This window comes from Erigeron canadensis, chromosome 4 (genome assembly GCF_010389155.1).
Source record: "Erigeron canadensis isolate Cc75 chromosome 4, C_canadensis_v1, whole genome shotgun sequence".
Lineage (NCBI taxonomy): Eukaryota > Viridiplantae > Streptophyta > Magnoliopsida > Asterales > Asteraceae > Erigeron > Erigeron canadensis.
Window position 1 is genome coordinate 30,505,686 of NC_057764.1, and position 144,179 is coordinate 30,649,864.

The window sequence follows — 144,179 nt, forward strand, 5'->3', positions numbered from 1 at the left end:
ATCACATTAATAGGAATATAGGTTGATACGTCTCTAGAAAGCCTTGCACAAAGGGAACGAAAGGCTACTTCTTTGCTTTGCCCCCTTATGGGTTGTATTTAGCTGCTGTCACCGAATGCTTCTTTTTTTTAGCGCAACTGGCCTTTCTGACCTTTTTAGAATTCCCCCTCTAGTCCTTTTCCTGATATCATTTACTGACTAAATGTTCGAAAAAATCAAGTAAAAAGTAACTTATTGTAACTAACCCACTAATCTTTTACGTAGTATGGATTTTTGACGGCGTATGAAAGAGGTTTAATGTATCAGGAGTTGGCTTTTAAGAGATTTTGGGTCTAGGACGAGCTGGAAGAAAGACTCTGAAACTAAAAACAATGAATTCGACCCGAGAACTTAAAAACCAAAATATGCTTGACCACAACATCAGAATGCTAATAATTAACTACTAATAATATAAACATTATATAAAATATAACTTTTACATATAACGTATATATAATTTATAAATTTAGGCCCCCTGGAAAATTGGACCTCATGCGGTCGTTCATTTTGCTCTATACCTAAATTAAGGTATACAACTTTACAACTACCAAAAATTAAAGCCGAATAAAATAATATATTTTTCCGTTAAAAAAATATAAAAAGGCTACTTCTAAGATAAAAAAAAAAAAAACTCGTGAAGAAGATGTTAAATACTTGATCTAAATCATGGTTTTTTTTATCCATTAAACACTTGAATGAAAAGATTATCAAAGACTTTTTTCTTTTTTTTTTCTAATAAGTATTCTATCATTTTAGTCTATTTGTAGTATCATAACACATGTTATGTCAACTGTGACTTTTACATGTTACAAACTCACAACGCACTCAAATTAAATTATTAGAATGGATCTATCAACGGATTTATGTATGAATTTGGAATGATTTATTTGGTGTTTGAGTTCTACTTCGATATTTCCGGGAGTTAATGTTAGGTTGACAAATTAAATACAAAGAAAATTCTATAAACAAATTTCTAACTAATCAAATATAAAAAAAAAAAAAAATTTTGATTGAAGCTGAGATATATATCTCTGGCTCATTATCTCTAAAATGATAAATCTCAAACGGCTCATTACCTTTAAAAAAATAAAATTTTTTTGTCTCTCTTTGTAATAAGTTATTAGATTTAACATATATTTTTTTTTTCTTAGAAATACTAGCAAATTAGTATTTTAGTATGCCGTTCAAAAAGAGTGAGACATGGCCGATGGCCCTTGTGACTTTGGGCTATTTTAATGTAAAATCTTATGAAAGTAATGCCAGTTAAGCCTCTGCCAATCTAAGACACCATCATGGTTCTTTCTTACTGTCACATCAACTTTTCTCTCTCTTAAATCACCTCTTCCTCAATCACCAAGCCCACCTCTTCCTCAACTCTTCGGCTCTTCCTCAACTTTTCTTTTATTTAATACGAGAGCAAGTACCCACGCGTTGCGGCGGTGAGATGATGGGGGTGATAGGTCATAGAGTGTGATAGCTAAATGCCTTAGCCGTAAGGGCTCCGCCCTCGGATTTAAAAATTCGTCGAAAGTATATCGAATGACATCTCTAATGAAAGAGCATAAATTTTAAGAACACTCATATAATTTTTATAATCTATCGATGTACGATTTTTGAGATAAAAGATTTTGAATGAATTGGAGGAATAAATGATTTATGGAGGAGAGAGAAAACAAATTATTGGTTGAGATTTGAGGAGAGTGAAAGAATGTTAGGTAAATATAAAATTGAAATATAGGCATTTTGGGAAAGTAAATATTGAAACTTAAAATGTAAACAGGAGAAATCTGCTTTATAATATAGTATAAATATAGATATTAAAATAAAAAACACAAACTTAATTTTATTTATTAAAAAAACATTACATTAATAACAGCACATTACATTATTTAAAAAAAAATATAACAAACAAACCACATAATTAAAACATTACAATTAAATTAAAACTAGATAAAATTAAACTACATTATTAAAACTAAATTAAACTATTCGTTGGCCTCTTCCTTGTCTTCGTCGTTTCCGGCATCGGCATAAAACCTGCTCCCCCATTTTTCTTGCAAGTGTTTTCAATCGGTTGGTTGATATCGTTGCCAGTGTCGGGTAGTCGAAAATTTGTTGTCACATATCGACACCCACATTTTGATTTTGGTTAAGGTTTTCATTGTTGTTGTTTATGATTTATGTTAAGGGGAAGAAAATGAAATTAAGATTTTTGAAAGATAGAAAGAAATGTATGTGTGTTGTTTAAAAATTGAAAGTGAAATGAGAAATGAGGGTGAAATAGTTGTTTAAATAAAAAAAGAATAAAGGGGAAAAAAAACAACCGTTAGTTCAAAATTTTTTAAAAAAAAAAAACTTTTTTTTTTTGTTTTTGTCTCAAACCCGGACCACACCCCGCTCTTCTCTCTCGTCCTCCCCCTTCCACCGAACGAAGGCTGCCCAGCGAAGCAATTGTCGACGACTTGCTGCCAATGGAGGAAATGACGACGAGCCCAACGAAGAAGTCAAGGACTCGACATCGGCTAAGGCCTTACTAAGCTCGTATCATCCGTGTGTTGAGCCCAAAATGGACTAGGCCCTCCGCCTTCCAACACTCCTTATAAAACCAAGGAAAAAAAGTTCAATAATTAATAAGCTTTCTATGTAACTAAACGTTAAGTAAAATTTATTAATTTAAAAAGTTTTAACAAGTCATTCCAATCATACATGGCAGTAATCATTTGCTTAGATGCCAATTTATTTTTATTTTTTTTAAAGTTTCCAATAAATAATTAACTAATAATTTAACAGGTTTATGAATTTAAAAATTAAACTGTAGCATGTTTAATAAAGGTGCATAAACATGTACTTAGAGTGTAATTAGGTGTACGCAAAATGCACTGATCTATTTAAAAAAAGCTACAATAAAACATAAAATTTGGTATGATGTATGATGTTGCACTGAAGAAAATTAACTTCGATGTATTGTTTGAAGATAGTTTTGCACACCATATTTGGTATTTTAGTGATTTAGCGATTGGATGAAAGTTAAGTAAAATAACTATAAAAACTTTATAAGAGTTATTTTAGAAAAATATTTTTACACGGGCATCAAATGTGCAAGTTACCACTTGAAGGATTCAAATTATTAAATATCAACTTCATGTTATTTTTTCATGCATTATTTATACACCACTTTTACTCGATCGTATTGGATTTTTGCAAGATCTTTTACCTGCAAGGGCAAGAGAACCGTCACCGTTGTATTAGTCTGAAGTATAGCCAAATAACAAACCCCTGGGTGTAGACAACCCCGCGACATCTAATGCCACATCGAACTATTCCGAACAATACATCAAGTTTTCTACATATAATTACATTATATTTTTAATAAAGAAAAACTTAGAAAAAATTATATTACCACATTTTTATGGGTAAATTATTTTCATTAAAGATATGTGAATCGTAGAAATTATGATTACCGACAACACCTATACGTCATAGATAATAATGGAAGATATTGACCATATACACGTTTGTATAATTGAAAGATGTGACTATATTCACGAAGTGTTTATGGAAGTGACATACAGAGAATAGAGCTTATAGGTTTTAACAAAGTACTATAAATTTGTTTTGCTGATTGAAATCTCTGATTTTGTATACCGATTTACAATCAACCACTTCATGATGTGGTTAACATATATGTCATTCTAAAATAGAAAAATCTTACCGAATAACCCGTCTTTTTCTATTATGTTAGTTGTAATTGATCATATTTGTCATATTAGTACCAATTTTATATGATCCCACAAAATATTGAATCGTAGAACTACAATTGTAGTTTAGAACATAACATATAATCGTAATTTCGTTTTTATACTGTTTGCTTTTGTTTGATATAGTAAAACGAGTAAGATTTTCTATTTATGTTATCAATAGAGGGCAAACATCAATATGGGCAATTTTGAAACTCTATATCCGGTTACCCAAGTATGTATCTAAAGATGTTCGAAACTAAGACCTTTTATGAGTACATCAATATGTCTGACCGCTAAACCAAATTGGTGGTGATCTTGTCTTCTGGGAAAGTATGGGCAATACTCAATAGAACGAGTCAAATGGTCTTAGATCCCTCGAGTATAAGTTTAAGCTCTATTTAAACTAGGCCTGGCAAAATGGGCGGGTCGGGCGAGTTTGGGTAACGGGTCAAAACGGGTGCAGGTCCAAGCGGGTAATTTCAAAAATGCAGATCAAACGGGTGCGGGTTAAAGCAGGTTGGCTGCGGGTCAACCCGCAAAATTTTTTATATATAATTAATACAGTAACTAATTCAAACTAAATGTATGACTAGTAGCAAAATTTTTATAATCATATTTAACACGCTTGTTAAATTACAATGCACTCATGTTAAGTTGTCGACACTCCACTAGTCCACTCATATCATGTTGTCAACCCAAGTACCTTACCTGGCCAACAGGTCTGTATAAACATTTGTCAATTTTATCACATCCATCTAATTTTACCACCTACAAAGAAGGCATACGGATTTCCACTCCCCTCGTGACACGATTCCTTGTTATAAGGAGGGGAAATAAACAGAGTAAAACAATTATTTACAATCTGAAACTAGATAAAGTAAAAAAGCAAAGCACAATGTTGGGTAGTGAGAGCAGGTATTGTGGATGCCAACTCCCCCATTGTACTCTGCATCCACCAATCTTTTTGTGGGGTCTCACGTCTGTACCCAGTTCCATTTCAGATTTTCTCCATACTGTTTTCTAATCATAAGTTAATAACCTGTATATGCAATATGCTACCATGATCTGTAATTGCCTTGTTGGGACAACTTGACAATCGTTCCCTCTAAGATTCGTTAGTGTTTGACCCCCAACTTACAAACCAACCTCAAATCTTCTACTTTGAAACTAGACTCAGCTTCAACTTTCAAGGTCAAAGTTGGTCAGAAATATGGTTTCATCCTACATGTGTGACCAAAACCTTGATGATACCTAACCATGTTTAGGTAAGGTTGTAGACAAACTGCAAATTCGATGGACCTATTCATGAACTGTTCTTAAAGTGACGAACCATTCATAAACAGTGGGGTTATATGTTAGCTAACATGCAATTTCTTCGTGTTTGTTTATGTTCATTTGTGTTCGTTCATGGACACAGACACACAAACATAAACACAATTCTATGTTCGACTATTTGTTCATGAACTGTTGGTTAAATAAACAAATGAAAACAAATCGTTCGGATCTGTACACCCTTATGTTTAGGGCACGAGATATGGGCTTAAGTGGATTGGCATGATGAGATTTGATCCATAATGCCTTTGAGGTGTGACTGGCGGTTTCTTGATAGACACTCACAACTCATGGGAAAGATCTAAAACAAGCTTTGGGTGCCTAAATCATGGTCTAACCTTTTAAAGGGTGCTTAAAAGATCATCTGCATGTGTCTAAATCATTGCCCAACTTTCGAAGATCAAAACAGGGTCAAACATGTTAAATTCAGTATGACTAAATGTATAATTTCCATGCTAGACATGTGACCCATGGGCAATAATAGCACACAGTTTGGTTGGGAAACAGAAACATTGCACGTAGTGACAGCAAGTCTGCAATCATTTAAATTCAAACTATAAACCGCTTTAAAGCTGGCTAGCTATGCTTTCCATTGGTTAGTAAACACAGTCTTCTATGTAGATTTTGTGAAGAATGTATTTCCATTTGACCAAAACATGTGACATATGATACATTAACAAGATTGACAACCACAAAAATGAGATATATGATGTAGCCCGATTATATATACACAAGATTTACAAGAACTTAATTTTCAATGGCAACAACCATGATATACTATAGCAGCGTTCATTATACATATACTTGAATAAAATTAAAACAAACTTCTTTTTACCATATGTTCTTATTTGCAATCACAAATACATACCACAAACCAATGTAAACACGAAATAAGAATAATAGAAAGAAAATAAACACAAATATATAAAACAAAACACACTTCACTGCAAAATTTTCATCAGAAAGTCACCTGTCAAGGCTGCGATGTTCTCACTTGCTGTTTCACACTATTATCCGGCTGTACATGAGAACCGGCTTGAGCTTCAACAGGCAAAGTTGACGTCATGGTTTGATACTGCGCCACAGATTGAGTTGGCAATGGTTGAGCTGCATAATATATATGTTGTCCTTTGGACGGGTCTGTAAACTCATACGCATAATTACCTCCACTACCACCACCACTAGAAGCAACCAGCGGAGCCGGTTGATGAATTTGAGAATACCCAATGTATGGAGGTTGAAGCTGATGTTGGCTAGAGGGAACATGAACAACTTGAGGAGTCGGTGCACCAGAAGTCATGGTTCTATAAACAGCAACTGGCGCTTCCGTTTTAGTCACCGCTTGCACAGAACGGGGTGTGGTAAACAAACTAGTAGGAGGCGGAACTTGACTACTAGGAGGTGCGGAAGCTGCAGGGGAGACATCAGTCTGTAACGGCAGGCTATACCCTTGGGTTGGGCCGGCTGGGACAGGCGGATGCCTAGCAGTAGCAGGCATATAATACACAAAACTATGCTGATCAAGCGGTGGATGTGGAACTTGTGTTTGGGGCGTGTACATTTGGTAATACGAACCTACTGGAACCGCCCCAGACGGATGGTGATGGATATACTGCGGTGGTGGAACCGCAGTATGCACAAACTGCGGTTGTGGATGTGATTGTTGTTGTGATGGTGGTTGTATTTGTATCCTATTACTCTGTTCACTTAAATTACTATTACTACTACTATTACTAAACTGCGGATCTTGATACACGACAGCCGGTTTAATCACATTCCATCTCGATAACGGATTCGTTACACTACCATCACTGCAACACACAATTCATAACAACAATTACTCACTACTAACATTTCATCAAACACCTATCAAGCATTCCATAAAATTTTAAAAAAACACACAGAAACACATATAAACATACCTCGAAACCGAATCAGGTGAGGTCATATCAAACCGATATTGCTGTGACTGATTGATCACACCTTTGGATCCAACCGGCACACCGACGATCACCGGTTGTTCGTCGACATTACCAACTCGAATAGGCGGCAAATTCGCCAGCGAAGGAGACGACGATGCCGATCCGAATGACGAATTCGTTTCGAGCATCGGCGAATCCGGAACTGACTGAACTTCCTGAACTAAAGTTTTATTACTAACTAAATCCTTACCACTATTAGTATCATTAAGATTATTATTACTAGACTTATTAATAATAACATCTTTTTGTTCAGGGATCAAAACGTCGTCGTCTTCTAGGCCTAACAAACAATTAATACTAGAATTATCTGAAAAACCTGAAGTAGTACCGTTTAAAGCGTTTAGAAACCAATCTTCTGATTTAGTAGAAGATTCTAGAAGTGATCCGATTGATGAAACGGTTACCAGTTCGGGTTGAACCGGAAACAAATACAAACGTAACCGATTTGAAGTAATATTATTATTATTATTAATATTATTGAGGCGTTCATATTCATCAATCATGTTTTCTAAATCTTCATCAGTAGTAACCGAGATTAAAGAATCAAGGTCTTCAGAAGGCAATTGATATTTCAAAGTGAACAAAAACGACGTCGTCGTAGTATTAACGGGTCGAGTTAGGGTTTTGGTGAGGCGGTTAATGAGGTTCGATAAAGTCGTATGACGGTCCACCACCACGATACGTGTATCACCGCCGACGTAGCATAAGGTTTTGTCGTGTGGGCGAGGGACTATGTGGCCGCCGTAGCTGCACATCAGACGGAGTTTCTGTGACGGCGGTTGTTGTTGTTGTGGTGCAGTTGTGGAGTTTGTGGTCTGGTCTTCAATTAAGTCGGTGGTTGTGACGGTGGTGAGAGGCGGTGGTTGTGGTGGCGGAGCGGAGAGTTGCTCCATTGGTGGGTTTGTTTTTTTTAAGGAAAAAAATATTGGGGGAAGAGAGTGTGTCTAGTTGGAGGGTGGATGCTTTATAGTGTTCCAGCTGGATACACCTTATATGTTTTTTTTTATTCTTTATTTGTTAACTTTTACCGCGGATAAATAAATAAACGTATGTTATCAGAAGAACTTTATTATTTTTAATTAATTTATTATTATTATTATTAGCTAGCATAATTCAAAACGGTGTAATATTTATATTTAGAAGAACTTTTATGGATTTACTATATTATTAAAAAATATATATATATAACTTCATATTAATTTAATAGTTATATTTTCTATAATTGTCATTGCTTGGTATTGATCTTGTATTTTATACATCTCTAATAAAACAACCAGATAAATTGTTTAAAAAAATTGTAAAGAGAAACCCTAATTAGTGTGCTTACATGTGGTTAAGAAGATAAAGATTAACTGTTACCTGACAACTCAGATATGAAAAACTCCTTTCTTTATCGATGATTACGTTTTTTCTAAACTATAATATGTTATTGTTGGGAGATATATTAGGTTTTGGGAAAATGATCCTGCAAACTTTACCTAAGTTTAGCTACTGCCACTTTAAAAAAAGTTATAAATTAAACTTTTAAGTTAGATAAACATACATAGCCCCTACCTGAATTTTACATAACCTTCCCTAAATTTTACATAATTTCTTATGCTTTACATAAGATAGGTATGCTTTACTTAATATTTCCCCTTTGACAACTAGTTTTTTGAAGCCTATGTACAAGCTTTGTATGATTATCAGAAATTTATTAATTTATGGTTTTTACAAATTATTAATTTAAGTTATTAAAAATAGTCGTTGGTAATTTGGTTTGTGGCTTGCTCTTATGGAAATAAACCAAAATAATCCCCAACTAATTAAATTTCAGCTTTTAGCAACATGTTTTTACTTTTACGTTTACAAGTTTAAGCTATTTTGCCAAACGTAAAAACTATATAAATTAAAGCTTACTTTCAACTGATTTTAGATCCTAATATCTTGACGGTGTTTAAAAAAACTTAAGATATTTGCAGACTTTACTTACATCAAGATAGAGAAATTATTTTCAGGTTTCACTTAAATGGTACAAAAGGACCTGTGGCCTTTGCAAAAAATGATAATCAAACATTTGACCTCTAACTTCAAAGACTAAGGTGTTTTCAACTGATCCAAACCGTGTTGCTCAATTTCGCCAAATATTGTGACACCAAATAATCAATTTTTTCCTCTTAAAGAAGGGGTTTTTTTTGGACATTTAGACGGTTATAAAGATCTTCAAACATCTCTGTGATATTTAACATTCTAGTTTTATACTTACATTGATGGCTGTTTAACATTTACCTATTTACCAATTTAGATCGAAAAGAATATTAAATCATTTGTACAATGTAATTGGTATCTTTTCGTTTTTTAATTAAACTCTTTTTACAGAATAATTACTAGTGGTCCAAAAAGTTAATGAATCTTTAAATAATTAACTAAGCTTCGGTACGGATATTCCATCCTTAAACTCGATAACCTTGTAGTCTTGTAGATTTAAGTTTGAGCCAAAGGATTATGTAATGATAAAAATATATATATTCTTTTTGCTTAGAATTAAGCTTATTTATTTTTATATAAAAAAGATCTTCTATAAGCATAGTCTAAATAGTTAATTTGTAGAAATCACATACAAATGAAGAACTCATAAATAATGATAAAAAAATAAAAATAAAACTGGTGTATGTATTATATAAAATTATAAAAACATTTATTAAATTAAATTATTTTCATATTTACAGGAAGTTTAATGTGAGTTTTATGAGTCGCCAAGTATCATTAACTTTGCTAGTATAATAAGCCGGAGTCTAGTTGTACTTAGCTCAGCTGAATTAAATAAAGAATGCATCAAAAGTTACGAGCATGACACTCGCGTGTTGCGGCGGATATCATTAACGTGGCATTTCATGTTGTGATTAGTGTCTCAAAAGTCTAAACTTTTTGTATGTGTAAAAGAGATAAAAGTCTAAGATGGAGATAGTGGTATACAATAATACAATAATTAATTACTTGTATATGTGTAAAGACAAATAAGTAAATTCGTATGTACCAAATTTATTAACCTTTCAACACCACCCAATAATCTTTAATGGGGAGTATAGATATGGCTATATCAAGTCTCAACATAAGATAAGTCATATAGAGGCATCTTTGAGCCGAGTAAATGAGTATTATTATGATATTTACAATGTAAATTGATGTATAATTATCTTCGCCAACAAAATGATTATCTAATATCAATCTTACCAATATGTTCATAATTACAGCAACAGCAACGGTACCCAATTTTGGCATAAACCGAGGTATGGGAAGGTAATAGGTTGATAATTAACATATCTAATCCCAGTTTTATACTATCTATTTTCATCTTGTACTTTGTAGCGTGTTAAATTTGAAAAGGTATTATTTAAGTACATATGTAGTGCTCATAAATAATATTTGTTTGCTAGTTATAAAGATTATTTAATTCGTAAGTTATAAAAAAAAAAAGATTAAATTTTTAATAAAATAAAATATCATACTAACCGACTCAAAAATGAATAATTGATAATGTATATACGTGGTAAATCTCGGCAAAATTCAAGAAAATATCATAAAAAATATTGTTAAATTGAAAGAAAATCACACAACTAATAAATGAGTGATTAAAACGAAGTAGAAGAAAAACTTTCGGTTGGGTCTGCATCAAAATATGATCGTGATAAGCTGAAAGCAAAATATACTCGGCAGCTATCCGAAACTTAATAAATTATAGTGGTGTCGCATGGGACTCTCAAACCAGCTTCGTGTATGCTACCAACGATGTATGGAAGGTTTTCACCAGCGCTGGAGTACCAAGTATTTAATTGTAGCTATCATTTCTTTGGGCCTAACTAAAATGAGTTATGTCACTTATTTAATAAGTATTTAATTGTAATATGACGTTTTCAACTATTAGGAAAAGGGTTTGCAAGATATATCAAATATTTAGCACAATCTTCTTTATCTTTATATATACTATAAGACAGTTGAACTAATGACTTATTAACCAATCACATCGTTTGATTTCATCAAATTGACTTTTGATGATGTCATCATTTAGATAAACTACAAATTAAAAATCTTAATAATCATTATCCAAATATATTATTATATTAATATTTATATTAATTTGTAAAAAAAAGTCTCATTATTTACACTTTTTTGTTTTCCATCAATAATTTACACTTTTTAGCCCTGAATACTTAATTTATATTTATTTTTAGCCGTCAACTTGAGAGAATTTTTTAAAATTTATAATCATTTAATTAAATAAATTTTTTTTAACATATCAAATATTTTCTACAAAAAATTATTTCAAAACCTAATGACTTAATAACAAATATTAGATTAGATTTTTATAGTTATAAATATTAATATTTAGTTTAATATTAGATATAAATACAATGTTAGCTTTAGATACATATCCCAAACATAATAACAGATAACAATATACAACATCATTGTCTTAAACACAATAGGATTCACAGGATAGGGGACGATCATAGAACCAAACACGATTTACAACAGAGGGTTACTTGAATCCTAAATCCAAATCAATATAAACTCCATTCAAAATTCATTCTATCTCTCAATCAAAAAGGTACATAATTTTCTCCTTTTTCGTATATTAGTTTTGCTTTTTAATGTTTAAAGTTACAGTTGTCACTCAAATCAAGAGTCCTAATTGTTATCAAGGAATATAAAAACAATCCTAATTGTTATCATATTATCATAGAACAAGTGATTGAAAATAAACCTATGCGTGTTATGGACGCGCATCATGATTAAATCCATATACCTAAATGTCAAGTACAAGATCACAAATATGTTTATATTTTTATTCTTAATTATCTTTCATAATAATATCACATTATGAGTACATTTGGTTTCAAAATATTCTATAATGGAGAAATTATTATATATAGCATGTGCCTTGTGGAATGACTACAACAAACAATTTCATTAATATGTCTAGGCTAATAATGACAGTGACGAATCTATGATTATTGTACTATAACTTGCAAAATATAACACTTAAAACCGTACTTTTTCAAAATTATAAGCTTTTATGACTTAAATGTATGAAGATCTAATATTGATAATATCGTAAATCCCGTGTCCAGTGTTGGACACGGGTCTAATATCTAGTTAAATCTATTGCTTCGAATACTTTTCAAAATGGCAAAACAATATTTTGAAAATTATATCGAGGGTCTATTGGCAAAACAATATTTTGAAAATGATAAGATGGATGCATGGTCACAATCTATGATTGCGAGGGAATAGAAAGATTTACCAAAAGCCAGCATACTCAAGCTATAAGATCCATGTCTGATAGATGAGTTCTCTACTAGTAGGGGTGGGAATCGAGTCGAGTTGTTCACGAACCATTCGACTTCAAGCTCATTTAAACAGAGTTTGAGTTTAACATTTTCGAACTCAAACAATAAAACGAGCTCGATTAGTTAGACAAGCCGAGCTAAAAATTTTATTTTTGGATCGACTCGTTCAAAAGATCGTTTAACTGCTTCGATCTGAACGAGTCGAGCCGAACGAGCTTCACGAGTTACTCGCCTATCGAGCCTTACTATACATGGTTAAAAATCCCACTAATATTTTAATAAAGGGACAAGAACTCATGACCTTCTAGTTAAATGCATAAAGCTTTAACGAATGAGATAAACCATCATTTTGTTTAATTTTTTATTGTAATTTAGATAAATGATTAGAATTAGTTATATTTCACCATCCTCACACATATACCATAATATAAATAATGTACAAATGTTTAATAATATCAAAATATCTTCGTAAATATTTAAATCATAACATCTTAAAAATAAAATAAATATTATATAATTAATACCAATGATAACTGAATTCCATTACGATATTTTGCGTCCCACGAATTATAAATGCTTAGAATTAGTTTATATGTATTTGAAATAATAACTTATTTTTTATATTATTTTTTTTGTGAGGTAGCTACTTTTAAGATAAATGTGTAAAATATAAACGAACTTTGATCACATTTATACTACCTATTAGAAAAAATCACTCTCATGTTAAAAGTTACATGAGAGAAAATGTCTAAAATGTTTTCACCCTTTAATATTAATGATTCAATTACACTATCAATCTTTTATCTTTTAAAATATCTTCATAACCTTTTACATCAATTTTTTTACACTACTCGACGCCACATCCACCACCAACAGTCACCCCCACCATCACACTATCACCATTTACCACCATGATTATCGTTGCATTGCACAAATTTACCATGAATGATGAATGGAAAGATGTACCAAAATTATCATTATTAGAAATAAAGTCTCATTTATTGTAATAAAATGAAATTCATATAGTTGATTTTGTCCATAGTGTATTTTATAATGGTAACATATTTTACTATCTGTATATAGTAAATCAGGCTTCACATGTAAGACTAGTTGCATTGATATGTAATGATTTATCTATTGATGGGTTATTTGGTTTAAGTATATATGAATGAGGATCGACCTTAAATAGCTTAAATGATGAATGTATTTTTTTTATGTCCTGTTTGAAACTCCATTAACTCAAAACCCAACTAATGGAAAAACCTTAAAAGGTTTTACCCGGGTTCTGAAGGATTGAACTCGCTTATCTCAACTTCACATGTGGGTTCAAACTTCATTGGTAACATGTATTGCTCTATAACACCAGCTAATCGAGCTCGAGCTCGAGCTCCTAAACATGGAAACAAAACTCGAACTAAGTTAATTCTACAAGTATTCAAAATAACTATACGAGCTTCAAGCTTGAGCTCGAACGCTAATGAGTCGAGTCGATCTCAAGCTCATTTTTGAATATTTATACGAGCTCGAGCTTGATTCGAGTAATAAATAAACAAACAAGCCTAAATATCCTGAAATTCGACTCGAGTCGGCTCGTTCAACCCATAGTAGTAATTGCGTGTGTCTTTAACTCAGCACCTTCCGTTAGCGCCAATTTTACCATAAAGGACTTCATCACTAATTGACGCTACTTGGAGTCTTGGAGGAAGATTTTAATCCCAAATGTCCGAAGATAAGATGAATGATTGGCTTGATAGTTTGGATAACAATTTATTTTGAATCTTAGTATAACTTTTAGTATAGTTTTAAAATTCTTTTTAAAGTAATCAGATTTACTAACAAGAATTATATAACTTTACTAGTAGATTTTTATTAGAATGATACTACAAAGGATCACAAAAGTTTTACAAGACAATAATAAACGATTATATCTAAATAACCAAGTTAAATAATGAATTACAATCTAGGATTTTATTTGCTAAATAATAATAGCCCGATATGATATATTGGACATAGACTTAGTCTGATAGGTAGATAATAGAATATGTGAAGTTGTTGTCTCATACCCATTATTAATGTTCTAATAAGTGTGGTATTCATAGGCGACACAATGAAATATAAGTAAAAAAAATAAAAGTATGCCAAAATGAAAGTATATAAAATTACTTGGTGGTGGTGGTTCTGGTAAAATCTCGTCTTTCTTGACTTCATTGTTGAATAGGGAAAATTCGGTCGTCCTTGCAAGGTTGTAACATTGGGCATTCACCGTTGGAGAAGAAGGACCCATATTATACCCAGTAAATGCAGATGCGGGTTATGATGTGATGTTTGTGAATATGTTGATGTAGATTGTTGTTGCGAATAAAATTGGTTTGAAGGAAGTTGTTGAGAGACAAATTGTAATTTTTTTTATTAAACTTCTTATTTTTTTTAGGATCCATGGTGTTGGGGATGTTTTTTTTATACAAAAGAAGGTAAAAAGGAATGAGTATTATGTTTAAAATGGAAAAATGTTTTGTCGTATGGAAGATGTGGTTAACAAAATTTGGGGGGAGAAGGGGGGGGGGGGTGTTAAAAAAAAATGGGGCAACGGTCCTTTTTTTGGACTGCTACAGGTGGGGGACACTCATTTCCAACGTTCCTTTTACATCGGGTAATTCACTAGCCGAATCGTCAGCAACTGTGTAGTCGTGCTACCAAGGACGGAGTTCCTTTGGGGCAGTGGGGTCAGTTGCCCTACTCTAATTTTGGTATAATGTAATTTTTTAAAATTTAAATGGTATATGTATAATTTTTTCAACAAATAAGAAAAAATATATAGAAAATACATGCAAATGTTACATTCGTTGTTATAAGCTTATTTTTTGCAAGTCATTTGTTATCGAACATAAATTTTGAGATATATTTCTCCATTAGGAGAATTAAAAACTTGAGTTGTTTTGATTTTTAATAGAAAGAATAAAGAAAGGTTAAACAAAAAACTTTTTTTTATTTAGGTATGTAAATTTGTATATTAATAGTGTAGCCATTTGTTGGAAAAAATATTTTTTTATAAATTATTATATATACTTATCACAAACAACTAATTATAATAATAATCATAACATTTATATATATATACACACACAACCCACCTGACTTCATAATCACAATTAAGCTGCCTACTGTAAAGACCCAATACTTGATGTGATGACTCTACTCCCATGTCAGTTTCATTGACGAGTCATGATGCTGCGATATAGGATCATTTTATAAAAAAATATATTTTTCAAGTTTCTTGCATTATAATTGAATACGTTTTCATTTAATAAAACCTTGTCTGATACGTGTGTTATTTATTCATATTTCTAAATATGATAGTTACACCCAGTATAAGAAATAAAATTATTTTGAGAGTTTATTTTCTATTCTCGAACTAGGGTCAATATTTTTAATATTTACATACACGACTCTATAAATATAACAAACAACTTTTAAAATATAGTTCACTAACAAACAATTTACGGGCTCTCTATGTGTTAGCTCTCCCCTAATATCCATAAGTTAGTCAACCCAACAGATGCTACCTGGCTTGATATTTCCTAAGAGAAAACCATGCCGTAAATGACACATTTTACTTTTCCCTCGGCTTGGGACCCCGCATGAAAATGTCGGCCATTTATCATCCATCTTCTTCCCATTTTTTCATTGTTTTTTTATTTGAACAGAATTGCCAATATACTATAGTTTTTCATTGTTCTTTTGGCTTCGCATGGACCAGCTGAGTTGTTACAGTCTGTTGATATGATGCAGATTTCCATGGAAAAAAAAGCGTGTTGTTGAAGCTATTGTCTTTTGTGGTTGTTGGTCTATTTGGAAGTTTCGTAATGACAAGATGTTTAACAAGGGGAAGCAAAGAAAGGAGTACATCATCGATAGCATCATTGCCTATTCATACTTGTGGGTATCTAATAGAATTAAAAAGAAACACATGTTGTGGGTGGAGTGACTTTCTAATGCTTTCTCTTTCGTTTAGCTTGTTTCGTTTCATGATAATATAGTTCGCTTTGTAATTGTATCGTTTGTAATTGTTGTGTGACCTTCTAGTATCTTGCTAGAGGTCCACATGTTCTTAAGATATATATAATTTTGATGCCGTTAAAAAAAAAGTAAAGTTATGTCTAGAGATTGTTATGTCACTTATGTGTATCAGTGTATCTGTGTTCTCAGTGCCGTCTCCAAAAATAGAAAAAGATTTCGGGACCTGACCCGAAAATAAAAAGTGAACCTCTAAAATAGCTTTATTAAAAATAAAATGGATATACAAATTATAGAAGAGACTAGCAAACTTTATTAAAAATGGAAAGAAAATCTAAAAATAACAATCTTTAATTTTGAAAGGCGGACTTCAAAGACTTATAAAATTCAACATAATATTTCTTTTACCTATAGTACAAATTTCACATATTTCTTGCAATTTTATATTATACTTTTGGGAAAAGAGAACGGGTCATCTTCTCCACACAAAACTCTAGTCTACACACACACAAATGAACAATATCCGCATCCAACATTTTCCATTGCTCTGACTACCAACTATGATACTATTGATACTATAAGAAAATTATGGGCCCTAAAAGATGGTGGGTCAGACTCATTTGCACCCTATGAGCCATGTTATAGCCGGCCATGTGTGTTCTATTTAATTATTTTTTACAAGGAAATCTAGCGATCGCCGTGTAACAAGTTTTATCAAATAAGCTGACAAAATGTTGAAACTCGTTCTCCAACTTTAAAAAGTGTTAGATTTAGGCCTTTAACCCCCTTACAAGAATAAGGTAAACTCGTCTTCCCCAAAAAGTTATAGTTTAAACATTGAATTTTTAAACCGTTAATGTCATCGTACATATTTGTTTTCTTTTCTCAATTGAAAATAACTTCATAAACATAATATCTTTATAGGCAAGGAAAAGGTTTGAAGAGACATGTATTTGATTATTATCACCGTCATTAATCTATATATATAATCTAATTAAAAAAAATTCCCTTTTGAAATTTACATAAAGAATTGTTTAAAATATCTTTAAGGATTAAATTACACTACCAGTCATTTGTCTTTTAAAATATGTCAATTAACTTTTTACATCAATTACTTTTACGTCTATTATTACCACCACCACCACCACAACCACACCGTCATCGTCATGACCACTAGCTCATTGCGCGGATATCGTGCTAGTTAAAAATAAAACAAATAATAGGTTATTAGTATATTACAAATTCTTTCATTTAATCAATATGACATTAAGGGGAAAGAATCTGTGTGTATATGTAACTTGTCTTCCGTTACTATTGTAGAAAAAAAACTTTGTTTTGGTTTATTTTATGTAAGTAACCTGCTAAACTGAACGAATCGTGTAAAAATGCTGATGTGGTGGTGTTTCATTGGGCCACGTATCAGATGTTTGATGGTGTCACGTTAGTATCCAACTGATTTCTTACATAATTCGTTCAGTTTTGAAACAAACTTTCATACAATTAACCAATAAAATTTTTTTTCCCTACAATAGTAGCTGAAAACAAATTATATACACACAAATTCTTTTCTCTTATCTAAAATTATCCGCAGGCCAAATTCAACCACCCACAAATCAACCACAATTAACCAAAACCATCAAAACAAAATAAAAGTTATTGTGTTTAGTTGTAATAAGCAAAAACTATTTTCTCAGATTTTATAGAAAAAATAAAGAACACATTTAATTTATAATCTAGTGGAGTTTATTTTTTTTTATAAAACATAAGCCTCTCCCAATTAATTTATAACTATATTTTGCAAAACTTATTTTTAAAGTACCTTAAGTATTTCTTACTTTAGAAATAAAAAAAAAATCTTACATTTTCTAAACTTTATACTAAAATGCTCTTGATTGGAGACGTTTGTCGTCTTAAATTAGTCTCGTTGTATCTGAAGCTGGATATTTATGAGCACAAGCTTACCAACATAGAAGAAAACAATTTAATTGATAAATCAGAGTAAATCCACAATTTTTAAAGGTTCTCTCTTTATGATAAATGATATGTAGGAGTGCACTAAAAAAAAATTCATTTGTTCACATTTGGTTATAAAAAATATGAAAAATTTATGAATATAATCACATATAAAAATGTGTAGAAAAAAGTTACATTTAAAAGTGTGAATAAATTTCAAAAGTTATAACTTTTTTACACTTATAAGCGTGTAAACAAAATGTTAACACTTAAAAGTGTGAACAATTATAAAATATTTTCACATTTAAAAGTGTGAAAAGTCAATTTGTAACACATGATTTTCTTCACACCCTCCATGTGTGAAGAAAATAAGTGTTACGAATCAACTTTCACACTCTGAAGTGTGAACAATTGATATATTTTTACACAATTGAAATAGTGAAACTTCCTGTTTCACATGTATAAGTGTGTAAATATTGTGATTTTTTAATTTTCTTCACACTTTGAAATGTAAATTATTTATACACACTTTTAAATGTGATTAAATTAACAAAAAATTTCACACTTTTTAAAGGTATGAAAAAACGAGTGTGAATAAATGACATAAGCGTCTGCCATTACGCGAAAAAATATTCTAGTTTTTTTTTTTATAAAACATAAGCCTCTGCCATTTAATTTATAACTATATTTTGCAAAACTTATTTTTAAAGTACCTTAAGTATTTCTTATTTTAGAAAGAAAAAAAAAACTTATATTTTCTAAACTTGATATTAAAATGCTCTTGATTGGAGACCTCTATTGTCTTAAATTAGTCCCGTTGTATCTGAAGTTGGATATATAAAAAAACATGCAATTATGTTTAAATGTATAATTTATAAAAATTACATTTAAATTCTTAAAAAGAATTTCATATTTTGCAAAATAACGTCAAAATTTAAATTTTAAATTTTCTATAACTAGACACGAGTGAAGACACCCCACCAAAAAGCAAAGACTAAAAATAGACTTTAGCACATTAACCTAAAGCACAAAGACTCCTCATATTGATTTTAGGGGAAATTTTATATATGTCTAATTTTAAAGACATAATTTTATATCCAAAACATGTTTTAAAAGCATTGTATTTATGCATTAAAAATTTATACTTAAGACATATATGAAATTATGTCTTTATAATAGGATATATATGAAATTTTCCCTTGATTTTATATATATTTTTTTGTTTTTACTTTTATTTTGAAGTGTTTGTTGCAATGAAATGAAAAAGAAAGAAAAAGAATGAAAAAACTTTCCTTGTTTGATTATAATAAAAAATGAGAGACAAGATGAAAAAGTAAGAATCATTACCATTCTCTCTATTCTTTATAAATTGTAAAGAACATATAAGAATGAAAATTTTTTTAATGATTTTATATGTATTATATTTAATTACTCCGCATTATTTAAAGTTTTGTATCTTTTTTATATTCATTATCTAAATGTACCAAATTATGGAATTTATTCTTTTTCTAAATACACATTATATTTCTCACTATTTTCATTATCTTTGATTCAATCGTACCAAACACCCTATAATGAAAAGTGATTCAGTTCCATATCTTTTTTCCCTAGTAGTAATCAGTTTCAATATAAAGGGACACGATCATTCTTAACATCGAGATATAAACCATAAAACATTACAATAAATTTAAAAATTATTTTTTTCCAAAATATATTATATAATGTAATTATAAAAAGTTGAACCCGGAATTTTCTATACACTATTATAAAACAAATTACCATCCCCTTTTTAACTCCTTTACCTTTAGGATACCTAAAATATCTTTAATTTTTAATACTTTTCTAACTCACACACTAAATTTACGCAATATATTCATAAAATATTTCCCAACCATATTTATCCAAACTATCTATATCCTTTATTCATTAATTTAAATATTTTCACTTAATATCTCTATAATACTCTTAATAAATGTATCTACAAAAGATATACTCGTATCCTTTAAACCATAAAATAACTACACTATCATTTCAATCAATTACTTTTAGATTAATAACCACATCGTTAACACCACCACCATCACCACCATCACCATCCGTTACTGCCACCATCATCGTATTGTACGGGTACCATTTCTTAAGAAGAAAAATAGACAATGACTAGTTTGATCTAGAGATTTGGTTTTTATAAATCAGAATCACCCAAAATACCAATATATTCTCCATAAATAAATACGCATCATGTGTGTTGTAAACTTGTAATAAGGCCTCCAAATATAATTTCCAACCTTTACAGAAATTTGCGCATTTATCGAAAGCAAACTCCAAAATTCAAATCCATAATAGCCCGGCCCCCATCACCGCCGTTCTTGCCTACCATTGCCAGCCTATACATACATACTTATATACTATATATATACTATATATACTATATATATACTATATATACTTATATATATAATATATTTTTAGTGACACTGGGTCCCATATATTGCCGGAAAAATATCTTTTCAGGTACACTCTCACATCTTATCACACTTTTTTTTTTCTTTAATCTTTTGAATATATACATATTTAGATTAGCTAGTAAAAGTAGTAATATTAGGTGTACTAAACTTTGAACTTATTTGTATTTTTTTTATTTCCTAAATTAAAAAATCTAAAAAAAATAATTAGTTTGCAGAATAATTGAAGTTTGATAGCAGAGTGGAAGAGTGGCTTTTCAGAATATGAGGAATATGTTTCAGGTTTGTAATGTTTTATTCTTTATGCAAACTGCATGCACCAGCTATTTATTTTTATAAATTTAAATTTTATTTGCTCTTCTTTATTTTAATTTTCTAAAATTTTATTAAATAGTTGCAAAAGATCAAGTGTGTGTGACCTTGTAAATAAATTTCTACTCTTTTAGTCTAGTGTAAAGCCTGGAAAAAAAAAATACTCCGTAGGTCAATCCGCGCTACCCGAAAAGGAATTAGTCGTGCTGCAACGTGGGTCGGAAACCTAGATTAACCTAAATAAAAAATAAAAAAAGTTCTACTTTGAAAAACTTGGTCGTTTTTAGCTTATAAGTTTACGCGTAGTTGTTTTAAAGACTGAGGCATTTGGAAAGAATCACGGGTACCGGAAGGAACCTGAATTATGGAATTAAGTCATTTTAAGAAGTTGGATCAGTTGGTTGAGCCAACATCTGCGCGACTGTTTGGTGAGTTCGAGCGACTTATGAATGCGCCTTGAGAGAGGTGGGGATGTCGGTTGAGATTGTTGGGAAGTCGACTTTTTCGAAAGAAAAGTTGTTGCAATGTGAAGGTACATAAGGGTAGATCTATTATTGTAATTTTAATAATAAGGAAAAAACGTTGATTTCTTTCAATAGGTTGACTCTGGATACTTGAATATGAACCTTATGCTCTTTAAGTATATGAAATGATAGTGAAATTGGAAAGAAGATGAAGTGGGGGTTGTTTGGAGACATGAGTGATGAATACTCTAGCAAGAACACTTTTTTTTTTAGAGTTTTTTATTAGGATTGTTTATGAAGCAAAAGATAGCTTTCAGATTCTTCAAGTCGGATTAAATTGAAATGGCTATATTTGAGGTGAAAGAAAGAGGACAGTTAGCTTAGAAGCAACTGCCGATATTTCAAGATACCATGACTGTTTGATTGTTTAGTGAATTCGTGAAGGAAAATGAAGAGTGAACGTAGTTGCATTTGGTCACTTGGAGATGTCATTTTACTTGGATTTGCTTGTGTGATATGTGATTGATAATAAATTACATAAGGAAGTTGAATAAGTAGAATTTACTATTACAACTTATATAATGTAATGGCTGACAGTTCTTAGAATCAATAGATAGATGCTCAATAGTTTGGCTAGTATATAGACCCATTACTTTCACATTAGGAAACAAGGCTTCTAGCATTATATGATACACTGGTTCGTTTAGATCCATCTAGGTCATCTGATTGCTTTTTAGTTTTGCATTATTGATGGAAAATGGTTAATGTTATCTATTGCCTGTTATTATCGTTGATTAATTTGGTCTATAATTTATAAGTTACATTAGTCATGGTCAATAATTTGGCAACACCTCAAAATTTGGTTAAATACTCAGTAACTAAGCATCTTCTTCCAACCACTGAGAGATACAAAGATTTTGGTTCGTGAGTTCTTACTTTGATCAGGTTGGTTGATGTAGTGGCATATAATTTCGTATACACTTTAAAGTAGTCTTATAAATAATGTTGTGTGGAGTCACTTTGTTAGTCCCTTTGCTTCAATGGTATAAAAATTTTGGCCTCTCTACTATGGAAATACTTGATTGACCATTTTATATATTGTTTATACTCATCAATTTTACATTTACTTCATCAAGCAACACTTTCAGACATTTTTGACCTTAATAACCACTAACATAATCTTAGTTTTACAAGGTAAACTTTAGTCAAGTGCCTTCTATATTGACGGGTAAATGGGACGGTGGGATGAAATGGTCATAAAATGACATAGACCAAAATTTGCTCTGCCTGGTCGAATGACTTGAATCTTTATATTAACAGGGGCAGCAAGGAAGAGTTGGAGAAGCTGATTGTGAAATATTCTACATGCAGTCTCATGGAAGAAAGTTGGCTAGAACTCACATGCATGACTGGCTTATATTGATACTCCTAATCTTCATAGAGATTGGCCTAAACATCATCCATCCGTTCTATCGTTTCGTAGGCAAGGATATGATGACAGACCTTAAGTATCCTATGAAGGAAAACACTGTTCCCTTGTGGGCCGTTCCTGTGAGTTTGTTTTCTCTTTCGTCCATCAGTCCATGTATGTATGTTTTACATATCAGTGGGAACTGTTATCAATAATGATTCTCTTATATATTTTGGCTTGACAGCTTTATGCTGTGTTGTTGCCTATTGTTATATTTCTGTTCATCTATATCAAGAGGAGAGATGTATATGATCTACACCATGCAATTTTAGGTAACCGTAGTATATGTTTGTCTTAAAAAGATTCATGCCCGTATTCAAGTTATAGTGATTTGTATTGTTTAATGTTTATGCAGGTCTCTTATTTTCTGTACTCATAACCGGTGTCCTGACAGATGCTATAAAAGATGCCACTGGACGGCCTAGACCTGATTTCTTTTGGCGTTGTTTTCCTGATGGAGTCGAGGTATGTAACTTAAATGATAGATTGAAAATGGGTGGGTTGGGACAGGGGTCAAAAACAATTTGGTAAAGGTCAGGCCATGACATGAAATGCCCTCTGTCCCAGATTTTGGATTCTTTTATAAATACGTAGATTGAAAAAATTACTAGGTTTTTTTATTCAATTATAATATATTTAACAAAATGATTTAGGATGTTTTATGCAATAAAGATCGACTTAGTTGCTTTCGATTACTCCCTTTGTATAATAAAGAACGAGCATGGTACCCGCGCAATGCCGCGGCAGTAGTGGGGAAGGCGGTCTGCTTTATTAGGGATTTTGGGTAGTTATGTAAACAAAAAAAAAAACCAAAAAAGTTCAAGGGTAAATAAGGTATTTCAAAGACAGAAATATTTAAGGGGATGGGGGGTTTGCTTTATTAGGGAGTATAGATAGTCAACACAATTACTGTATGATGAAGAATAGTCAACAATTACTGTTTCATCTTAGATTTAAGTAAGTTCTTCTACAGTTCTGTAAAATTTCCAACGATTTTAGATGTAGGAGGTTAATGGTGCAAACTGCTTACTCTAAATATTCTAATTATTTTATTTCTTCATATAATTTTGCAGAAATATGATCGGTGGGGCAATGTTGTATGTCATGGTGACTATGATGATATAAGAGAAGGTCACAAGAGTTTCCCAAGCGGCCATTCTTCGTGTAAGAATCTACCATTTATATAGTCTCTTACCCCCAAAGTGTTATGGAGATGTAATTCAAACCATATTTAAATGTCAGGTACATTAATTCTAGTTTTTTTTAGCAGGGTCCTTTGCTGGACTAGGTTTTTTGGCATTGTATTTAGCAGGCAAAATCAAAGTATTTGATCGTAAGGGCCATGTGGCAAAACTATGCATTGTTTTCCTCCCGCTCCTTATGGCATCTCTTGTAGCCGTTTCCCGTGTAGATGATTACTGGCACCATTGGCAAGATGTTTTTGCTGGTGGTCTTTTAGGTTAGTTACAATTTTTAATAGCATTGCTCAATCGTTTAAATTTATTTTAGTTATTACTTTTATATTTGTAATTAATGAATATCTGCTTATGCTTATGAGTTATGAGTTATGACCTTGTCCTTTTACAGGTCTTACTGTAGCCACATTTTGCTATCTGCAGTTTTTTCCAGCCCCATATCACACTGAAGGTATTCTGTCAAGTCTTTGGGCATCTTTTGAAATCTGTATTCATGTTTCTTTTAATAACTTTACTCTTGGCTTCAGGGTGGGGTCCATATGCTTACTTTCGTGCTCTAGAAGAGACACGTTCTACTAGGGTAGAACGTTCTGTAGATGAAGTTGATGATCATGCTGTCGAGATTCCAAATCTAAACCAACAATTCGGCCAGAACAACAATGGGCGCGGGCTTGTTTCCAATTTAGATTACCAATCTAATTCCTTGCAAACTGATGTAGAATCGGGTAAAAGTATGATCTTCACCTGAATATATGGTAAGACTCTAGCTGTTACTAGCTTTGTTGATGAAGCTCTTGTGCATGAAGCTTAGTTGGTGCTTGTAGAGGAAAATGAAAGGGAGTGGTATATATCTTTTAGATCACCCGATGTGTGAAAGGTTGTAAAAACCTTTTGAGATTTTTCGGTTACTTGAGTTAATGACTTTATATTTTGAGTAATGTTAGTGCGACTTGTTATCGTGACATTCCTATACTACTTTGAATGGGGGCAAGTGTGAGTCGTAAAAACTTGCTCATAAATGCTATATTAGCTTTAATACCCATACGATTGACTAAATATTATATATAATCATCAACGGGTGGATTCCCAATCACTAATTCCATTTTCTAGAAAATCCAACCACGATGATAATCCTAATCTTTAAATGATTGATCAATATCTCACGCTTTTACATAAGACCCCTATGAGGATTGTCGTGTGGTGGATAATCTGAGTAGGACCTGAAAACACACACAGAAAAGCTCACGTACATTAAAGTGGGTGCAAAGAGAGTCCTTTGCGTAACCTTTGACATGAAAATAAATATGGTGTATATGGGATACTATAGAATAAAAGATTAGAACATATAAGGTGAATTTGAGTATATATAAAATCCGATCAATCTATATGTATGTATAGTTATCAAATGCCTTTGAGGGGAGAGTAGGATAGTTATAGAATTCTAACTTCTCACCGTCCAACATGTATCCTAGATATAATCATATTTGGTCGCCATCGCGTATGTCTAATATTGGGTCAATATATAGTTGTTTCCTATGTTTATTGGAATGAAAGGATATTGACATATCTCGTCTTTGTCAAAGAATCATATTTGGTCGCCATCGCGTATGTCTAATATTGGGTCAATATATAGTTGTTTCCTATGTTTATTGGAATGAAAGGATATTGACATATCTCGTCTTTGTCAAAGGGGTATACACATGTATATCTTCTTAGCCAAAAAAGTCACTAAGCAGGGCTTTAAATACTAGGGTATAATATCTGGTGATGTAAGTAATTTTTATATTTTTTTTATTGTGTGAATGTAACTTTCATTTGGTTCATTGTATGTAATCAACCCGTCAAATTGAATGATTAATGTAAAAGTGTATACGTGGCACACCATATAAGCTGCCACGTATAAGTTTTTGATTGGTCAACCTTAAAATTTTACATTAATCATTCAAATTTAGCGGGTTAGTTGTATACAATGAACCAAATGAAAGTTATATTCACACAATAAAAAATATATACAAGTTACTTACACTTTCAGATACTTAACCCTTAAATACTAATATTAATATCTATTACTGACAACGCTTCTTTTATTATCCGTAATCAATAGTCATATTTTACAAATGGCAATCAAGCCACTTTATGATATCATGATTTAACACATTTAACAAACACTTCATGATATCACTCTTTTACCGTTTTAATAATTTAACTTTAACTTAAAATAGTACTTACTTAGTTACTTACCATATCGAAAATCAAATGCGTAAAATTAACCATATTAGGGTTTAATCTTAACTCAGTTTAAATCATTAGGTTTACATTTAATATTGATTGGTTTCACGCTTAACTAACAATCAAATGCGTAAAATTAACCATATTAGGGTTTAATCTTAACTCAGTTTAAATCATTAGGTTTACATTTAATATTGATTGGTTTCACGCTTAACTAACACTGTCACATTTACGTTTACCAAATCCGACTCGAATCCATCAATCTGATCCGGTTTTTAAAACATTAAAATCCTAACCACAACATCAAAACCCTAATTTATCATAAGCAAGACCAAAAACATAAAAAAAGACTTAGAAATAAAAAATAATTATATAATTAAGAACCCTAAGTTTTCTAAAAAACAACCATCATATCAGTCGAAAGGGGGAAGGATTCAGCAATATCCTCTGCAGCATCGACGATCGTCCGCGTTGCTAACGGTAACGTACTCGTGCCGTTGAACGCTAACTGCCGGCTACGGCTGAACCATAATCAGGATCACAAGGCGGATGATTATGACGATTTAGGTATCGAGTTCACTCCGTTGCTTTTCAGCTCATTGGAGAGATATTTCTATTCTACTTTGAATGGGGCAAGTGTGACTCCTAAAAACTTGCTCATAAATGCTATATTAGTTTTAATAACCATATGATTGAGTATATATATCAACGGGTGAATTCCCAATTAGTAATTCCATTTTCTGAGAAAATCAACCCACGACGATAATCATAATATTAAAATGATTGATCAATATCTCACGCCCTTACATAAGAACCCGTATGGGGATTGTCATGTGGTGGATAATCTGAGTAGGACTTAAAAACACAAAGGGAAAAGCTCATGTACGTTATGGTGGGTGGAGAGAAAGTCCTTTGAAATAAACAAAGTGTATATGAGAATACGAGATAATATATAACAAAAGATTAGAATGTATAAGGTGAATTTGAGTAGAGGATATAAAATTCGATCAATCTATATGTATTGAGGGGAAAGTGGGATAGTTATGAAACCTTAACCTCTCACTGCCGAACATGTATCCTAGATATAACCAGATTTGGTCGCTATTATCGTATGTATAAAGTTGGGTGTATATATAGTTGTTTTGTTTCCCATGTTCATTGGAATGAAAGGATATGGACATATTTCGTCTTTGTCGAAAGGGTTACGCATGGATATCTTTTTGGTGTAAAAGGCAACGAAGGCATGACTTTAAATATCAATATCAGTATCTCTTATTGACAACTCTTGTTTTATTTTCCGTCATCAATAATCATATACTCACATTTTACAAATTGCAATCAACCCACTTTACGATATAAATGCTTCCACACATTGAATAAACACTTCATGATTTCACCCTTTTATTGTTTTAACTTCAACTTAATACCATATCGACAATTAAATACAAATTAACCATATTAGGGTTTAGTCGTATCTCAATTAAAACCATCACGTTTACATATAATATCGATTGGTTTTAGGTTCAACTAACACCGTCATATCGTCATATTACGTTTACCAAATCCGACCCTAACCCAATCAATCCGATCCGGTTTTAAAAACATTAAAATCCCAACCACAACATAAAATTTAAAAAAAAAAAAAAAATCCTTACCACAACATCAAAACCCTAATTTATCATACACAAGACTTAAAAATATTAAAATAAATATATAATAACATTAGAACCCTAGAAAGTTTTCTAAAAAACAACCATCATGTCAGTCGAAAGGAGGAAAGATTCAGCAATATCCTCTGCAGCAACGGCGATCGTCCCCGTCGCCAACGGTAACGGACTAGCGCCGTCGAACGCTAACTACCGGTTACGGCTGAACCCTAATCAAGACCACAAGGCGGATGATTATGACGATTTAGGTATAGAGTTCACTCCGTTGCTTTTCAGCTCATTGGAGAGATATTTGCCGCCAAATCTGTTGAATGTACCTAGAGATACTAAGTATAATTATATGCGAGATATTTTGCATCGTTATTCTACTGATGTTGATCGTTCCAGAGTGAGTACTCCTGTTCTTCTAATTGTTATCATTCAATTTATATATATATATATATATATATGTATGTATTTTAGTTTAGATGTATTTCGTTACGAAATTCTGAATCATTTTATTGCTGCTATGTTTAAGTTTAGGATTTTCATTGGTTGATTAGGGATTATTAAGTTGATATGATGTATATATATATATATTCAGTATATCCCACACTAATATCTTAGGAATGTGGCTTTTGTTTGTTAACCCTGCTTAAGATTTGGAAGAAATGTTTGCAAGTAAAATTCCGGCTGTGAGATTTCTAGGAAGTATGTAGGTATAACTTGCCATATGAGGCTTGTGAACTTTGTGCTTAATATGAATTAAAGATTGATTGTATGCCGAGAGCGAAATTGATTATAAGTTAAAAGGGCATTGCATTCCTTTAATAAGTGTCTTTTTAGAGGGGTAAAATACATTAGCTTCTAGCTTTACATAATACAGAATAGGTTTTGCTGACAAAACATGACTTCGTGGAGGTAATTTGTTTCTTTTTGGGTTTTCTTGTATACAAAAAAAGATGTCGGTTTATGTTGTTATGAAACTTTTCAGTAATCTAATATTGGTTCATATTTTAGTTTATAATTGATGACTACTTGACTAGTATATGAAAGTATGATAACGAAATGTGATGATAAAAAAATTGAAAAATGACTACATAGTGCCTTTGAAGAAAAAGAGCAAATATGCCATAGATATCAAATCTTATTTTTATATCTTATTGTTTAGTTCCATTTTGATATGTTTTTCATAGTGTTTATTCTGGATATTATTTTTAAGTTTAAGTTAAATGTCTTTTCCTTGTTGTTAATTTTTTTTCTTCCCCCTTTATTTCACCAGGAGCAGAGGCACAAAGAGTACAGGCAAAAAATTGTATCCAATTATCAGGTAAATTATGATGTGATCTCCAATGGAAGGTTGTTTATTGGTTGATGTTTTTTTGATGGAGCATACATGTCATAGTTCACATAAAGATGTCTTGTAACATTTTTAAGCTCAGTTTTATTTCTTGGACATATGCTAATATTATAAAATGAACTGAATGGATACTATTTTTGTGAGGCCAAATGCGGACATTCATAGTCATTAAACTTCACATGCCAACTGAATGATAAGCTGCACTAGGATTTACTTTTCTAGGTTGTTTTGAACATTTATTCCATAACTTCATTAACTGATATGCAAATATGTTTTTCTTATCAGCCTCTGTACAAAGAACTATATAAAATGAATTCGTCAATGTTTTTCGTCCCATCATTTTTGAAGGCATTCAGTGCCAATGACAAGGAGAGAGATCAAAGTATTAAAAGCATAATGTCCGAACCCACTCCAGGAATCTACACATTTGATATGTTGCAGCCACATTTCTGTGAAATGTTGCTAAGTGAGGTATTAACTAGCTCGGTATTATAACCCTGTCTTGAGGTACTTTGGTTCTTATGTTTTCTTATCAGGTTCTGATTGCTTAGGTAGAAAATTTCGAGAAGTGGGTCCATGAAACAAAATTCAGAATCATGCGTCCGAATACAATGAACAAATTTGGCGCCGTTCTTGATGACTTTGGCATGGAAGTCACACTTAACACGTTGATGGAAGACTTCATACGCCAAATTTCTAAAAGTAAGTTCTATTACTGGCTGTCGGTTGAAAACAGGTTGAATCAGGAATGGGTAATAAGCTCTAAACCCATCCCTTTCCCATGTATGAAGAATCAGTCACTCTTGATCTGAAAAGCCACCCCCCATGACCCAACCCATCTTGTATAATTTTCTCTTTCAATCTCCCGTCTCTAATTTTGCCCTACGCGCCTCTTACAGCTTTTATGCCTTTCATACATATGCAGTTTATTTCCCTGATGTTGGAGGATATTCTCTTGATTCCCATCATGGATTTGTGGTCGAGTATGGACTGGATAGAGATCTTGACCTTGGTATGTGATAACTGGAATTTCCGTGTTTCTTAATCTTAATTTTGTTATTGGTATATTTGTTAATAATCTCAACACGTTGCCTTTTTATTGATCTTGAACACTTGTATATCTCCCGTTGTAGGTTTTCATGTGGATGACTCGGAAGTAACCCTGAACGTATGCTTGGGAAAGCAGTTTACTGGTGGGGAGTTGTTTTTTAGAGGTGTGCGATGTGAGAAACATGTGAATGGCGAAACATATCCTGAAGTACGTAAATATTTTTTTGTAATGTTTTTTTCTGTTTCTAAGTTCATAAAAACATGTTCTTCATATAAATACACAGGAAAATTTTGATTACCATCATGTCCCTGGACGTGCACTAATTCACCGGGGTCGTCATCGACACGGTGCTAGAGCAACCACATCCGGGCATAGAATTAATTTACTGCTGTGGTGCAAAAGGTATGTGATTTTCCAGTTCTGCACTTTTTTTAAATGTGTCCTCTTCTTCACTTGCTAAATTTGAACCTTTTTTGGTGCAGTTCTGTGCATAGAGAATTAAAAAAACATAAGAAAGATTTCTTAAACTATTGTGGGGAGTGCAAAAGGGAGAAGAAGGGAAGGCTTCTTCAGTTTATGGCTGCAAGGAAAAAGGTAACACTCTCGTCATTTTTTTTTTTAATTACTTTTTAAAGCTTCTATGAGTTAATGGTTGGCCTCTTTGATGCTATTAGGAGTTGCTTGTAGGTGAAGGGGAAGCTTCTTCTTGAACCTGCTATTAGAAGATTGTGAACGTGGTTAATTTTCACCATGTTTAAATATCTTTGTAAAGTTAGGTTTTTTAAAAAGCCAAACCACATAAAAAACCGTTTAGCTTCTCATCTTTTGTATGGTCATAAATATGTAATTGTAATGGATTGTTGTTTATTGAAATTATGATGTACCTTTTGTGATAAAATTTTGTTTGTTAGTAGTTAGTACACAAGACATATGCTCTATGTTTCTGCTCTTGTTTGGAACTGAAAACATATGCATGCCTTGTGATCTTGGTTCTGTAGTTCCTATAATTTTCATATTATGCCCTTAATTTGTTTTGATCTGGTATATTTTGGTTATTTAAAACCAAATCAATCCGGAGTGAACGACAGAAGGTAGGAGTATGAACAAGAGGTTAAATGCTAGAACGGACTAAACTGAGTAAGCATTCTGGAGCTTAACTAAGCATGTTCGGTTCATTTTGTAGTTCTCAAGTTTCTGAAAAACTGATTTTGGGTTAGGTTTAAACGCTCAAGTCCTGAACCAAAGCAATTTGTGTAAATGAAATTACCGGTCATGTTTTAGGGTTAAAGTTGTAAGCCAACAAGGCGTAGTACTTTCAACAAGGGATGCGTAGAACAGTTTAAAGTCACTCCAGTTTAATGAAACTTAAGAACTTAACTTGGATAGGATCACACCATATTACCAGTACCTGTTTGCTTTGTTTATTTTTTTTCCCCGAGTTTTAATTTCTGATACAAAGATGCAACTAAAAATATGCATGATATAGAGTAACTAATTTCAGATATAACAAATAAGTATATTTCTTTTTGGATCAGTTCATATAAATAATAGGCATTATAAGATCCAGGTTTGTTGGACTAATATGTTTCTTTCGTTGGCCAATTACTAGTGTCCAGTGTACTTCAATTAACCATTGATGAAACCCTTGTTGGTATGTTGAAACTCGAGTTCAAAGATAAGAAGAACTGACATTGAAGACATCTTAAGGAGACCAGCATGTTATGAAACCCCCAAATCAATCGGAATGCCACCATGAAATGTGAGTTAATCCATATGAAAGAGCATTTGCCACAGGAGAGGAGGGCCTCTGGACTAACAACGCCTCGAACAGTTTATACTACCGGCTAAAAGGTTTTAGTGAGAGGAAACTAACTTTTGTTGTAGTGAATGGATACTCCCATTTTCAAAAGAGAAGTTACCAATTAACAAACGTGATCCCATCCCAAATACGAAACAAATTTTTTCCCAAAAGTTTTTTTTTCCCATCATAAATTAATTATATATTCGTATTATGTGGTTAAGCAAGACTATATACTGTTAATTAACTTATTGTAATTGACGCTCATTACGCTGCTAATCGGTAGCATGTTTGTTGGAACGCTCCTATTTAATCCTCACATGCTACAATTCTAAAGTTAAACGATTTGTTTTGTTATTAAAAATAAAAACGTTTTGAATATAGTCATGTTTATATTTTGTTGGACAAACAATCTTTTACAAAAACCCTTGCTAATGGTTCGTTAGTCGTTACTTTACCGGTTGGCATAGGTTCGTCTAAGAGCTTGTCGATTTTTTCCTTTTGATAGAAGGTAAGGTCAGATGGTAACAAAAATGTATGTATGTAAATGAAAATGAACAAGGCATAGAAAAAGTGCTCTAATGATGAAAATGAAAACATGAGGGACTCAACAGGTAAATTATGTTTAAATAATAAACCCTAATTTCCCAAAACCTCACTTATCCTCGGCAATTCACAGCATACAAACTAACAACCAAAACAAATTGTGATGAAGCTATTTTCCGAAAACGACGGCGGCGAAGATCCCGTCGGAGACATATCAAAAATTGAAATCAACGATGAATATGCACGTCGGTTCGAGCACAACAAAAAGCGCGAAGATTTGCAGCGGTTCGAAGAGCTTAAAAAGAAAGGTATTGTTGATTCAGAGAATGAAGAATCATCTTCTGAAGAAGAAGATGATGATAATGTTGTTAATTATTCAAGTAAGAATGATTTGAAGTTTTTTGATGCTTTAATTAAAGTTAGAAATAAGGATCCTATTTTGAAAGAAAAAGAGGCTAAGTTATTTGATGATTCTGATACTGATGAGGATAATAATGAGATTAATGATAATGATGATGTAAGTAAGAAGAAAAAGAAAAAAATGTATTTGAAAGATGTGACTGCAATGCATTTGCTTGAAAATGGGCCGGAATTTGAGGATGTGGAGGAGAATAAGAAAATGAGTTATAAAGAGGAACAAGAGGCGTTACGGAATGAGTTTTTGGATGCGGCGGATAAGGATGATGATGGAGGGGAGTTGTTGAAGGTGAAAGATGGGAAAGAAGACGAGGAAAGTGAGGACGGAGAGTATGTGAAGAAGTTAGATGAGTATTTTAAGGAGGACGAGAAGTTGGATGAGAACGAGAGGTTTTTGAAGGATTATTTTAGGAAGAAGATGTGGTTGGCGAAGGATGAGGGCGGTGGGAGTAAAGGGTTGGATATTGATGATGGATTTGATGTGTCGGAGGATGAGGCGGCGTTGGAGAAGCAAGAGGATTACGAGAGGGAGTTTAATTTTAGGTTTCAGGAGAATGCAGGGGATAGAGTGTGGGCGTATTCGAGGACGTTTGATGGGGTGAGGAAGAAGGAGAATGGTAGGAAGGTACAAAGGAAGAATAAAGAAGAGAGGATGGCGCAGGCGGAGACTGAGAGGAGGGAAGAGTTGAAGTATTTGAAGAATTTGAAGAAGAAAGAGATGAATGAGAAGATTAGGAAGATTAGGGAGATAGCGGGATTTAAGGAAGATGACGATTGTGTGTTGGATGAACGTGATCTTGAGGAAGAGTTTGATCCCGTAGAGTATGATAAAAAGATGAAGAAGGCGTTTGATGATAGTTTTTATGAAGCAGAAGATGTGGATCCTGAGTTTGGTAGTGATGAAGAAGATGGTGAGTTGGAAAAACCGAATTTTGATGCTGAAGATGATTTGCTTGGTCTTCCGAAAGGGTGGGATGAAAAGTTTGGTACGGGTGATGGTTTCTTGGCTACTAGAGAAAGAACCTTGAAAAACAAGGTTGCAAATGGAGGACATGATGAACAAACGAACGATGATGAGGATATGGATGATGATGATGAAGAAGAAGAAGAAGAAGAAGAAGAAGCAGAAGAAGAACCGATTATAGAAGAACGTAAAAAGAGAAAGCGGAAAACTTCCAAGTTAGAAGAGGAACTGATAAAGAAGGAGTTAGAAGAATATTATAAACTGGATTATGAAGATACTATTGGAGACTTAAAGACAAGGTTTAAGTACAGGCCTGTTAACAAGAACACTTATGGGTTAAAACCAAAGGAAATTTTAGTAGTTGATGATAAGGAGTTGAATCAGTTAATTCCTTTGAAGAAATTGGCAACATACAGGGAAGACGACTTCGTTGTTCCTCGTAATAAAATAAAAGAACAAAAGCAGAGGATTAGATCTCTTCTTAAAGGAGAGTCATCTTATGGTCCTGACAATGGCAGCAAGAGGTCCAGACATGATTCTGATCTTCTTGACAATGGAAGCAAGAGGTCCAAACATGACGACGGGGATGCAGAAACTGAAAAGCCAAAATCAGATGTCCAAAATGATGGTCCGGAAAAACTATCTAGGAAACAACGAAGAAAGATGAAGCAAAAGGATCTTGCGCTGTCAACTTCAAGAAAAATAGCATATAACATGTTGCAACCTAAACCCAAAAACAAAAAGAAAAACAAAGCATAGGGGAACTCTTCAAACAAATGAATATAAAAGGTACTCTCTAGTTGATTTAGCTTTACGGTTCGTGCCTTCTTTATCATGGTTGATTTGGAACCAACGCTAATGTAATTTTTTTCAAATTGTGCAACTTTAGTTATGGTAAAGATGTCTTATAATGGTGTAACCTTGCCCGATTTATTTAGTTAAGTTGTCAAGTTGTATTATCGTGCAGCTTTGAGCTGTAATTTAGAGCCGCTTTTATAACTACCCCAAGAATTAAGAGCTACTAGAACTTTGGCAAACATAGATCTGGATGGAGAAGTGTAACAAAAGTATTTTTAAGTACAAGGCAGACTTAAAAAGCATATAAGTTAGAAATATGGAGTTCTTTAAGTTCGATCCATCTCTGCGTTCAGAAATAGAATCTTGATGACTAAAAAAAGTCTAATACTACCAACCCTTACTTTTGTGCTTAAGTATGATGAGTACACAAGCAAAGTAACAATTAAGAGAACTCAAAGGACTGGAGATCTGTATATATATTACGACAAGCAGTTTACATGTCATTCACAAGCTACTTCCTATGGTTAATTTACTTGTCGCGTTGTTGCTGTTAAATGACATTGCTGCTACTGTTAAGTAATCTGTATCACGCTGACCTGGTCCTCACTCCGCACTAAGTTTGAATTCTCCAAATCGTTGCATAAATATACAAATAGTCAAATATATAAGCCAAAAAGGAGCACATTTGGTCATGCATATGCAATGAGCCAATGATTACTGTTGCAAAGGAAAAAAAACTACAGGAATGCCTCATACAGTAGACTGAGTTCACAGTTGTGAGAAATATCTTACCTGATTCAAAATTCCCTTCCTGGTTAATAGGTTTTTGTACACAACTTTGTTACTTTCAACATCATCAGACCTCACACATAGAAGTAGACTGAGTTCAAAGCTGTATACAACATCAACATCCCCTCGTATAAAACCTACATTATATCTCTTTGCTCTAAAATCTTAATTATGATGCATTTGTTAAAGTAGAGGCACGTCATAAGTTATTGACACGAAAATTTTAAACTGGATGTAAATGTAAACATTAGCAACAAAGTCCCTCCTGATCTAGCTCTTCTGACTGAGTTAACATTCACTTAAATCCTCTGCTGAGTATCATGATATGCTGTTATCTGTATTCATCATTCCCCCATCTGATAGTGTGTTGCCTTTGTGATTTTTTACTTTCAGGATAGGTTTTTTTGTTTTAATCCTTTTGTATTCTAATGGTGTAGTTTATATCTAATTGAATGAAATGGGAAAAAAAAATCTTGCATTTTTCAGGCTTTCAGTCAACGAGAGGGCTTCTAATTTTGGATATGATCTAGATGTGTTACAAAGTGTTGATATATAGACAATTTAAGTTTTCTCTCAGAGATTGCTTTATGAAACAATTAAATTCTGCAATGAGGAACACCACTGAATAGTCTGTCTACCGACACAGAAGTATACTAAACCTTTAGTATTCTTGCGTAGTGGCTATCATTCTCATCACAAATGAAAGTTCGCAGTTTTTAATTATATATCCGCCTGATGGGTAGGAGTTTTGTGTTAATGGTTTGTTAATTATGCTATCAATACATTATACATATAAATTATTAAGTGGAATTGAACGAACTCTATTCACTCAATGAAATTTTAAAAGTGTTATTTAAAATACATCTGGATGAACAAGTAAAGAAAAATATTTTTGTTAAGCTGGTGCTTTAAAATGTTACAGTCTACTTGAAACCCAAATTATTATTCAACTTTAAGTTATGACAACATAATCAGCGCTTTGTTATTCTTATTTCCTACTTTTACTATTTCTAGTTGTTTTTAAGATTGCCTATTTTGACGTGAATGCATCTTATAAAGTTTTTAGAATGGCTTGTTTTGACCTGTTACTTTTTTACCTACCCAATCCAACCCAACCTGTTGATTTTGCCACTCTACTGAACTGTAAACCAATTCTCTTAGCAAATTTGACTTTCACTGTATAATGCCTAACTTTTGTGAATTATTTACACATTGGAACATACATTTCCTCCTCAAAATGTTTGTGGTATGTTTGAGTGTATGGTTGGTTTAAGTTGAAGCAGGTAGATTTAGTTCAGGTAAATGGTCAAAACGTGAAGTTTTTTGTACTAGTTGAAACAGGTCCCGCGCAAGTTCTATCGAATACCCACCAATTTGCCACCCGAAAGTTGCATTTCTGAATGTGTATTAGTTAATCAATATCTTGTCAGAAGTTGCTTGTTCTGTATTAACAGAGTGTTATCTTTGTTTTAATTCTGCAGTTTTGAGTTTGGATCAAACCATAGAGCTCTCTATAGCATGCAAGACAACAAGTAAAGAGTCCTCTCACAGGTTTATCGTTTCAAGCAGTATGCAATCTCCACCAAGTCCCACTAATTTGGAGATCAATTTTGAGTTACCTTATTTCTAGATGAAATGTTGTTATTTCTAGTTTTGACTCATAAGACATTGTAGTTTTGCACCTGTTTAGAGTTGAATCATCGAATGGAGATTGTTTGTATCGAGTTTGTTTTCAGCCTTTGTTATCACATTCAATCTTATCTTATATTTTTTTTTATATATGAACCATGTAGTGTTGTCTTTTATCACATGATGTAATACTTGAATGTGCAAAATGGTATTTTGAATTGAAATTTATTTTCATTGACTTACGGAAATAAGGGTGATAATGACAAAGTGAGATCATTCGAGTTATTTTTGTTGTTTTATAGTGGAAGTTGACAGGCGTTGGAGGTTTGAAATCTGTCGATTGTTTGGTGAGATTTGTGGTGTAGGCCCCGAGGACCACCATCACCGATGTGTTTTTCTTGTTTTTTTAAACTTCAAATTACCAAACAACCCATCATTTGGGTATTATTGTTAGTGAAAACTTAAGTAAAACATGTAGTACCTATCTTAAGTAAACATGTATATTTTAGGGGAGGATTATGTATTCACTGAAATCTCTATAAATTAATAGTGTTGTGACTGAAATACTTTATTAATTTAACGAGTTATTAATTTATCGAGTGTTGATTTCCACTAATCTCTTAAGTTGGGTCTGAACAAATTATTAATATTATCGAGGTATTAATTTATCAAGTATTAATTTATAGAGGTTTGATTGTATTTATTAAATTCAAAGATTTAATTTGTAACTTTTTTTAACATGGCAGTACTAAGATAAATAAAATCATGCGGATCATTTTCCCTTAGCGTTAGTATTTCTTTTTCAAAATAGGTTTTGCACATTTGAAAGTATTTCTTTTTCAAAATAGGTTTTGCACTTTTGCTTTCAAAAGATTACGCATTTGGTTTTTCAAATTTTTATTAAGCAAATAAAACTTATTCAAATCATTGGTAGCCTCGTGATTCGGCATTTGATGTGATTTCATTCCCAATTCTTTCCATTTAAACATCTTCATATGAATGAGAATGACTCCCTTGGAGACGATTTGGAGACGCTAAAAGAGATGATATTTTTCTTGATTTTTCAATATTATTGCACTAAAACTAACAAGGATTTAAAAAAGTTCAAATATAAGAAAGTAAATTTTGTACAAGAAGGAAAAACTAAATGTTGAAATTAGATGTCCAATTAATGTGTGACATTTCATTTTGTTGGAGAGCCACAAAAAACTGCTTGATTTGATTTTCTTGAAGGCGAAGTGTATTGACGAGGTTTTGTTGGAGAAGGTGCATTCTTTACTAATTTTCCAGATGATCAAAGGCAGGGATGATGAGGTTAAATAGCATACTTTTTTTTTTAGGTGATTTGTGGAGTCCAAAGAGTTCCTTCAATTGAGATGGTTTCGTAAGTGGGAACTTACACCATGTGAGAATATAACATGTTTGCAGAGCTTCATTCCAAAATTAGGTGTTGTCAGGTCTCAATAAGGGGAGAGGGAACACTAGTCGGGTAGGGGCTCGGGTTCAATGAAACCAATCGGTAACACCGCCGCAACCATTCGGGTAAGACTCGGGTAAGAGATTTCGGGTAGCAAATCAATTTTGGAAGCCGATGCGTGGGTTGGAAATATGACCATTGAAAAGCTTTGTCTCCCCACATCTTTGCTTCTTTTATTTTCCTGGTTTTCATGATATACTGATACATATACGAGAGATGAGAATATAAGGCTGTTGGGTACCTAAGCTTAGCTGTGGAACAATCACATATTGTTTTTCTAATCCATAAAATTCATGGAGGCCTAAACATTTATTCATTAATCAAGAAATATTAAAAACTTTGTACGTGAGGGGTTCCACACCTAAGCTTAAATGCCAGAAAGCCTTATATTCCCTTATCCTACATATATTATATAAATATGGATTTTTTTTTTTGAGAGCACATGTCTAATGTAAAAGATGATGGAATTTTCCACTTTCACCTATCCATATTTGGTCCCTCCATTTTTATAAATATATTCTTTTAATTTCCAATTATTCATGTTTGTTTTTTTCTTTTATTATTCTTAAACTACTACTGTAATGTTTATTTTTATTTAATGAATTGTTTTAAGTTAATATTTATATAGTTTAAATATTTATGTAATAAAAAATGAAAAGGAAAAAGAAATTGAGTAAGTTTAATGAATAGGGTATGTATTACCTATGATTTGGGTAGAAATTGGATAGAATTGTATAGTTGTGAGTTGAAAGATTTTGATTGGAAAAGGAATTGACTAAGTTTGCTTAGTTGGGTAGTACCCCCTCCCCCCTAAGGTATATTTATTTTTAATGCATAAACAACTAAAAATTTGTGTATAAAACATTTGAACAGTATCTTAAAGTCTGAATATTTTAAAGAGCTTTTAGTTTGAAAAGTATCTCAACTTGTCACATTTTATTTTATTAGGATCTCAATAAAAAAATTTCTATTGTAGGAACAAAAACCGGATAAAACATATGTGTTAAGCCTACCATCAGATAGTTAATCATTTTTTATTTTTATTTATTTTATAATTTATAAGTTTCTCCTACCCCTCTCTCTCTCTCTCTCGACTCTCTCTCACTTTAAGCAGTATCATATCAAAAAAAATAAAATTATAACGATGGTGTACAAAAAAAATCAATAAAGATGGTGTACAAAATTGTCGATCAACACCCATTCTTTAAGCAGTATCATATCAATTTAATTTTCCTTTGAAGTCAATAACGATGCGCCATACCCTTATTCTTTTAATCCCCAAATCATTCTTGAACTATCTGCGACTCCATTTTTACGGCAACACCATTTTTTCCGGCGACACCATATTTACGTTGACCCACATCTTCGATCTTCAAACTAATTACTTGTCACCGATTATGAATTTGTGTTTCAAACAATGAATTTGAAAACATCAAATCCGGCAGATCTTGACACAAATATACCTATCAAATTATTGTTAGATCGTGTCGGGTTCTCACTACACCCAAATCTTTTCAGGCTTCTCATCTCCATCAACCACCCAAAACTTTTAATCTAGCTATTTCATAACTTTGGGTGGTTTCCTTTTAATTGATATATCTCTTTTCATGTGTGGTAAATATGTAACAAAAATTATTCTGATGAAAGGAAGAAGAGGTAGAAGTAGAATGAAAGGACGTAATGGTTTTGAAGTATGGTATATTGATAGTTTGATACAGATTTGTGTTTAGTCCTTTTCTTTTAATGAGATGATATATAGATATAGATCTTGGTGGGGAAAGGTTTGTTCAAAAGAGAGGTGTGGCAGGATTCATACTTTCGTAGGTGAAGATCAGAGATGGGTTACGAGGGTGTAGATGCCAGATGACCGAAGATGAATTCTAAGGCTTGAGTTGATGTCCAGTAATGTTGGCCGGAGGTGAATTCAGACGAGGGTGTTGTTGGTTTTGAAGTATGGTAACTTTTATTAGACTAAAATAGTAGTGAGGTCAAAATTGAAGAGGGGTCCACATGGGTATTAAATAATATATAACCGGGTAGAATATCATTTAGCCGGTAAAAAGCCCAACAAAGTTGTTTTAGCCGTTTTTTGTCCCCACAATAGGACATTTTTTTCTTGAGACCCCAATAAAATAAAACGTGATAAGTTGAGGTACTTTGCAAGCTAAAAGCCCTATTTTAAATATTTTCTTATTTTAGCTTAAAATTTAACGCTCTAATAAAATTTAATGCAAAATCAATTAGGTCAAAATTATTATCATGAATTTAAAAGTTAACATTACAATAAATGTAAAACGATAAAAGAATCAAATAAAAAGATAAGTTTGTAATATTATACCATTACAACTTTTTCTTATACCCAATATGAAAGACATTATCTCATTCGACATTCTCACCATATATCTTTACTAAACAACTGAAAACACATTCGGCTACCGTGTATTTCACAAACACAATTCTAATACGAACATACTATCAATCTGAAAAGTTATTTCTAAATGTCTTTGAAAAGAAAATGTTTGAAATTTATATTTAAATGTAGGATACCATTTTTAATTTAGGGATTAATCATTGGAAAAATAACATATTTTTTCTTTTGTACATGGTTGCCCAATAAACTAGAATATTGATGTTTATCATCCACAAATTTGTAATTTTTGTACGTTGTTGACCAAAACGACATGCTATAACCGGTTACACTTTATTGAGCTGACGTGACAACTTATCTGGTCATGACGTGACAACTTACATGTTACATGTATTTTTTCTTTTGTACATGGTTGCCCAATTTACTTTTGTTTATTGATATGTATCACCCACAAACTTGTAAATTTTGTACATGGTTGACCAAAGGCACATGTCATAACTGTTAAATTAATAATATGGATACTAGGTGTTCATTACTTCATTATACATGATTGACCAAAACTTTTTATTATTATTTAAATTAATAATATGGATATTAGGTATATATTATACTGATGACATGGATCCTAATAAACTAACTTCTTCACAAAATACACCCGTCTCGTGTTTTTTAAATAAATAAAAAAAAGCTAATAGATGAAACAGGCGTGGCTAGCTCTTTAATCCCGGTGATGAAACCAACGACGGGTTGAAACAGCTAATTACATCTGTTTCATTATGTGGTTGTTGAGTTAATAAAGATGAAGCCACGTCTGTATTTAATAAAAAAATGTTGGATTTATTAGATATCAATATAATACAGACTAAATATCCATATTGTTAATGTTAATCATAAGAAAAACATTTTCACCATATCAATTGGTTATAACATATGTTTTTGGTCAACTGTGTATAAAATTTACAAGTTTGTGAGTAATATACATCAATATTTTACTTTATTAATAAACTATATACACAAAAAAAAATTACATTGATTCTCCATTCCATATACTCGTATTAATTATGTCTCACGAGTCATGATCTCATAGTATATATAAAAAAAAAAAAAAAGGGTAAACTGGTCCTTTGAAGAAGCTGAAATGACACCTACCTTCTACTAGAGTTTAGTTATTTGGGGGTGGGTTGGTAGTTCCGCACACCACCTTTCACCCTTATTATATCACACAAAATAAAACAATCTTCCCCTTCTCTACTTGCCTTTGCGGACTAAACGAAGCTCCCTTCCTTTATAAACACCACCTTCTTTCTCACTCTCTCTTGATCTCTCCTCATCTTTTTTATATCTATATCTATATTTAATATCTATTTATAAACAGATTATTATTATTTAGTTTATAAATAGTACAGTATCTAGAAATGGCGTGTGCAAGTTTCGTAAAACTAAACACAGCATCATCATCACCGTGGATCGGTCAACGATCATTCAATCAACGTTCCGGATCTTCCTCCCGATCATCCGCAGCTCGCGTTTCCGTCATCCGTGCCGGATCTTACTCCCAGGAGCTTGTTCAAACCGCTGTATGTATATATATACATATATATTTTCTATTCGTAGTTTTCCTATTTACGTTGAAATTTGATCTGATTACCAGTAGTATATCTCTAATTGTTATGCTAATTAAAGCTGAATGTTAGGTTTGGTGCAATTGTCTTTAATTAATTAATTGATTAATTATTTTTTTCAATTATTAATTAGGCTACTGTTGTGGTAGGCTGGGTGATCACATGCCTTTTTTTCTACTTCATTATCAGCAATACTATTTAATTTAATTTCTTATTTTTTAGTATTACTACTATTGTACTTTGTTGACCTTTTTTTTTACTTATGATCTTTTTATGTTTTTTCTTCTTTTTGAAATGATAATTTTTATTGCATACTAGTCTGTATCTAATATAAGAGTTTCATGTTCAACTAGTTACTGTGTATGCTAAGTGTAAAACCACATTTACAAGTTATTTATAAGTTGGTAATCAGTTTTGCTACATTCTTGTGTGTGTATTGATGATGTTGCTGAATGCTGATTTACTGAAGTATATATTTTTATCATTTCAAATTTCATAAGGGGTTCTTTTTACAATTTAAAACCTTTTCAGTTAGTTTTATATATGCCAGATTGATCGACTTCAGTTACATATCTTAACATGAAACTTTTCTCTACGATTTTGAGTTCATTTCTACAATCAAGTTTGTTTCTTTCGGACTTTCGGTAGAGAAAAGAGATAAAATTTTGTTACTTTCTAAGATGTTTATGAAATATTTGGTACTACGAATAACTTTTGGCATGTTGCAATTTATGTTTTCTTCTTGGTTTGGTACTAAAGGTTGTTTCTTTTGGTCGTGTAGAAAACAATTGCTTCGCCTGGTCGTGGTATCCTTGCTATCGACGAGTCAAATGCAACTTGTGGAAAGAGATTGGTGTCTATCGGATTAGACAACACCGAAGCCAACAGGCAAGCCTATAGACAACTTCTATTGACCACTCCTGGATTGGGTCAGTACATTTCTGGTTCCATCCTATTTGAGGAGACCCTATACCAGTCAACTACTGATGGAAAGAAGATGGTTGACTGCTTGCGCGAGCAGAACATCGTACCCGGTATCAAAGTTGACAAGGTATGACAAGTTGTTGAAGTTGAAATTCATTCCATCAACCCCGTAAATCGTTTATGATAACTGTTGAATTTTATTCTTACATATTCAGTTTTGTTACACAGGGTTTGGTTCCCCTTCCAGGATCCAACAACGAATCTTGGTGCCAAGGGTTAGATGGATTGGCTTCCAGATCAGCCGAGTATTACAGCCAAGGAGCTCGTTTTGCCAAGTGGTGAGATATATATCATACTCATTGATAACATACTATTTTACGGGCAAAAGCTATAAATATGGCATAGCACTAATCATTTTCTTATGCTATTCTGTAGGCGTACTGTTGTAAGTATTCCTTGTGGTCCATCTGCATTGGCTGTGAAAGAAGCAGCATGGGGACTTGCACGTTATGCTGCTATTTCCCAGGTTTGTTATCTGAGTGTGAAGGAATTATAATCTTTGAAATTATCAGAATTCTATTAAACTGATTAAGATACATCTATAGATAATATAATCTTACAAAACAAACTGTATCTGTACTCGCTAAATATGATTAGAATGTCATATGATCTGTAAGTCGTTACCTTTGTTATCAGGACAACGGTTTGGTGCCTATTGTGGAGCCTGAGATTCTTCTTGATGGTGACCACAGCATCGACACCACACTTGAAGTGGCCGAAAGAGTTTGGTCCGAAGTGTTCTATTACTTGGCAGAAAACAATGTTATGTTTGAGGGAATTTTGCTAAAGCCCAGCATGGTTACACCAGGAGCTGACCACAAGGAAAAGGCAGACCCAGAAACCATTGCTAAATATACACTAACTATGCTCAAGAGGAGGGTCCCACCTGCAGTTCCTGGAATCATGGTATGTATGCATGGCCATTTGTCACAATTCCTTTTGTTTAAATTAATTATATGTGTTTCTAAGTAGAAGTTTGGGTTATGTAGTTTTTGTCAGGAGGACAATCTGAAATGGAAGCTACACTTAACCTACACGCGATGAACCAAAGCCCTAACCCATGGCACGTATCCTTCTCATACGCACGTGCTCTTCAAAACTCTGTTCTCAAGGCATGGCAAGGACGCCCCGAGAATGTAGAAGCAGGCCAGAAAGCTCTTTTGACCCGTGCTAAAGCAAACTCATTGGCGCAGCTCGGAAAGTACTCTGCTGAAGGTGAAAGTGAAGATGCTAAGAAAGGAATGTTTGTCAAGGGGTACACCTACTAAGCTTGGAAGGTATCACTTAGGTTGGTTCAATATTTTCAGTTATGGAAGCCAAGGGACTCGAAAAGTTCAGTTTGATTTGTTCCGTCCATCCATTTTGACTTCTACTTGTAATTTTGCATTTGCTTGAATAATTTGGTCTGTTATGACAATGAGAGAAAACTAAGATCTGACCCATTAATTGTGGGGTGGTCAAAGGTGAGGGGGTGAGTCGTGGGTGTATGTACCATCTTAAAGTTATGTCGTCATAGACATGTTTTGAAAGAATCATACTATAAGGCTAGTTTTGTGCAAAAAAGATTCCAGGTTTTCATTTCTCTTATGTGTTGTTAAATTGAGATCAAAACAGTCTGGATGAAAGGTATCTTTTTTGGCAATTACATGATGGTAATCGTTCGAGTAGAATGCATTTATGTGATGGTGTGTGTTGTATTACTGTACTGTTGTATGTGAAGGTAGTATCATAATGATGCACCTGTTACATGCTTATCTGAATATCTTATAGTTAGGCAATGGATCGAGTCATTTGATGTCATATCGTTTTGTTATTTCAATTCCTTAAGAGAGTGCCGTCAAATGAATGCCCTTGCTCTGCGCTTATCCCATTGTCATGTTATAGTTAGTGGGCACCTTTAAATGAAGGTATTCACGATGTGTGTTATGTGCGAAATGAGCTGCAAGATATCACTAAATAATCTGTTTGTTCTCAATGGCTGGGTTTTACATAAATAGTTTATTTAGCTAAATGAGTTTTGATCGCTCTACCATACTAATTCACGTTGGTCATGTAACCTATAGTTGTGATCATTTCCACCTTTTGTTTATACTGCTTTTAGTTAAACAAATCATAGAAATGATCGAAACATGAAGTTATGAATAAAATATAAATTATCTTTAATGGAACAATATAAATTATCATTGTTCTTAAATTTGTACAACATGCTTTTAAGCATATTATACGTATAGAATAAAATAGGGCGGCTTGTATACAAGAAAAGCACAAGGACGAAGTCTGAGTGTACAAGGATGATGTTTACAAGGTGTTACAGAAAGACAAGTGAAATCTCATGCCATGTCATGAATTGGTTTTCAATTAGTACTAATGTTAGGCTTACAAAAAGTAGAAATTTTTTTTTACAAAATAATGCGGCTCTAACATAATGAAAAGAGAAATAGGAAATCAAAGCCTATTATAAAATAGCTAACTACATTTAAGACATCATAACCATTTTCCCTGCCCATTATAAAAGTCATACTGATGTGTGACATAGAAACATTAAATGTAGATGTCTCTCCCATTCTCTTGAATAACCACTGCTGCCAGCGGCTGACATTGCACCATAGCCACTGCATATCGCTAAGAACTGCCTCAATCCGGGAAAGTGAATGCCACCTATTAGTAAAACCTTTTATCATACAGGTTTGGATCATTTTCCAACATCTTACACATTCCAACCAAATAAGTGTCAGAATATGATCAAACAAAACTTGAAATATCAACCCATTGCATCCCTACTTACAAAACACTACCTATGCGGTCTCAATGAACGATTTCTGACCTTACTCTAATCTACCTAGGGACTACAATTAAAGGAGCTATGAATTTCTTGATTATGAATAACACTTCGATTTCCAAACGCACAAAACTGAGAAACAAAGAAACTGCCTATAAATACAACTATAACAGTAGCACGCCTGAACTTTATACCCATGGAAATGCAAATTCAGCATGTCAAAGAAAAGCAAAAACAAACTACACATTTGGGGTGTGGCTTTAGATGGTCAACCTCTGTTTAACTATGAGTATATGTACTTGCCAGGGAATGACATGGATCATGAAAAACCCATCTCAAATGTGATTGTTCCCTACAAAACATAAACACTAAAGTGTGGGAAGGACCCATCACTTAAGCATAGTAATCTACCTATAATCTCTACGTGACTTTAAGCATATAAAAGCCTTTCTTTATTCTTGGACTGAGATTCACATGCAAATAAGTCCATACTCTTTGATAGGGTTTTGTAGAATGACTGATAAAGAATATAAATACAATGGTGTAACAGTTGACCAACAAAGATTCAGACAATGACGCTTTTCTATATACCTATAATGCATGTATATTTCACAACTGGATCTTTTATGGTGGCTATTGGGACTAACATAAGCATCTACAATGGCCACTCCTGCATCTGGAACAAACATGTCACTCCTATATCAGTGTTTCAAGGTAAACATTCTGGCATAAGAAAAAAATATCTTGAGTCTATGTGATACTGCATAGCAAGACATATGCATGAATACACTTTATGGAACACCCATCAACCACAAACAATCACATATAATATTTATAAATGTTTCTGTATGATCATAGTTTTCTTGTCTTCGTCATTCTGTATGAAGACAGTGTTTCTTAGATTTATACATCACTGGAAGTTGTATCATGTAGTACTAACCTTCACACAACTATACTCATGAACATATATCATATATGGAGATTATAACATCAGTAGCATGCCTTATCACAATAAACAGTAGATAGAATCATCTAGCACAAGCTTAGTAGTAGAGTATTAAATCAATCAGTGAAAAAAAAAAAGAAAAGTTGTACCTGAGTTTACAATGTCACCCACATTTTAGAAGATAGATAATGAATCATTTTGGGAGTTAAATGGCAGCAGACCTTTGAGCTGTTCCTCATCAGCTTAGAACCAAAAGTTACAGTATTTAACAATAATCTTGAACACTTTAATTCATGACCAACTGGCTTTTCAAACAATCATACTTGCTACTTCAAACAGCCATTATTCATGTAAAAATGAAAACAAAACAAAAAAACAATAAGAAAAACACGCTTTGCAAAATTTGGAAGGTTTGGGTGAGGCGGAGTACTGTGGTTTCTTACTGCTTGTCCGGCTCATGATTGCAAACTATAGTATAACTTTATAACGGTTTAAATAATAGCAATAAAACCCAAGTACAATGATGATAGGGTTGCAGTTCTCACTTTTTTTGTTGCGTCTATTGAAATGTGCTTTTCTGTAAGTACTATTTCAGTAGTATTTCCAGTTTAACTAATCCTTTAGGTTGTATTAGACTTTACTTTTACTAATGGATATTCTATCTTAAACAAGTTTTTTCATAAAATTACTAGCCCCAGATCAGGTCCTAACGCGTTTTGCTCTGCTGGTTCAACATGGTGGACAACAAAAGCATGATCAAAAGACACACACAGACACACACACACAGATATATATATATACATATACATATATATATGTATGTATATTATGGGTGCATATATATGTATGTATATATGTACATGTATACATGTGCGTGTATATTATAATGTGCAAACCCCATTTGTATTTCAGTTAGACTTAGACTACTCCTACCTCCACACGCAGTATCTCAAAAGAAATGCATTGTTTGACGCAACGTTAAAAAAAACAGAATTCAGCAATTTGTGGATACACCGGTTTGATATTTTGTTACTTACTGGTATTAGGAAGCTAAATATGAACAAAGCAAGCAATGATATCTAACATATATTATCAAGAACCATGCTCACTGTCAGCAAATGTTTACTGAGAACTCTCATTCCGTAGACAATGATATAAGATAAAATATTGGCCATTTGATTGAATATGGATAACTTCTACAAGAAGATTAGCCCCGTGGTAAAAAAACAAGGCATGACTTTATGATTGATGTGATCATCATACATCAAAATTCATCTCGTAAAAAAAATGAAAGAATGCAACTTTAACTTTTAAGACATTTATCTCATCTATATACCTGTGATAACATCCCGTCCTACGGCTAACAAGATTGCTTTCTCATTGTGAGCTGTAGGGTATCAAAACTATGTCTTGAATGTATAAACATCTGACTTAATATAACTGCAAGAATACAGAAATCACGATAAAGTAAGGTAAAAAGTGGTATACAATAAACATTAAGCAGGCAAGCAATCCAGTGAACTTAAATGCTAGAAGTGACACGAAGGTCGGGTCAAGTATCACAACCGGTTCTAGGTTGACATGGTCATTTTTAGTACGTGAAATGTTGACATGCAAACGCTTTATATATAATATATATAATACTAGGAATAAAGCTATATAGTTGAATTAAGATCAACTTTAAGGAGTTTTCAACTTTCTCATCCTATTTGACCCGTTTCCCTTTTAGAAAACTTTTTTTTTATCTGTCCATGTTTGACCCGTTAGAGATAGAATACTAGAATCAGCTCACATAGGTAAATGGGTTAAATGCCCTATATTAATATTAATACAGGCTTGATAGCCTAAGCAGTAACTATGTGAACTCACAAGCAAACACATTAGCTGGTTCCTTTTGATAAACAATTTTTGATCACACTTATATACATTGAAAATTAGAGTTACATAAGGTTACCATTCTAGACAATTTGTTGTTCCATCCATAGATATATCCAAATAAAAACTGTACATTTGATCTCCGAGTTGTATAATTCGGTTGAGAGGCCAAGTTGACAATCCATTTAGGTTTCTTCCACAATTTTGTATAATATTTTTATATATACAGAACGCACAAAAAAATGGTAGAAAACAAAACACAAGATTCCATAAGTTGGAAAACCAACCTAAAAAGTCGCCAATGTGTCCACCATAGTCATTCACAATAGATGAGCCACATGATCTGAAGAAGTTTTAATTCTCCAGCAATCACTATGAATTCTGAGCTACTTTTGGTTCACTGATTTCCTCATTACCAAGAACCACGTGTTCAAGATAATGAACTGCACTATTTTTTGCATGCAAGCCTATCCGCTTGAAAAGTATACTATGTGTATATGAATCAGGCTCAACTCCTCTAGCAACCATCTCAGTATATAACCGGAAAGCCTCGCCCCAATTACTCAAATTACAATTTCCGTTTATCAATATGGTGTATGAATATTTATTGGGAACTAAACCTCTTACTTCCATTTCAGAAAAACATCCATAAGCTTGATCCATTTTTTCAGATTTGCAGTAACCATTAATCAACACATTGTAAGTGATCACATTCGGTACAATACCTTTCCTTTGCATTTCCCTAAAATACACAAATGCCTGTTCTATCTTCCCAATGACAGCATGGGCATGTATAAGTACAGTGTAAGTCACAACCGTTGGATTTACACCTTCACATTGCATCTCGTAAAACAAATCTTTAGCTTTTTGAATATTTCCCAACTCCAAATATGAACAAATTATGCTCGTATATGTGACATGATCAGGAACAAAACCACTAGAAACCATATCTTTTAACAACTTACTTGCATCTTGGACATTTGCATCCTTACAAAAACCATGTACAGCCACATTATATGCAATTAAATTAGGCATAGGACGCAGCATTTCTTTTAATGAATGAGAATCCCAAGATCTATCACCATGCTTAAGTTCTCCAACCATCCAAGTAGTGTACGCGTAATGATCAGGCTGCAACCCACGACTCAGCATCTCATTGAACATTTTTTTAGCCATGGCCAAATCACCAATCTTGAAAGAACCATTGACCAATATTGTGTACGTGTAGATATCTGGAGTAAAACCAAGATTGTCCATTTCTTCCTTTAGCTTTATTGCTTCTTCCAAACTACCATTCATGCATAACCCTCGCATAAGGGTATTGTAGGTAATCATTGTAGGAATAAGATCCATACGCCTTAACTCATATAACAACGAGAAGGCCTCGGCCATACGCCCTAAAAGACTATACCCGTAGATCAAAATATTATATGAAACTACATCTGGCATTAAGTTTTTCTTCTTTAGCATCTCAGAATGATATTGTCTAGCATGAATAAGTCTTCCCTGTTTGCATAAGCCATAAATAAGAATATTGTACGTATATACAGTCGGTGATACTCCCACTACAGCCATTTCTTCAGCAAGTTTAAAAGCTTTCACAACCAATCCTTTCTTACAATATCCGAGAATTAAAGGATTATAACTGTAAGCTGACACCTTCAAACCCAAAATCAACATTTTAGAAATCATCTCTTTCGCTTGCTCAAAGTCACCTTCTTTAACCAACCCACAGATCAACGCGTTATATGTAACATCATTAGGTACACAACCTCTCAATTGCATTTCATCTAAGAGATGCAAAGCTTGTTCAACATCACCCTCTTTGCAATACGAATCCAACAAAGTATTGTAAGTAACGATGTTCGGTTTAATATCATACTGATTCATCATACTATACACTTGTTTTCTTTTATCAACTAATTTCGTAGACCTAAGCACTTTAAGAATCCTATTGCAGCTCTTCACATCAGGTAAGAACTTACTTCTAATCATCTTATTAAACACAAACAAACAATGCTCAACCATCACTTTCTTAACCAAAAAAACAATCATAAAATCTAACACCTTTACCACAACATTTACATTCAAGTTCCCATTAATCAAAATATCCAAAACCCCATTCAAATTCCCACAAACCACCACCCTTTCCATAACTGAATCAGCCCGGCCCAGCAAATTACTCCTAGCAAGAATATCAAAAATCGCAACAAACGAATTATCCGTAGGCCTAAACCCAGGTTGTCTCTCGACCCAGCTAAAGAACCTAAGAGCAACCAAAGGGTGGTTTCTAAGTGAACTAAGCACCCTAACAAACAACTCAGGCTCAAAGATGACAGCTTTAAACCTTTCTTGAAACGGGTTTCGGCCCGAACCCTGACCCGGGTTAGTATTATAACAAAAAGCCCTATAATTTGATTCAATAGCTGAAAAAATAAGATTCTTGAAATGTAACTCAGGGCAATCACTATGGGTATTGTTTATACAGATATTATTATTTGTTTTTTGGTTATGAGATTGATGAAAAGACTTATATAATATAAATGTTAATCGAACCTTGAAGAAATTGAAGCTATTTTTGCCTGTTGTGATGATGGATTGTGAAGATCTGACATGGAGGGACATTGAGCATTGGAGAAATTAAAAGATTGTTTCTTTTTTTAAGAATAAAAATGAAAAGGGGTTTTAGAGTTTCTGAGAAAGATTGTTAAAAGGGAATTAATTGGTGAACGTAGATGAATCCATTGCCACCAGCTTCTCTAGTGGTCGGCGGCTGGTTAGAGTGGTTCACCTCTCTTCCTTAGACCCCAAATTTTACTTCTTTGAGTTTTTGATAGTTTCATGGTTTGGCCACTATGTTTTGGGTGGTTTCGTAAATTGGTTTACAAAGTTTGTTCCTTCATGATTTGGTCACTTCACTTTGAGGTTATTTGCAAATTCGGTATTTTTATCGTTTTCTCTTTATGTTAAAGATGACGTTTTTATCAACACATACATAGGTGATATGAGTCGGGATCCAATCTTTGAATGGCGGATTTGAATCGCGAGACTTATCTGACTACTGAGAGGACATCAATTTGAATTAGCCTGATTGGTACGGAGGCCAATGATAGGAGATCATGTATCTTGGAGACGAATGTTTCATCCTTGAAGCAAGCGGGTTTTATAAATAACTTGTCATCGTGTAACCTACAGGTAGACATGTTATTGGGTTTTGTTAGCAGTTTACAGTATCATCAATTATCTAATCCATTGACCGTCAACTCAAGTGGAAGAAATAGTCTAAAAGAGATATCAAAGTTAGATAGATATAAGTTAGAAGTCTAACAGATACACAGAAGACACAATAAGGCCAATCAACAAAAAGTGTTGGATATTTTAGTGTAATTGGGTTAACTTGTTTGATCAGTATTGTCATAATAATACATCATATAGGATTGGTGGTGCGGAGTGCACGTCTATTTGAATTTATTATGACCTTAGGGGCGAAGCCCCTAAGGTACGGGGGTCCGGGGGCAGCGCTCCTAGGAGCGGGGTCCAAGGGGCAGAGCCCCTGGCTGGGGTCGAGCTGAGGGACAAATTTTTTATTTCCATTAAATTGCTATAGTAAAAATCCCTCCGAAAATTAAATTTTCGGAACTTGAGGGACTAAAAATGGCAATTTCGAAACCTTGCAAATAACTGTCTTCTTGTGGATTTATACAACCCGTAACAAACTTTCTGATCATTCTTTTTCTTCCTTCTTTCTGGTTCTTTTCTCTCAAATAATAAACACACAGAACGTTCTTAATTCTCTGAATTGTATCCGATTGAATAGTTTGAGTGAACCGCCAAATTGATTCAATCTGAAAGTGATTACACGCCTTTCAGAGTTTGATTATATCCGGTTATCTGTTCGTTATTCACAAATTTCCCCAACAAAAAGTTTATAGATACTTTTTAATAAACATATTAATAAAGAAAAGACTTGAAAGAATTTGGACAACAACATTTTTATGACTGTTGAATTTTTGATGTTGATAAGAACAAATAAATCTGTCTTCCCAACCACGATAACACAAAAGGAACATAGAGTATAACTTGCTTTCTCATCTCTTACACTTGTCAAATCAGACTTCGACAAGTGGCCACACACACTTCAAAGTGAATATTTGTTTATAAAACGAAAACAAATCATTGGAGGAAAATGTTTCGTCCAATTGATCCAATCCTAGAATAATATTTTTGTAACTGTGTGTTATCAATATTATTCGTAAAAACACTGTGTTGACAGTTTTTGGAGTTTGTTAGATTTTGTATTTTGCAAACTATATCTGTATTCAATAAAGAATAATTTAGGATTAAATCCTATCTTTTAATCTTTTTATTCCACATTTTCTTTGTGATTCTTTAATTATTTATTAATAAAGACTTTATTGAAAATTAAATTTGTGTATTTGATTTTCATTAAGTTGTTGATTAAGTGTATTAATTACTACTAAACGATCGTGACGAACATGTTTTTTTTTAGATCTAGAGTAATTTGATGGCTTTGTGTAGTTGGATTTACCCGCTAAATAATGTTGACCATTCGCCAATGGATTCCCTTGTACGATTTACCTGGACGAACTTGTAAGTTTTGTTATAAAAAAACAAGCAAGTTAAAAAAAGTAACTGGATGGGAACTCCTTGGTCCCATATACCATTTATCCCCCAGATAGGCCGGTGTCCAGGTGAATCTCAACCACTTAATAATCCCTTGATTATCTCAAGTTTGCCTTTGAGAAGATTCGAATTCAAGACCTCTCCTAAAAAGTGGCGGCTGGTGGTCACTAGCCTCTAGTGCTTTTTTTTTTATTTTAAAGTTTGACATTGAATTGAAGTTATTTGTTCAAGCATCTAGCAATTAAGGTAGGTTTCCAAATTTCAAACCCAAAGAGACAATCAAGTTGCTGAAGCCTGAATGTAGAGGAAGTAGCCCTCAAGGACAGAACTACTAGTTGTTTTTTCAATGATTAATTACAACCAAATAAAAAGATGGAATCTTTTTTTTATCTCCATGTAAAATAAAGAAAAACAAAACATGCATGCATTTGTACCTCACATATATTCTCATCTAAAACATCATCCTAAAAACACAAACCAAAAAATCAAATTCTTCAAAAATGGATCCAGAATCTAACAACCAACACGTATTCCCGACCAACAACGATGAAGTTAAGAAAATTTTCAACCGTTTTGACACCAATGGTGATGGAAAGATCTCCGAAGACGAGCTAGCAAACATCCTAAAATCCCTCAATCCCAATACCTCTCCAGATGAAGTCAAACGAATAATGTCCGAAACAGATACAAATTCCGATGGCTTCATTACCCTTGACGAGTTTATCATATTATGCAAAGGAATAGCCGGAGAATCTGAAAGTGAATCGATCAATGATCTCAAGGAGGCATTTAAGTTATATGACTTGGATAATAATGGTGTGATTTCCGCAAATGAGTTGCAACAAATATTGAGCCAGTTAGGGGAAAATTACACGCTTGAAAGTTGTGCAAATATGATTAAATCCGTAGATTCTGATGGTGATGGCTTTGTTGATTTTGAAGAGTTTAGGAAGATGATGTCCAAGAATTCAGATGGTTAACAACTTAAACTTGTTATAAAATCATGTCTTTTATTTATGACACATAGGGATCATTTCTTTTTGATTTGATACAAATTTATTTGTTGTATATGAAGTTAATTATATTGGGGATAATATATAATGTTTAGTACTCGTATATAAGTCAATTTATATCTATTATCTAACCTACAACTTTTGTATATTGTATGAAATTCAAATTTGTTCTATACATCATATATGAAAATGTACCGTTACCTATCTCCAATTCTGTTTTCTATTTACTTCTAGTACATGTATTCTTGATTTAAATTGTAAATAAAAAAGTGAATTGAAAGGAGATTAAGAAAGAAGAGAAGTAAAGAAAAATTAATTGTCTTTAGAATGTAAATACCTAAAAGTAATGTGACACTTTCGTCATAGTGAAAAACAATAGGGGTTTGTATTCACAATATCCTAAAATAGAAACATTAAGCGCATGATTAAAACACCAATTTGTCTGGTTTTGCTAACATGCACTACACTTTCTAAATACATCGAAGTATGTTGAAAAAAGCACCAAACTTGATAATTCTAAAATCTTGATACATAAAAAACACATTCATTCTAGTAAAACCCCAGAAAATAAAACTTACAATTTGACCCCAGAAATGGCAACTAGTACAAATGCTTTTTCCAATCTTCATATCTACAAAAAAGACAGTTGCTTTAAGTGTTTAAGTTCAAGAAAAAACTATTCAAATACTAGTAGTTTACAGATCAAGCAAAAAAAGACCAACTTGAGAATATTATCAAATAAAAAGCAGCAAAAGAATAATAATGTTAATAAAGTCTTGAGCTTTGGTAGATTTCCTCTTGATAATGATGTAAGGGATATGCAAAGAAAACTTGGTATTGGTGGTGGCCCACCAGTTGTTGAAGAAGATACAATTAGTAAGTTTGAACTTTAAATTCTTGTTATTATTTTGTGGCCATACTTTTATTGTAATTATTATTATTATTACTTTTGTAATTTGGTTGATCCTTGTTTGATGAAATAAGTTGTAGAAGTGGGTAGGTGAGTTTCATTTCTCTATTTGGGTTGGTGAGTTTATGAAAGTGTTGATGATTTTTATGGAGATTTTGTGAAAAGGGTATTTTCTAGCAGGCAATGTCTTTTGATTGGAATGATTGGTTTGTAAAGTTTTTTGGGTTGGAATGTTGGAAAGTGTATGGTGTTTGGCGATAATCGAAGGAGCTTGACCGAAATGAGGGTACGAGGTTATGCAAAATCTATTGCAGGATGATACAATTATACAAAGCAATGTGGACTCTGATTTTAGGCAGAAAAGCAGATCCCAGGATTAGAGGAATGCTGAAAGTGTAAGATGTATTGAAATCGAAAATCTGCTTTCACGATACAAGATTAGACACATTCTTTGTGAAAATACGTGCTGGTTAGCAGGAAACGGTGTGTCTGTTGGTGAATAGACACACTACATAGGGACGTATCCCCCTAGACCCCTGTAGTTTGTCGGACCCGGAATCATATTAGCTTAGACAAGTGTGCAATCGCCTGCTCTGTATTAAGGTTAATATGAAATGTCTGCAATCACAATTACATGAAATGATTGATGACACTAAAATCGTTAACGTAATATATTATTAATTTTTCAATTTCTTATATAGCCTTTCTTTTTCTTGATGTCAGTTTGAATAGTAATCGAAGGACCTTTTGAGTTAATCCAATACTTAGATTTGTAAAGTGAGAAGTGAAAAGGGAATGATCAAAATTTATATCTTGTTTGATGTATGAGACATTCCTAATCTGCATGAACTTTCAAAATTCTTATGGAAGTTGAGAGTTATCAATGATACTGTCTGCTCATAGATTTTGTAATTATAATATCCTTTTGTAGGCTTCTTTGATTTATATCTATAGAGCATGATCAGAGCTGGCTCGTGAGTATTAGTGGGCTAGGCTGAGACCTAGAGCCCCCACTTGACAAAGGCCCCTAAAATTTTTAACACTTGAGCTGTTAATTAGTTTCCTTTTACACTATACATTCAAAGAAAATACAAAATCACTCTCCCACCCCTACTTCTTTTGGGGCCCATCTTTTATAATACGTGGTATATCTAATGTGATAGTGTTTATATATGATGGTACATATGTAGAGTATATTTTTAGATATTCATTGTTATGTAAGCTTGTTGTATTTATTGTTATAGGCTATTTTTCCTTTTTTATTGTATTTTCTTATTTTTAAGATTTGAATCCTTAACGACTTAAATATGAGCATAATTTTAGTTTATTAAATTGTTGGTTTAGATTTTACAGCACATGATTATTCTAAATGAGTTTAAAATAGTCATCTAACTCGTTGATATTTGATAAGTAGCGTTTAACTTAAGTGCAGGTAAAGAAAAAGAATAAGAAAAAAAAAGTGCAATGTGAATGGAAAGTGAGAGCGGCTAGAATTAAAGTGTAAGGGAAACACCTAGTTTGGACTTTGGAGCATTAGTGATCAAATTAGTGATCAGTGTCATTAGTTTACCCAAAGCTAATGAAATAAAATGTATTTTTGAGTCTTAAAACCCGTCACATTTAATTTATATGTTAATAAAATAGGCCTCCAAAATTAGTCTTGTTTAAAGCCCCCAAAAAGGTTGAGCCGACACTGAGCATGATCTAAGACGTAAAGTGGTAGATACCTTAAAATTGTTTTTCTTCGATTGACCTCAAGCTCATTGCCTATATAATGAGCATAGGGAACTATATGAAAACATCATCTAAATGTCTATGCAGTGCTCTAGTACATTCTTATCTGGTTTTGATGTTTAATGATTAGTTAGTCTCTGGATTCGTGGTCCCTAATTCCCTATGTTCTGTGATTATGCTTATAGAGGTGGCTGATGAGATAAAAGAAGGTATACAAGTGAATGATGCTTCAGAAAATAAAGGTGCAATCTATAAGTTTTTTTATCCTGATAAAGAACTTCTACCAGAAGATAAAGAAATGAGTCTGTTGGATCATCTAGATGAGTTGCGACAACGGATTTTTATATCAGTTTTGGCTGTTGGAGGTGCCATCATGGGATGCTTTGTATACTCAAAGGAACTCATAATGCTTCTTGAAGCTCCTATTAGCTCTCAAGGTGTTAGATTTTTGCAGTTGGCTCCTGGAGAGTTTTTCTTCACAACCCTAAAGGTCAGCGCCAAACAAGAATATATTCTGTGGTCAAACAATTACTTCCAAATCCGTTATGGATATCGATCTTGTCCAATTATAACCTTAATTTTTTTCTTATAGCCTTTATTATAAACTTTGACTTCTTCCAATCAAATATTATAAAGAACTTGATGAAATCATCGGAAAATAGTACTTTAAACATCAAGGAGGTTTTTTTTTTTTTGGTAGGTGTCTGGATACTGTGGCATTCTTCTAGGAAGCCCTGTGATTCTCTATGAGATCATAGCCTTTATTCTGCCAGGACTAACAAAATCTGAAAGGAAATTCCTGGCACCGATCGTTTTAGGATCCTCCATACTTTTTTATGCCGGGATTGCCTTTTCATACTCGGTTCTTACCCCGGCTGCCTTGAACTTCTTTGTGACTTACGCGGAAGGGGTTGTGGAATCATTATGGTCAATTGATCAGTACTTTGATTTTGTACTTGTGCTTATGTTCAGTACAGGATTGTCTTTCCAGGTACTTTAGAAAGCTCTTTATGCTTGTGCAGAACTTATGAAAAGTTTGACTTTGGAAGTCTAAGTTGACCCCTTTAATTCTGGTAATTCATGCAGGTTCCGGTGATACAGCTGCTGCTAGGACAAGTTGGTTTGGTGTCGGGTGATCAAATGTTGTCGATATGGAGATATGTGGTTGTTGGTGCTGTCATTGCTGCTGCTATTGTCACTCCCTCAACCGATCCACTTACTCAGATGCTTCTTGCTGGACCACTTATGGGTCTCTACTTTGGTGGTGCATGGACAGTCAAGTTCATTGGCCGATAACCATGGGGATAATAACATGTCAGTTACCAATCAGCAGGTTAAAATCGACAAAAGAAAGTAGTTTTGATTGAAACGTAGAAGATATTGGTTATTAGTAGAAGATAATTTGATCTTCAGCTTCAGAATATTGTATTCTATAATACTGAATTTAGACACACAACTTTTAAGTTTTAAATAGAGGGGCGACAAAGATTTTCTTTAACTTTGACTTGATATTATTTGGCATTACATAATTACATACTTGTATAAGATAAGAACCGAGAACACAATTAGCAGCTTTGACTTTGTACATGCATGTTGCTACCTAAATCTGTTGCCAAACTTAACAGATCTGAAATGTCCAAGCCTGGGGCTAAAGCACAAACCGAGACAGTTTTTACTGAGTGATTTTATTTGGGTCTAATGACCATAAATCATAATGCAAGAAGCCTTGGATCCATCTCGAGACTATATAACAAGTACAGAAGGGTATGGTTTCCAAACATCCTCACAATATGAACACAAGATGAGAATCTGTTTCATATAAATTACTCTCATTTGGCTAAGCCAGCTAGTGTTTTTGTTTTTTTGTTTTTTTTTGGCTTATGGGTTCAGATTTATCTGTCAATTGAGGATTCTTCCTTGAATAACCCTTCCCTTACCCTTTCCACCTGCACAAATATGCACCAAACGATAACAGGGTGAGATTTAGATCAGTCAAAAAGAATTACCAGACCCAAGTCGGGGTCAACCGATTCCCCTATCATCTCCCTGAACTTCCGTTCATCCTCATCGATCTGCATGAAGCAGTAATACTACAACACAATGACAGAGAGTAAAAAAAAAGGAAGTTGGATTGCAGATATAAAGAAAAAATAACTATTTATCTCAGTGGAACACAAAAGGGGAGACTCTTGTTTATAAAGAAAAAAAAACTGGATATATAATCATGGGAAAATAAGGTTAAAACAACGATTAAGTTTGACATGGAAGGGTAATGATTGGTGAAGAAACTTTAGACTAGAATACTATGGCAACTCTCAACTATAAAAGGTGATAAAGTTTGACATTCCTACCATCAGCTATATATTTCACACGAGCTAGGAGAAAGAATACAAAACTTGTCGACAGGTAAAGTTTCCAAGGTGAAAAGCATTAGGAAAAGCTACTCTAGTGGTGTGGTGGTTAAGTTTAATTTGGTCTAGCTATATTGTACATGCCCAACAGTCAAACAAAGGAAAGGCATATCTACTCTAGTGGCAAAGTTTTGGTTTGGCAACGGGCCGGACAAAGAGGATAAAAGAATTTAAATGGCAATGACTTGACGCACCTGGATATCTTTAGCCTCAGAGCGAGGATAGTCATCAAACGTTATAAGACAAGGGGCCGTCACTGAGTTGGTGCTGCACGCGGGCCGGGTTTAGAAATTCGCCTTTCCAAAAATAAATTCTCTATTTATTTATTTAACAAATTTGTTCCTTTTACTTGTTAAAACTACAAATTATTTTTCCTCTTCCTTTTTGTATAATTGTGATCCAACGCAAAACCCAACTTGAAAAAAATCAGGTTCGAGTTGTGTATTGTCAATTTGTCAACCTGTCAACCTTAATTTTCTTGGGTCGGATTGGGATTTCCGACCTTCAGGTCGACGCCGATACTTTTTAAATTAACGTTTTTTTAAATATATATACACATGGGGGCAAATCAAACAAGAACACTCTTAAAATAAGAACACGGTGAGAACACTTAAAATCTTAAAAGTTCACACAAATAATATAGTGTATAACTAAGAGAAAATGGAGTATGTGGCTGTTATACACCCAAGCTTGAGTGTAGAACCCCTCACGTACTAATTTCTTAATATTTATATGTAAATGCTTGGCCCCCATGAATTTTTTAATATATATATTCTTAAAGTAACTCTTTAAGTTCTTTATCAAAAATAAAATTTTCTCTTTCTTTTTAATGTTTTAGAAACATAATAATCATTATTCACTGTTTATTATTATTATTTAATACGAGTAATAAAGAAAACGAGTGATCAATTTTTTAAAGAATATTCTTAGAAATATTATGTAAGCTTGTAATCACTAACTTTTTTTTAACTGTGAGTTAATAATTAGTAATTAGTCGTTAGCATTCGAGACACCACAGTGACATCCAATTTGGTAACCTTGTTTTTAAAAGCTATATTATTAAAACCGCTTGAGCCAAAAGCAACACATTTGACCCGACAACTTGTCATATAATAAAGAAACCTTTTTATTAGAACGACAAGTGTTATGTGTTAATCATTCGAACCTCACATCCAAGGTGGGCAATATGCTGGAAATTGGACTTTGTGCACTCCTACAAAACATGAATGATAACACATATGCCTACACACTCAAGAGATAAATGGCCGAATCCAAGGGAAATCAAGATCTCATACTAAGTCTCCAAGCCAACATCCCATCCGCGTTGGCCACTTGACCTTAAACCATCGATCACTCCCAATGGGTGAATCCAATATGCTCTAATACAATATCAACTTAACACCAGTACACCACATTAATAAAACCCTTTTTTAATGCATTCAATTTCCATCATTCAAACCCAATACCCAGATATATACAATACATCCAATACATTAATTTTACACTTGTGCTTATGTTCAATACAGGATTTTCTTTCCAGGTACTCTAAAAGGTCTTCTAAAAAGGTCTTTTAGTTGTGTAGAGCTTATACAAAGTTTGACTTTGGAAATGTAAGTTGACCCCTTATATTGTGGTAACATATGCAGGTTCCAGTGATACAACTGCTGCTAGGACATGTTGGTTTGGTGTCGGGTGATCAAATGCTGTCGATATGGAGATATGTGGTCATTGGTGCTGTTATTACTGCTTCTATTTTCACTCCCTCAACCGATCCACTTACTCAGATGCTTCTTGCTGGACCTTTTATGGGTATTTACTTTGGTGATGCATGGACTGTCAAGTTCATTGGTCAATGACAATGGGGATGCATATCATGTCAGTTACCAATCCGTAGTTTTGAATCTCTGACAAAACAAAGTAGTTTTGATTGAAATGTAGAAGATATTGATTATTAGTAGAAGATAATTTGATCTTTAGCTTCCGGATATTGTATCCTGTAGCACAGAATTTAGACACAATTTTTAAGTTTTAAAATTTAAACAGAGGGGAAACAAAGATTTTCGTTAACTTTGACTTGATCATTCTTTGGCGTTACATGATTACATACTTGTATAAGAAGAACCAAGAACACAAGTAGCAGTTTTGACCTGTACATGCATGATGCTACCTAAATCCGTTGCCAAACTTAATGGATCTGAGATGTCCAAGCCTCGGCCCTCGGGCTAAAACACAAACCGAGACAATAATTACTGAGTGATTATTATAATGCAAGAACCCTTGGATCCATCTCGAGCTACATATTAAGTACAAAAGAGTATAGTTTGCAAACATCCTGACAATATGAAGCAAGACTTTGGAACTTTCTGCAATGAACAAAACATGAGAATCTGTTTTACATAAATTATTCTCATTTGGCTAAGCCAGCTAGTTTTTTTTTGCTTATGGGTTCACATTAATCTCTCAATTGAGGATTCTTCCTTGAATAACCTTTCCCTTACCCTTTCCACCTGCACAAAATACACACAACACAAAAATCTGAGAACAAAACATAATTTACTCGTTTATTTTTATATGTTAAATGACCGTCTGAATCAAGGAATCATCATATATTGTTCTTTTTGTGAAGTACTATGACTTAAAAAGACAATACAAGAAAAAGGATGAGGTGGATGTAGAACAGACCTGTTTTTCATAATTTGTGCAAATTGCTACTACCCCCAGTAGAGCAAGTTGAATAGCTGCTCCCACGATTATTCCGATCCATAGACCCACTCCTCGCAATGACGTGCAGAATCCTAATATAACAGCAACCGGAATCCCCGCAAGATAGAATGCAGCAAGATTAATGTAGGCCCCTAGATGTTGCCATCCAACTCCCCTCGCAACACCTATTTGATCATATAAGCATCACATGATAGCATTTTCACATTAAATGGGAATTTCGACTAATATACTAAATGGGTTTATCTAAAAGGGTAACACGTTAAAGGTTGCTCAATTTGTACTTTTTAATGCTTACAAATTACTGTAGTTCTTTAGAATATATTGGACAAAAGTGTTTGCATTTCATTGTAGGCATACTAAGATAAAAAGATTTCAACTTGAACCCATTTTCACCCATTATCTGACATTCTGACCCAATGAACAGCCCATATATACACCTCTAAGTAAAACACATCTTAAAATACCAAAACCAGAAGCTTTAAAACCTGAAAGGGTTCCCTGTAGACTATCCATGATGATGTTTAAGCAGAGAAGAGGCACCATTTTTGTGACATAATTGATAACTTCCTTCTCATTGGAAAAAATGTACCCAAAAACGCGCCTACCGACAAAAACACTTGTGCTAACTACACTCGTCTCAATAATGGCAATTAAGAGGACAACATAGACTGCAATACGAGCACCTTGTGGGTTTCCAGCTCCAAGTTCATTAGAAACTCTAGTGCTGGAAAAAGCAAAGCAGTGCTACTAAAAACACATCAGTATTGAACCTTTAGATGCACATATGCATTATAGAAACTAGATTTGGAAATTTTGAATCATATAGTTTTGGATTGGGCAACTCGGGCTATGTTCTCAAATGGCTCGGCTAAATATATAGCTAAAAGTAAAACGGGCTGAAAGTCGTTTATAGAGTAGTCTAATGCAAAATACTTTCTTCACCCTATCTGACAAGGTTTGACACCTGAATGTTTTGACCCGTCCACCCCACCCATTTTGCCATCATCGTAGAAATGAAGCAGTAGCATGAGCATTTACGAACCTGATGCCAGCCCCAAATCCGTATGCTATGGCGTAGAGAGTAGCAATGGTGTTGAGGCTGTTCAAAATGCACAATAAATTAAAAAATCACGACCCTTCGGCATATAAAGTGGTTTTCTGTTCAATTCTGGGTTCGTACCATACAGAAAGAACTGAGGTTTCTAACTCCGGATTTGGCAGAAGACCAGATAGCAATATTAGAAACTCATAAGACCACCATTCAAGACTGAAAGTAATGTTTACAAGGTATGAAAAATGTTAGTCAAACAATGCCTTTAAAGTCTGAACCATTATACTTATGGTTTATCGATCTAAGATATACCTTTTTGCAGCATTTTTTATTGCAAATGAAATGCCCTGAAAGCATATGATACGTTTACATATAAGAGAGAGTGAGGAGTACCAAATCATGACAGCCGAAGGGATGGCATAGCTAAAGAACTGTTTCATCCCGTGCAACACCTCCATAGATATTGGAGCACGGGTTTTAGCACAAGCAGGAGAATATTTCATGTAAAGGAAGAGGAAGATCACGTTTAGCCACATTGTAATATCCATAGATATTGCAGCTCCAATGTTTGCTAATCTGGTCGTATACACAAGAGCCCAACAAAGAGGGACGTGCAAGCATAACGCAACAGTTGAGCTAATGAGCATAGCCCAAAGCATGCTTTGCATTTGGAAATATCGAATAAGTGGTTGAAGTGTTGCATAAGCAAAGAGTGCAGGAATAAGCCATGTTATGAATTTTCCAGCTTCACGTGAAATTGCAGGGCTTTGGCCCGTAAGAACGAGTATATTTTCTGTATATCTCCATAAAACAGATAGAGGAATGCACACGATTAGAAGAGAGAAAATGGCAGTGTAAGTTTGGGTTCCAATTTTTTTATATTGTTGAGCTCCATATGCCTGTCCACATAAGGTTTCTAGTGCACTAGCCATCCCCAACTGTAAGCACAATACAAAATATATAAGTGAATAAGCTTCAAAATCTGACAACTTAAATTACATTATATATCCCAATATCCATCCCCAACTAGCCATCCCCAACTGTAACCACAATAAATCTGCAAGTACAAATGATGCGTTTCCTTGTTTGCAGTATCATGAGTCGAGTGTATAGTTTTACATTAAGCAAAGTGAAGTACGTTATATATAAAAACTGATGCAGATCACATTTGATGCGTTAGCAAAGTACTTCATAAAAAAGTGAAAGAGAGGCACATGGGCAGGAAGTAGGCGCAACTTCAACACATCTATTTGAAAGTGCGTATATGCTTAAGAATATGTAAGCCAAAGTATCATAAGCAGTTTCATAAGAGTGCTTGGGTCTGCTTATATGCCTAAAAAAATAAGCAAGATGCAGATAATTAAGCACTTAAATAAGCAATCCCAAACCCTTTGCACTAACAGTTAGCCGTTATGGCTACATATTTGAGTTTTTTTGTTTTCACTTTCTTGATTACATTTTAATTCCAGTTTTTAAGTTTTTGACAGCATTGAGTTTTTAGTTTTGACCGATGTCAAAAACAACATTCACTGAGAATGGGTCAGTACTATTATACAAACTCTCTCTACTTCTCTAGTATGTGCATACATTATATTTGTGGTATACATACTAAACGAGCATAATGCAAGTAATATATCTCCAACAAGTTATCTTCTAAATTGTTTGTTTGTTCACTTTAAAATTTCTATGTATGTAGCAAGAAAACTAGTTAGGCTGCACTCTGCAGGCCACCTTATTATAAAAGTACACCCTGTACATATAATAACAATCTTTGAAAGTTAGATATATAACAATAAAAATATTATAAGTTGGATACATATAATAGATTTCAATATACATAACTGAGTATATATTCAAGCACTTAATAAACAAAGAGCAGAGAAGAGAGTAATATATTAATTCAAAGTCATACATAGAAACATTCAAGTAGGAAATTTAAATCACAACCAAAAATTAATAGTAATTGGAGTATATACACATACAAAGCTAGCTAGAGAGATAGAGTTAACTTACAAGTAAGCTAAAACCGGTGACGCCAGAAAGAGAGATGGCGATGGCAGTACTAGAAAGCGCGAGCTCGTCAAGATGACCAACCATCATAAGGCATATAACTTGCAACAAATACTGAGAAAGTGTAACCAACACCATTGGTCCTGCTATATATCCAAATTTCTTAGCCTCTATTACAAACACACTCCATGTTATTATACGTAATGATCTATGATTATCATCATCATCATCATTATTTCCTTCTGCTAACACTAGTAAATTTTCTTCCATTAGTTCTCACCTAATTACCACAATCTGATCATTAGAAGTTGTGGTCAGTGATTACCTGATTACTAATCAGTGATTAGTGTTTTACATATATTGTCGCTTATCTTTAAATCGTTTTGCATTTATGACTTTGCTTCATTGCTTGTCAAGTCATTCTGTTTTTTATCTATAAAAAACGATACATATATACTGATTGATGGTAACATGTTAACTAGTGTTGTTTTTTATTTTTTTTCAGAAAAATGTTAGATGCAAGTCATACGACTTTACAACTATTTTATATTTTTATTCACCTTAACCAGCAAGACGTTTATTTTTTAAAGCTTTTATAATTCAACTAATAATTTACCCTGATATTTTTAACCTAGACAATTTAGATTTCTTACTATTTTTTTTTCTTCTGAACAAAGAGTTAATAATTAGCATTCGATCGAGACATGACACTAACATCTAACTGGGCAGTATGCGGAGCTCAAACAACACATACCTGGGATGAAACTCATGACTCTCGAAAACCTCCAATAATCAACTCCTACAAATGTTAGATTAATTTCTTACTATTTATATACTCATTAGTTATTAGTAATAAAAAGATTATCATTATCAATAATGTATATATATGTGACTCGACTTGTCATTTTGAAACAACATGATATAATTCAGTGTGAAAATAACACTATTTGTACTTTACTATATATTTATTTCATCTAAAATATGTAGATGAAAAGGAAATTACCAAAACGTAACAAGACAATTTAAAGGGATAGTTTCAAGAACGTTGATTTGCAACTATTCTAAATTATTTATAACAAACTACTAACCACTTTCAAGGTAGTTCAGTATGTCACCGCCTCGGATCCGACAAAAAAAAATACACCTTGTGAGTTGCGAAAGCCGGTCCAAGAACCACTATTGATTGTTAATACAATTTTTTTAACAACAACTTAATAGTTATTTAATTAGCATTCGAGATACTAGACTGACATCCAATTGATCAGCATGTGGAGTTCGAATCATGTCTGGATGAAATACTTAAAAAAGATGTACATCGCTTGTCATATATTCGTTAACCAAATGATTAGGACATTGATCTGCAAACTGATGATGCAAAAACAAGACAGGGAAGGCAAATCAAATAACTGCAAAAACAAGTTGCAAACAAACACAATTTTGATACCATTGATCTTTTATAATTATCTTCTAAATTCATATAGAAATATATCAATCCGACAAAAATAGTTTGTTATATTATATATAGGAAGGACAAAAAGTCAACATCTGGTAGTGAAGGACAACATACTCACGTGTATGATTTTGACATATCGTGCTCTAGCTGGATGAAGATTGAATGAACATGGAGGCCACTTTGTCCTCTCCCGATCATAATTACATTTTTTTTTTTTTACTTTAAAAGTAAATTCTATAAGTGTACAATTATACAATTGAGTTTGAGTACAGCTAAAAAACTACATAGAAAACCAACTCAAATTTAAAAAAATAAAAGGCCATTCGGACGATATCAACAAAGAGAGTTTGCACGATAGTTCAAACACCACCTAGCCGTATAGGTACCTAAAAGGTGGTGAGCAAAGTGACGTAGTGATACCCGATGATCTCCCACCCTCTCGCCTTATATATAAAGGAAAAAGTTAATGTGAATACTTAAATTATAACCTGATATTTATATGTGAAAGGTATACGTGAACATAAATATACTTAATATATATACTTCTATTCATGTGTGAACGATTCCCACATGAACTATATCCTATATTTCTAGGTCTAGGTCCGATATCAATCCTTTTAGAGCAAAAACCACCTCGTGAGCTAATTTCCAAATAAGCCAACAACCAACTATATGATCGTGTGAATCACCTTTTCTTTTTTCGGGGAGCCATCCACATACTCATGATGGTTTAGTTAAATATCAAGACGAGAGAAAGCATACACCTGACACCATGACATTACAGTACACCAAATTAAGAGCCCCTTGTGACATAGCAAGATGTCAAGTGACCATTTCTTCCACTTCTTTACAGAAAGCACATAAAGACAAGTTCAGAGGAATACCCCTTTTCACCAATTCTGCCTTTGTATTGTTTCAGTTGACTTGACATATGACTCTTACTGCAGCCAAAGTATGATGATAATTGTGGTATCATCAATAAAGTCTGCGGTAGTTTAAAACTGGAATTGGCACAATATCCTTTATTAGAAGTGGACAATTGAGTGACTTGACATATGACTCTTACTGCAGCCAAAGTATGATGATAATTGTGGTATCATCAATAAAGCATTGCCAACTATCTAATATCAATACCCAAACCGTGCTCGTATAATGTAAAGACCAAAGACAGATAAAGATATATCATCATGATACATTGATATTGCAACACATTTCCATGTCAAATTCTTACAAACGGAAGTTTGACACAAATAACATATCAGCATTTCCAACCCACTATGATAAAACATTAATGTGGATTAGCAACTCAGTGTGCAACGACCATCCAATATAATGTTTGAAAGCATAATGACCGACTATTTACATCAAAAAAGACATTACAAGAAAATTTAATGATACATTAAAGGCTGAATTATTTGGGACTAATATGCATTCTCGAATACATATATATATATATATATACTTTTGAGGAGAGTATTTATTTTACTAATTGTGAGTTTGTGACGACTATCCTGATGCAGCAACACCAAATCTAATACACATCAATTACAAAAATATATGCAAAATAAAAAGTTTTGGAGGACACCTTATTATTTCAATCCCAAATAAGTTACCTTTTAGAGGGCGCCATATTAGTGATTGAATTTCAATCCCTAATAAATGACAGCTTTAATATAAATGACTGCTTAAAATTCATTTGCTTATAGAAAGAAAAGCTATTGAAGACTTAAAATTAATATCTAGGTATGTTTTGTTAGTCTCTCATAGTCAGGTGTTTGAGACTAAAAATTATTATATAGGTTTGTTTCGTCAATCTCTAAGGGGGAGAGGTGTAGTCGGCTTGTTTCATCGGCAAAAACCATCGGCAAATCGCCTACACTATAGCATCTGGCTCGGCAAGTTTAATCGGCAAGTTTGGCTAGTTCCATCGGCTAGTTTTGGCCGATGCAAGTGAACGTTGGGAGCGTTTTTTTTTTAAAAATTTTTGGTCAAAGTGACTTTTTTTTTTAAAAAAAATTTACAAAACTTACCCCTACCTTATTTACTATATATACAACACATATACTTTCATTTCCACTACTAAAAATTTTACTTATACTCTCCATATATCTCATCTCTTTCACATATTATCTTCAAAATGATTCCCACAAGAAAATCATCCAAAAAATACCGAGCACCAAGAAATCAACTCCCGTTTCAACTTCCTCGGCCCGTCGAACAAGACATTGAATTCGGCGGTTCTTCAAACCAATACCAAAACCGCGATTTCGGCAGTTCTTCTAGCCAACATCAAAACGAAACCCAAAACCTTGACCACGACTTCTCTCGATTGTTAAGCGATGGGTTCCCCGTCCAAGTCGACATGTGCCGCTTTGAACTTCCTTCCCAACCCACGAGACCCACTGAACCCACGATCACTTTTGTTGAAGATGATGATGATGTCCAACAACAACCCGACGAGGCGTATGACGATGTGCGCGACACCTCTAACGAAGAGGTGGAGGCGCCACCTCCACCCGGTCGTGGGAAGGGGAAAAAAATCTCCATCTCCACGAGAGCACCCCCGATCGCGTGGAGTGCCGAAGATGAAGAATTGTTGGCCCAAGCTTATTTCCATATCTCTACGGATCCCGCCACCGGAGATCAACAAAGATATGAATCCTTTTGGAATAGGATTCTTGCATACTACAATGCCAAACAAAAAAACATCAACGAACATACCATCAACGGAACACAAAGTGGAAAAAAATGCAACCACTATTGAACGAGTTTAGCGGCATCTACAATCAAATGGTTAAATTTTTTTCCATATATATATATATGTTATTTTTATGTGTTTGTAGAAACATAGATGGGCTAGCGGTGCCAATGATGAGACAATCTTGTCCGAGAGTTTGGAAGAGTGGGCGAAACGCAAAAAGAACAAGGGATTCAAGCATATTCTTGCTTGGAAAGTTGTGAAGGAACATGGCAAGTTTGCGTATGTTTCACCGGCGAGTGGTTTTGGTACTACTCCTACTTCGACCGAGCCTAATACTCCTACGGCCGGCACTCCTCGCACCGAAGATACTAGCTGGAGTGAGAAAAGGGCTCGAACCGATGAGTTTTCGAGCCACTATGTAACACCCCGACTATGGCGGAAAACTCGGGATGTAAGATAAAGCACACGCACACATGGATGTTACATAGGAATACTAAATGAGTACATAGAATAGGCATAAATAGTCGTTTACATAGTCAAACAAGCATAAGAGAAGTCATCCCACACATGTTTAATCGAGCATTCAAATAAAGATGAGATAAGTTCCCACGCAGGGGAAAAGGTTAGGCATATTGCCATCAAGCATAAACAAGAGCATGCAAACTTCAAAACCTAGCCTGCAGTCTGCTAAAAGTCCCATGCTACCATTCCTAGCCACGATTAGCTTGAATACCTGAAAGGAATACTTAAACGTGTCAACACAAAGGTTGGTGAGTTCGTAGGTTTGAGTTCATAAACAAGATGTATAAAAGCGTTTTATGCCGTCAATAGAATTCGAGAGTAAAGTAGTATAATGTGGCTAGAGACCAACTTGCACATAAGTAAGTGTTTGTATATAATCGTGCACACACAGTCATCAACATGACCGGTAAGTATGTATAAAGCGAGCACACACAATCCTCAACAGGACCGACTAATATGTATAAGCGAGCACACACAATCCTCAACAGGACCGGCTGATATGTAATAAGCGAGCACACACAATCCTCAACAGGACCGGCTGATATGTAATAAGCAAGCACACACAATCCTCAATAGGACCGGCTAATATGTATAAGCGAGCACACACAATCCTCAACAGGACCGGCTAGTATGTATAAGCGAGCACACACAATCCTCAACAAGACCGGCTAGTATGTCACAAGTAGTCAGTTAGCCATAGAGTAATAAAAGCAGTTACGGCATTCATAAAAGCATATGTAGTATTCCTTTCACCCCAAAACATAAGTAAAGAAAAAAGGGCTACGAAGACTCACAGTGATCCGGTACAAGCGTAGTTTACAAGCACAGATATAAATGGGTTATATCTATTTGTATCCAAATATGTCCTAATGTCAACCTAATCACAAGTCATTGATCATAAATAAACATATGTATTAGTTCTTGTGATTAATTATTCACTGAGTTGTCCTTGATGAACTGATGATTTGGTCCTTTAAAGATCTTTGAACGTTTTGACTCGAAAAGTGTTTAAATGGACTTTAAGTACTCTAACTGGTCTCGGTATGAACGTCTTAGAACTCACAAACAAGTGATTACCATGATACAGAGTTGAACGTGTCTTTAGATAATGAACTTTAACTTTAAGAACTCGATTTAGTTGTTTCATAGGACTCGTACTTTAATGATGCAAGATAGAACATGTTCTCGTATATTCAATTTAGGGTTTGCATTATATTCGTTGCTCTAGATCGATTCATTATTTAGCTTGATGTTAATAAGTAGCCTTTAAGGTGTTTAATCGTATGATAATGATGTTATGAACTTGGTTTGGTGTCAAATGATCATGTATGGTATGTTATAGATCATGTACGTGTTGTTTTATGATTGCTCGAAGTCGTTTTAAGGTTTAGGTTACAAGATCGTCCCACTAGACAAGTAGCAAGATCGTCCTAGTGTTTCAGCCAGCCAAGATCGTCCCATTTTCATCTCAAGATCGTCCTAGCTGCTGCTCCAAGATCGTTTTAGGTTAAGCTTAGTTCAAGATCGTTCCAAGAGAAAGGAAGTCAGGATCGTCCTAGGTGATTGCTTGTCAAGATCGTCCTTCATGCTAGCCTCAAGATCGTCCTACTACTAGCCTTCAGATCGTCCTAGTGTCATCAAGTAGAATCAAGTGCACAAGATCGTTTCAAGATCAAATGTTTGAGCTAAACCAATCCAAAGGATCGGTTACCCATTAAACGTTCCAACACACCACAACATCACACAAGAACAAACGAACAAGAACAAACGAGCAAGAACCAAGAATCAAGGGCTGCCCAGGACGATCTTGGGCACAGGATCGTCCCAGAGAGATCGTTTTAGCCGCCAAACATGCTGAAACTCAAACTTTAATCAACACACTAAGATCTAGATCGATTCCGGGACTTGTTACAACATCAAACTAGTACCTATATACATAATAACACTAACCAATAACACTTTTAACCATTTCAAGACCATCTATAACATGAATAAGGCGTGGCACATCAAGAACAAGTTTTTCCTCATTTTCAAAAATGGGTTTTGTAGATTAAAGCATGTTATGACCCAAATTTGTTCATAAAACGGTTACTAGACACATTTAGACACAAACCCATTAGCTATCAACACGTTTTTCATTCAAAAATTGGACCAAATCATCAAGAACATAAACTTGAAAAAGTACACTTTTAATTTGATCAAAAACTCAAAATTTGTTGTTGTTACCTGAGATTTGATTTCAGAAATGTGTTTTGATTATCACAAGGATGCTAGAAGTACAAATGATTTTGGTTTAACAATCCAAAATCAAAAGATGAATTTTGTGTGTGAAAATGGTGGCTGCAAGTGTGTGTTTTTAGAGAGAGAGTGAAGAAAGATGGAGAAGATGGTGAATAGTTGTGTTTCTCTCACTAGGGTTCCATTTCCTCCTTTATATATCTTTCCCTTATTAAATGAACTCCATAAATACAAGGGCCATTTACAAACATTTTGAACTAGAACTTTTATTAACACAAACGCTTACGGCTCGAATTCTAGTAATTTATTATAAACTTGTCATTTAAATCAGGGTTTAAGATCAATTTGACCTTCACGTAAACACATATTTGAAACTAACATATATCATGAACTTAAATTAAATTGAATTGGCTAATCGTTCTATGGCGAAATATGATTCCAGAAACTTATTTAAAACGTTTCTAAGGCGGTTGTTACACACTACACTCGAGTTCCCAATTTGAATGAGGACTCGATGCCTTCATTTGCTCGAAAATCACGTAGCAAGGCCACAAGTTCGGCCAAAAGCAAAGAAGGCTTGCTTGGTACGGTTGAGGAGTATAGGGAGGTGAGTATTGCACACAAAGAAGAAAAGAGACTCGAACGCCAAAGGAAGAGGGAAGCCACCCTCGAACGTGAAAACCTTGCATGGGCGTTGCTACAATCCCAACTCGAGTTTCAACGCCAAAAGACGATGGAACTAGACCTCCAAATCTTTGGTGTACCTCACGAACACTTGGTCGGGCCCATGCGTAGCATACAATTGCAACGCAAACGCGACATCACCGAAAAATATGGGTGGCCATGTGATAACTTGTTTTATTTTGTTATTTTTTTTCTAGTTGTATTGTTTTTAATCCTAGTTTTAATTTGTATTTGTATTGTTTTTTAAATTTAATTAAAGTTTAGGGTTTGTTTTGTAAGTTTTTGGAATTGGCAAATTGGCAAATTTTAGCACAATACCCACAAAATTGGCAAGATTTCGGCTAGTATTGGCAAGTTTTTGGCTACTACACTTGGCATCTCCTTATTGGTTTAATTTTTGCCAATTTAACCAATTTGCCAACTACACCTCTCCCCCTAATAGACCGTATTTAGGACTTGTATATCGGTTGCTATCAAAGATTATATTATGGACAATTTTTTTCTGTGAGTGATGTTAGTTGCTGATTAGCATTCTTATATATTTTGATAAAATTTCAGTAACAAAGATTTTTGTAGTAGATGTTTTAAATGGAAGATTATTGGCTATTGAATTTCGGTCTATATAATCAAACTTGAAAAATGATCAACAAACAATCAACTGTCCTATAATATTTACTCATAGGACCTTTTCTTTTATATGACCAAGTAACCCGAACACAAAACTGAACCTGGAAAAATGAACATGGTCAAACCAGGTTTGACCAAAACCCGACGGTTTGAAAGCGCCTTGGGTTTTTGGGTAGGGTAGACCGGGTTCAAATTGGGGCCGAGTTTGGGTTTTGGCGGGAAAAAAAAAGAAGCCTGGTCCACGTTTGACCGAAAACCAAGTTCAAACCAGTTCAGGTTGGGTCAAACCCAATTGTAGAACCGGGTCAGGTAAGGTATTGGGTCAAACCCAATTTTTGCCCACCACTATGACCAATAGTTTAACGTTTCATGTAAAAGGGTTATGATAAGTCTAGCACTTTAAAGCATCCTAACATCCCAAATAAGATAATGAAACTAACTTTATGGTCCATAAGTTATCTAATAAAAACCTATATAGCAACCAAATAATAAAAGATGGGGTAAAAGATAGCACCAACTCTCCTCTTTCAAGTGATGTAAAAGGGTTGTGATAAGTCTAGCACTTCAAAACATCCTAATATCCCAAATAAAATTATAGAACAAACCTTTATGGTCCATAATATCCATAATATGTCTAATAAAAACCCAAATAGCGACCCCATAATAACAGATAGCAACTATCCTCTTTCAAGTGCATCGACTGGAACTTTTGTTATAAGTCACATGCTTGAGATATACCAAACGTCAACTTAACAAGTTAGATAAAAAGATAACTGATGCCACTAAAAGTACCTCATTTTCCAGTATTCTTTTGGAAAGTGTACCATGGAGATACTGAGATAGGAAGTAATATCGGAAAGTGCATACCATGGTGATAGGAAGAAGAATTGTACTAACAACACGGCATGTACTCACAAATATGCTACGTTTGTGCACTGAGAGCTTCATATAGTTATCAATGGTGTAATACCAACATTCGAATGATCACACTACAGACCCTACGCTGCTTCTGTGACTTAAGAGATAAGCCACTTAGAATAGTTGCCAAATGGGACACGATACAACTTGACGTTTTCAAGAAAGAAAAGCTTAGGCAGAATTTTTAGTCACCTTTTATCTTCGCATTTGCATCCCTACTACCTGCTCTTGCCAACCTACAACCGATGGGTTATATTTAGGGAATTTTTATCACATTGATATGGGTTCGAAGACCCAACACAACCTCTAGTCTGAGAATCCAAGGATCAACCCGTAGTGGTGCTAGCCCAACATTGGGTTTCAGCTGCAGGCCACCATCTGATATTGGAGTTACTCATAGCATGGTCCCACCATCAAATGGCAAATCCAACCTGGGAGTCATATGATTGCATCACCACCTAATTTCCAGCTTTCCAACTTGAGAACAAGTTGTTCTGCTACTGGATCATACTGGACCGGGCCACATTGTGTCAGGGCAAGCACCACTACAACAGTAAAGGAAATAGAGGTGGAGGGGAGTCGGGAAAGGTAGCATTCAAACTGCAAGAGAGTAAGGGATAACCCACTGAATTAGGATGGGGAATTAATTGTTCCCGCCAAATTTAAATTTAAGTATTTTCAATTCTTTGTTTTCTAGTCAATAAATGTTTTTATTTATCAACTTAGGTTTCTCAACTTTCTTTACCTTTGTAATTGAAGATTACCCTATATATCGAATCAGCAACTATCCCTTGCTTTTCCCTATTTCAGTTAAATCACATTTTCCAGTTTCCATCACTAGTTCACTGCCTTAAGTACTGAACTTGTGTGTAGTATACTAGTATCTAACACCGCAAGATCAAGAGGGGTACTACAATGCATACCATACACAAACATTAAGGGGTTCACACCTGTTGTTTTATTTGAAGTGTTGTATACCGTTGCTTGATCAGAGCTTGCAATAAAGAGCCCAGGGTTCGGTTATCCGTTTGTTTGACCACCCGTTTGTGGGTGATGTGAAGTACTAAATTTAAGGCCAGTATCCAACTTACGCCACAATACCAAAAGTGGCTAAGGAATTTCACGTCACAATCACCAACAGTGGTCTTGGGAGCCCCATGTGGAAGTATGATCTCCCGGTAATAAAGGGCAGCTACATGTACATCATCATAAGTGGTTTGGCAAGCTACAAAAAATGACCGAATTAATCAAAAGAAATCAAAATTACTATCAAACTGAAGTAGAAAAAGCACCAGGGAAATTAAAGAATAAGAATCAGGTTGAAACTGGCACCATTTATTACGTTCAATATTAGGTGACACAGTTAAAAAAAAATCATAGAATAAGCAAGAAACCAGGCAGGCTATGTAATTCTTTTGAAACTTCGGAAGTGTAAAAGATTATCTGTACCATAACCTATGTCTTCGAAAGCCAAGACTAGGACCTTCTTGTCTTCTGATTTGAATTTGACCATAGAACCGAGGTTGTGGTCCTACCAATCCTCTTGAGTTGTCCATTTATTGTCTCTTCTAACCACTTGCCCGTACAATAAATGGCTTGGTTTGAAAATACTTTTGTATCAATTCTTACAACTGTTTGCCTATTTGAAGGCTGGCTCGGTTTGGGGAGATATGAATTGTGGTCTTTGGGTTTGTCTAATTTCTAAGGTAGTCGTTCTAGTCCTTGCAAATCTGGTTCTATAACAAACATACTGGTCATTTGAATTCATCCACATCATCTGGAATGTAATTGAAATCCTGAGTAGAGATTCTAGAAGAGATCAAAGCTGGTCCTTTTTGTATAACTGACCATTTAGTGTAAAGTGGCAATTCTGAGCCATATACCTCTAAATGGTTCAATTTGGGTCACCTTTTAACTTTGACGGGTCAAATGAATCGGTTGATACATGAACGAAATCCATGCACATAGTTGAGACTTTTTACCACTAAATACTAATAGCATTTCTTCCTTGCTTCCTTTTAAATCTCTTGTGAATTATTACCGTAATCATATAGAGAGCTAGCCACCTTCCCATTTTTAAGCTTCTAAGTTAGTAAGCAATCATTTTCGATTACATTGTGTAAATTTCATTTAAAGTAAAGGGGAGAAAAGTTTAAGTGTTTAGTTTCTTGTTTCATTCTATGTTCTTGGGAGATTGACCATATAGAATCGCTTTCTCATCAATAGTGCTTTCATTGCTTTCTCAAATGCCTCCAACATCTACCCTACCAACCATTAAAGAACCCATGGCTCTACAATAGACGAAACCATGTCCAAACTTCTCGAATTCCAATTCATCACTATAACCGAACAACTATACATCATCTCAAAAAAACATAGCTACTTAACCCACAACTCTAACCAAACGTGTAAAACCCATCACCAAAATCGACACCACGGTCGCCACCCAAATGGCGCATCCGCCCGCTAACCCAACTCAATCGCCAAAGTTCCAGTAGAAGGATGACATCAACCACCCACCAACGACTTCATTTTACTTATGGACCACTCAAGTTTGTTTTTTCCATCTGAACTAAACCACCATGGGAGACGCGGTAGCCCAAGCAACAAAAACGTGAGCCTTTATAGGACAAGGCTCTTTTCTAGGGCGGGAGTATTGTTATGTGACCGAAGTTTATGGAAAGATAATAGAGACTTTTTCCAAGTTATTAATTGAATGCTTTTTTAAAAAAAGAACAAAAAAATTGAATGCTTTTATCTACTAATAGCATTTCTTCCTTATTTCCTAATAATCTCTTATAAAATAGTTACCGTAGTCATATAGAGCGCTAGCCTGTGTTCCTTTGTCTTAGCTTCTAAATCATAGGCGGAACTACCATCCCTAGTTTCTATAATCTATATTAGTAACCGGTTGTTTTCATTTCGTTTAAATAGTGTAATTTTCATTTGAGTAAAAAACAAAGAGAAAAGTGTAAGTGTTCAGTTTCTTGTTTCTTTCTATGTTCTTGGGAGATTGAGCATCTCAAATCAGTCTCTTATCAACAGTTAAATGAAAAGAAAATGTGTATCACATGTCAAATGGGTTGAAAGTATATAAACCTGTACTAGAGAGCTCATACTATTTCATAATTACATATCTTTTGTAAGTATGTTTAGCACGTGAAATATATAGAGATGGATAAAACATGTTTGTTGGTACATCCAACCTAACTCAACCGTTTTTACCCATTACCCAACCCTATGACCCATCAATTTTGCCACCTCTAATCTATTGAAACAGGTATAGTATACACATCACATATGAACCAAATTTTTCTTAACAATCAATAACTTCAAGAAGAGTGAGAATTAGCACCTTTTAGTAAGAATTGTCGGCACACAGTATTTGGACACATCACCACCATTCTAAACAAGAACAAGCCTGTAGGAAAATAATGAAATGAACGAATATGTTACATCTAAATTCAAGTCACATAAATTATTAGAAAGAAAAAAAACAAGTGAAGCATCCTAGCCCCATTGGTAAAGGAATTTGAAAGGAACCAGAAATCTATATAGGACCCTCTATTTCCAAAAAAAATTTTGCACTCACTAAGAGAGTAAATAGTGCAAAATGGGTGAAAAAAGTCATGAGTGTCAATAAGAGGCAGAATGCAATCCCCTTCATTATAGATGTTGACTGTACAACTGTCGGATACACAAGGAGGGAGAATATGCCATGTAACTAACCTTTTGATGATAACTTTAAAAGTAGAGGTATGAGATCTACTAGCATGTTATGAAGTATCCCTGGCGGGTTATCATACAGAAATAACAGGACAACAAGAAACTGGAACCTTTTTTTATGCAAAAAATAAAAATAGCAGTAGTCAACTATTCTTTTTAAGTGGCGTGTAGTTTGGAGTCAGGACTAACTGATAATAACAGGGTGGGTTCAATGGAATGAGAATGCAAATAGGTATGAACTTAATCTGTTTTATTAGGCGGGTATGGAGGAATTGACATATTGTTAGGTATAAGCCATGCATGAGCAAACATACCAAACACTACCAGACAAGTTGGCGCGTAATTTTAAGTCAGGACCAACTGATGGTTATGATAACAGGGTGGGTTCAATGGAATGAGAATTCAAATGGGTATGATCTTCTCAATCCGGCTCTTCAGTGGGTATGGAGCAATTTACATATTTTGGGTATAAGCCACATACCGATGAACAAACAACTTGTATCACAAAGATTTATCTCAGCTTCTTCTAGTTGGTGACGGCCAATTCAAATCATAATCACGTTCAGGGCTTCCTTAGTTTCTTGGTGTAACCTATCAATATTGTAAAGGATAAAAAAGTACAATTAATAACGGCGGTGAAAATAATACTTTTAAGACTTGAGGTGACAAGATGGATGGGTGGGTTGACCCGCAAATAATTTATTTCCTTCTTTTCGAAAGAAAAATAAAAGTATGTGTTGAACTTGATTACTAAATTTATTTTATGGCAACAATAATCTAAATTCTTGAATATAGTAGAATTAGCAAGTTGAACGCACTATTATATATATACTTTGGATTGTGTTTGCCTCATACAACTTGTTCCCTTCTAAGCTATATGCTTTTGATTTGAACCAGTCATGAATGCAACCCAAATCGACACATTGGTAAGTAAATTAATTTAGAAATTGATGTCTGCAGAATCTAGAGTGTGTTAATTACCTCTTTTTTAACTGGCTGTATGTGGGTCACCAACACTCTTTCATGCTCCCATTGGTCAATGAACTCGTTTTGTTTCACTTTCAATAATTCTAAATGACTTTCAATCTCAATCATATCTTTTTTGGATGCTTTGTGAGACTCGCTTTCTCTAGAGACTCTCTACATCTCAACTGTCAACACCGCTCAATCTATTTGGTTCAAGTCAGTTGGGCTAGAGGTAATCTCGGTCTTTATTTGCAGTAGATCCAACGAGAAGATCAATTGCTGTAGTTATGAGAGGGAAGTTCATTTAGACCAATTATTAAGTTAACTTCAATGTGATTTTGATCCAAGTGATGTCAGATTTCTATTAAAACCAACTTAAATTTAATTTTCTATATATCATATCCAGAAAAGAATAAATATATAAACTAAGGCAGAAACGGTTTTTAGACAATCTAACCTTTATTGGGATAAAAGACGTTCTGTTATGTAACGATCGGAAGAATAGCTGCAGACACAAGAGTCAAGGGCATTATCACCCCATGATGAAGTTTAAATTGCCCCAGTGAACAAAGAACGGATTAAACAGACGGGCAGACAGCTGATCACAGAATACTGGTTGAAACATACTCATTGGAGCATGATTCTCTTTTATAAAGATTTAATGTGGTTGCTCCAAAACATTGAAGCTCACCTAGAATTCCAGCACGCATCGCTCCACCAAAACCTCCTGTACACTCGCTAAATGATTTTGTTATGAAATGAGCAAGGAAAACAGAAACTGAGAAAAGAAAGAGAAAAAAAAACAAGTGGTGACCTACACCAAGTAGAGTATAATTGTATAAATCTAGTCAATAAGGACTTGTCCATTGGAAGTTCTAACCTCCTTGAGAACATCATTAAGAGGTTCATCACCATCTCCTTTGTATTCAGCAGCAGCCAACAATAATCACATGAAAAAAATTCCATACCATATTTTTTATACCTGATAGAAGCATACTGACGGTTCGATTCTTTCATCAGGCGAAAACGGAACCTGTATAAAGCATTACTTGTAGGAGGGCAGACTATTTACAAGTCAAACACTTAAATAAGACAACTTTCACACAACTACCATTGGTTAATATGATATGCAAAATAATCAAAGTAATTACTATGATGTAAAGACCATTGATTAAATCTTCAATAGAAAGTCAATTCTTAGATCATGAAGCATACATGGCAGAAAGAGACATTGTTTACATCTTAGAGCATACTAGCCAAAAGGTTCGCATTGCCAGATGTGAGGACCATAAAATATGCTATTCTCTGACAGAAAGGGTCAATTCTTACATCATAAAGCATACTAACAGAAGGGTTTGATTGTTTAAATGTCATAGCAGAGATTAGAAACATACTAGTAAAAAGAGACACAAACATTAGATTTCCAGAATGGGTCCATAGTTACATCTGAATGATAGAAGGGTCCATAGGCCATAGGTACACTCGAAAGCATACTACTGACGAAAAGTGTTTGTAGTTACATCAGAAATCATATTGGCGGAAAGGGATGATCATTTACATCTTAAAGCATACCAGACAAAGGGGATCATCACCAGATGTGTAAGACCTTAAATTACTTATTTCTCTGACATAAAGGTTCCATTATTACATCATAAAGCAAAAAGGGGCAAATGTTGACATCATAAAGCCTACTGACAGAAGGGGCTATGAAACAAAAACCATATCATCGATCAATATAAAGTTAAGGTAATCATCATGCAATTATAAGTTCAGTGTAAAAATAAACGTTGAAAAAAAGGGTTCAATCCTTGCATCAAGAAGCATAATTGCAAAAAGGGACACAAGCATCAGATTTCCATAAAGAGTCCATGGTACATCGGAATGACAGAAGGGTTCATAGGCCATAACTGTGCATCGGAAAGCATACTGACGAAAAGGGTCCACAGTTGCATTGGTAAGTATATTGATGGGAAGGGTCCATAATAGGTCATTAGAGTGATTAGAGATTAAAAAGGGCCGATAAAAGAAGAAATAGAAAAAACATATACTTACCAATCAAAAAGAGCCGATAAAGAAAGAAATGAAAAAAGATACCCATTTATTTCAAGAAAACCAATCAACTATTAAAAGATATGAGATTCAAAGGCGCCTGTGCTCGTGCTCCTGTTGCCGCACATTGTTGATGGTTATATATATATATATATCTCATAATGGAGAGTGAAAAGAGAATTTTAAACTAAAAAGGCGCTAAATCATGAAAACTAGATTGATATTATAGCATATCATCAAAGTTATGATCTAAAGACCAGTGATTAAATCCTTGACAAAAACGGTCTATTCTCGGATCATGAAACATACTTTGTTTCCATCTTTTAGCATACTAGACAAAAGGGGCTCAATTACCAGATGTGAAGACCATAAAAATATCTACTTCTCCGACAAAAAGGGTCAGCTTTTACATAATAAAGCATACAAGAAAAAAGAAACAATTGTTCACATTATAAAGCATACTATGTTTACATGGCACGTCAAAGCAAAGATACGAAACAAATACCATACCATCATTAATACAATGAACATCATCACGTGATTACAAGTTCATAATGTAAAGGCAATCAAACTTCTAACAAAAAGGGTCAATTCTTGCATTATGAAGCATATTGGCAAAAAGGGACACAAACATCAAATTTCCAGAAAGGGTCCATATTTATATCGGGACAGAAGGGTCAATATTTACATGGGGATCGGAACATAATGGTATATAGATAAACCGGGACAAAAGGGTCCATAGCTACAACCTAAAGCATATTGACGAAAAGAGTCCCACATCTACATCGTAAAGCATAATGACAAAAAGGTTCCATAGCTACATTGTAAAGCATAATGACGAAAAGGGCCATAGTCACATCGAAAAGCATACCGAATGAAAGGGTCCATAATAGTTTATAAGAATGATTACTAGCTCACGGATCAAGAAAAAAGGGTCGATAGATTTTTATCAAAACATAAACTTATTGATGGGGACGATTATATGCATGTCATAGCAGAGATACCAAACAAATACCATACCATCGATCAATATAAGGTACATCATCATGAAATTACAAGTTCGCAGTGTAAAGACAATAAAATGTATGACAAAAAGGGTCAATATTTGCATTTAAAAAGCATACCGGCCAAAAGGGATACGAAGATCAAATTTCCAGAAGGGTCCATAGTTGCATCTGAATGAATTAAGGGTCAATGGGCATAGCTGAATTGGAAAGCATACTGACACAAAGGGTACATATTTGCATCGAAAAGCATAGTGACTGAGAGGGTTGACAGTTCAATTAGCGTGATTACCAAGTCATGGATCAAGGAAAAAGGGTCAATAATTTTAAATCAAAGCATATACTTACTGCTCAAAAATGGTCGATCGAAAAAAGGAGCAATGAGAATTTAGAGGCAACTGTGCTGCTGGCTCTCGCTTCCGCACATTGTTGATGGTTTATATATAGCATAAATGGTGAGTGCAAAGAAAATTTAAAACTAAAAAAGCCCTAAATCTTGAAAACTATATTAATATGATATGGCAAAATCATTAAAGTAATTACTATGATCTAAAGACCATTGATTAGATCCTTGGCCGATTATCATATAATGAAGTATACCGGGAAAAGGAGACGATCGTTTACCTCTTAAAGCATACTAGACTTAAAGCTAACGAACAGATGTGAAGACCTCAAAATATATGTATTTCTATGACAGAAAGGGTCAATTCTTACAACAAAAACATACCAGCAAAAGGGACAATTGTTTACATCATAAAGAATACTAACCTAAGGGGGTGATTGTTTACACCTCACGTTGTAGCAGAGGTACGAAACAAATACCATTCCATCCATCGATAGAAGGTACATATTTCAAATTCAGTGTAAAGACAACTAATTAAATGTCTAAGAAAAAGGGTTTATTCCGCATCAAGAAGCACTAGGAAAAAAGGACACAAACATCAAATTTCCAAAAAGGGTCACATAGGGACAGAAAAGTTCATAGTTACATCAGGAAATAAGGTTCCATAGTTACATCGGGACATAAGGGTCAATAGTCACATCGGGACATTAGTGTCCATAGTTACATCGGGAAATAAGCGTCCATAGTTACATCGGGAATGAAGGGTCCATAGCTACATCGGGAAGCATATGGATCCATTCTTTCACCGTGAAGCATACTGGCAAAAAGGAACACAAAAATCAAATTTCCAGAAAGGGTCCATAGCTACCTTGGGACATAAGGTTCATAGTCACATCACGACAAAAGGGTACATTGATAAATCGGGACAGAACATTCCATAGCAACATTAGAAAGCATATTGACGAAAAGGGTTAATATTTACATTGGAAAGCATACTGGCGAAAAGGGGAGATCTTTTACATCTTAAAGCATACTAGACAAAAGGGCTCATTACCAGATGTGTAAGACGGTAAAATATTTGTTTCTCTGAAAGAAAGAGTTCATTCTTACATCGTAAAGCAAAAAGGGACAAATGTTGACATCATAAAAGCATAATGACTGAAGGGGCTACAAAACAAATACCATACCATCGATCAATATAAGGTTAAGGTTCATCATCATGCAATTACAAGTTCAAAAAAGACAAACAAACGTTGAAAAAAAAGGGTCAATTCTTGCATAAAGAAGCATACTTATGCAAGCATCAGATTTCCAAAAAGGGTCACATCGGGACAGAAGGGTCCATAGTTACATCGGGATATAAGGGTCCATAGTTATATCGGGACATATGGGTCCATAGTTACATCGGGACAGAAGGCTCCGTAGCTACATTGGAATATATATGGGTCATTTCTTGCACCATGAAGCATACCGGGAAAAAGGGACACAAACATCAAATTTCCAAAAAGGGTCGATAGTTACATTAGGACATAAGGGTCCATAGTTACATCGGGACAGAAAGGTACATAGTTACATTGGGACATAAGGGTCCATAGTTACATTGGGACATAAGGGTCCATAGTTATATTAGGACAGAAAGGTCCATAGTTACATCAGGACATAAGGGTCCATGTTACATCGGAACAGAAGTGTCCATAGTTACATCGGGACAGAAGGGCCCATAGTTACATCCATACAGAAGTATCTATAGATAAATCGGGACAGAAGGGTCCATAGCTAGATCAGAAAGTATATTGACAAAAAGGGTCCATAGATACATCATAAGGCATACATGAATCATCAATAATGTGCGGCATAATGACGAAAAAGGCCATAGTTACATCGGAAACATACTGAATGAAAGGGTCCATATTAGTCTATAAGCATGATTATCAGCTCACGGATCAAGGAAAAGGGTCGATAATTTTTTAATCAAAGAACGTACTTACTGAAGGAGCCAATTGTTTACATGTCATAGTAGAAATACCAAACAAATACCATACCATAAATCAATATAAGGTACATCATCATGAAATTACAAGTTCACAATGTAAACTGTAATGACAATCAATGATAATCAAACGTCTCACAAAAAGGATTACTTTTTGCATTAAAAAGCATACTGCCAAAAGGGACACAATCATCAAATTTCCAGAAAGATCCATACTTACATCTGAATGACAGAAGTGTCCATGGGCCATAGCTACATCAAAAAGCATACTGCCACCAGCAAAGGGTCCATAATTACATCGGAAAGTGTAGTGAAGGAAACGGTCCATAGTTCATTAGAGTGATCACCAAGTCACGACTCACGAGTCAAGGAAAAAGGGTCAATAATTATAAATCAAAGCATATACTCACTACTCATAATAGGCCGATAAGAAAAAAAATAACCCCCCCCCCCCCCCCCCCCCCCCAAAAAAAAAAAAAAAATTTATTTCAAGAAAACCAATCAACTATTGAATGCTATGAGACTTAAAGGCAGCTGTGTTGGCGCGCTCGTTCCGCACATTGTTGATGGTTTAAAACTATAAAAGCCCTAAATCATGAAAACTAGATTAATATGATATGGAAAATCATCAAAGTAATTACTAATTTACTATGATCTAAAGACCATTGATTAGATCCTTCACAGAAACAGTCGATCAGATCATGAAGCATACCAGCCGAAAGGGACGATCGTTTACATCATAGAGCATACTAGACGAAGAGGATAATTACCAGAATTGAGGACCATAAAAAATATATTTCTCTGACAGAAAGGGACAATTGTTTACATCATAAAGCATACTAACCGAAGGTGCCCATAGTTTACACCTCATGTCATTTTAGAGGTATGAAACAAATTCCAAACCATCCATCGATACAAGGTACATCATGTGATTACAAATTCAGTGTAAAGACAATTAAAAGTCTAACAAAAAGGGTCCATTCTTGCATCAAGAAGCACTAAGAAAAATGGACACAAACATCAAATTTCCAAAAAGGGTCACATAGGTACAGAAAGGTCCATAGTTACATCAACACATAAGGTTCCATAGTAACATAAGGGCCAATAGTTAAATCGGGACATAAGCATCCATAATTACATCGGGACAGAAGGTACATAGTTACATCGGGACAGAAAGGTCCATAGTTACATCGAGACATGGGTCATAAGTTATCGAGACAAAAGGGTCCATAGCTACATTCGAAAGCATATGGATCAATTCTTGCACCATGAAGCATACTAGCAAAAGGGACACTAACATCAAATTTCCAAAAAGGGTCCATAGTTATATCAGGACAGAAGGGTCCATAGTTACATCGGGACATAAGGGTCCATAGATAAATCGGGACAGAATGGTCCATAGCTACATTTTCTTGCACCATGAAACATACATGAAAAAGGGACACAAACATCAAATTTCCAGAAAGGGTCCATATATAGTTACATCGGGACAGAAGGGTCCATAGTTACATTGGAAAGCATATGGATCAATTCTTGCACCATGAAGCATACTGGCAAAAGGGACACAAACATCAAATTTCCAAAAAAGGTCCATAGTTACATCAGGACAGGAGTGTCCATAGTTACATCGGGACAAGAGGGTCCATTCTTGTATTAAAAAGCACTGGGAAAAATGGATACAAAGATCAAATTTTCAAAAAGGGTTACATAGGTACAGAAAGGTCCATAGATACATCAGGACATAAGGTTCCATGGTTACATAGGGACATAAGGGTCAATAGTTACATAGGGACATAAGCGTCCATACTTACATCAAGACATAAGGGTCAATAGTTACATCGGGACATAAGGGTCAATAGTTACATCGGGACATAAGGGTCCATAGTTACATTGGGACATAAGGGTCAATAGTTACATCGGGACATAAGGGTCCATAGTTATCTAGAGAGAAGGGTCCATAGCTACATTCGAAAGCATATGGATCGATTCTTGCACCATGAAGCATACTAGCAATATGGACACTAACATCAATTTTCCAGAAAGGGTCCATAGTTATATCGGGACAGAAGGGTCCATAGTTACATTCGAAAGCATATGGATTGATTCTTGCACCATGAAGCATACTATCAAAATGGACACTAACATCAATTTTCCAGATAGGGTCCATAGTTATATAGGGACAGAAAGGTCCATAGCTACAATCGAAAGCATATGGATCAATTCTTGCACCATGAAGCATAGTAGCAAAAGGGACACTAACATCAATATTCCAACAAGGGTCCATAGTTATATCGGGACAGAAGGGTCCATAGCTACATTCGAAAACATATGGATCGATTCTTGCACCATGGAGCATACTAGCAAAAGGGACACTCATATCAATTATCCAGAATGGGTCCATTAGTTATATCGGGACAGATAGTTATATCGGGACAGAAGGGTCCATACTCCATAGTTACATCTACACATAAGGGTCCATAGATAAATCGGGACATAAGGGTCCATAGCTATATTGGAAAGCATATAAATCAATTCTTGCACCATGAAGCATACTGGCAAAAGGGACACAAACATCAAATTTCCAAAAAGGGTCCATAGTTACATCGGGACAGAAGGGTCCATAGTTACATCGGAACGTTAGGGTCCATAGATAAATCGGGACAGAAGGGTCCATAGCTACATAAGGGTCCATAGATAAATCGGGACATAAGGGTCCATAGCTACATTGGAAAGCATATGAATCAATTCTTGCACCATGAAGCATACTGGCAAAAAGGACACAAACATCAAATTTCCAGGTTACATCGGGACAGAAGGGTCCATAGTTACATCGAGACGGAAGCGTCATCGGGACAGAAGCGTCCATAGTTACATCGGGACAGAAGGGTCCATAGCTACATCATAAAGCATACTGAAAAGGGTCCAACAGTTACATCGGAAAGCATACCGATGGAAAGGGTCCATAATAGTTTATCAACGTGATTACCAACTCACTGATCAAGGAAAAAGGGTCAATAAATCAAAAAGCATATGCTTGTTTTGTTCAAAAAAGGGCCGATACCATAAAATTTCAAAAAATAAAAAAAGACACCCCCCATTTATATCAAGAAAACCAATCAACTATTGAAAGCTATGAGATTTTAAGGCAACTGTGCCGGTGCTCCTACTGCCGGTCTGCCGCACATTGTTGATGGTTCATATATATAAATGGTGAGTAAAAAGAAAATTTTGAAAGAAAAAAGCCCTAAATCATACAGTTTCTTCAAGAAACCAATTTGCAGAATGCAAACCCTAAATTCGATAATTTCTACAGAAATAAAAAAAACCCTAAATGCAACGAATGCAAGCAGAGTTCAAAAAAAATCCCCCATTTATTTCAAGAAAACCAATTAATTATTGAAAGCTACGAGATTTAAAGGCGACTACGCTGGTGCTCCTACTGCTACACATTGTTGATGGTATATGTATATATATAAATGGGGAGTGAAAAAACAATTCGAACGAAAAAAACCCTAAATCATAAAAATTGAAATAAATAAATCATATCAAGAAAAAAATATTAAACCGAAATCATGAAAATTTTAACTTTGAATTAAAAATAATAATAATAATACGAAATAATAATACAGTTATTTGAAGAATCAGAGAATGCTAAACTTGAATGCGATAATTTCAATTGAAAAAATAAAAACCCTAAATGCAACGTATGCAGACAGAGTTATCGAAACAAAGACACAAAAATTAAATCCTGTATCTGTATGTAATGTTCTTCATGTATATATATTCGTATAAGTTTAAGTCGGTTAATAACCCGCGTGGCCGCGTATAGGTAAAGCTTACTTTTAACGCGGGTATTAAATTTAAAAAATAAATTGTTTTTATAGTAATAGTAATATAAAATAAAATAAAAATAAATTAGGATCAGTTATATACCAAATTCATAATTTTAAAATTCTTTTACGTCAAAGTATTTACTTTATTTTTTATTCAATGAATCTGACTAATTAAAATACTCTTTAAAAAAAGTTTAATCTAAATAATCTTGTTTTTGTTGGATAAAGTGGAGTATTGGACCAAACAATTAAAAATAGTTAGATTTTGTATTTTTCTGATAATTTATATATCTTGCCATTTTAAATTTACTTTATAAATGGTAATATAAAAACAGATATTATCAAGTACTAACTAAAAATCATTGAAAAGTTAAAAAAGTATATAACTATTGTCATAACAAATTAAAAAATAAACAGTCTTGTAGCTATTAAGGGGGTGTTTGGGTTAGCTTATTTTTATGGCTTTTTTGCTTATTTGCTTATGAAAGTAAAATAAGCTACTTTTTAGTGTTTGTGTGGGCTTATTTGCTTAGGCTTATTAGCTTATATAAGCCATTTTTGAGAAGCCATCTTTGTCAAGCTTTTTAGCTTATTTCCCTTCATTTTCCTTTCAAAAGCCATAAGCTAATCCAAACACTACAAAAAAGCTTATAAACTTAAAGCAAAAAAGCCATAAGCTACTTATATTTTATAAGCATAAGCCATTTTATAAAAGCTAGGCCAAACACCCCCTAAGTACCATTCATGTTTTATTTACCTTATGATATATTCTATATATTACATATATATATATATATATATATATATATATATATATCTCAATATATCAATTTCATCTACGGATGCACATAAAGCTTTTGATTTATTATAACTGTGTGTTGGTTCAGTTTATATATAATTTTTTAAAAACTAAGTCAAACAACTCATTTGTGATTTCTTTTCAAAAAAAACGTCGAATTAACACACTGCTTTTCAAGCAACCAGTCTACCAAACTTACCTCGGTTAGATGACTATAGATTGATCCCTGAAGATATATAAGAGAGGAAACAAATATGACAAATTCAAAATAAAAGAAAAACTAAATTCCTGAATGATATAATGGTTTGATAAGAAAGGGTAAAATATAGACTTCTTTTCTCATTGGTTAAAAGTAAAACTCTTAACTTTATACTCATTCATCCATTATATATAGTATACATGATTCATTGCACACAAACAATTTTAATATTAGAAAAACAATTGAGTTGGCCATTATCATTTATTTTCAAATAAGAAATAATTATTCGACGCATTATACAGATATATGTAAGGATGAACAAAAACATCGAAAACCTAAGACCTGAGTTTGATCTGATTGAACCCCGCCCCAATCCGACCCGGCCGAAATCCAAAACTTTCAGAACGAATTTAACATCAAAAAATTCAATGCTAACACGTTACAAAATCAGTGATAGAGTTTCAAAAGTAAAATATATAAAATCATTTATTTTCTCTTTTAATATAGGTCATTGGGGTGTGATGTGTTTTCTCTTTTGTTATAAGTTGTAACTTTTATTCACAACTCGTCAAATTCACACTAAATGCGGAGTGACCAATACACAAACACTGGTAATTACAAATGTACTTTAAAGAAATTTCAATATTGCCAACTAAGTGACTAATGCCTAGATCAATTCTTAAGCCATAAATAACTCGTAATCTTTATACTATGCATAACCTTTTCAACAACAATGCTCTTGTCCTTGAATTTCATTTCATTTCTCACTTTCCATATATACCAACACGTTATAAAGACCACACCTTTAAACACCTTTAAACATTTCATTTGGCATGTAATGCGGTGAATTTTTAAGGCTCGTTAGACATTCATTATCTTCGATTTGATATATTGACTTAAAAAAATGTACATATGGTTAGAGTTACCAAAATGTGATGCAACTTATAAAAAAATGTTCATAAACCATTTATGTAAGCGGCTTTCGGCAAAGAGTACAGTAAAATCTTTATTAATAATCTTAAATGAACAATTTTAAACACCAACGTCTTTACCTTCAAAAAGAAAAGAAAATGAACTGATCTAGATAGAGACTTGTCACTAAATCTTGATATACTTGGTCGTTAGCCATTACAAGCGAACTTCACGAATTCATTATTCAAAAACTAGACATAATGGCGGGGCCCAAACGTGTATGAGATCTCCGCCTTACAAATTATATTGATTTTTTCTTCAGGATTCAGAAAATCTACTAACAAAAGTTGTCGTTAAACCATCCGAGTATAGACATTTTATTTTTTAATTTTGGAAGAACGGTAATTGGATTCTAACCTTAAAATTAAAGCAAGATGCGATAAGCAGATATAAATACATATACAATTCCAACATCAGTCCCCTTTATTATCTTCTGACAATAAAACAGAAATGGGGGATTTTTAGCAGGGAGGTTCAACCTTGTCTCCGATTCTCTATCACATAACAAAACTTAACAAAAAAGTCGTCCACAAAAACCTGGTACATATCAGTTTTCTGGAAATGTAGCTCTCCGGATGCACCCACCACCAAAATCAACAAATTATTAAATTTCCCAAACTATAACGATAAAAAGGCAGAAAAGAGAAAGCAGTGTTGTTTAAGCAGCAGATTCCTTGGCGATCTTCTCGGCCTTGGCAATAACCTCATCAATTCCACCAACCATGTAAAATGATTGTTCTGACAGGTCATCGTACTTTCCATCCAACACTCCCTGTATATTTAAAAAAAGAAAATAAAATTAGAACACAGTAAATGCAGTTTTGTAAGTTTTTTTTATAGGACTGTTTAAGCAAAAGAAACTGACCTGGAAACTACCAATGCTTTCTTTCAACTCTACATATTTACCAGGGGCACCAGTGAAAACTTCGGCAACATGGAAGGGCTGACTCAAAAACCTTTGAATTTTGCGAGCACGGGCAACAGTCAACTTGTCATCTTCACTAAGCTCATCCATTCCAAGAATGGCGATAATATCTTGAAGATTCTTGTAATTCTGGAGAACCTTTTGTACACCACGAGCAGTGTTATAATGATCTTCTCCCAAGATATGGGGTGAAAGCATACGAGATGTAGAATCAAGAGGATCGACAGCAGGGTAAATACCAAGCTCGGAAATCTGCATAATTGAAGAACCACTACCAGGATTAACACTTGACAGTTGACACGAAAAGGCACATAAGCAAAAAAATCTTGGACATGGAAAATTTTACCCATTTATATACTAATGGGTCAAAACTTAGGTTGTATTTTATCTTCAAGGGCAATGAGTCAAATTAGCTCAGCTAAAAGATGCAACTAAGGGAAAGTGTAAAGCAAATAAAGGTTACTAAGTCTTACTAAAATGTTACTCCCTTCGACTCAAAAGTCAAACCCACTACCGAAGTTACCCATTTGCCACCTTAAATTAATCATAGAAAAAAGGAGACCTGTCGGGATAACACAGTTGTGGCATCCAAGTGAGCAAATGTAGTGGCAGGGGCTGGATCTGTCAAATCATCAGCAGGGACATAAATAGCTTGGACAGATGTAATGGAACCCTTCTTAGTTGTGGTAATACGCTCTTGAAGGCCTCCAAGATCTGTTGCCAAAGTTGGTTGATACCCGACAGCAGATGGAATACGACCAAGCAAAGCAGACACCTCAGAGTTAGCCTGCAGGATATAGACAACAATTAGCCAATGCCATTTCATCAGCTAAAAAGTAGTAATTTTATAACACAGCCTCAACGATTAATACCTGGGTAAAACGGAAAATATTGTCAATGAAAAGTAGCACATCTTGTCCTTCGGCATCTCTGAAGTGTTCAGCCACAGTCAATCCAGTAAGCCCAACACGAGCACGGGCACCTGGGGGTTCATTCATTTGACCATACACAAGAGCACACTTGCTCTCACTCTGAAAGCATGGACAATAAAGTGAAAAAAATCAGATAACATGAGTCAAAGATTGTCAACAAATTACAAATAGCATAAGCCTATATATACCTGCTTGTCACCTAGCTTGATGACACCACTTTCCATCATTTCCCTATACAAATCGTTACCCTCACGGGTACGTTCTCCAACACCAGCAAAGACAGAGAAACCACCTGAGCAAACAAAATAAACAATCGATTAAAAAAGGTGTTGAGCATACTAAAATGAAATTTTTAACTAATTTCACCTACCATGGGCCTTAGCAACGTTGTTAATAAGCTCCATGATAAGCACAGTTTTTCCAACACCGGCACCACCAAAAAGGCCAATCTTTCCTCCTCTTTGGTATGGGGCAAGAAGATCGACAACCTAGAAGATCATAAAGAACGGTTACAAGTCAATACATGAAAGAGTTATTGGCATGCTCAATCAGGAGTGCACAGTACTTAACCAAATTACCTTGATACCAGTAACAAGGATTTGTTGTTCAGTTGCTTGCTCAACAAAAGCAGGTGCTTCTCTATGAATAGGCAAATAGTGATCGGTTTCTGTCGAAAGGAGTCAAGATAGAACATAAGCTACTTCTACTGGCCCAAAAAGAGATAGTGTTGCTACTCAGTCGCAAACAAAACACTTACTGATATCGCCTCTATGATCAATTGGTTCTCCGATAACGTTAATAATACGACCAAGAGTTGCTCTTCCAACAGGAACCTACCATCATAAGAACAGATACAAAAAGTGCATGTTAGCATTCATGAAAAACGCGAATCAACATGGTATAGCAGTCTTCTTCGAAATGCTACATTTCCACGTACTATGTCAATACTATGATAATCATCCCCTCATTCCTAACTTTCTTAATCTAGTAGTATAAAGAAACAAACTTTAAATACCAAATTCAAAATATATCAAAAGAACGCCAAGATGCAATGAGCACATAACACAATACTTATGTTGTTTTAAAAACACCACTTTATACACATTAAAAACACAAACTTCAGCTACAAATTTGCTTAAATAGCACTTCTACACACTAATTTCACCATCAAAATATCCATTGTATAAACACTAAACACACATTTCAGCTACAAGTTAATTCACATTCAATCCAATATCCACCTGATTAAAACCAACATCACACCTATAAGATAACACATCAGAATCCTTTTTTGAATTCAGATCTCACACATTCTAATCAATAAACATTTTAAAACACTAGCTTACAATACACACAGATATTTCTATATATAAGAATATATTTATATATTAATTGAGAAAAGGAGAAAATGCATACAGTGATAGGAGAACCAGTGTTGAGAACTTTTTGACCTCTAACAAGGCCTTCAGTACCATCCATAGCAATAGTCCTAACCATATTCTCTCCCAAATGCTGAGCCACTTCCAAAACCAGCCTAATACTATTATCCAAAACCTCAAGCGCCGTCAAAATCGGAGGTAATCCTTCACTAAACCTAACATCCACAACAGCACCAATAACCTGACACACTTGACCAATGGATCCAGCGCCAGTAAACTCATCGGTGATCTTTCCGTCATGAGATTTCGATACCGGTGGAGCAACCGTTGGCGGAGTCGGTGCGGCGGACGTTGAGTAAGTTGCTGCTGCTGCTGATCGGTTTGGAAAGTATCCGGTAGCGGAAGAGGTTGATCGTGAGGTGGAGGTTGCTCGGGATGTGGATCTGGTGGATTGAGTGAATCGAGATGTAGATCTGGCGGCGTTGGAGGTGCGGAGGAGTGTGGCGAGTAGCCGCCGTGAAGACATGGCGGAGTGTGTGTATGTGTGTGTGTTTTTTTAGGGTTGAAATGGATGGATTGGGTTGTGACTGTGATCTGAAATGAAATGAGAAAAGTTTGGTCAGGGGTTTTTTTTAACACTAGTTTTTTATTCTACTCAGATTCCTACGCATTGCTAGATTTACTCCTAGTAAAAATTGTGTATTTGTTAATTAAGGAAATTATTACTATATAATCAAATTTTTGATGTTAATAAGTTTCCTTTAATATTTTTATATTTTTAACCTCTTTACTTATCTAGTAATTTTTCCATAATAATAAGAATAGGTCAAATGTTAATGATAAACTTTCTTTTTATTATAACTTTAACTTGATGTGATAGAATAAACATCTTTTATTCTTGAGATTTGACAAATATTTTATGATCATTTTTAATTGAAAAATGATAATGACAGCCCTAACAACTTATTACATACTTAAAAACTTGTACATTATATATTAAAAACCGCCCCTTGATTTTCCTAACAGCAAGGTACAAATTATAATGCACCCAATTAGGTTTTACTGACAACCCTAAGGGTTGTCACTAACAAATCCCTTTTTAATTTAATAATAGAAAGGTATAAGATTTTTTCCTATTGGCATTAGAATTAGGAGCTGACGGCTGCTAGTTGGATTTTTCTGTCTTTTATCTTTTTTATTCGGAACGGATTTATACGTAATTTATTAAAAGTAAATTTACTTTCGAAAAAAAAGTTTATTATGTATCATAAATTATGAAAAAAAATATTTTACTTTTGTAAGACCTGTTTATGATTTACACGATTACAATTAAAAAATACTAACATGTTGCCCGCCGTAATGCAGCGGCGGTAATGTAGTGGTGGCGGCAGCGACTAGTGGTGGCGGCAGCGACAATGTAGTGTAAGCTATTGAAGTAAATGTAACTAATATAATGATTAGTGTAGTTATTTAAGAATTAAGGGATTGGTGGTATAATTTATTTCACTAAGGGTATTTTAGATATATTAGTGAAAATAATTAAATTAGTGAATGAAGTAGAGGGTAATTTAGAAGGAAAAAAATGGGGTATATTTATAATATTGCATGGTGTAACATTCAACATTCTAAAAATAAAAGACTATTTTTTTTTTAGGAAAACGTTAAACAAATCCCTTAAGGTTTCACTTAACATGCATAAAAATATTGTGCATTTTCATATGAAAAGTCCACCCCGTGAATTTTATGATAAGTTACAACTAATCAATGCACCTTAACGAAAGCTCTTAGGACTTCGTTTAGCAAACCCCTTTTTTTATAAGCAAGTATAGATATATTATAATATATTAAATAAGTTAGTTACATAAATGTAAAGCGCAGCTAAATATGTAGATATATATACCCTTTTATAATACAAAACTAGTAATCTATTTTAAGAAATTTAATCAATTTTTTCAATATCCACATATTGCCCCTAATTTACACATTACCTCTAATTTCATATCTCTAAACACAATCAAGCAAACACTATACCAATATCTAACACACAGTCATTTATTTCTCTCATTCTGGTTTACACACGCTGACACGCATATCAATTCCTCCCCACCGTTTTGTATTATCATCATCATTTAATCGCCGCAATGCGCGGGCACCAACCCTCGTTAATAAAAATACAAGTTGTATGGCTATATTAAGTTATTTTAGACAACTAAAATTTAATTAATGCAAACTCAATAACAGAGCGTTAGTGTCTGACTATTAGCGTATTGTTCGGGTTGTGGATTTGATCGGTTGGGTGAATTTAGATATACATATGATGGTAGTTTGGTAGGTGAACGGAGTAACGACACCCAAAAGAAATAAGGATTGCGTGAGTTGTGTTTTTTTAAGGGTTTAAATGTGGATTTAACTACGAGACCTCTTACTCCCATGACCATTACACCACTATTAGTAGAGGAATCCATCCTCTCGAGTCTACCAGTAGCATCGATTGTTAAATCTCGTGCAAGTTAGGTTGTGGTTGTATTGGCTTCAAATGAAACGTAGGCACTTTAAATGTATATTGGTCATGTACTCTTGTGTCGTGTAATGTGTATATATGATAGAGGTGATGTAGTGATTGATCTCAATGTTAATGGCTATCCTCAAGGTATAATATATGGATGAAGCATGCAACCTAGTTTATTTTTAAAAGTTTTAATACTTTAAATAATATGTTTTACAAGCACTAATAATATATTATTTTCATCAAGCACGTATAAATCTACTTTCACAAAAATTAAATCCAAACTTTTGTTTCAATTTTGTCATCATAAATTAGCCTATATCATTATAATATAAGAATCAAACATTATTTGCAATTAAAAAATTAAGAAAATAGGTAAATCGATGATTACCAAAGAAAAAAATGAAAGATCTAGTTATATATTGTTCATAAATTTTTCTGCCCAAATTTGGAATGATTTTAAAGGAAATAACCTCACTCCCAATCATTTCATTTATTACGAGCATGTTATCCAGCAATGTGGCGGCGGTGGGGAAGGCGGACTAGTGGTATCAGTGATGGTACTATTGGTGGTGGTGGCGGTGTCAAGTGGTGTGGGTTGATGTAATTGTGATAGTGAAAAATTTTTAGAAGATAACGGCTTAAAGTATTAATTATTAAGATAAAGGTTTAGAATGTAAATTATAATTAATTAAGGATAAAACATAAGAAGTCAATGATAACTCTGATAATTCAAAGGTAAAACCATCTAAAGTAAAAAGGATCATTTCCTTTATAATGTTATAATGGAGTAAAGATAATGAACAAACTAAAAAACTCACCGTTAATTAATAACAAAACCCCAATTGAACATAGCTTCCATTATTCACCGTTAATAACAAAACTCTAATTGAACCTAGCTTCCATTATTTGCAATTGTCATTGTTGATAATAAAATATTGTTGCCTATTTTAAATCATTTGCAGAGAGATATAAGAATGCATCTACATTTAGTTAATGACTTTGGACATACCATTAAGGATTTTATCGAACAAAGTTAAAAGTGAATTAAATTGATTTGTCGTTTTAAAAAAAAAAAAATAGTTTGAGGTTTTTTATATTAATTTATCTTAATTTTTATTATCTTTTATCTTTATTTTTACTCTCTTATAAAGGAAATAAGCTTTTTTTATTTTAAGTAATTTTAACTTTGAATTATCAGAATTATCCTTGAATTTTTATGTTTTGCCCTTAATTAATTATAATTTACATTCTAAACTTTTATTTTAATAATTAACACTTTAAGCCCTTATGTTTTAAAAATTTTCACTATCACAACTACATCAACCTACACCACTTGACACCGTCACCACCACCAATAGTACCATCACCGACACCATTAAACCGTCTTTCCCACCACCGCCACCGCATTGCGCGGGTACCATGCTCGTTATATATACTAATACATAATTGATCAATTATGACTCTAAATTTTTTTTTTAATTAATAAAATCATCACAAATCATTAAATTAATCTACACTAATTTTCATCAACAATTCATACTTTTTTTACTTAATCTTTTAAATAATTTATATTCTCTATACTATTTAATAATAAAAAAACAACCTTTTATTTTTAAAAATGTTAAAAAGGCGCAATATTTTCATCTAGCACATATTAAAATATTTTTATCTACTATCCTCTTAACATTAATGATTTAATTACACTATTGGGAAGATCACCTGGGTTCGAGTCCTATTTTCCACATTTGTAAGAGTTGGTTAATATAATGTTTTTCGAGAGTCTTGGTTTCCAGGCATACGTGTAATTTAGGACTAGGAGTAGGATAGAATGTCATTCTAAAAAAAATCATTATCTTTTAAAATATATCTATTAACCATTTACATTAATTAATTTTATATCAACTATCTACACCACTTGACGTCACCTCCACCACCACACAATTGTCGTCAATATCATCGCCGCATAGCACGGTTCCATGCTTGTTTAATACAAATTTTAACCCTGTGTTGAAAAGTAAGAAAAAAAATACATGCATAATGATTATCCTACTATTTTTTTAACTGCGTATATATATATATATTGAAAAGTTATTTTGAGAACCCTTTTTTTGCGAGAACCTTTGAGAAATTTTCAAATCAAGCCCAACCGATGATTATTCTTTACATTAAAATTATTTTTTGATTGTTTTCTGAATAACTTATGCGTAATTTTAAAGTTTATAATTGTGTGGAGGCATAGATTATCATCCGTTATACAATTATATGGAGATTTGGATTCTTGATCATATGTGCACGAATATTGCCATGATTACATGTGATCGACTTGCATACATGTGATCATAGCAATATACGTGCACATGTGATCAAAAATCCAAATCTTCACATATATGTATAACGGATGATAATCATTGTCTCCACACAATTATAAAATTTAAAATTACACATAAGTTATTCAGAAAACAATCAAAAAACAATTTTCATGTAAATAACAATCATCGGTTGAGCTTGATTTGAAAAGTTCTAAAAGGTTCTCGCAAAAAAAAGGTTCTCAAAATAACTTTACCCTATATATATATATATATGTTAGAAAGACTTCGGCAAGATACCAAAGTTAGAACTACATTATACAAATAGGACTAGTTTGCCATAATGGCCAAGAGACATGCCTCTTTCTATTACGACTAGATAACCAATGGAAGGAAGTCGAAACCATTAAATCAAATACGACTATACTGCTTTTACTAGTTGACGAGAATAAGACGTCATTTCTATGTTTCAAAAGAGAACCACCATACGAAACAAACCGCTTATGGTATGCATTTTTCATCAACAGGTAGATCCAACGAGTAAAGCCACGTTTATATATCGAGTGGTGATCCATTAAGAAATTGATGTTGGCACCAAAACGACATTAGATTTTTAAGCTCCACATAAAACTCGCATTACCTGAATAAATGTAACACATCTTTTAACCCAACTGTGCATAGACTACATTCTAGTGCATGAACCTGGATACCACGAAAGGAAGGATTTACCTGCGTCGAAATTTTGTTTTTAAGGAGCCGCTAAACAAGTATATTGACTTTCTTCGGGATCCAATTATTCCATTTAATAGGAATAGAATTCGGGAGTAGAATAAATTTATATTATGAGTCCCTTATTTTTAAAATATTTTCAGTATCTCATTTTGATCAATTACAACCACCACTTGCCATCGTTATTAACAGACAATATGTTTACTTAACCTCTTTTCTTATTCACTAAGTTAAAACATTTTTATATAATATATATTTCTACTGAAATAATTTAAACGTCTTATAGTTTTAATTATTTTTGCATTAATCACCCAATCAACGCCACATCATCGTCGCTCTCACCGTCACCAACACCCACCGCCACCTTTCACCATGATCAACACGCCGTTACCGTTATCATCATTACCTTCACATCACGCGGACATGCCTCTAGTTGCTATTACAAGTTAACAACCATTTGCTAAACTTTAGAAACATATAAATACGAATATCATTCGGTATGATATCGATATATCCACACATAAGGTTGTTCGTCCTTCGTAATACATGACATAGAGTAATTTTAACCCCCAAAATATCTTTTTTCTTTCCAACTAAGAAAACCTCACACAAACACAGTCACCGCGATCATGTCATCTACGGCGTCATCAACGGCGGCGACGACGAACATCATGCTAGCAATTTACGAAAAGAAAACCACATCAATCGATCTCTACCGTCCATTACGCAACTACATAGTCTTCAATTACTCAGAGCGCGAAGCTCAAACCCTAGAAGACGATCTCGAAACCCTAAAGTCACTCCGATCATCAATTGAACGTTCCTCCGCCGCAGATTCACTTCCGGCGCGGCGAGACACCTTACAAAGCTACTTCAAGGCCTTAACCGCCGTCGAATCGAGGTTTCCGATTTCTAACGATAAGGATCACGTGAATTCGATAACGTTCACGTGGCACGATGCGTTTAAGAACAAGCAGAAAGCGGCTCAGCAGAATATACATTTAGAGAAAGCTGCAGTGTTGTTTAATCTAGGTGCGGTGTATAGTCAGATAGGTTTGACTTTTGATCGGTCAACGGTTGAAGGGAGACGGCAGGCAGTGCAGGCGTTTGTTTCCGCAGCTGGCGCGTTTGCGTTTTTGAGAGATAATGAGTCGGTTAAGGCGAGCGTTGGGAATTCGACTACTGTTGATGTTTCGGTTGAGTGTGCTGGAATGTTGGAGAGGTTGATGCTTGCTCAAGCTCAGGAATGTGTGTTCGAGAATAGTATCGCGAAAGGAAGTACTCCTGGGGTCTGCTCCAAGATTTCCAGACAGGTTGAATTTTGTTGATCTAAATTATGTTATATATAGTTGTGTATATGTATATATGTATTGTGATTGTTGATCGATGTGCATCGTTTAAAATTCTCTGCATTATGTTTGTTAGTGATTGTAAACTTGCAATGCTCTTGTTAACATGTCTGTTTAGTTTAGTGTCTAAGATATTATTTATCTTTGTATGTAAGTATACATAGTTCTAAGAAGCGTTAAATGCCCTATCAAAATTTGCTTGATCACTGGTAATTGGAATTATTTTGTTTAGACGTGTGTTTACTTTGTGATGATAAACTTGCTATAGATCTAGATTTTGTGGTGGGGTGTTCATAGTCATGTGTTTTGTTACTACAACTAAGCGCCATAGTTTTGGAGGATTTTGTTGATGTGGGCATTAAGTGGAATATTGTCAATGTATATAGAGGACTTAAGAGACATATGTTCATAAATGATTAGGGTACATTTCTTCAGCAAATTCATAGTTGGGAAAGCTATTGCGACCCGATAACTAATATATAGCGAGTTGAGTTTTAGAATGTCTTGCTATGACCCAACTGTTAGATTAAATGGTGTTGATGATTGCCCCACCGCTGGATTTAATATGTCTGTAAGCAGTCATTAAGTCTTCTAAATTGCAACTACTATAGTTATTCTAACATTTCAACCTTGTTTTCTCTTTACCTTATTTTACATCAGGATTGTGAGTGGCTGTTTAATTGGAATGTAGATTTTTAGATCGCATAAAGTGTAAACTTGTAACGTTTCTACTTGAACACATTTTTATATGAAAAGGTTCATATATTGGAACTTAAAATAACGAGTTTTTTTTATGTAACCACACAACAATCAAGTGTTATATGCCTTTGGCACACATTTATTTATCTTGTTTGATTTGATGCAATTTTTAAGATGCCCTGACTGTTTGTTTACCGATACATGCTAGTTTCTTATTTTTGAAATGCTGTTGAGTTTGTTTCTACTAACTGACTCGATAGAATTTAACTTCAAGTGCATATGATATTGCAAAGAGGTAACTATATGTGCATTCTTAACATCCTTGCCCAATGCAACTAAATATAGGTGGGTCTTTATTACGAAGAAGCTCTATTGGCACTGCATGCTGCACCCCTCACCCAACACTTTGACAAGACATGGCTGTCTCATGTTCAACTGAAAGCAGCCTTGTTTTACGCAGAGGCTTGTTATAGATATAGTTTGGAGCTTCACGAGAAAGAGGAGATTGCAGAAGAAATTGCACGGTTAAAGAGTGGTATCGGTGCTTTGACTGATGCTAAAAAATCATCTCCAAAGGGGGCTGCACAGCAGATACTTGAGGCTATTAGTAAATTGGAGACTAATCTTAATCGTAATCTAGAGAGGGCTATGAAGGAGAATGACAGGGTCTACCTTATGAGGGTTCCTCCAGCAAGCTCATTACAACCTCTTCCTGCATTTGCGATGGTCAAACCTTTGAACATGAACGAGGTGTTGGATGCAAGCAAGGATAGGATGTTTGCAAGTCTTGTTCCTGACAGCAGTGCAAAGGCTCTTTCAAGGTACACTGAAATGGTCGATGATATCATCAGAACTCAAGCTGAGAAATTGCAGCAAGGAAGTGAGCTTGCTCGAGTGAGCCTCAAGGAAATGGACTTGCCTGATTCAATTCTTGCTCTGGAAGGACATTCTGTGCTGCCAACATCTCTATGGGAAGATGTAGAGGCAGTTCAGATTAGTGGTGGTCCAGCTGGCTTGGAAGGTGAGCTTCAACAGCTTCGTGATTTAAGGAGGGTAAACAATGAGATGCTGGTCCAGACCGAGGAGCTTCTCCAAAAAGAAGCAGCAGAAGATGCTCAATTTAGAAGCCAATTTGGGACACGGTGGACCAGGGCTCAGTCTAGTACTCTCACCAAAAACTTACAGGATCGGTTAAATAGGTTTGCCGCAAATTTAAAGCAAGCTGCAGATAGTGATGGCAAAATTGAACGCTCAGTGAGAGACAATATGGCCCTCATGTCCATTTTAGATCGTCGCCCAGTAAGTTCTTTTGAACTCATTACATGGTTTGTTGCTAATCTTTGTTCTAATAAGTTTGACAAATTTAAAGTTAGTATTCATGAGATTTATTGATGTTAATACTTGGTTCATTTATCAAGTGTTTTGGTTAGAAGTTGGATAATGGGCTGGTCAGTGAGGTTGGGTAATAGCTTAAAACAGATTCTTTATTTGTACTGTAAATCATAGATTTGAGGTTATTTTTTCTTTTCTTAAATATTAGATAAATAAATGAAATCTTTAAGTTAAAAAAGAAAAGAAAAAAAGGTAGGGTCAATTGGAATACTTCCTGTTCAAATTTTTGTAATTTTTGAACTTTTAATTGTCAAAAGCTTTAATTTTATTAATTATAAGTTAATTTTTATTGGATAATAAGATTTAGGAGGTTTTATCTAATAATAAATTAATAATAGACTGTTGGCAACTTCAAGCCATATGACCCGTTTCCGTATGAGCTGTTTTTTATTTACTAAATGAGTTCACCTATAAGATATCTACCACCACCTTAAACTAGTTAATAAATTGGGATTATCATGTTTCCTTCTCAGTTATTATGGAGCTGTTTCGGTTTAATGTTGGTTGATAGTTAGGCTATTACATTATAATTGAGACAAGTGTAATGTGGATCTCACTGACAAAAAAATTGGTTTGCTTAAGGGTTTTTGTGTAAATTAACTTACGTGTTCTCTTATTTTCAGATTGAATCAGTCCTTCCAACCTTGGCTAAGCCGATCATGTCTTTGGATGCCAATGAAGATGCTGTAGTGGGGACCCTAAAGCAAAGCCTGGTAATGCTACTTGGAACTTTCTAGACTTTGAATAGTTAGAGTGTTCAGCTAAGGGAGTCAATATATTATTATGTGGTTATATAGAACGTATTGTGTGTGTTAAATGTTTCATGTGCACCCTAGTTTTGTAGACATAGTTAGTTCAGTTAGGAGTTATCCTTGGTGTTGAAACCTTTGATATTCTCTACATATGCTCACCCTTTTTTCTTTATGTATATGTGTGAGAGAGTCTATGTAATTATGTTTACATGTTATGTGATATCCCTTAAAAATCACATTATTTGTGTTTTGCTTGAAGTTCTACGATTTAATAAATATTATCAAAAACTTAAATATATAAATACTTTTTGATGGAATTGTGCTGTATAAAGGCTGATTGTACATCCAGATCAACTTTTGTTTCTTTTAGAGATGTCAACTTGCCATGGTTTTATATTTCTACCTTGTCATGTATTGCAGAGACAATTAGAGACATTGGGTGCTCAAAGAGCAGGTCTGGAAGACATGCTAAAAGATATGAAACGAAAGGTGTGCTCAATTCTGGTTGAGATATAAATTTCATCGTTCTGTTACTAACTGCAATTGCGATTTGGTATCATCTCTTACAATTTTGGCTGAGATGTATATGTTTGTCAGTTAATAATTCTGTTTTGGTTTGCTTTAGGATGATATACTCCCAAAATTGATGACGTCCACGGGTTCATACGAGGATCTCTTTAGAAAGGAAATAGCAAAATATAATCATATATGTGAAGAAATATCTCAAAACCTTCAGGCTCAGGATCAATTACTGCTACATATCCAGGTCTGATTAACTACCGACTCCACTTTGTTTTTTATGGTGGTGTTTTGTGCCCTCATATACTTTCCGGTTGCTTTTTTTCTCATCAAATTTTAATATTATGATTACATGAATCTAGTGTTGTATATTCTCTCTCAAATTCTAATTGGTTTTATTGTTTCTAGGCCCAAAATCGTGAATTTGCTGGTACCTTCAATATTGAGGATTACAAAGGTAATTATTCTTAATAGTTTTTGTTTACTTAAACATTTAATTATACATCTTATATTGAACTATTCTGCAGCTGCTTGTGATAAGTGCTATAAGCAGATTGAAGCTGCCATTGCCAAGTATCGTGAAATCAAAGAGAACATTAATGAAGGACTCAAATTCTATGTTACTCTTCAGGTCAGATATTATCTAATGTTTGTTTAGGCTTAATTTTGTCATCTTTGAAATTTATTTAATTTCATTATTTTGTCAAACAGGATGCGATCACAAGCGTAAAGCAGCAGTGCAGTGACTTCATCATGACCCGAAGCATACAGTGCCGAGATATGGTTGAAGAGGTACAACGACAAATGTCGGGTCTCAGTTTTCAAGATGGTAAGAATTCTAACACTTACAATTACCCTTCGGCTGGACAGCCTCAAAGAACATCATCCCAGCCAGACATGGCAAATATACCCAATCAACCTCGTCCTCAAACGCCTTATTACAACCAACCGCCACCACCAACAGCATATGCTCAACAGCATCCTCCACCACCTGCTGCTTCATCAGGATATACGCAGCACCCATCCTATTCTCTTCCACAACAGCCGCCACCGCCCTATGGTGGTTCCCCATACCCGCCTCAGCAGGGCCAACAACCTCCGCCTGCGGGAGGGTATCAGTACGGTCAACCTGCTTATCCTGGCTGGCAGGGCTCATACTACAACGCACAGGGTCAAGGACAAGGTCAGGGTCAGCAACCAGGATCTTTCCCTAGGCCGCCATATACAGCTCCTTCTCCTTACCCTCCTAACCAGGGTGGATATTATAATAAACAATAGTTTTGACTACTTGTGAATGGTTTTTGGTCTCGACTAAATAATATTGTTTGACTTGATTTACAGTCTCATTTTGTGTTAATGTTGTGTTGCATTATACAAATTGTTTGTAGACAAGTTGCGTACTATTTAGACTATGTGTACATAGGTATTATGAGGAGAATAACATACCCGGCATATGTGAATTCATCGATTACATTCAATTGTTGATTTGTTGTGCTTTGCCAGGTTCTTTATACGAACTATGGTTGGTATGTATTTCTTTGGAGTAATACTCTATAAAAATTTAGATTAATGCATGAAAGAGCAACAAAATTTACTGTATTTGTTTTGTTAGTGTTTGTATTTGACTGCAGACACGTCTGTTGTCTGTATTTAGACTCTTTTTTCACAATTTATGTCGGATCACATGGATAGCAAGTAATTGTTTGCTTATCTCAGACTGGAATACTTACGAGTTACGATAGATGTGCAAAGTAGTATGCTTGTATACATACCATTGCAAAGCACGTTCTAATATAATCCCAGTGTATTACATGTTAAATTGGTGACTTGTCTGTGTAATCCGTCTAATAGCGAATGAACTTTTAGCGAATCTTAACTTTCTTTTAGCAGTCGGATGTATGAATCATCGATCATGCAAACACGAGTTAAAACATGTAGTAGAAGTTCAAGAGTAAATCTACATACAGTTTTTTTTTTCTTTCCATCGTGTCTTGGTTATGTATGGCATATCATATCATATCTAACAATAGAGTGTATACATAAATATATTTTTTTCAGAAAAACAAGTACACAAATCCACACTTACTTGCAAACTAACTTCAATCCATAACCATTTCAATGGGACTAGAATCCACAACGCGATATTTTTTTTACCACATGAACAAAAATTCGAGGGCGTACACATTATACGTTATTTATCTTTAGCTGGTATGATTAAAAAGGTTGGCTAACAATAATATGTCAAACGTGCATACAAGATGAGGCCAAATGTTTTTAACTTGTACTACTGTATCTTTTTTACATTTGAAATGTTTGGAAAAAAAAAACACCCTCTTGTTAGTATTTACCCAACCTAGCGATATCGTCACAACTAACAACCGATAGATAATATTGACAGAAGAATTTCATAATGTGTATTTGGTCTTCTAGAATCATATAACGACTTGAATTGGAAAAGAAGGTAGTTAAAACTTAAAAAGACTGGAATTGTTGATAAGTTTAGTCCAGAACATTTTCTGGTCTAGAATCTAGCATGGAAGACAATCCATCCTAGTGTCTTTGTCGTTTGACTGTAATTTCATATAGTTATATATAAATGTTCTCACACAAAATAATTAAATAAGTTACGGTAAAAGATTAATTAGAAAAACTGTTGACGATAAACTCTACGTTACCTGTATATTGATGTATAATTGTATAAATAGAATTTTTGCTACACAGTATCTTTCAAGCTAAAATGTATTGTACAACAGCTTCGTGTTTGTCACCACCTAGAGAAGTTATGGTAAATTGGTAAGTACCAAGTTAGATAAAAAAGCATGGACAAAAAAGATAGACGGTTATATATATAGATGTACAAATGTGAAATTGTGTATGATTAGTTTTCTTTGTTAACTTATTCGTGTTTTTCTTTTTTCTTTTACTAATAAGTTAACAACCATACGCATATTATAAACAATAAAATTACTTCTTTTTCTGTAAAAACAATTCAAAAACAAACAAATGATTGACAAATACTGTATTACGGGGAGCTATAACAAGTTTTTATAATAGGTGTGACCATACGTTGTTCCTGGAGGTCAATTAAACTATAAAATATACGTTGGCTACAATATAGTTACTACAACATGTTATACTAATAAAAAATAATAATAGTGACTAAATTTACTTTCAATGAGGAAATGGTCTTCATTTACCTACTATATCTACCTTATATGTGTGAAACCATGCTACTATACCAAGTCAAAAAAAACAAAAATTTAAACTCTAGTACTAATGTACTATTGTTCTTTTGACTGTAACAACTTTGAGTTTGATTAAATAGCAAATTAAATTGTTACTTTAGAACAAAACGGGGTCCATAAAACTCCAAAAACTTGTACCTATCCACAAAAATATATTATCATTTGGATTTTGGACAAAACTATACTGAAAGCAAGCATTTGCACAGGGATGCCAAATGATTTTTAAAAGCCATATGCAAGTTCATAAAAGAGACCTACATGATGAGAATTTTATGTATTAGAATATTAAGATAATTGTTATAGCGATAAAAAAAAAAAAAAAAGGAAAAAAAAGGAAGAAGAAGCCCTCTTTGATATTTGATTAACCAATCTACCTTGATATCTAATTTATCTTGTATGTGAAGCACTAGTCAATCTCTTAGCTCTTTTGGTGCCGTCGGTATTGCTTATTTCGTTCAAGTTTTCCATTAACCCCGTTTTAGTCGCATTTCAACCAATGAATTCGGTTTATTTGACCATTAATATGTAAACTTTTGATAGAATTTGGACATAAAAATCATGACAAATCATAATCTTACTAAATAAAAATACGAAAAATTATAAAACATAATCTATATTACATGATTTTAGCCTTTTAGGTTATAATGCGTAAATATAAAAGGTTGTTATGGTTAATGTTCATATAATAACCCATTAATATAGTTCCGTAAGCTATGAAAAAACATTTTTCGATACAATTGTATGATTGAGTAGTTGAGAGGGAGCAAGAGACAAATAATCAATCACTGTAAAGTAAGAACCACGACAAGTTCTACATTCGAAACCAAATCAAGCTTCCACACTTCATACCAGCTTTTGCATTGCACAATAAACCCAAGTCTTTGCCTTTAGAGAATGTTTGAGGAAGACGATGAAGACAAAGATAGAACGCTTCAAAGTCACTCAACAACAAAGATTCTCAACAAAATAAGGGACCACCAAGATCTAAAGTCTGAAGACGTTGCATCCATTACAATTCAACAAAAAGAGGAAGAATGCAGAGCTATTGGCTGAACCGACAACCTTGATTCATCAAATCAAACACTATGGGGGAGATTGTTAAATGTTAAATAGTGTTAGATTTGATATTAATACTTTGTGTCTATATGACAACTTGTAATAGAAAATGAAAGTTTAATAAACATTAGTTCCCCTATATAAATCCCTTCCCTTCCCTTATTTTAAAACCTTTCAAGCCTTATAAACCTTTGTCACACATTAATAGTTTAATACCAACCATCCTTTTATTTTTTCTCTCTCTAAAAACACACACATATACAAAGATTCACTTACATTTACATATCATTTCATATCTATAGCATATCAATAATGAATTTCATTATTTTACACATTTGACAATAAATATATAAACTTTTGATAGAATTTGGACCTAAAAATCATGACAAATTATAAGCTGAATAAATAAAAATATGAAAAATGATAAACATAGCCTATATTACATGATTTTAGATTATAATGGGTAAATATACAAGGTTGTTATGGTTAACGTTCATATAATGACCCATAAATATGGGTTCCGTAAGCTATGACTTTCGTTTATTTAAAAACATCTTTTATAACAAGTCGTCAAGAAATTACATTGACACGTTATCAAACCACGGTGTTGTACTTGTCATATGCAAAGGTAAATAAACGAAATGAATGACAAAAGATTTGATTAATGGGATTTGACCATAAAAGTGTGTTTGGCTAGTGGAATATAAGATTGTGTCTTAGAACGATGACACGTATTATAAAATCTACGTACTAGTATAATAAAATTGAGGCACAAATGTATTGTGGAAAAACTATATGTAGTACCAATTTGGGTGACTACTGACTAGGTGACGATCTTAGTCAAAAGCCACCCCTCTATAGTCTATATACAATTATACATATAGTACGTCTACTAGAAGATCCATTCGCCCACTTTCTTAGATGCATGTAATTCTAATAACTATAACACTCCAAGTTAAAAAACTTGTCTTTGTCTCTTTTGTCATCTACTCATCTTATTGTTGTATTTAAGTAAAAAATATATATATAATATTAATTTGTTCTCAATTGGCAACATACGAATTCAGTAAAAAGAAATATTGACTGAGTAAGTTAGTTACTCACTTACTCGTATAATGTAAACAAGACTATATTCAGAGTGATTTTTATCTAATTTGACATCCGGGTTTGGTCGATGAAAAAAGCATATGTCGACCATTTGTTTGAGGGATACGAGGGGTGAACGAAGAAGCTAGACCAAAACCCGATATATGTATATGTATCATATGTATGGATATTTTGGAGATACTCGGTACAAATGGTTAAAACTTAAAACAAGGCATCATTAATTGAAATTGGTTGCTTGGTCGAGCAGCTGTCCTTTACGAGGAAGAAAAGTTGTACAACGTACAATGTACGTGGAAATATCGATCAATGTGTTGGTTTTGTATGTCCAAGACGGATGAACCAAGACCTAATATCTCAAGGACCATATGTTGTGAATATTTGGTATAGTTGTTGTCAAGTGACACTATGATCTGATCCAGCTAGTCTCTAAATTCAAATTAGCTTAAGTAGAAACAATGACTGTAAACAATCAAATTAATTAGCTTCTTTTATTGTGTGATGAATAATTGGTGTTTCATGTACCTTAGCTTTGCCTCTCGTATGTGTGAAACCAAGCTAAATTTCAAACACCAGTCAAACTACACATTTTTTCAATTTGTTTTTTAAGGATATATGCTCTAATTAACTACAGAGTAGGTACTACACACTCTTGTTCTTTTTGCCCAAAGTGATTAGACTATTGTCATCATCATTGCCCAATTTTTTGTTTCATTGTATTGCCACGGGTTTTGTTGCATATACCGAGTACATGTTTAGTTATCTTTTGGTTTCAAGTCTCAACTTTAGCTTACCGTCTTTCCATCAATTTCACATCAATTTAATTAGTACTAGCTATAAGTTATTTCAGATGAATTTTATTCACATAAGTTTTTACTTATAGTATATATATAATTTAACTTCATGCTTAACTTTTCAAAATTGAAAATAAGTTCAACCGGTTTGATTTTTCTTACTCGGGCATATATACAAAGGTCAAGTTTTTGACTCAGATGTACATTCCTATTTGTTTTTCCAAACTGGTTCTTTTGTTACCTCCAGAAAACTTTAAACCTGAGACTTTTTACGATAGTGTTTAACCACACTAGAAACACCTTGATGAGTAGTTAAATAAAAATCAATAGCATATATATCTTAATGAAATAACAAAAGTCATCATATACTATATGGAGCATTAGATTTGACCGTTTCATATATATACACTTTGAGTCATGACCACTTGTTAAGTTTAGCATATGTTAAACTTTCACTTTCACCCTTTAACTTTGACCGACTTAATTTATTCCACAAAATTGCCAATCAAACCCACACGACACCAATTGTCCACCATCCCACCATACTTTCCTCATGCCCCAAACCATATAAAAAAAATCAAAATTAAAAATCCACCCCTCATAGTCCCATACCATCCCACTTTCCTACTATTTTCCTTCACACCCCCTCAACGCGCAAAACTTTTACATACATACACATATATATATTTCTCATATGTCTACTCAAACTATACCAAACATTTCACAAAAAACACAACATTATAGTTTTCTTGAACACAACCAAAAATTACAAAACAGAACAACATGGGAAACTATGTATCAGCATGCACTTTTATAATCTCTCCTATAATGAAAAACAACAAGGCAGCTAGAGTTATATTTCCATCGGGCGAAATAAGGCAATTTCGCGAGCTAGTTAAGGCGGCCGAGATCATGCTAGAGTGTCCTAGCTTTTTCTTAGTTAACACAAAGTCTTTAAACATTAACCAAAGATTCTCACCATTATCTGCTGATGAAGATTTAGAGCCAGGAAATATATATATCATGTTTCCTATGAGAAGAGTGAATTCTATGGTGACTCCAGCTGATATGGCGGTTTTTTGGATGGCTGGTAATAACGCGGCTAAACGGATTTCAGCTGGCAAGATATCACCAGATACGAGTGGTGATCAGCAGGTGAAGGATGAGGAGGTGGTCCAGCAGCCTAGATTGGTGATTGAAGTGCCCGAGTTTAGTTATAGATTAGCGGTTTGTAGATCAAGAAAGCCTTTCTTGGATACTATTAAGGAGGAGCCTATTTATGCAAGATAGACATATATAACTACTACTATAATTAAGCATTTTTAGAATAGTAAATTTGAAATAGTAGTGTTAATTGTTTTTATTGTATGCATTCAATATAGTAAGGTCCATAATATGTGAACGGGTCTTGGGTTCGAATCCTGTCAGTTTTAATGTCCGTCTATGCTTTTAAGCATATAAAAAGGATCAATTTAGTGAATTTACGGATATGTTAATTGTTATTATCACTCACATGTACATGATGTATAAGTGATACGATTCATAAAGTACAAATGTGTGAATTATGCAATTTTGGTGTACGATTAGAACGAGTCGATATGGTTTGCGTCGATGAATTCTTGTAGATACATATATCATACATTGCATATGAAGTGTAATAGAGTTGCAGGAATATCTCCTGAATGAACAATATTTTTAGAAAATGTCAAACTAAGCATATATATGTGTTTTGTTATTTTTCAGTATTCTATAACTAGCAACTAAGCATAGTCGTTTGTTTACTTTACTGGTTCAATGAATGCATCAAAACCAATTTCATTGAGTCCAAATTAAACTTTATAGAAAGAAAGATTGCTACTTTTAAACTCTGATTTAAGTATGGAAGCAATCCACATACGTTGACTTAATGATATGTGTGTTGTGTGTTGAAGTAAACTTTACAATTAATTAAAAAGCCTCTCTTTACAAGTTGAAGCCATAGTTAAATGGTGAATCAAGATCTGTCAGAACATTATTCTCACGCTATTTTGTATGAAATTTCATCACCATTTCGTTTAGTATCTTGACTTTTCTATATGTTTGACTTTCGTTAAGTATTTTGTGTGTTGAAGGATGTCACTATTGGATCAAAAAAGGTATATAATTTTACCTATTATCCTAAAGGCCTAAATCCTAATTGGCTCGTAACAATTTTCTTATCCTTTAATAAAAGTGCCTTGATCGTTATTGAAACTTAAACGAACTTATATAATGGGTCTTATTGATTTATAGGTTTAAATCCTCATAGTAGGTTACATCAAAGCATACATTTTTGACTCATTTGTTTACAACTTGCCTTAAATATAACCAAAAATATATACTAAAATACGACTCTTCTTTTGCCCCAAAAATGATCATTTTAGGACCCCATTAGAGGGTGATATACCCTGGATTATGTATGGCATAACCCGCTTAAATCTGCTATTCTTATGGGTCCAGATTCATATGAGCTCATACGACTGCTGTGTATATTTTAACTCATTGTAAAACATTAGAACTGAATAAGATCAAATACATTATTGCCTTATTGGCGGTTGGGGAAATTATTGAACCTCAAAATCATGCTCGACTAGATCTTAGATCACAGCCGAAAGTAACTATACATAGTTTACAACAAGAAAATACCCGATTTTGGAATCATTCTAGAATCTAATACTTTCTTACATCTCAAACTTCGGTTATTTGACTTGTTATGTTTCTCGTTTGCACATCGACTGTATGGTCACCACGACACAGCTTTCCATTGCATTTGCCTTTAATCTTGGATGTAATCTTAGCAAACACTTCCTCCCTTTGGGGGCGGTTTGCATATACTATCCAAAGTGCAAGACTAAGCATTACTCCTACAGAGACTAGGGCTAAACCTGCATTCACTAACCGCAGGTGGTGTTGTAACGGTGGACAATGGTCAGAGGTAATGGCTGTGAATGTTTCCCGGACAAAATTGCAGTCCTGGAAACTGAGTAACGGTGGAGTGTAATGGTGGAGGGCGTAGCTTATGTTCACTGCCCCGACTAGTTGCTGGTACATCTCGGGTGTCAATCTTCCAGTGGTGGTGCATATTCCAGCTTCCGAGACTGTACATGTGTAATTTTGCCATACCTACATGCCGAAAGTCATAATTGGTAAGTTACGCAAATGGTGGTGGCAGCATGGGTGGGTTGGGTAACACGTATGCTAAATAGACCGGGTTAACCTGAACACTTGTTTTTAGTAAATTTTTTTAGATGATTTACGAGGATTTATGCATTCAAACTACATTTACAGCAAATTTGACCCATATGGCCAGTTTTCTTATTATAATACAAACTACTTTTTCATCATGTTCAACCCATTAGAGATAATACCCAACTTCATAAGTAAATGGGTTGAAATACCCAACTTCCATATTTCGTATGATTTGTTGTTGATTTTAAAAGAATCATAATGTGGATATGGAAAATATACATGTATATACACATCTACAAAAAGCTCATATTAATCCATGACTTCGTTAAGTTAAATCTTGAGGATGAAAAGTGGTCTAGTTGAACTAAAAACTGAACTTAAAATGTAAACTTTGTAACGTACCAGGGAGGCGTTTGCCATCGAGACTTCTCCATATGAACAATCTCGTTCTTGGAGTTGCGAGTCATATGGAGAGCAAACATATGGCATTAGAGGGCCCGATTGGTTATAAAAGTTGGAATTTCCTGATGGCAGCCCATATGAATTGGCATACGACCCTATGAATCCGTTGACTATATTTCCAAGATCATTGATAACCTGTTTACTTTTATATAAAGTCTGGTTCGTCGTTCTCTGGTCAACACAAGGAAGAATGTTACTAAGAGCAGTTTCTGCATGCTGGTGGTCCACCCACTGGTCCATAGCCAAACACGTGTCCGAGATTGCACTGTAGAAAAACTATTAGTTAGTAGTTTCTTTTTTATACCATCTGACAACAAATGAATGGCACAGTCCATGATAGGATGGGTAATTTGGACGGATTGAGTAACAGTCAAAATGAATTCAAAGCAAAATAAGTAACTTTTCAATGCTGGTTCACACAGGCGGGTCCTACTTTTGACCCGCTAGGCCATTTGACATCTTACCTTTTTAGCTATATTATTTCTTTACCCCTTTGACCCGCAAGAGATATAAGAGAAATCAAAGAGGTAAGTCAGTAAGGATTCAAGTAAACGGGCCAATGTTGGCATCTCTATCGGGTTCATGAAGGAGATCCAATTGAATTCTATAGTCAAAACTAGCAGTTTTAAAGCATGAACTTTGTTTCAAATAGAGCATCAAGATATGATCTTTATCTTACTTATTGAGGATCACAAAAACGCCACATAGAATAAAAGTAACCACAACAAGCAACCATCCACCAATAACAAATCTGCACAAATAAGAAAATTTTGATCAGGCAAAATGAAGTAATGAAATCACACTCCAGAAAAAGAACACACACAAAAAAAACTTACAAGTGGATTGCATTCTTGTGACCAACAATTGACAAATCTGTTATAATACAAATACAAACATAAGAAATGTAATCAGCAGTATGGTAAAGGAGGAAGAATTATAGAAAAATCGAACTTTTTATGAACACTTACAAAGGCCTAGAATAGAAACTACAAGCATTACTATTGCAACCGTAATCATTGAAGATCGCCTGAAATAAACAAACAAAACTGGTTTATCAATTTACAAATATGCAAACGTCATACTAAAACTAAAAATGAAAGAGTTCATAAAGTATACACAGCATCAAAGACGGTTCTTATTTTTCTTGAACTCTGGTGAGTTTTTCGACCCAACGTATCTGAGGCGGCTTTTAAGTCAACATTTAGCTTGTCAATACTGTCTTTTACATCTGAAGGAAGATAAAACTGTGCCACGTTGACGGTTTTTGCTAGTGATAAATACCCAGTAACATTTACTAGTGTCTGAACAGTGTAATCTGATTGGTTAACAACGTAATTTAACGTGTCCACCGCCTCAGTATGAAACTCATCCTGCCCGACTGAAAGTAGGATGCATCCAGTCCTGAATGAAAATAAGATTCTTAACAAATTGGCTTTCTCTGGTTTCAATCTTAAAACTTGCTTTATCAAATCGTAATACCAACTGTTCTTCTATAGTTTGAGACCCAAATGTAACACTATACATACAAAAGTAAAATATTTGGACAAAAAAGTGGTTTGGGACTTTGGGTAAACTAGAATGACCCAATCTGTTTCACTATAAGAATCCATTTTGACTCATTACCCAACCAGCCCATATTGCCACCTCCAATCATTTTCTTTTGTTTTTCAATTTTCCGGAATAAGCCATAATCTTGGTACTCATGTGGTTTGAGGTACTTACGCTGCCGCACATGTGAAAATGATAAGCAAAATCAGGCATATCATCTGGGAACGTCGGGATTCCTTGCCTTTGATATCTATTAGTCTCCATCCAAAAAAGTGATGTGTGATCATGGCTAGCCCAAATAGCAGAAACCACAAGATAGCAAGAATCAGAGCAGCAGCCCCTGTAAATCCAACAGACTGTACACGATGTTACTAAAGAATCTAAGTCCAAGATTTAGAGGTATTTGCTTTACAGAGCTGTATGGTATACAATACCAATACATTTTCAGTTCATAAGTTGAAACAAGTCGCTTTATTTCTTTATGTGTAAATGGTTGGAATCATAATAAAACAACCACCAAGGAGGCCTAGTGGTCAGACTTCAGGATGTCCTCACAAAAGGTCTTAGGTTCGAATCTACCTAAGTAAACATATTGGGGATGGGGGTTGCCAGGAAAAAGGTTTGAAAGCAGTCACGGGGAAAACCATGTTAGGCCGCGTACATTTGAGTCAAAGATTCACCCTCCCCGAGTGACCTGAATAGAGAAAACTTTATCCATGTATCTGGTTGGAATAGAGATAGATCCTAACAATCCTAGTAGCCAATCCATTTAACTGTTGCATCTGGAATTAATTTTGACAAATCCTACATGATCTGGCTAACATCCCTAACTCAAACCAACGGGGTATTTAGATGTGTGTTTAAACTGTTTATTGCAGCTAGGAAAGTAGATTTAAGATTAGATCGTTTAGACAAAACAACAGAGTTAAGCAACCGGTCATCCGAGTGTACAAATCAAATTGAAAACGCACATCTAAACGACCTTGAAATAGATAACTACAGCATATGGATCAACTATATAAAACAAACAGAACTTACCGCCCAATAATGCTTATCAGTAATATCCCATCCACCTCGATACCGCCTGAATTTGTTAAGGATATCAGGCCTCTTTGTTCTTGACCCTGCCAACACAAGTGCATCAGATGGTTCATTGGCAGGAGCAGGAGCTTCAGCTGAGGATGAAGAGCTCAAGATCCCATTTCTCGAATGTCCCACACTATCTTCCCCTACAAGTATAATCAATCAAATGTCCCTCAAATGCTACATATATTCTAATAAATTTCAACTCAAAAATCAATCAGAACCCTATAACCTCAAGAAAGTCATTACAGTCAGTTGGATGGTTATATAAAGATTAATATCAAGTCAAATCACCAAAAATGAACAAAAAATTGTCAAAAACTATTCGCCACAAAAATCAATGAATTTTCATATGTCACAAAATCCAACAATTATACTATTATACTAGAAATAAAGTAAATTATGCATATAAAAAAACCCACAGAAATCCTTAACTAATATATGTGAGTTGAAATGAAGATTAACTGACCTAGGATAGATGTGAGTTGATCTTTATGGAATGAAGTGATCAGAGCTGCTGAAGCACAAGTACAACTGAAGATGAAAATGAGCAACAGCAACAATAATGAAACAACAACATTATCATTAAAAATGGGCAGGTGCTTATTGTTCCCCATCATTATTGATTGATCAATGTTGAGTCACTACTGTTGCAAAATCTCAGTCGGTATACATCTATATATAAGACAGTCATATATCTAACTCCAGCAGTCCGGTAGCACATGTACTAGTCCTTTTAGTTGATCATGTTACTCCTGTCTATATATAATGTTGAAATCTTGTAAGATAAATCTTTATTTATATTTATACATAAATAAATATACACAGCCACACAGGAATATATATATATATATAGAGAGAAACCAAAGATTGTGAAAGAGGAAAAGGCGGGTTACTTACCGGGTTTTGTTTTTTTACAAAACCCTACTATATCGTTTTATATACTCCATTCTAGTTTTTTACCCGCACAATATGCTGTTGTTTAATTGATTTATCAAATATTTTAACATGACATTGATAATTAATAAAATTTAGTTTAGTTAGCATAATATTATTATGTTCTTTATTTTTAGGGATAAGTGCGTGAAAATGTTGATAATAACTAAGATAAAAAAGTTATAGTGTGCACGGATTTTTCAGTTACTCTATTGTATGCATGAACTATGTAGATACACCAATACAAATAAAAAAAAAAGATATTACAACTACTATACTATCAAACTAAAATTTTGCATAGCTAGAGCAACATACAATTGACCATGTAATAATTTATATGTTTAACAATAGTATGGACCATTTAATTCATAAAACACTTATAACTATTATACCACACGAAGAGTATAAACAATAAAAATATCATCATGCTTCTTTCATTGTCGATGATTAAAACAAAATAACTGAAAGCAAAAACATAGTAGAAGTAACTGACCCAAATAATGATTCAAACCAATGCACAACTTATAAATATGTCGGAAACAAAAATAAAATATTTGACCTGTATATCATCGGTCCATATCCGTATTCATCTAAGATTCTTCAATGTTATATGTAATTTAATTATTATGAGAAGTCATTCATATTGTACCTTACCAAAGTTTTACGAAGTGAATAAAAGTCAAGTTATGCAAATAACTAACAAAATAAATATGTTTGAATAGCTTATCAAAATTTAGATATGTTAAAGATTGATTTATTAAATATAATCTTTAAAAAGATTATATAGAATTATTCTCTCAAAGAAATAAATTACAACTATCTTATTTGTTATAATCTTTACCTAAATAATTCAAATCTATTTAAATAAATATATACAAAAAAGGGTGGAGATGACACATAGGCTAAATCCTATGTGGCAACATTTAAATATAGCTTTGAGTTGAGGTGAGAGCTTTAAAAAGCTAGGATTCTTATTGTTTTAATATATATATATATATATATAATATATATTTAATATAAAAGGGTTTTCGTTAGAAAATTTACCTGGCTTAAAAATATACGGTTTAACTGTTTCATGCGAGACATGTGATAAGTCATATAATGTGTAGTATATTAACCGATGAATATATTGACGCGTCCATCACAAACATGAAAAACGCAACAAAATAATGGGTTATTATGAATGGAATTGACTATAACTTTTAGAACGAATTGCATTTTTGTTTCCTATGTTATCACATCAGTTGCAAGTTTAATTTAAATGTGTGCATAATGGTGTTTGTGGTTCCTATGATATCACATTAGTTGCATCCTTAGTCCAAAACTAACTGGCCGTCTATTTTTCTCCGTTAGTTTGGTCATGCGCCAAACATGTGAGGGGTAATTATGTCAATTCATCTCTTACTTCTTCCACTTCCACTAAACAAAGAACACCTAAGATATCCTATAGGCTTTTTCACATCCCTATTTGCAATCTTTAATCCACCAACAACATATATATATATATATATATATATATATAACATATGCATCCAATCTTTTTCATATATATCCAAATCAACCTCACCATATCAAACTAAAACCCATTATATTAATTTAAAAAACTGATGAGTTTCCCAAGGAAAAAAAAAGAAAAAGTAAGAAAAAAAGGGTGAAAACTTGTTTTTGTTGAGATCAATTGCAAAGATCGGCAATTTCCTGGAGATTGAACCGTCGGATCATAATGAAATTTTAATTGGTGTCTCATGATGCCTATACGCTCAGCTCCAGCGATGCGTTTCTCATTTAAATTTCTGGAGACCGGATATCCAAACCCTAGGAAATTCATCTCGAAAAATAAAAAATTTATGGCTGTTTTTGTTTGCTAGCGACGTAGTAGCGGTTGTCGGCATTAGTGACTGTCAGAGATTGTAAAGGATAGTTGAGAGATTCCATAAATTATTTATTTGCTCCATACGGAGTTCGTTTAATAAAGATTCAAGCCTTCCAAAAATCTAGCCTCCTATTGTATCTTTTGGTTTCTTTTATTTTCTTCCGATCTGGTAATTGTTGGATGAAAATGATGGTGGTGAGTGATGTTGTTAAGATCTGGAAAACAAAATTTTGTTTGTTGGGATCTTATTTTTCTTTTGTTATAAAAGATACATATAGATACAAAAGTTTTCGTTTTCAATTTATGTTTGAGAAATTAATTTAGGAGTGACAGAAATCATAGATCTACTTTTTCAATAACAAATTTGGATTTGAAAATCTTCATAGCTACTATTTGCATGAAAATGACATAATTACGTCTCACATGTTTGGCACATGATCACACTAACGTAGAAAAATAGACGGCCAGTTAATTTTGGATCAATGATGCAACAGATGTGATATCACATGGACCACAAACATCACTTTGAGCACGTTTGTATTAAATTTGCAACTAATGTGACAACACAGGGACCAAAAATGCAATTTCTTTTAACTTTTATAAAAATCAAATATATGAAATTGTACAAACTATAGTATAGATACCATTTTTGCAATCAACTTGAATAATTATTTAAAAATAACTATAGCATCTCATTGCAAGATAGTGTGATACATGTGATTAATTTGTTAGATTTAAAAGATGTTTAAATTTTTTATTTATTTATTTAAACAACAAATTAGTAGTCGGTATTAACACATAAATTTATTTATTCTCATTTTAATCTTAACCTTTCATATGATGTGTCCAACACCATATTTTAAAACGTGTTTTTGTCTATGAAATTAGTCACATTTACTAATTTCCTTATAAAATTGATAAACACCTAGGTTTTTGAAAGAAAAAAAAAAATCAACAAAAATGATTAATTTGATAATTTTAAACATTTGCCTAAAAAATCAAATGATAACATATACGCTCATACTTAAGATTGAAAAGAATACGAGTAGAATTCATCATTCTAGTTCCTTTTTAATGGTGATTTTAGATCCAACGACATTATCTTTTGATATATTTAATTATAATTTTTTTAAAAAGTAAAGACCTAATTATTATCAGGAAAACTTGTATCTCGAACTCAAAAACTATTTTAAAACTTTTAAATACATATTTACACATATTAAATTAATCATAATTGTCATTATTTTTTCATTAATGATACATATACTTAAAAACAATGCTTAATCATACGCATACTTTATTATTTGTTAATGAGCACCAGCTTTACATGTCGGAAGTTTCGAGTTCAAGACATGGAAATAAGTTTTTTCAAGGAATTTCATAAATAAAGTCATCCAGTGAAACAGACTTGAGTCCTGTAGAGGGGGCAAAGTTTTATCTCAATTAAATGTTATGTCTTCAGACGATTTAGTTGAAGATTTCTTCACCTACTAGGTATTAAGGGTGAGGGGATCTCTAGTTTAACCGATTAAAACAACGTAAGATATGTAATCTCTTGCGAGTTTACACCTTTCAAAAGAAATTTACTTGTTATCACATGTATTATACAATTTATTAATCCTTATTATTGATTCATGAATTTACATCTTGTTACTTTGATAGGTATACTTTAAGTTTACTATCTAGGCATATTAAATACATTATTTTATTTTTATTTAGAGGATATTGAAACTTAACAAATGTTACCATTTGCAATTTTGCACATGTATGTGTGTATAGTCCACAACTCCACATGTTGACACTTGACACGTAGAAATAGGACCCATAAAAAGTTAGTTTAATGAAGAGATTGGTTAGCAGTTTTTAATATGTGGCATGTGTGGAGTTGGTGCACTGCACACTACTATTTAGATACCGACTCTATTTAATATATTGCGTCAAAATAACTAATATAATTTATAACTCATTTAAAATGGAAAAAAAGATTAATATATATTGGAGTCGATATGTCATGTATCTTTTAAAAAGTATATAAAATTGTTAAGTCTAAATATATATTGAAGTTCGCTTAAAACTTAAAAGTGACAAGTCTTTAAGTTTTTTCCTGAATCACCTATAACGGTTTATGGTCTACATCTCATAGTATAAAGTACATGCATGGCTTCACCATTATATGGTGAAGTATTTTTTGATATTGAATACCGACTAACTGTTAAAAAAAATATATTGAGTCCATGTTAAAAAGTCTCATCCCAAATTAAATTCGTGATTTAAAGTTCTTTTGATGAGAAACATTATTTACCACCAAAAAAACTAAGAAAAAAAAAACTCACCTGGAGCAATGTACAAATTAAATATCGGTGACCAAAGGCGATTGGTGAGGGCAAAATGAAAAATTACTCGATGCATGATTAGCATTATAACAGAACAAAAGCTATATCATCTGAAATGTAATAATGTGAAAATAAAATTTATGTTTGTCAAAATAAAATTTATAATCTTTTATGTGTATGTTTTTCTTGTAGCCTACTTTGAATTCTTGCTTTATGTTTGGTGTCAGATCGTTACTCTCTTATATCAGCTAGTTTCTTACTAGCAATTTCTTTCTTCCTCTATTAAGTAAACTCTTGTTCAAAAAAAAAAAATTTCTACTTAAAAAGAGAAATGCGCTTACAATTTACAAACATATAAGAATAAACAAAAAAAATATATTAATAATACTTGTTGAGTTGAATGTTTTCTACATGTAAAATACTATTTTATCTTTGTTGAGTTAATTTACATGGTCCTTTATTTTTTAAATATCTTTTTTACATCAATTCCCTTTATCAATTACAAACAACACTCACCGTCATTACCACTACCGCCAGCAGCCACCGTCGCCGCACTGCGTTGGTATATTATTAGTCTATATCTATACTTTTAAATTTATTGATTAAGAATTAAGATGAAAGAAATAAATTAGTTTTTATAAGGTTAGTGTATATTGTTAATGAGACAATGGATAGTTTGAGTCAATGTATAGTTAAGTTAAAAGCTTATTTGAAGAAAGGCAAATAATGACGACACATAAGAACCAAGATAAGAACTACCAAATATTGTTATAAGAAAAGCTGCATGAATATTTGTTTTATTAGATCAATCTCTATCAAAATAACTTTTAATTATCCTTGTAGACAATGACGTTTGTTATGATTCGATAACTTCATAATTGAAGTAGAAAATGACATATTGGACCGTAACCTTTCTCTCAAGCTGCATTCTTAATAGAACTCTAAAGAAGAACATTATTATGGTTATTATAAAATAAAGTAACAGTTTAAGATACGGATAATATGACAAAAATCCTACGTTTTATAATTTAAAAGAATTAGGCTATAAGGAGTGGTCCGATTAAGCCCCTTTTTTGCCCCTTTTTCCGCACCCCACACCAATCCCTTTAGCCGATTAAGCCCTCCCTCCCTTTTGACGATAAATATTTCTCGCCCAAAATTTTGATTCTCCCAAAAAATCCAGCCGTTGTAACGGCACAATCAATAAAAAAAATTTGTTTTTACCTTTTAAATTTAAATTTACCATCTATATATACATACACTTTTTACACAAATTCATATATTCTTTCATCTTCTCTTTTCTTTACACTTTCTTCTTCTTCTTTTTTTAACATTGTTTTCAAATAATAACTTTAACCCTTTTAATAATAATAATAATAATAATAATAATAATAATAATAATAATAATAATAATAATAATCGTTTTATCCGTCCTAACAATCAAAATCAACAAGACGATCCTAATATGCTATCAAACGCGATGTTGTTCCAAATGATCCAACAAATAGGTTCTACGCCACCACAAATGCCGGGTTTTACACTATACTTTGCGCCACGACAAGATGGTTACGGTTTTAGTGGGTTTACGCCACCACAAAACACACCAGGTTCATTTTTTGGTAACTTTTTATATTGTATTATATTTTTATAATTATACATATGTCTTTCTGTTATATAATATTTATGTCTTTCTTTTATAATATATATAATTTACGGTATATATATATATACATATATATAATTTTCGGTATATATACATATATATATTTATATTATTTTTTTCGGTATATATATATATTTATATATAATTTTTCGGTATACATATATATATTTATATTATTTTTTGGGTACATATATATATTTTATATATGTCTTTTTTTATAGATCGACAACAAGTTATCGACACTCCATCTCCAAGAGTATCATCGTCAAGACCACCATCACCAAGGCCCGTTTCCCCCGATGTTGAAATTGTTCAAGAAACGCAACCCGAATCTCAACCCGAAACTCAACCCGAAAAGTCCAAGAAGCGTTCACACAAAAAGAAGGCACCCGGCGAAGTGAGGTTGAGAGCTCCCTCGATTCCATGGAAACGGGAGGAAGAAATGACGCTATGCACGGCTTGGTTAGCGGTTACCGAAGACCCGGAGGAAGGTATACATTTTTTTTCGGTTATATATACATATATATATATTTTTTTCGGTATATATATAAATTTATATGTTTTTTTCGGAAATATATACAAATTTATATATATTTTTTCGGTTACATATATAAAACAAATATGCATTTTTTTCTTGTTTTTATTAGCTAACTTTCAAAAGGAGAAGACGTATTGGATAAGGATAACGGATGCTTAGAGAACAATTTTGAAGAAGCCGAAAGATTATCGTGACCCGGAGACGGTTAGTGCAAAATGGAGGGTCATGCGTCCATTCATCCAAAACTTCAATTCAATCTACACTCGTCTCACTAACGCGAACAATCATCAAAGTGGTGCAAATGATGCGGATATGACTAAGAGAGCTCTCGCCGAGTTTCATGGGACTTACAAGACGCATTTCAAGTTTTTGGATATTTGGGAAAAGCTTAGATATTCTTCGAAGTTTTATTATGTGACCAACTCGAATGTTAAGACAACCCGTGGAGAACCGACCACAAAAAGGTCGAAAATATCATTCTCCAACGAACCACAAAGTCAAGGTATAAATTTCATTTCTTTATGTGACTAACTTTATGTTTTATGTTTTATTAAAATTAAACATGTTGTATCTTTTATGTATAAAAAGGTTCGGATGCACGTTTCGAGTTTGATCTAAATGACATCACCGAGGATGAGTCGGCGTTCCCGGAGCGCCCGGGCGGGAGAGACGCGGCTAAGAGAGCCGCTCATGGAGGGTCGTCGAGTTCTTCGGGCAAGGGAAAAGCGGTGGCTAGGTACCCGGAGACGTTTGATAATCTCTCGAAGAAGTTGGATGGTTTGTTTGAGGCGACTAGGGAGCGGATCAATTTGGGCAAACAAAAGGTGGAGATCGGACGAAAAAGACTTGAATCAAAAAATACTCAAGTCAAGCTAGCACAATTGAAGGTGTTGAGCACCGACTACGATTATCTTAATGAAGAAGATAGATCAATCATGGAGAAGGCGAAAGAAGAATATAGGGAGAAATATCGTTAGTTTGTTTAATTTTAGTTTGTTTAATTTGTTTAAGTATTGGACTTTCTTATGTTTAATTTTAGTTTGTTTAAGTTGTTTAAAAATTGTTATGTAATGAACTTGTTTTTTTAAATTATGTGGGATGTTTTAAATATGGTTGTGTTATGTTTTGAAGTAAAAAAGTTAAAAAGAATAAGTAAAAAGTTAAAAAAAATAAAATGCTAGGTGAAACATGGATGACACATGACATTTATCCCCCCACCCCTAAATATGCCTCACTCCCCCCTTTTCCCACCAAAACTCTCTTGCCTACTTGGCACCACATGACATTTATCCCCGCTTCCCCTTATAGCCCCACTCCTTTTAGCCTTAGATGATGGATCCTGAGTTTTAGGTAACCAAATATAAACTTTTATAATAATAGATAATTTGACGGCGAAACATGTGGAAAAAAAACAATCTACAAAAAACATCTGGGGCATTTCACTAAATTTTGTGGTTAATAAAATTTGTAAATCGGTCCGTTCTTGTTATTTGACAGTGTTTATCGAGTAGTTAATTATTTAGAGTCTAACAAATATGCTTTTTTGCACCAAACAAGAACAAATTTAATTTTAATGTATCTTTTGGTCCCACTAATGACTCAAGAAGGCAAGTGATTTACAGTGTTTTAAACGAATGAAATAGTTGTGATAAGTTAGGTACAACCATTCGGATTCGGATGCAACATATCAAAATGAGTTATTTATGAATTTGGCTAACTAATTGTCATACTACATAATTTATACTTGTACTTTAACAACTACTATATCCAATCAATTAGAGAGCAAAATATGAGCAAATGAGATTATAAAGAAACGAGATACAGATAGTCATAGCTTTCTGATAATTCTAATAACAAAAGCCATATTCAATCATCTCGAGATCAAAATATAAAGAGATGAAATGCACACATAACTCTATTCACATTTTTGTTTTGGGAAGGAATATCCCTTATACGTGTAAGTGAAAATGGAAAGAAAACGTACACTTTAAAAGCTTCATATAGTTTGAAAAACTAGAAGGAAGAAAATATCAAAGTAAAAGGATTTAGACAGAAGGTAAAAAAAAAATATATCCGACCTGCCGGATTCGAACCAGCGACCTAAGGATGGCTATGATTAACACTACAGTCCTCCGCTCTACCAACTGAGCTAAGGTCGGATTATGTTATATGATATTTTTAATGACTTAAAACCCTTTTATTATGTTAACAGGGTTGTCTAGCTCGATCACCATTTCTATGTGGCCTAATGTGAACTTATTAAAATACTGGCCATATATAATGGAACTATACTTAATATTTTTGTGCTCTTTTTATCATTCATTTTAACATAAGTATGTGGTATATTGATTGATTATTCTTTCTTATTTGCGCTCTACATACAGAATGAGCAATGATGTATATATTAGTGTTGCGGAAAATGTTAATCTGATTTGACAATAGAGTTGGATAAACCAGATTAACCTATTTCTTTTCACATTATAGTATTTAGTTCTCTCTCAAATTCCTCATTTAAACTGATTTGTGATTTTTATATTTTGTAAATCAATATACATTTAGCTTTGCTAATAATTAATAGTCATTTTGGTGCTTGGGATTGCAACTAGTCTACAAGTATTTTATAGATTTTGGTGGTTGGAAGAAGGTAGACGATTTTTCTTATAGAGAAAATGAACTTGCTTTATCAGCAACATGGTCGCTTATACTCAGTGACCGAAGAATGAGTTGGTTATATAAGATTTTCTGTATTACACTAGGAAAAAATACGCTAAATGTGCAAAATAACAATATAAATGAGACGGAACCAAACATGTACTTCGTACCAGAAATTCATGACGGATTCAATTAAAAATCCAGTAAACATGATGACTAAGAAGCCACAATTGTAAGTTTTTTCTTTGTTTCTATCTTTTTTACATGTAAATTCTAAGCTGACACGTTTTATTAAAACTGCTACTGAGCTTTACCTAGAACACAGGTAATAGGTAATTGCATGAGGTGCAATGTTGCTTATTTTTTTCCACACCATCAGCATGCATATCCTTTAGATAGAACCTGCTGTATGAGATCAATTAAACAATATATTTTGGTATGCCCATGTACAATCAGAAGCCGTCTAAGTCAAACAGACTAAGTTGGGCAGTAGCAGGAGGAGATTCAAGCTGCAGAGGATCGGGTTTACCTTGGTCAACAGTTGGAGTCTCGAGGATTTCAAATGATTGGCCCGGGGACTGGGAGTCATCACTTTCTACAGGCTGATCGGGCTCTAATTGTGGTTCAGTTTGGTCGACTGGTGGTTGTTCAAGGGGTTGATATTTAGGTTTGTTTTTCTCTAGGAGGAGGTATGTGGTGAAGTACCAAAACGCAAGAATTCTACTTTGAGCCATCACTGTCTCGGATATGTTGCTACCCCCGAAAGAAAGCCTTTCCAGAGCCTGTATCACAAGATATGATTTTGCGTTATTATTAGATTACATAAGGAGGATACTATGCTGCTACATATGAACAATCAGCGAGTAATTCTTGTATTAACAAGCTTCATTTAAGCCAATCAGGTTATATTTTAGCTCAAATGGGATCAAACATGTAAAATTCAAAAAGCTAGTTGACCAGTAAAAGAGTCAAAATTTGCCCCAAAGTGCATCTTTAACACATAAAACCTCGTAAATCATTTTATTCAAATTACTAGATTCATATTGACATATTTCAGAATTTTAAAATCAGGTTTGACATGTTATGGATGAGAAGACTTTTGAGTCAACTCTGCCCCTTTTGATCCGTACTAGAAGTAACCCGTTTGGCCATTAACTAACCAGCCAGATCCTTAAACTTTTTCCGCAAAGTGACCTATGATTAAGTCTGGTGCTCCTAACAATCATCTAGTATGTAAAAATTCAGCTGGTTTATATAGAAGAATAAGACCTTCCCGTTTCATGTCAAAATCCTAAACCATATGAAAATCATATAACCCTTAACCCAATGAAAATGAAAATAAAATTAATGCACATGGAAATTGATCTTTACCCAGTACCTCAAGCATGAAAAACCAACAGTTCAGGAATATGAGAACTTTAATATACAGTAATATACTAATATACTTCATTCCTATTACAGAAGGACCATAACTAACGTATGAAACTAAGAATGTATGTGATTCACTCACCTGTTCTCCTGACTGTATATCAAAGGAATTTTGGTGATCAAACTGAAGACCTTTAAATTCATTGATGCAAAGCCCTTGGAATGCCCTGAAGTAATGAGAAAGGGTTTTTAGATGGACAAATGTACTTGTTATGGTAATAAAAACAAATCTTCCAGTTCGATGCGGTAGCATAAGAATGTACTCAACCATCTTATGAGAGAAGCTCGGGGAATCCAGCGAAAGATGATTGGGGTGTTGTCTGCATTGACATAATATCCACCAAATACTATGAAAACTGTCATGAGAGAAGGCCCCAGTGCCAAAGCAGCTTCAGTGGTTGGAACCATAGCCCCCACAGTCAAACCCATAGCAGATGCAGCAAATGACTCCACAGTTACTATTCCACTGAACTTACCGAATCTGAAATTTGAAATTTTTTGGTACATTCAAACCCACTAAATAGAAATATAATCTTTATTAATTTTCAGTTAGTATTTTTACCTTGATAGGGTTGGATGAAGACGTGCCATAGGATAAAGAATAGTGCCAAATAATAATGGGAATGCAGCTCCAATAGGGACCTCCGCAATCAACTTAGATAACAAATATGGTCCTAGCATATAAGAACCCTTTGCCCGCTCTCTATCAACTATTGCACGTTCCTTTGGAAAGACACCGACAGTCTTTGTAAGTGCAGCCATTGCAGTATTTATAGCAGCAACCTACATGAGAAGCAAAAACAAAAAAATGTTAAAAAGTCCCATTTCTACAGCTACTTGAAGAGTTGAAGTTATCAAAAGATTTAGATTCAGGATGAACAAAAATGTGTATGAGCAAGAATACATAGCAAAGTGACCATAGACATACCTGAAGCAAGCCCATTCTATCCTGTATTGATGTCTGAGACCTTCCCATTCTCCAAAAAACTGAGCCAAAGATCAAAGCTGATGCGATTGACATCCTTGTCCGGACTTTATTGGTTGGCCCGTCACGGGAAGCCTGGTTAATTACAACCAACACACATGACTTGATTAATATATATTATAGGTGGCACGATCGGTGGCTTAGGTACTGTGTCATATTAAGTATGCTCAAAACGGGTGGGGATGACAGCTGAACCGCAGACACCTTTTGTCCAATTACTTTAAATAAAATAAACCTACAACTCAAGAATTATGCTACAACACGCTTTTACAATGATAATCTAGATATCTGAATGAAACGCTTTAGGAGGGTTGTATCCATTAAAAATAGACTTCAGGTGCTTTTCAACCCGTTTCTGTTTTGGATAAACACAACCATCAGACCTGTTTGAAACTAAATACAACCCAAATCGACCCTTTCATAGCTAAATGGAACACAAGTCAAAACTGCCTCCTCTATTACAATTAGTCAAAACATTTAGCATTGACTTCTCATGAAAACGATTATTACAGATCAAGATAAGTATCACCTGCATCCATGCACGTTTAAGAAGTAATGAAAATTGCCTCCACCAACCACCTACTCCTTTGGCTGTAAATTTTCTTCTTAAGTTAGTTTGATCATTCAAGGGCTTGGTGAGCGTTGATGCATAAAAGATTGATGAAATTAGTTGAGAAAATGACTCCACGAGACTATCTATCCTTTTGCGGGAAGAGTCAACACTATCAGATGAGCTATAGTCGATTGATATCATATCAGCTAGAAACTCAGCAGGGTTAACATGGTCTGGGCAAATATACCTGTTAAACTAAACAATGATCAGTTTAAAGTTTTTGCAATAATAGAGTATTGTCAAGTTACAAGTCATAGCAAACAAAAACTTTGACCCTGAACCAACCCATATAACTAGAAAACGAATTGACTGCAAAGAGGGAAGAGGTTGTAAAATTATTAATATTGTACCCAAACTAATGACAAATATACTGCAAATGATGACAAGATTCCGGTTTAGCTAACAACCCGAATTTAGAGAAGTAGGTCAATATTTCATCCCCTGCAGGACCAGCATAAACAAGTTCACCCTCTGTCAGCAACACGATGTCATCAAACTTTGCATAGACTGAACCTCTGGGTTGGTGTATTGAGCATATTACAGTATGCCCATCCTGTGCAAGTTGTCGAAGGGTTTCCATCACCTTTTCTGCTTGAAAAGCATCAAGTCCTGAAAGAATTACCAACTTAATGCTATGTCTCAAGATTATTGAACATCTATGTCTATCTCATAAGTCCTAACAGCGCTACTATAAATAACAAAATGTTTGATGAATTTTTTATATAAACATTGTTAAAGAGACATGCTAAAGATGAAGGATGCATACCAGTTGTGGGTTCATCAGCAAATATCACTGATGGACTAGCAATGAGTTCACAAGCCATTGATAATCGTTTCTTCTCGCCGCCGCTTACTCCACGAACTTTTGCATCCCCAACTCGTGTATCAGCACAACTGACCTATTATAATAAAGGAATAAACATCATAAGAGAGAAAAGATAAAACAACATCATCATCTTGGTCTGTCTAATATGCCCATCAATCTGCCTTAGCAAATAACTAAAAATAAAAAGTCAAAAGATTTAATGAAACTCACCAAGCCTAGTTTGAACAAGAGGTTGTTTATATATTCATCTCTATCTTCCTTTGAATATGTTCCCTTTAACTGGAGTTCAGCTGCAAGAGCCAAAGTCTCTCGAACAGTCAACTGCGAAAAGAAAAGATCCTCCTGTCTGACATAAGCAAACCTGTGGAGATTTCACCAAACAGAAGTCATCAATAAAGAGCCACAATAGTCCGAAGCAAATGATAGTCTCCATGTAAGCTTAACTTACTTGAAGGACTTGTTGGACATTGATTGACCATTAACCTCCAACAGGCCTGATAAATGTAACCGAGGTGATGCCGTAGTCTGACCTGCTAACACATTAAGAAGAGTTGTCTTCCCTGATCCCGAAGGCCCCATTAGTGCAAGCAGCCTTCCAGGTTTTGCCTCTCCACATACATTCTTAAGCAAAAACCTCACCTGAAAAATTGCAGGAGGGTGCGTATCAGAAAAGATTTACCATATCGTTGTGTCATATAGTACAAGAAAGCACCCACAAATTATTCAACGGTTCATCCCATATATATTCACCAGAGGGAAAAAAAAAATTAAAGTTGCTTAAATCAAAGATTTATGATTTTATTCCACCAAAGTGTGATGAAAATTCAAAAATCAGTCATTGTAAATAATAAACTAATTTTTCTATCTTTTGTTGTAACAAGTTTTTATTCTGTCACCAATGTTTCTAAGAGACCTTCTATAGCTGATAAAAGCAATAACATGACAACAGTCTTTCAATGACATGGCATGTCACCGATTTACCTAATTTTACATGCATAAGTGACTGAATAAAACCCAAATTAGTGACATTTTCCAAAGGAAACTTAGGTTCTGAGGTTCAACTCCTGCCTACAAGTGTGTTGCCACCCCGTAACTCGAATATTGGCTGTGTAGGGTGGACTTTACTACCCGGAAGCCTGTCGGCAGGTTCAGTAGCAAAATAAAAGTTACATTAATAATTTGGTAAAACATTTAGGGCAATAACTTCTAAAGTGCATCAATGCAGATTTTGCTCCTTAATTTCTATACAAAGAATTCAAATACACAATTCACATTTAAATTAGACCTAAATTCCACATCAACCAATCATAATTAAACATATATCAATCAATAATTATTAAAAATTATAATCAGAAATTAGTATTTGATATTATTATTATTATTAACGTAAATATATACTAACAGATTTTGCAGGTTTATCGGAGAGAGAGCACGTGATGTTAGTCCACCGGATTGTCACCGGTAAAACTTTATCGGAAACAGAAGCTCCGGAATCGGAAATCTCTCCGTCGTCTTCATTTTCGGTTTCCGGCAAGTACGCCGGACCGGGGCCGGAGAATAGACGGAGTAATAAAGCGGCCGCGACGGCGGCTAAGAGCTGGCCAAAGCCACCGCCTTTGCCGGAGATTTGAAGCATTTTTAATTGTTATTGGAAGGAATGTTTCCCGCCACCAAAAAATGAGTTTATCTTGTTTGTGGTATCTGGTTGTCTGGTACTGATGTGTAAGTAGTGGCTGCTTTCTAGAAGATGATATGAAACGCCATCGTTTTGCGAAAATAATCCATATGTTTAAGTCATGCATTACAAATTCACAATTTGAAAATAATTAATCCTTTCAAACATCTGCGTAATTTTATTTTTTTTAACTACCACGTTACCGGCGCAATGCGGCGGTAGTCGTGGCGGCGATGATGTGGTGATAGATGCGACTATTTGTGGTAGATGAGACATCGATTGATGTAGATTATTAATGGGAATATTTTAAAAAATAAAGGATTGATAGTATAACTTAATCATTAATGTTAAGGGGTAGTGTAAGTAAAAATATTTTAGTGCTAAGTAAAAATATTACATATCTTAAGGGTGGTAAATATTACATGGAAGAGCATTTTTAAACATTTCTCCCATATAACTTTCAACATGAAGGTATTTTTTTTTAATAAATAGTATAAATTATTTGACAAGTGAATTGCACTTAATCCATTTCTTAATCTTACATCTTAAATTTTCGCATGTCCTTATCTTATAAATTAAAATAATTTTTAATTTTATGAATTAGAAGACTTGATTATTCGATTACAAAATTATATGCCTCTCTTTATAAGATGTATACTTGTACTTCTATCTTTTATTTCTGTATCTATATTGTCATTACATTTATTAAAATTCTTTTTGGGAAAATGTCTTAAAGATCTAAATATTTACATTTCAATCTTATTTTTTTATTTAACATTTTCAATCAAGTTTAATACAATATTATGTAAACAAAATCTAATATATTATTATGAGGAAAGGTAGGTAAAGCATGCAGTACCTATCTTAGGTAAAGCAAAGAGAATTATGTAAAATTTAAGGGGGTTTATGTAAAATTCAAGGGAGCTATGTATATTTATTAAATTCAAAGGTTTAATTTATAACTTTTTTTTAATTAGCAGTACCTAAGTTTAGGTAAAGTATGCAGTACGGATCATTTTCCCTATTATTATAGTACAAATCAACATAAGAAAAATAATAATGAATATATAAAAAAGCAAATGAAATTCAATTTTGTAGCATAATATTATGTAATTCTGTTTCTTACACAATTATTACGGACGACGGATGATGTTAATTTTATTTTTCTACTTTCAAGCTTTTAATCACATGTTTTTGTTAAAATATCTAAAACATATTCGCATAACACTAGACGGATGCCAACGCGATACGGCGGCGATAGTGCAATGACGGCAGCAATGTGCAGCGGTGGTGGTGGTGTGGTAGTGAATGTAAATTAATTGATATAAGAGGGGTTAATATGGTTATTTAATGGTTGGAAGATCTATGTTGTAAGTTATTTCATTAAGAGTGTTATTGGTATATAGGTGAAGATGTTTAAATTAGTGAATAAAAGAGATGAGTAATACGGTCATTTCAAAGTTTTAATTACTTAAAAAATGAGACATTTTGCTTTATATAGTAGTATAGATATATTGTACGAACATGCTTTTGGTAAGTATTTGAGTAGGGATGGGCATGAGACTGGTACCGTCCCGTACCGGTCCCGGTACCGACAGTACCAATCTCGAATTTTACCAAATATGGATACTGATCCCGGTCCCATATAAATCGGTACGGGACCAGGACTTCGGTACCAAATCCCACCTAGTACCGAATTTTTTAAAATCTCGCTAAGTTGATTTCTTGAACGTGCGAATCATAAGTGATATGTTTTGCATATTTGAGTATAATATAATATAAGACTGATCAAATTTGATCAGTACCAGCAGATATAAAAGATTAGTTTAACATCACTGTCTTAATTAATTAAGTATACTGCTCTATTTTAATACAAATACTATATCTTCTTCGATCAAGTGATATATATGTGTATTTATTAGCATATGGTTATTTGTCATTTAAACATAAAGGTTGAATCGGATGAAATGGAGAGATTAAGACAGAACTTAGATGATAATTAATGAATGAATAACAAGCTGATCGAAATACATGAATAAGAATTAAGGATTACAAACAGACACATATACGTGTATATATTGGGGTGAGTTATTTTGAGAACCACTAAAAAAAAAAAGAACGCGAGAACCAATTTCAGCCCTCCATTCATCAAGATCAGGAAGGGCATGTTTGTCATTATAAAAAAAATTGTCCAGCACCCTCTTTCTCTCTCCTCTTATTAAATCAAAAAATATCTAAATCATTAAAAAACTTTTATCTCACAAACCGTACATCGTTAGATGGAAAAAAAAGCATGGGTAGTCTTGAAATTTCGTCCTCTTTCATTAGAGATGCGATTCGATATACTTTTGACGACTTTTTAAATTTAGTTTTTTTTTTCATCACGTTCATCGACTCACTACTTTCAGGTCTTTCCTACACATTCGTAAGTACAACTTGCCCATGGGTAAGTACAACCTACACATGGGTAAGTTACTTATAAAGTTCAAAAATGATGAGGACGCTAAATGCTAAACCCTAAAGCTTAATTTCTAATATGAGGGGGAAGCTACTTTCTAAAGACCCTAAAAAATCTAAACCTTAAATGCTAAACCCTAAAAACCTAAAACGGATGAGGGTTCTCGCTCTAGGGTTTAGGGTTTGAAGCCCTCAGCTAACCCTCGACCTTCAAACCCTAAACCCTAGAGCGGGTACACGGTACGCTTTAGGGTTTAGAGTTTGAAGTTGTAGGGTTAGCCTTCAAACTCTAAACCCTAAAGCTTAATTGCTAATCCGAGAGGGACGCTACATTCTAAAAACCCTGGAAAATCTAAACCCTAAATGCTAAACCCTAAAAACCTAAAAAAGATGAGGGTTCACACTTTAGGGTTTAGGGTTTGAAGCCCGAGGGTTACGGCTAACCATCGACCTTCAAACCTTAAACCCTAGAGCGGGATGTATTAGGGGTAAATACAACTTGCCCATGGGTAAGTACAACTTACACATGTGTAAGATGAACGTGATGGGGAAAAAATGAAATTTAAAAAATCGTCAAAAGTATATCGAATCGCATATCTAATGAAAGAGGATGAAATTCTAAGACTACCCATTCTTTTCTTTTCGTCTAACGATTTACGGTTTGTGAAATAAAAGTTTTTTAGTGAATTAGATAGAATTCTATTAAAGTAAGAGAGAGAAAAAAAAAGAGCTGACGAAAATACCCCTCTAGTGTTGAAATGATTTTTTTATTTTTAATCTTGTCTATCCATTTTCTTTGATTCAATGGTGTATATGAGTTCTTGAGTTATTTTTTTTAGGAGTTCTCAAATAACCCCTCCCCCCCCCTCTCTCTCTCTATATATATATATGGGTGAGATATTTTGAGACCGCCCCTTATTGTATATAATCAGCTTATTTCACGTAGAGAAAATTACATTTGTTCATATATACTGTAACATGTGTACAAGAAGTTACTAGAAGTTGACTATAATTATATATAAGTTAACAATAAAACATCTAAATAGAATTGATGGATGGATATAGCTACTTATTTACATAAAAGATACAGATATAAGATGAAGATGTTTTGTTTTTCGAGACTAGATGGGACTAACGGGATTTCCTCGGTATTTCCCGGTACTGATACCAATTGATACCGATCCCGTGAACTTATAAAAGTGAATACCGGTACCGATCCCGATTGGGACTCGGGACCACTTCCCGGTACTGGGATCAGGACGGTACCAGGACGGGACCGGGACTGAGTTAATGCCCAAAATGGTGTGGTTGGAAAAGTAATTACCAAAATAGTGTGTTTTAAAAAATATTTACTAAAATGGTGTTTTCCTAAAAATTATTTACCAGAATGGTGTTTTTGTAAATTTTTGATTATTTTGCCTAAAAAAACTAGATTTTACCATCTTTAATAGACCATTAAAACTTAAAAGCTTAAAACCAAACTAATATTTAACCAATACGAGCATATGACCCGCGCGTTGCGCGGAATTTTGTTTTAGAAGTGACAATTTGTTATATGGATAGATATAGTAATTTAGTGTTGTAGTGTGTGGAGGGACATTTTTGGAACCATAAATATGGTGAAAGAGACTTTTTTGGAAAATAAAATATGCTTAATTTTTTAAGAAATACAATAAATAAAATCTTAAAATGCTTTATAAAGGAGTACAGATATAGATATTTAAGAACTTATCATAGAAATAAATTTTAATATTTCGTGATGTAACGATAATCAATCAACGTAAAAAAATAAAATCTAAAATACGATACAAATTAATGTATCATTCTCTTTTTAGTTCTATAGATAAGTAGTAATATCAGATTACAACATTCTACCAAAAAATATTAAGCTAAATATATAATAAAGGGAAAAATCCATAAAAATCAATATTTTTACCAAAAATTCCTAATAGGTTCCACTTAATAGATGAAAACTAAATAAGTTCATTTAATAAAAAATTAGTGTAAAAAGGTTATAATTTATGAATTTTTCCATATAATAAAAAACAACAAATTAAAGAACGTAGCGTAACTTCTGTTTGATTTGTAAATTAAATTTGAATAGAAGAAAAGTAAGTTAGGTTTTATTTAATATGTCTATTTCATTACAGAAATTAAATCAATATATCAAGGAGGTTTCTAAATAAAAATTGTAAAAAGTTTCTAACGTATGTTTTTGCAAGGAGGGTCCAATAACTACTTTAAAAAATTGGTTTCAAGCTTTTAAGTTTGAATGGTCTAGTAAAGATGGTAAAATAAGCAAAATTTAATTTCTAAGTAAAATAATATAAAACTTATAAAAACACCATTATGGTAAATAATTTTTAAGAGAACACCATTTTAGCAAATATTTTTAAAAATACACCATTTTGGTAATTATTTTTTCCAAACACACCATTTTGGGCATTAACTCGACCGGGACTTGGGACTTTTCGCTCATCCCTACATATGAGTCATTTAGGTAGCGTTTGTTTAGAACTTAATATACTCAGTCATGATTTAATCAAAGATACTTAATCTATTAGGTCATTAAACGTGTTTGTTTTTTGACTTAATAAACAAAAAAACAACTGTATTGACTTAACCCATACAGAATATCCATTCAGTCACTTATCAATTCAGTCACCTAACGGTATAAAAAACAAACAGGCCCTTACTAACCTTTTAAAGATTAAAATTCAAAACATTAAATTAAATATTAATATATTTTTTTTTGTTTTTCAAACAAAATAGTAATTAATTAGCATTTGAAACACCACAATAATATCCAATTAAACAATATTTTGTAATCCATCTCTAATTTAAACATTAATTTACTTAACTTTTTCGAAAAAGACTAATTCACTATAATTTATTCTATAAAAAAACATTTTAACTTGTCAAGTTGTATATTTAAATTTTGTTTCGATTTTTTTCCCCATTCCCAATATATAGCACTAAAAACTATCAAGAATTTACAAAAGTGTATAACCTATTTGTCTTCTTTTATTGCATGTGTGATATTAAGTATATTTTGCAGTGGATGAATACAAAATTTTAACAAACTACAGTGATGAAGTATAAATGTATAATTGATGAAGTATAATTGGTAGTAGATTTTAAAAATTAATTTAAAATTAATAAAATAAAACTGATAATCACTTTGAGATAAGAGATGATATTAATATCGTAAGTTTTTATTTAAAATTACCACAACATTCACACATTAATTATCTGTACAATATTAAAATGTGTCAATAATTCATGGTTTATGTGATGAGATACTTTGAGACGGAAGTTCAAATTTTGTTTAGTGCAAATTCGCTCTATAATACCTAGTTGTTTGAGAAGTCTGGTGAGATTTTCCTCTGACACTATTGCTCGTCACGTAATAGCAGAATCCGGTTTAAAGAACTGACTATTTGTTGTCTAAGTTAGGATTTTAACATTTTACGATATATTTGTTTTATTTAAAACCCACATGTTTTTTTGAAAATTCAAAAACCACATGTAAAAAAAATGATTCACACGTATAATATGATAATCTAACTTAATAAAAAGTTAAAAGGGATAAAGGCATGGAAGTGTAACCAACTATGACTAAAAGGCTATGTAATGTACCCATCTACTCGACTTGTTATATAGTGTAACCAACTTTGTTTTTTGGGTTATGCAATGTAAGCAACCGGTTAACAAACAAGTTGCAGGTTAACATTTTCAATTTTATTCCTTTTTTATTAAAAAAATTTCCACCTTTGTTTCCAGATTTCAGCCGTCATCATCAACATTAACATCAAACAACAAACAAGTCATCATTGCTCACCATTTTTTTCGGCGAATCACCATTTTTTTCGGCGAACTTTATTTTCAACATCTTTTGGCTTAGGTTTGTGTGGAATCAATTTTTGAGTCGATTGGTGATAGTTTCAAGTCTTAATTCAAAAAAATAACAAAGTTATTACGATTTTTTTTTCCCGGCGAATCGCCATTTTTTCCGACGAACTTTGTTTTCAACATCTTTTGGCTTGGGTTTGTGCGAGATCAATTTTTAAGTCAATTGGTGGTAGTTTAAAGTCTTAATTCGAAGAAACAACAAAGTTATCGTGATTTTAATTTTTCCGGCAAATCACCATTTTTTCCGGCGAACTTTATTTTCAACATCTTTTGACTAGGGTTTGTGCGGGATCAATTTTTGAGTCGATTGGTGGTAGTTTCAAATCTTAATTCGAAGAAACAACAAAGTTACCGTGATTTTAATTTTTTCGACGATTTTAGTGAGTAGGATGATGATAATGATATAGATACATTACATATAACCTGATAGAAACCTTTTGTAGCCAATTGCTTATATTACTTAACCCAAAAAACAAAGTTGCTTACACTAGATAGCAAATCGAGTAAATAGATACATTATATAACCTTTTAAGTTAAAAACCCATGATAAGGATATGAATAAAATGGATCATTAATCAATTGAAAATGGTTATCCCCGGTTCCCCACAAGAATATTTTTAAGACAGCCTCATAGAACAAAATTTTCTTGTTTCTTTCATAATTGTTTAATGAATTTTCAACCAACTTCAAACACACACCCTCTTTATTTAGATCCAAATTTCTTCACTTTCACAAATTAGTAACTCCAAAATCCAACTTCTTGTGACCATTTCACATCTACCCAAAAAACACACAATAATTCCAAATCAGTTTCACAAATTAGTACTACTTATTACTGTTACTATAAACCCCAATTTACACTAACACACTAAAATCTTTCAATTTCAAATATATATACATATACATAGATATAGATATATGCTATTATCATTACTATATCACACAGATCACAAATATATCATCAAAGTAGTAGTAGCGGTAAGTAAGTGATGACAGCTGACAAGAAATGGCTATTCACATTATTTTTTGCAGCATTTATATCTTTAGTAATTTTTATATCATCATCAATTTGTGGGTTATCATCAAACACATTTACATCATCAAATAAACCCTACTCGGCGGTTCACCGTGGCCGGGGATACCCGCCGGCGTTCGCATATTACATTTCCGGCACCCGGGGCGATGTTGAAAGGGTTTTTCGGTTACTTTTAGCGGTTTATCATCCAAGAAATAGGTATTTATTGCATATTGGGACTGATGGGTCTGATGAGGAAAGAAGAAAGTTGAGTGCTTTAGTGAAATCGGTGCCCGCGATTAGGGCTTTTGAGAATGTTGATGTTGTTGGGAAACCGGATGCGAATACGTATATGGGTTCGAGTAATATTGCTGCTGTTTTACGTGCTGCTGCGATTTTTTTGAAAGTTGATAGTGATTGGGATTGGTTTGTGACTCTTAGTGCCATGGATTATCCTTTGCTTACCCAAGATGGTATATATTCTATTGCAAGTTTTGATCTTTTTCGATGATTTTGATATTGTGTTTGTTTGCATTGTGTAAAGTAATCGTCTTTATGCCTTTTTGTTGAATTGTGATTCTTTAAGATGTAGTGATCACTTTGATAATGTAGATCTACACATACCTCTCTTAATTGTGGATGTTAGTAAATGTAATATACCATTAGCATCGGTGTTTAACAGTTTAAGCATTGCTGATAATTGCTAGTTTAGAACGCTAGATTGGTCTTGATAAGTATGTGCTAAGAAGCAGAAAGGCCGGATTAATGTAGGCAAGTTTTGGTTATTGGTTCTAGGTTCCGAGTAGGTAAAGTTGAAACATTTGCGTAGGGAAATTGCTTGTTGAATACATACGGAATCAGTCTTTAGTACTTGGTTAGTAGAGAAATCTGAGTGTTAGTGTGTTACACCTGTGCCTTTTACTTTCTAAGTTTGACCCAAGTCGTTCAATTTTAATTTACTCGTCTAAAGACACTATGTTAGAATGCTTTACATTGGGTCCTGCCCTCTAAGACATCTGAATACTGAAGTACTGAGTTAGGTCTCAATCAGGGTGTCCTCAATCATTCATTATATATGATTTTGATCCCACCAGAAGCCTTGAGATTGTCATAGTCTCTTAAGTTAGAGATAGGACCCAAATGAAGTTAACCAAATTGCTTACTTTCGAGATGTAAACTTCTCTTTCTGTATTGCTGAATTGAATATTCTGTGAATTCTTCTCAATTAGTCATGCTAAATAAGATTTTATAATCCAGATAGAATGTAATTAAGATAATATTGCATTATTGTACATGTTCCTATATGTTTGTGATTATTGTTGCCATGTATTTTGTGATATCATTTCCATGCATGGGTATGGCATTATCTTTCTTTCTAAATCTTACTTATGGTGACAATTTTCAGAATATATATGGAGTGACATATATGGCTACGTCAGTCGCAACATATATGGCAGCAACATGTTTAACAATAGTATTATGATAGCATAGTTGCTGGTTATATCTTTAGTTAGCTAGTTCTCTATACAGGGGACTGAGATAGTTTTAGGATGCTTAAATAGAGAAAAATAAATTAAAATAATTAGTTGAGCATCATTGGGAGAGCATCTCCCGGAAGTAAGCTATTTTGCTACTTCGATCATATTTTGGTTAATATAGCATTAATGTCCTATCACAAGCTTTACAATGTTGATCAGTGAAATAAATAGGTTTCATTTTAGGTCTAGGCTTTCTGATCTTGATGGTAATGAATGCTAACAAGCATTTTCGAGTTCTCCCTTGTCGCATATTCATAACTTTTATCGTACTAAACTAGGTTTCGAGGCACTTGATGATAGAGGCAACATTAGGCATTGCATTATTATGGATAACCAGAGGGAACATGCTTGGTCCTGTAACATTTTATATTTAAGTTAGTTACCGAAGATAGGTTTTAAAACAAAGGACCCATCTCAGCCAAGAGACAATGATTTTGTATGCATAGTGATTCTGCTACAAAAACCAATTGCAGCTTTTAAAACAACTCTTCAACTCATTCTTGAACTAAGGTCTAAGGGTGTATTCCTGTGCCCCTTAAACTAACACGTACATGATGCAGTTCCAGTAATGGCAGCAGAGTATAACTTTATTTTGGGCCTTGTAAAGTATACAGTTATACATACCACCCTCCATACACATGCATACAACACCTATAGATGCATACATTAATATACACGTACACATATATACTTAGATACACATATTTACACTACATATACATCGAAATCTCTTACTTGGATGTGGTCAGCAATGAATACATGTCTTCAGCTAGCGTGTCAACAACGATAGCTTGGCTGCTAATCCATCATAATCCTTATACCTGCCACCTTAATTAATAGACAATAGTTGTACTAGAGGGGTAAAGCATCTGTGAGGGCCAGGTACATTGTTTTTTGTTGCTAACAAAATCAAAAGTCTGACCATGTTTTTCTGAAAACTTCTTTTCTATGTATTTTTTCTTCTTATGATTTCGCTAATGGCTATCGCAAAGCTTCTTTTTTTGTACGCACCTTGTGTACTCAATTATTCCTTACTGAAATCTTTGTTATCTATAACAAGCATTCTTCGGTGATTGTACATATATGCCAGATACCTTTTATTTGTTGAAACTTTGTCCACTGTAGGTGTACATGTGGACCTTTCTTGTGTTGTTCCCTCTTCTTTACAACCCTGGGAACTTTATATGTTATATTTAGTAGCAAATGTATATTTAGACTCACAAAGTGGAAAGAGGAGCGGTGAGCCTTGGGAACTGGAAATTGTTTGTTAAAAGATTTACGTAGTTGTTTAGGACAGTATTTAGATTTCTTTATCTCCCGTTGATAATCTGCTGCATAATTCTACTGTTACTGAAGAAATTGCTTGTTTTTGTATTCTTTGTATTGAATCTTATTTATTGAGGGAACATATTCATAGTTACTTATTAGCGCTCTGTGTTCGTATATTCTGAATCAGACCTGTCTCATGCATTCTCTTCCATTAGCAGAGATGCCAATTTCATCGATCATACCAGTGACCTTGGATGGAAAGAGTAAGCATAATTTTAGTTGGAGTCCATGGTTTTTTTTCTTCAACCACCTAAACTGATCTCAGCTTTATCTTTGATTAGGGATCAAAGAATCTTGCCAATCGTGGTTGATCCAGGGCTTTACTTAGCAAGACGAACCCAAATCTTCCGTGCCACCGAAAAACGGAAAATGCCTGATGCTTTCAGAGTTTTCACAGGCAAACTTTATCTTCTCTCTTGTGTGTGTGAGTTAGAGGTGGCTATTTTGACCCTTTACTTAAGAGATTTGGGTTAAAAATTTTCCTCCGACAAGTTAAATAGCTGGAAATGGGTCAATAGTCACCAAAGCGTATTTTTAAATGCATTAAACTTTTCGGATTAATCATATAAAAAACAATTAGGTTATTAGAGAAACAGTATTTTTTTTTTGTAATCATACATGGCATATCAATTGCTCATCGAAGACCAAGAAAGGATTTTGATTCATCCCAAGCTGACTGAATTTTTCGACCCAAACCTATCTTGGCCCATGTCTGTGACTTTGCATAATGACTTTGCTCACAATTAATTATGGAAAGCTTATAGCCTACAAATCTCTTCTTGTGTTTCAGGATCCCCGTGGGTCATTTTGAGTCGGTCATTCCTTGAGTACTGCATTTTTGCATGGGATAATCTCCCCCGGACACTCTTAATGTATGTTAATAATGTTGTTTTGGCTCAAGAAGTCTACTTCCATACAGTCATTTGCAACTCACCCGAGTTCAAAAACACAACCATCAATGCCGACCTAAGGTACATGGTCTGGGATAACCCACCTAAAATGGAGCCTCTCTTCCTCAACAAGTCCAACTATGATGAAATGGTTCAAAGCGGTGCTGCTTTTGCAAGACAATTTGGGAAAAACGATGCAGTGCTCGACATGGTTGATAGCAAAATCTTGAAGCGCAGTGGCAACCGTCCGGCCCCAGGGGCATGGTGCACCGCTAGAAGGAGCTGGTTCGTGGACCCATGTTCACAATGGGGTGATGTAAATGTTTTGAGACCAGGAAATCAAGTAAAGAAGTTTGAGGAATCTTTAAAGAATATAGTAGACGATTCAATATTAGAATCAAATCAATGCAAATGAAAAAAGGTTTGAAG

The 144,179-nt window shown here is 33.8% G+C and overlaps 15 protein-coding genes and 1 non-coding gene across 25 annotated transcripts in view; 9 read left to right on the forward strand and 7 right to left on the reverse strand.

Moving 5' to 3' along the window:
* Nucleotides 1-5,847: 5,847 nt before the first annotated feature.
* Nucleotides 5,848-8,029, reverse strand: LOC122595557 (1-phosphatidylinositol 3-phosphate 5-kinase-like). The gene is made up of 2 exons (XM_043767938.1): nt 7,034-8,029; nt 5,848-6,922 (listed from the first exon to the last, which is right to left on the reverse strand). The coding sequence occupies exons 1-2, from the start codon at nt 7,984-7,986 to the stop codon at nt 6,085-6,087; spliced, it is 1,791 nt and encodes a 596-aa protein (XP_043623873.1). The 5' UTR covers nt 7,987-8,029; the 3' UTR covers nt 5,848-6,084.
* A 12,658-nt stretch (nt 8,030-20,687) lies between these two features.
* LOC122596232 (lipid phosphate phosphatase 2-like) lies at nt 20,688-25,260 on the forward strand. Of its 3 annotated transcripts, none has more exons than XM_043768778.1 (9): nt 20,688-20,904; nt 21,067-21,137; nt 22,952-23,182; nt 23,287-23,374; nt 23,458-23,567; nt 24,176-24,266; nt 24,370-24,561; nt 24,690-24,749; nt 24,826-25,260. In XM_043768778.1, the coding sequence occupies exons 2-9, from the start codon at nt 21,120-21,122 to the stop codon at nt 25,044-25,046; spliced, it is 1,011 nt and encodes a 336-aa protein (XP_043624713.1). In that variant the 5' UTR covers nt 20,688-20,904; nt 21,067-21,119; the 3' UTR covers nt 25,047-25,260. The 3 variants fall into 3 exon arrangements, with proteins under 3 accessions (XP_043624713.1, XP_043624714.1, XP_043624715.1); XM_043768779.1 differs by having other exon boundaries at nt 21,074-21,137; XM_043768780.1 differs by having other exon boundaries at nt 20,690-20,904; nt 24,373-24,561.
* A 2,977-nt stretch (nt 25,261-28,237) lies between these two features.
* LOC122595916 (2-oxoglutarate and iron-dependent oxygenase domain-containing protein CP2-like) lies at nt 28,238-31,482 on the forward strand. The gene is made up of 9 exons (XM_043768393.1): nt 28,238-28,582; nt 29,456-29,503; nt 29,819-30,004; nt 30,085-30,235; nt 30,459-30,545; nt 30,667-30,791; nt 30,868-30,986; nt 31,067-31,178; nt 31,259-31,482. The coding sequence occupies exons 1-9, from the start codon at nt 28,286-28,288 to the stop codon at nt 31,292-31,294; spliced, it is 1,161 nt and encodes a 386-aa protein (XP_043624328.1). The 5' UTR covers nt 28,238-28,285; the 3' UTR covers nt 31,295-31,482.
* Nucleotides 31,483-33,035: 1,553 nt separating this feature from the next.
* On the forward strand, nt 33,036-37,631 carry LOC122597761 (protein KRI1 homolog). Its single transcript, XM_043770329.1, has 2 exons — nt 33,036-35,098; nt 37,378-37,631. The coding sequence occupies exon 1, from the start codon at nt 33,092-33,094 to the stop codon at nt 35,066-35,068; it is 1,977 nt and encodes a 658-aa protein (XP_043626264.1). The 5' UTR covers nt 33,036-33,091; the 3' UTR covers nt 35,069-35,098; nt 37,378-37,631.
* Nucleotides 37,632-42,555: 4,924 nt separating this feature from the next.
* On the forward strand, nt 42,556-45,601 carry LOC122595520 (fructose-bisphosphate aldolase 3, chloroplastic). Its single transcript, XM_043767888.1, has 6 exons — nt 42,556-42,947; nt 43,774-44,043; nt 44,145-44,254; nt 44,352-44,442; nt 44,613-44,882; nt 44,966-45,601. Exons 1-6 carry the CDS (start codon nt 42,786-42,788, stop codon nt 45,242-45,244), a joined length of 1,182 nt encoding a protein of 393 aa, XP_043623823.1. The 5' UTR covers nt 42,556-42,785; the 3' UTR covers nt 45,245-45,601.
* Nucleotides 45,602-46,254: 653 nt separating this feature from the next.
* LOC122598357 (pentatricopeptide repeat-containing protein At1g22960, mitochondrial-like) lies at nt 46,255-52,363 on the reverse strand. Of its 4 annotated transcripts, none has more exons than XM_043770949.1 (4): nt 49,864-52,363; nt 49,038-49,141; nt 47,851-48,027; nt 46,255-46,634 (listed from the first exon to the last, which is right to left on the reverse strand). In XM_043770949.1, the coding sequence occupies exon 1, from the start codon at nt 52,199-52,201 to the stop codon at nt 49,949-49,951; it is 2,253 nt and encodes a 750-aa protein (XP_043626884.1). In that variant the 5' UTR covers nt 52,202-52,363; the 3' UTR covers nt 46,255-46,634; nt 47,851-48,027; nt 49,038-49,141; nt 49,864-49,948. The 4 variants fall into 4 exon arrangements, with proteins under 4 accessions (XP_043626884.1, XP_043626883.1, XP_043626885.1 ...); XM_043770948.1 differs by having other exon boundaries at nt 47,851-48,030; XM_043770950.1 differs by lacking the exon at nt 47,851-48,027.
* Nucleotides 52,364-54,648: 2,285 nt separating this feature from the next.
* LOC122598307 (calcium-binding allergen Ole e 8-like) lies at nt 54,649-55,381 on the forward strand. The gene has a single exon (XM_043770899.1). It carries the CDS (start codon nt 54,721-54,723, stop codon nt 55,198-55,200), a length of 480 nt encoding a protein of 159 aa, XP_043626834.1. The 5' UTR covers nt 54,649-54,720; the 3' UTR covers nt 55,201-55,381.
* Nucleotides 55,382-55,752: 371 nt separating this feature from the next.
* On the forward strand, nt 55,753-59,375 carry LOC122596284 (sec-independent protein translocase protein TATC, chloroplastic-like). Its single transcript, XM_043768832.1, has 4 exons — nt 55,753-56,109; nt 58,063-58,367; nt 58,578-58,868; nt 58,964-59,375. Exons 1-4 carry the CDS (start codon nt 55,827-55,829, stop codon nt 59,171-59,173), a joined length of 1,089 nt encoding a protein of 362 aa, XP_043624767.1. The 5' UTR covers nt 55,753-55,826; the 3' UTR covers nt 59,174-59,375.
* Nucleotides 59,376-62,345: 2,970 nt separating this feature from the next.
* LOC122595400 (protein DETOXIFICATION 14-like) lies at nt 62,346-66,493 on the reverse strand. 3 transcript variants are annotated; one of them, XM_043767751.1, is made up of 7 exons: nt 66,077-66,493; nt 64,376-65,001; nt 64,193-64,279; nt 64,055-64,111; nt 63,498-63,736; nt 62,971-63,176; nt 62,346-62,795 (listed from the first exon to the last, which is right to left on the reverse strand). In XM_043767751.1, exons 1-7 carry the CDS (start codon nt 66,341-66,343, stop codon nt 62,736-62,738), a joined length of 1,542 nt encoding a protein of 513 aa, XP_043623686.1. In that variant the 5' UTR covers nt 66,344-66,493; the 3' UTR covers nt 62,346-62,735. The 3 variants fall into 3 exon arrangements, with proteins under 3 accessions (XP_043623686.1, XP_043623687.1, XP_043623688.1); XM_043767752.1 differs by having other exon boundaries at nt 64,457-65,001; nt 66,077-66,491; XM_043767753.1 differs by lacking the exon at nt 64,193-64,279 and having other exon boundaries at nt 64,457-65,001; nt 66,077-66,491.
* Nucleotides 66,494-91,497: 25,004 nt separating this feature from the next.
* On the reverse strand, nt 91,498-94,942 carry LOC122595093 (ATP synthase subunit beta, mitochondrial-like). The gene is made up of 9 exons (XM_043767398.1): nt 94,371-94,942; nt 93,712-93,787; nt 93,533-93,621; nt 93,325-93,442; nt 93,143-93,246; nt 92,895-93,053; nt 92,585-92,809; nt 91,963-92,274; nt 91,498-91,869 (listed from the first exon to the last, which is right to left on the reverse strand). The coding sequence occupies exons 1-9, from the start codon at nt 94,857-94,859 to the stop codon at nt 91,756-91,758; spliced, it is 1,686 nt and encodes a 561-aa protein (XP_043623333.1). The 5' UTR covers nt 94,860-94,942; the 3' UTR covers nt 91,498-91,755.
* Nucleotides 94,943-100,387: 5,445 nt separating this feature from the next.
* LOC122595470 (vacuolar-sorting protein BRO1-like) lies at nt 100,388-106,096 on the forward strand. The gene is made up of 8 exons (XM_043767837.1): nt 100,388-101,190; nt 102,271-103,224; nt 103,941-104,030; nt 104,490-104,558; nt 104,695-104,835; nt 104,997-105,045; nt 105,116-105,219; nt 105,300-106,096. Exons 1-8 carry the CDS (start codon nt 100,507-100,509, stop codon nt 105,864-105,866), a joined length of 2,658 nt encoding a protein of 885 aa, XP_043623772.1. The 5' UTR covers nt 100,388-100,506; the 3' UTR covers nt 105,867-106,096.
* A 5,474-nt stretch (nt 106,097-111,570) lies between these two features.
* LOC122597381 lies at nt 111,571-112,077 on the forward strand. The gene has a single exon (XM_043769981.1). The coding sequence runs from the start codon at nt 111,571-111,573 to the stop codon at nt 112,075-112,077; it is 507 nt and encodes a 168-aa protein (XP_043625916.1).
* Nucleotides 112,078-113,316: 1,239 nt separating this feature from the next.
* On the reverse strand, nt 113,317-117,838 carry LOC122598146. Its single transcript, XM_043770745.1, has 9 exons — nt 117,557-117,838; nt 117,043-117,233; nt 116,179-116,360; nt 115,573-115,857; nt 115,425-115,483; nt 115,293-115,329; nt 115,136-115,207; nt 114,397-114,721; nt 113,317-113,928 (listed from the first exon to the last, which is right to left on the reverse strand). The coding sequence occupies exons 1-9, from the start codon at nt 117,705-117,707 to the stop codon at nt 113,494-113,496; spliced, it is 1,737 nt and encodes a 578-aa protein (XP_043626680.1). The 5' UTR covers nt 117,708-117,838; the 3' UTR covers nt 113,317-113,493.
* An 8,664-nt stretch (nt 117,839-126,502) lies between these two features.
* Nucleotides 126,503-126,589, reverse strand: TRNAY-GUA. The gene is given in 2 exon segments: nt 126,503-126,538; nt 126,553-126,589. It is a non-coding gene; the product is annotated as a tRNA-Tyr (tRNA).
* Nucleotides 126,590-127,249: 660 nt separating this feature from the next.
* Nucleotides 127,250-132,640, reverse strand: LOC122595368 (ABC transporter G family member 7). 3 transcript variants are annotated; one of them, XM_043767719.1, is made up of 12 exons: nt 132,337-132,640; nt 131,383-131,573; nt 131,145-131,295; nt 130,875-131,007; nt 130,516-130,717; nt 130,025-130,295; nt 129,439-129,570; nt 129,073-129,293; nt 128,779-128,991; nt 128,593-128,677; nt 127,612-127,864; nt 127,250-127,487 (listed from the first exon to the last, which is right to left on the reverse strand). In XM_043767719.1, the coding sequence occupies exons 1-12, from the start codon at nt 132,568-132,570 to the stop codon at nt 127,474-127,476; spliced, it is 2,100 nt and encodes a 699-aa protein (XP_043623654.1). In that variant the 5' UTR covers nt 132,571-132,640; the 3' UTR covers nt 127,250-127,473. The 3 variants fall into 3 exon arrangements, with proteins under 3 accessions (XP_043623654.1, XP_043623655.1, XP_043623653.1); XM_043767720.1 differs by having other exon boundaries at nt 127,250-127,484; nt 132,337-132,637; XM_043767718.1 differs by having other exon boundaries at nt 127,250-127,864; nt 132,337-132,638.
* A 7,026-nt stretch (nt 132,641-139,666) lies between these two features.
* LOC122596030 (beta-glucuronosyltransferase GlcAT14A) overlaps nt 139,667-144,179 on the forward strand; it is a 4,764-nt gene continuing 251 nt past the window's right edge. Inside the window, exons 1-4 of the mRNA XM_043768530.1 lie at nt 139,667-140,466; nt 142,988-143,063; nt 143,142-143,257; nt 143,651-144,179. The exon at nt 143,651-144,179 is cut by the window's right edge and continues 251 nt beyond it. Of these exons, the coding sequence (XP_043624465.1) occupies nt 139,968-140,466; nt 142,988-143,063; nt 143,142-143,257; nt 143,651-144,165 (1,206 nt within the window). The 5' untranslated portion in view covers nt 139,667-139,967 and the 3' untranslated portion in view covers nt 144,166-144,179. The remainder of the gene's footprint in view (nt 140,467-142,987; nt 143,064-143,141; nt 143,258-143,650) is intronic.

Bases quoted from the DNA above. Each gene is read 5' to 3' on its own strand.
- LOC122598357 (XM_043770950.1), bottom strand. From the start codon at position 52,201: ATGTCCCTCCATGTCAGATCTTCACAATCCATCATCACAACAGGCAAA.
- LOC122598146 (XM_043770745.1), bottom strand. From the start codon at position 117,707: ATGATGGGGAACAATAAGCACCTGCCCATTTTTAATGATAATGTTGTT. The intron at 115,330-115,424 runs GTAAGTGTTCAT...GTATTATAACAG, and splicing joins AGTTTCTATTCTAGGCCTTT to ATTTGTCAATTGTTGGTCAC. The intron at 114,722-115,135 runs GTAAGATAAAGA...GTTTTTCTACAG, and splicing joins GTTTTTGTGATCCTCAATAA to TGCAATCTCGGACACGTGTT.
- LOC122595093 (XM_043767398.1), bottom strand. From the start codon at position 94,859: ATGTCTTCACGGCGGCTACTCGCCACACTCCTCCGCACCTCCAACGCC. The intron at 93,788-94,370 runs GTATGCATTTTC...TTATGATGGTAG, and splicing joins ACACTGGTTCTCCTATCACT to GTTCCTGTTGGAAGAGCAAC. The intron at 93,622-93,711 runs GTAAGTGTTTTG...TCCTTTCGACAG, and splicing joins TGATCATAGAGGCGATATCA to AAACCGATCACTATTTGCCT.
- LOC122595470 (XM_043767837.1), top strand. From the start codon at position 100,507: ATGTCATCTACGGCGTCATCAACGGCGGCGACGACGAACATCATGCTA. The intron at 104,031-104,489 runs GTAATGCTACTT...CATGTATTGCAG, and splicing joins GGACCCTAAAGCAAAGCCTG to AGACAATTAGAGACATTGGG. The intron at 105,220-105,299 runs GTCAGATATTAT...TTTGTCAAACAG, and splicing joins AATTCTATGTTACTCTTCAG to GATGCGATCACAAGCGTAAA.
- LOC122596232 (XM_043768778.1), top strand. The intron at 23,183-23,286 runs GTGAGTTTGTTT...TTGGCTTGACAG, and splicing joins TTCCCTTGTGGGCCGTTCCT to CTTTATGCTGTGTTGTTGCC. The intron at 24,562-24,689 runs GTTAGTTACAAT...GTCCTTTTACAG, and splicing joins TTTTGCTGGTGGTCTTTTAG to GTCTTACTGTAGCCACATTT.
- LOC122597761 (XM_043770329.1), top strand. From the start codon at position 33,092: ATGAAGCTATTTTCCGAAAACGACGGCGGCGAAGATCCCGTCGGAGAC.
- LOC122597381 (XM_043769981.1), top strand. From the start codon at position 111,571: ATGGGAAACTATGTATCAGCATGCACTTTTATAATCTCTCCTATAATG.
- LOC122595557 (XM_043767938.1), bottom strand. From the start codon at position 7,986: ATGGAGCAACTCTCCGCTCCGCCACCACAACCACCGCCTCTCACCACC. The intron at 6,923-7,033 runs GTATGTTTATAT...TGTGTGTTGCAG, and splicing joins TCACCTGATTCGGTTTCGAG to TGATGGTAGTGTAACGAATC.
- LOC122598307 (XM_043770899.1), top strand. From the start codon at position 54,721: ATGGATCCAGAATCTAACAACCAACACGTATTCCCGACCAACAACGAT.
- LOC122596284 (XM_043768832.1), top strand. From the start codon at position 55,827: ATGGCAACTAGTACAAATGCTTTTTCCAATCTTCATATCTACAAAAAA. The intron at 56,110-58,062 runs GTAAGTTTGAAC...TTATGCTTATAG, and splicing joins TGTTGAAGAAGATACAATTA to AGGTGGCTGATGAGATAAAA. The intron at 58,869-58,963 runs GTACTTTAGAAA...TAATTCATGCAG, and splicing joins GTACAGGATTGTCTTTCCAG to GTTCCGGTGATACAGCTGCT.
- LOC122595400 (XM_043767751.1), bottom strand. From the start codon at position 66,343: ATGGAAGAAAATTTACTAGTGTTAGCAGAAGGAAATAATGATGATGAT. The intron at 65,002-66,076 runs GTAAGTTAACTC...TTGTGCTTACAG, and splicing joins TCACCGGTTTTAGCTTACTT to TTGGGGATGGCTAGTGCACT. The intron at 64,112-64,192 runs GTACGAACCCAG...CATTTTGAACAG, and splicing joins ACCTCAGTTCTTTCTGTATG to CCTCAACACCATTGCTACTC.
- LOC122595368 (XM_043767718.1), bottom strand. From the start codon at position 132,570: ATGCTTCAAATCTCCGGCAAAGGCGGTGGCTTTGGCCAGCTCTTAGCC. The intron at 131,296-131,382 runs GTAAGTTAAGCT...AAATCTCCACAG, and splicing joins ATGTCCAACAAGTCCTTCAA to GTTTGCTTATGTCAGACAGG. The intron at 129,571-130,024 runs GTGATACTTATC...GTAATTAACCAG, and splicing joins TTAAACGTGCATGGATGCAG to GCTTCCCGTGACGGGCCAAC.
- LOC122595520 (XM_043767888.1), top strand. From the start codon at position 42,786: ATGGCGTGTGCAAGTTTCGTAAAACTAAACACAGCATCATCATCACCG. The intron at 44,044-44,144 runs GTATGACAAGTT...TTTGTTACACAG, and splicing joins CCGGTATCAAAGTTGACAAG to GGTTTGGTTCCCCTTCCAGG. The intron at 44,255-44,351 runs GTGAGATATATA...GCTATTCTGTAG, and splicing joins GGAGCTCGTTTTGCCAAGTG to GCGTACTGTTGTAAGTATTC.
- LOC122595916 (XM_043768393.1), top strand. From the start codon at position 28,286: ATGTCAGTCGAAAGGAGGAAAGATTCAGCAATATCCTCTGCAGCAACG. The intron at 30,546-30,666 runs GTATGTGATAAC...CTCCCGTTGTAG, and splicing joins GGATAGAGATCTTGACCTTG to GTTTTCATGTGGATGACTCG. The intron at 30,987-31,066 runs GTATGTGATTTT...TTTTTGGTGCAG, and splicing joins TTACTGCTGTGGTGCAAAAG to TTCTGTGCATAGAGAATTAA.